This window comes from Archocentrus centrarchus, chromosome 9, assembly GCF_007364275.1.
Source record: "Archocentrus centrarchus isolate MPI-CPG fArcCen1 chromosome 9, fArcCen1, whole genome shotgun sequence".
Lineage (NCBI taxonomy): Eukaryota > Metazoa > Chordata > Actinopteri > Cichliformes > Cichlidae > Archocentrus > Archocentrus centrarchus.
Genome location: NC_044354.1, coordinates 6,453,280 through 6,595,851, shown reverse-complemented (window position 1 = coordinate 6,595,851; position 142,572 = coordinate 6,453,280). Strand labels below are relative to the sequence as shown.

Genomic DNA, 142,572 nt, shown 5'->3' with positions numbered 1-142,572 from the left:
TCACTTATAGTAAAATATAAAGTCAAGACGTTGGCCCTAAACCTCAAAAATGTGAAGAGAGCTCTATCCAGAGAAGAGCCACTCACCTCTGTTACTCTATTAGCTTCTATGATCCAAAAGTTTTAGTAAATCCAAAACAAATTTGATTCAATAAACAGATGCATACAACCCAAAGGTCATGACTTCTTTCACATATTTTGCATATAAATAGATGGCTGGATAGAAGTGATAAAAGGATGCACAAATAAAAACTGATAAAAAGGTTTTTTGTTTGTTTTTTTTGGACGATATTTGATAGTCTGAGCTTTTACTTTTCCTTTGCATACAGATCATAATGGCCATCCTCGTGTCGTGGCTGTTATGTTTCATTTTCACTGTAACTGACGTTTTCCCACCGGAGAAGGACAAGTACGGTTTCTACGCCCGCACGGACGCACGTCAGGGGATCCTTTCAGTAGCACCGTGGTTCAAAATCCCCTATCCCTGTGAGTATTTTAATGAGGAGTATATTGAGGTAGATAATGTTATAAAAGTTTAAAGTTGGCATTAAAGATTAAAAAGATTTTAAAATACCAGCACATTTTACCTCTACAGTCCAGTGGGGTGTTCCCACGGTGACGGCTGCAGGTGTGATCGGCATGATGAGCGCCGTGGTGGCCAGCATCATCGAGTCGATCGGAGACTACTACGCCTGTGCTCGCCTCTCGTGTGCTCCTCCACCTCCCATCCACGCCATCAACCGGTAGCTCTCATTCCTCCACCTCCTTATTCGCTCTCATGCCCCAGTTGTTTGTGGCGTAGGCAATTTACTGTCTGGTCTGTATTTTTTTTGTTTTTTTTTTTTATTTATTTTTTTTTTTTTGTCTTTTCAGGGGGATATTTATAGAAGGCATCTCCTGTGTGCTGGATGGTCTTTTTGGGACAGGAAATGGCTCCACTTCCTCCAGTCCAAATATAGGCGTCCTGGGAATCACAAAGGTAACTCACCCTCTTTTTCCTTTTATTTTCATTTACATGTTTCTGTATTAATTTTTCTTGCTCCCTTTATTTTAAAAGGTCTTTAAAAGTCTTGATTTGTTCTCCAGGTGGGCAGCAGGCGTGTGATTCAATATGGCGCTGCCATGATGCTGCTGCTGGGGATCGTGGGTAAATTCAGTGCCCTGTTCGCCTCTCTGCCTGATCCAGTTCTGGGAGCTTTGTTCTGCACCTTGTTTGGTATGATTACAGCAGTGGGACTGTCCAACTTGCAGTTTGTGGACCTCAACTCCTCCAGGAACCTCTTCGTCTTGGGCTTCTCCATCTTCTTTGGCTTGATGTTGCCGAGCTACCTCAAACAGAACCCACTGGTCACCGGTGAGTGCAGGAGAGGGATATTATGATTTGTGGGTATTACTGAACTTTGTTGACGTATTCATTGGAGTGAGTCTGTACATGATGGAAGTGCTTGTGGCATAGAATGACACCTTAGTGTGCACACGTGTTTGTGTGTGAGAGACAGTGGTTGAATATTTGAGTGGTCAGAGCAGAAAAGTGCAGTCCAGTGGCAGGAGTTTTGTTAAAAATATTTATCAAAGTCTGACACTTTGTTGCTAAAATCTAATCTTGTGTAAAGATGATTCAGGTTAGTGGTTAAAGTAAGTTTTATCAACCATGGATTATAATGCCAAGGCCTACACCTTTGCCCCGCCCCTGATCTACATTTGCACTGGACCCCTGCAGCCCCTCCTGAGAGTGGTGGGTCCACAGGGACTCAGAGTAGTGCTGATATTCCTCCACTTACAAAGGAGCCAACTGAGATGGTTCAGGCATCTGTTTGATACCACCTGGGTGCCTCCTAGATGAGGTGTTTCAAACGTGTCCAGTTAGGAGGAGGCCACACATAAAATTGCAGAATTATAAATGAGTTTCAACTGTTTGACTGTATTTATATTTAGCTTTGTTTTACTCATTTTACTCGTTTTACTGTCATCTTAACTGACCCGGCATTCGCAATTGATTACACCCCTTAAACCTGATAAGACTTGGTTGAATTTAAGACTATTCTATGTGGGAATTATAGGAAATCATGCAAATTTCTGGAATTCCTTCACATGCTAATATAACTGAGATTAGGTCAGTAACTTAAAGTTCCAGTCCTGACACAAACACATTGTACTACATTTGTGACGTCTCCGTCTTTCTCAGGCATTGTTGAAGTTGACCAAGTGCTAAACGTTCTCCTCACCACGGCGATGTTCGTCGGAGGGTCTGTCGCCTTTATTTTGGACAACACTATCCCTGGTAAGGTTTTTAATTTCAGTAGTTTGAAAACGAGTGAATGAATTTTTACATTTAGTAACATTGCATGTAATTGCTGCATGAAAGCATGATTGTAGATTGTTGGACTGCAAAATGTTTTTAAGGAAGACAAATGTAACTTGTGGCTGGGACTGCCCAGCAGGCACAGGTATCGTGCAAAGGCACTACATGTGGGGGTGGTCATATATCTGATCCTCGAGATTGTGCTGGGAAAAGTGGAAGAAGACGTGGCTGGGAGGGGGTCATCTATGTGTAATGTGCTGCCACCCAGAAAAGCAACAAGCTCAACAGGCGGAGGCACATCTTATGAATTTCTTTTCATCTTCAAAAACATCCAAAAGTCACAGTAGCAAAAGACTTGTGGACAATGTTTCTTGTTAGCCTGGACTTTTAATTGGGATTTTTAAGGAGCTGAGTATTAATCTGTCTTCATCCTCAGGTTCGCCTGAAGAACGAGGCATCAAGAAGCTAAAGCGTGGCTCTGGTCTCAGTGCAGCAGAACTGGAAGGGATGAGATCCTACGACCTGCCGTTTGGAATGGACTTCATCCGCAGACACCCGATCTTCAAGTACATCCCCATCAGCCCTTCGTTCACAGGCTACCACGGGGGGCGGCTACTAGAAGCCTGCAGGAACAGAATGGGACACGGGGACATGGTGAAGCGAGGGGAGGGAGGCACGGCACTTGGGGAGAGTCGGGTATAGGCAGCAGGCTGGAAAAACCTTCAAGTGGTTAAATTTTGGGGAGAAAGGAGTGGTACACTAAGAAAAATTGATGGGAGAGTGGAGGACAGAAGGAGCAATGGATTGTGTTGAAGAAAATCTGATACAACAACACACGCCCCCACCCCATCACTATGCGTTTTTCTTAGCTTGTGTCAGTCTCTTCCCTTCCCACTTCCCACTATGCTATTTTAAGCATGCTATAGCAAGTCATAGCATGCTATAAAAGATGTCACCATGTGGAGATCAGTCTGTTTGTGTGTATGTGTGTATAATATGCAGCAAGAGGTGGAGAGCTTGTGCATTAATGCACTTGAATCCAGAAGGAGACAGATTGACATCAGGCAGTCAGGGCTGAATGTCTGATTCACTCACTCATGATCTCTGCTAAATTATTGCCCAAATAATGTTATATACATTCTACTTAAAGCACACTAAACTGGATTATATCAACTGAGGATCATGTTAGGAATTATTCGCCTGGGGATTTGTTATGCAACCACACATGCACACAGCAGCATCCGCAGTAGAATTAGCTCGGGCGCTGCATTGGACGACAGGGGTCATGCATATTGATAGAAGTAGTTTGTCAGGTGTCCTTAGCCATTCAAAGTGATTGTGAGATTTATTTTTGCACTAGCTTCCTCCTGAGTTCAAGACTACAATGTCACTTCAAGCTTCTTCAGTAAAACACACAGCAGTTAAAGAGGCTCACATCCCATAGTATTTGGCATGAGAGTACTAATATTCACTAGACCTCACACATTATTGGACAAAGAAAATCACTAACATACCAGTTTACATCCCTTTATGATGTGTCAGTATTATGCATCAGTTACTAAAAAGACCAAAACTGCTTTTCCTGAACACAACCATTGTTTGTAAGATTTTTTTTTTATTTTTAAATTTGTATCTGATAACCTTTTATTTGCATGTTGGCACTTAAATAATGAGTCAGCTTTTAATAATGCCTCTGTCATGGTGGCAGCAGAGCATTTACAAAAGCTGCAGTAATACGCACAGTAACACGGACATGTGGCCTTGTCAGGGAGACTTTGTGTGTGTCTATATATGATACGAGGTGTGAAACTGAATGACAACATGAGAATGTGTTCTCGCAAGGATCTGTGGATGTATACTATGGTAGGCTTTACCTAAAGGCTGCACCCTAAATGATTATAATTGTACTGGGATGTAAGGGCAGTGTTTTTGTTGACTATAGAGTGTAAATCTAATGGCTTATTTTTTTGTTCCCTGTGTTGACTCAAGTGGAGTGTGGGGTTTTGCATCAGCCAGTCATGACTTTCATTATCAGTGTTCACTTGTTTAATCGTGGTTGTGACTTTTTCACATTCCTCCTCTTCCTCAGTCATCGATACACATCCCACTTTCATCTCACAAAGTTTCAGAGCATCTTGCAGCCTGTACTGCATTAACCCAGCCATGACCCCCCCCACCCACCCAAAGAACGCACAGTTCTTCTGACTGCACTGTGTGCCTCTGCTGCTTTAATAAAGAGCAGCTTTTAAAAATTACCCCCGAGTTGGCACAATTTAACGATGCATAGAAACAGAGTAGCCCGGTTAAGATTTTATAAAACCAAAATGCTCAAAGCTCTTTATTTGTATTCTACTGTTCTGTTACTGTATACCAAAACTTTTCATTAACATTTATTGCTACTGACCTGCAAAATTTAGCTTAGTCTCATCCCAGGTTCTCCCATCTTTCTTATTAAAGCTATTTATTTATTTATGGGGGGCAAAAAAGTCTTTACCAGGGGTGTGTGTCCCTTGCATAATGTTGAGTGTATTTTTAGTTTACTTGTTTAACCCCTGTAAAGACCAGTGATGATTGAGGGCAGGAGTAGCTACAGTCGGTGCTTTTAGAAACTCACCTGGTGACCGCGGCTTTAAAAAGGTGGTTTCTGTCACAAAATAAAAGCTGCTTCTATTTCATTCCATTTATATCGTGTTTTTTAAAAGCAAAAGATAAACACTTGTACATGTTGAACTGGATAGTTCAGTCAAATTTACAGATCAGGGCCTTTTTAACTACGAAGTACTGTTTGCACATGTAAAGGTGCCAAGAAGATCAGGGTCCAGATGAATAATATGCACTAACCTGGAACCCTAAAATGTCACGAGTGCTTTTGCAGATTTAAAAGGAAGTGTGAACATTAATTTAATGACCTGAAGACAACAGGCCCCGCTATAGCCCCATTTATGACTTATTACTCTGATTTGGTGATGTTCAACATTTAGTTGCACCACAGTCTGGTCCTGAATGGGATTTTGGCGAAGAGAAGACATTGCTTATTAAATATGTGACCCCTAATAGCTTACAGATTTCCATGTGGGGATGCTAAACAGGTGAAAATTCCACATAAACACTGAAACTGGTCACCAGTGACCTGGAGGATGTTAAGAGGTTAATATTTTGGGGGTTCAAGTTTCATGTGTATCCAATAAAATATGCAATGTTGGTAAAATCATTAGCATTGGTTACATAGTTGAAACTCCTTACCAGGTCATAGAATCTGATTAAATGTAAGGAAATGTGGGATTTTTCCCAACATACTGAATGATCATCCTGGTTAGATGGTGAAAAAAACAGAGTAATGATGTCACAAAGGAGGCTAGGTTGTTAGAGATAACTAATGTGTGCAGAAACTGTAAATGTAAAAACTCATCTCCCTCGTCTAAATGTTAACTGACTTGCAAAGCAATGTTACAAGGTGGCTGGTAAAATTATCGTGTTGTCACTCCTGGTGTTGTGACTTCTTGCCCCACACTGTAATCCCGATCCGGGAGCTGGCAGTCATCAGTCAGTTCTCAGCAACTCCCACAGAAATGGTGGGTAGTTTGGTGGAGTTTTGTTTTGGGTTTTTTTTTTTTTTTTTTTTTTTTTTTTTTTTTTTTTTTTTGGTCCATCTTGTAGTAAATTTTTGGGCATGCACACAACTCGTGACCTTGTTTTCTGTCATATCATGTTCATGCAACCAGCACTCCTCCCATCACATCAGTCTCTCTTGGCGCACCCTCTGCCCTATAGTGAAAACGTGTTTGTGTCCTTGTGTTTAGTGTACCTTGTTTTGTTTTGTTTTTTTCCTCCTCGGGAATTCTTATTGTCGATGTTTCTGAATGTAGGAGGAGTCACCCGCTGGCCACCTTATTAAGAGCCTGTTGACTGAAACCTGCCTTATTGCCTACTGTGAAGATGAACATGAGCAGTTTTCGTGCCTCATGGCAGCTTCCTCCTCCAGTTTTTATTGTACCGTCTTTATCGTAGGATTCAGTACACACGCACCTCTCACACAGCTGTTATAGAAGCAGCCAGTTACAGTAAAAACATTTTGTTTCTGGCTTAAATTGCATTCAGATGGCTCTTAAAATGGTGGCCGTGAGGTACATAACACAGACATCAATCCCTTTCACTTATTTTGAAGGGGGTTTTACCTGAAGACTATACTTCTGTGTATTAAGTGTTTTATCTTTTTAAATGTTTTTTTTTTTTTTTATATATACATAGGTTTTATGTTTTTGCAAGCAAATATTTGTAAGAAGCAAATCGTAACTTTTAATCTTAAATCATGCTGGAAAGTGCACCATTTTCTTGTACTTTTTATTTAAAAAGTAAATACATTTTAACCCTATTTTAAATCTGTGGTTTGGAATCCTGTTTATGATCTTTTCATATTGTATTTTTTTACTCTAACATTGCTTTCTGTCCATGTTAACATATTACCAATATAACTCAAAGAACAAGCTGAGAAACTTTAAATAGATGTAAAAACACAAATGTATATTTAATGGAGTAAAAACATCCTGGAAGAAATTGTGTAACTAATGGTAGCAAAAGTTCTATTCTTTGTTCCTAAAACTATTTAATAAGATGTTACTCAATAAATTCAGTCTTTTGTCCCTTTTTTTTTTATTATTATTTTTTTTTTTATTTGTCCTCATGGTGACAAATCTCCTTTTCCCTCAAGGCTGCTGGAGAAACACAAAAACACACCAGTGTCTTAGATTTAACAGGCAGCTTCTTTCCAGCTGTTGCAGTTTACTCTTTGGCATCAATGAAAGCATTTTAGAATTCCAGTATACACTTCAGCCACTTTATTCTGTACACCAAAGCTACTTATTAACACACACTTAATCAGCCAATCATATAGCAGCAACTCAGTGCATGTAGACATGGGCGAGACCATTTGCCGAAGGTCGAACTGAGCATCAGAATGGGGAAGAAGGTGATTAAAGTGACTGTGAACATGTCATTGTTGTTGGTTCCAGATGGGCTGGTCAGAGTGTTTCAGAAACTGCCAGTTTACTGGGATTTTCCCACACAACATCTGGGGTTTGGGGACTCTACAGAGTGTGACAGTTCTTTGGGCAAAAATGACTTGCTGATGTCAGAGGAGACTGGTTTGAGCTGATAGGAGGGTAAGAGTAAATAAAGTAGCCATTCATTAAAACCAAGGTATGCACAAGAGCATCTTTGAAAGCACCACATGCCAAACCTCAAAGTGGCTGGGCTACATCGGGTGCACCTATCAGCTAAGAACAGGAAACAGAGGTGAAGATTTGCACAGACTCACCAAAAAATGGACAAGAGATTGGAAAAATGTTGCCTGGTCTGAGTCTCAATTTCTGTGGTGATGTTCAGATGGTGGGGTCAGGATTTGGCGTAAACAACATGAAAGCATGAATCTATGCTGCCTTGTATCAATGGTTCAGGCTGGCGGTGTAATGGTGTGGGGAACACTTTGAGCCCTTTAGTACCAGCTTAGTATCATTTAAATCCCACAGCCTACCTGAGCGGTGTTGCTGACTATGTTCATCCCTTTATGACCACAGTGTACCCATCTTCTGATGGCTGCTTCCAGCAGGATAACACACAATGTTACAAAGCTCAAATCATGTCGAACTGGTTTCTTGAACATGACGAGTTCACTACTCAAATAGCCTCCAGTCACCAGATCTCAGTCCAGTCCATTGGGGTGTGGTGGAATGGGAGATGCGCATCATGCAACAAATTGCTGCAACTCTGGCGTTATGTCAGCATGGACCAAAATCTGAGGAGTGTTTCCAGCACCTTGTCTCTTAAGTGTAAAGATAATGGGTTCAGTAAATCTTCATGTACTACTTAGGCCCAAAGATGCACATTATCAGTTTCTTCTTTCACACGTGAAACTGTCACAAAGCACAGCCTACAGTACTTTTTGGATTACAAATCTGCAAATGCTGCAGAGTCCATGATTGCATATTTGGCACTTGGTTTGTAGTAGATGAACTGCTGATGCACAGCATCAGCTAGTACAGCAAGAGCCTGCAGATGGGTCCTACTTTTAGCAACCCCCCCCCCCCCCCCCCCCCCCCCCCCCGAAAGAGAGACCACACATGTCAAAATCTAGTTTTAAGTAATATGATCCTGAACACAATGCAAATAGTGAATGGATGCTGTTAGGGACCCTTTACTCAGTTGCCAGTAATGTCTTTAGCTGCAGTGTCTGTAGACCCCAAATGTCCCATGAGCTACAAAGCTTTCTGCCTCAAACACATGAAGTATCTATGCAACAAAAAATTGTTTATTTAGTGCTTTTCATTGAAAAGTATATCAATATAGTGATCTTAAGAAAATGTTCTCAAATTGCTTGAGTTATCCACACTGTCTAAAAAAAAAAAATATATATATATATATATATATATATATATATATATATATATATATATATATATATATAAAAATAAAATCCTCTAATGGGCCCTGTGCTTGCTGCCCAACACTGTGGATCTCAACTAGCATTTGCCATAAAATACCAGCATTGGCAGGTCCGCCACTGGCACCTTGTGTGGCTGTAGCTCAGGAGGTAGAGCAGGTCACCCACTGATCAGAGGGTTGGCGGTTTGATTCCTGGCTACTCCAGGCTTCAGAGTATCCTTGGGCAAGATAAACCCCAAGTTGCTCTGTGAAACACAAGTGTGAATGTTAGATAATAAAAACACTTAGCTTAGTTAATCATAGAAGTGCTTCTGTGAATGGGGTAAATGTAAACATGTTGTATGAGTGCTCATACAGAGTAGAAAAGTGCTATTGTGTGTTTCATAGATGAGAGCAGGTTCACCCTAGCACATGTGACAGATGTGAAAGGGTCTGGAGAACGTTAAGCTACCTGTACCATCATTTAGCACGTGATGGTCTGGGGAGGCATATCCATGGAGGGATGCATAGACCTCTACAAGCTAGGCAACAGCACCCTGACTGCTTTAGGCATCAGGATAAAATCCTTGCACCCACTGTCAGATCCTAAGCTGGTGCACAACAATGCCCAGCTTCATGTTGCGAGAGTATGCAGGCAGTTCCTGGAGAATAAAGGAACTGATACCACTGACTGGCCCCCATGCTCGCCTGACCTAAATCCAATAGAACACTTCTGGGACATTATGTTTTGATCCATCTCAGGTTGCACCTCAGACTATCCAGGAGCTCAGTGATGACCATTTTCATCAAATGATGTGGCATCCTTACACTCCTAACACATTACCCAGTCAATATCAGCATGACCCGACCCCCCCCCCCCCCCCCCCCCCCCCCCCCTACACACACACACACACACAGACACTGAGTTCTGATGTGTTTTCAAAATGTTCCTTTAATTTTTTTGAGCAGTGTACATTGTCAGAGGTAAATCAAAATTTCGAGGTATTATCTAAATTTTGCACATTTCAACTTACTGAGTCAAACTTCTGAGTAATTTCAAATGTTGAGATACCCAACTCAAAATTTTGACATGCACTACCAATAAAATAAATTTAATAAAAAAAAAAAAACAAGGGAACTTAATTTTTTTTACATTTATTTTATTTTGGCAGAACTGATCTTCTATAAAAACCTGAATTTTAAGCGCTGAACTAACATGAAGTTGCACATGCGTGGACAGAGTTTGACATGGGACGTTGTACTTTTATTCTCGTGCGGCGCTTCCAGTAAATCCGGGTTTCTGCTGAATAATGTGCGTGCCTTCTGCTCTGCCATTGTTGTCCACCTCTCATTGATCTCCGCACGCAGCGCGAACAAAGACACGTCAGCCTCGCCCTCTGATTGGCTCCCTGCCGGGGCCCCGCGACGCTGCTGTGCCGCGAGCTCCGCCACAACAGATGGACCTCTCGTGCTCTCCTCCTCCTCCTCCTACCAGCTCCTGGATGCACGGCTGCACGCGCCCCGCTGATTGTTTCCAAAGGCAGGAGAACGAGCGAGTTGTCCAAGGAGTTCTAACCGTTAACGGTCAGTTCAGCAGAAACGACCGGAAGAGGGGAGAAGACGACTGAGGAGATCCGCGTTAAGGTGAGCCCTGAGAAGACTTCCAAAAGTCGGCACGAAGCAGACGGAGGGATCGGTGTAGGCTGATCATGATGATGTGTCTGAGGGGTAGATTTGGCGATACGGGCTGGGTGTAGTTGGATAGCGTGGTTGTCTGTGCAAAAATGAAGACTTAAAGTATTTCGACAGAATCAAATGCAGCACATTTTGCACATTATTTAAAAGAAAATGCGCAGACTAACACACGGACTAAAAACCTCGAATATGAAGCATTTTTGGGCTCGCATCACATCGCCTAACATGATGTCCTCACCTAAATCTTTAATAGGAAATGATAGAAATACCCTACTGGCACTCTATCAGAGTGTGTGCATAAATATGTGTTCGTAAAATGGGTTACATAACGAGAAAATAAGCACACAAGGCCGGATAGGCAGAGACTGTGCCAAAAAAGTGAATATTAATGCACACTCACTTGCCAGTATATTGTAAACTGCAGTTTAATACAGTAAACCTGCAACAAATCAACCAGCCAGGGTGATTTCTAGTGTTTTGTGGCGGTTTGGGTTCAACTTTGGGGTAATTTTGAAGATTATCAAGAAGTAGTTTAACAGCAGTGATCCTTAAAATGATCAGAAAGTTAGATCAGTGTCCCTAAATAACAATGTAAACATAATAATTAGGTTTGTTTTCACAAATATTGCACAAGATTTAGTTTTGGTATCTGGACCCGATGAATATCCAGTCAACTTGACATTTTCCTTACTGATTTGTCAGATATTCTCTAATCTAATCAAAAAATGCTCTTTTCAATTTTAAAACTTTTTTTTTTAATCTTACCAGTCAAAAATCCAATAATAAACCGTTAATCTATCCTTCATGAAGTCTAAGAAAATGTTTTGCCAATGAGTGCCATTTTTTGACAGCTGTATCATCACAGTTAGGAAGGCTTAGGCTGTTATGGTTCATGCAATGGTCATTTATGAGAACTATGACTTAAACAAAGCCCAAGTCCTCATCAAAACAATACGTGACAGAGCTCAGAAAATAATAAAACTTAACCACTGAACTACAAACTTTTATCTGAAATTTTTGACTTAATGACTTGAACTTTCAATTTATTTTCTCAACTTAATAATTTTCTCAGACATTTGAGTTATCAAGTTAAAGGATAAGTGGAAAAAGATGGATGGTAAATATTTTTATTTTATTTTATTTTTTTAGTAGTGAAAACAAGCTTCCATACAAACAGACTTAAGTTGAAACAGGAAACTATTTCAGAGTTTTTTTTACAGTTTCCATAGAGCATCCCATCTTTGTTGTACCAGTCTCCCTCTACACTCCTGCTTTAATATATACAAATATAATGCTGCATACACCATGGTTCAGGAATTGGGGCATTCACGCAGGAAGTGACTTTCAGCAGCGTGGCGATCAGAGACTGTAGAAAGTTGGTGACATTCAGTGACTTCAGGTGATGACAGGTGAAAGCACTGACAACCCATGCTGGTCCTGCCTCGAGTTAAGTCCATCCACGTGATTTGCTTGTTGCACATCGCTCTGTGGTTGGTCCATTCCAGCCTTATGTAGCCTTAGGTAACCAGGTAGTGTGTTTACCATCCCCTCATTTGTCAATCGAAACACTGTCCTTCACTCTCAGCGGTGGTCACTCTGTCTGCTCTTCTGGAAGTTGAGAAAAGTTTAACTCTGTACCTGCCCACTTTGTGTTGCCAGAGGTCATTTCACCTGCTGTTGCTTGAATCAATCGCTGAATGCCACTGACGTTGTATCGTCTCTGGTTGCCACATTACTGCTAGTTGCTTCCTTCGTAGACACTGTATTAAACTTTTCCTGAGTCTGAGAAGGCTGATTTAAGCAACTACCAATGCAAGGGAAGAATTGGTCTTTTCATCATGATCAATAAGGGGCTATGACAGGTGATAGCATATGAAAAGCGTCTTTGATAAGAGGTTCTTCTTTTAGCCATCATTTCTTCTGTTTCAAAACAATTGTTGTATATACTGTAGTCTGATATAGTCATTCACTGATGTGACAGAAGAGGACGCTAGGGATAGGAGGCAGATGATCCTCTGTGGTGAAGGAGAAGGCCAATGGCTGTGAAGTGGGAAAACAACAATGGAGTGAATGATCAAAAAATGGATAAAACATCCAGGGTACCAGTGCTTGTTTAGTTATTGCCTAATCTTATTTTTTTTTAAAACACCTCCAAATTGTTCATTTTTATTTCAGTATAAAGATGTTTAAGTACACATTTACGTGTGATGGGCCATGAGTTATGTCTTTGTTACTAAGAACACTATAAACCTGAAAAAATTCAGTCTGTTGTGTTGGCTAGGGTGTAAAACAGATTTAGTTGCAGTTTTAAACAGAACTTGAATGTGTTTTTCAGCTCTGGAAACTTTATTTGATCACCTGTACTTAAGAAGTTATGAGGGCTCAAAGTGCTGAAAATTAAGGCAAATTAAAAAGCACATAATTTATGCCCACTCCTGTGTACTTTGAGGGCTTTTAACCTGCAAAATATTCATAGTATGAAGGTTATGCTTTGCATGGCTTCATTTTTGCCCAAAAATAAGCTGACTCTGAGGGGGTGAGTTGGGAATTTCTTCCAGATTTGGCTGATTTTATGTGAAACAACCCAGCAGTAGATAAACTTCGGCTCTCCCATCCAGCGAGGGGGAAGAATAACTCTGTCTTTATCTGCAGGATCTGGGAGCCATATTTGGATTCAAGTCATGCTTTGCAGCGTTTTTGACAACCCAACTAAGCCTAACAAGGAGCAGGAGAAACAAACACACACATACACACACTATTTTTGGCTCAGTGTTGTGATCTAGTTTCTGGAGCTCAGATGTTTTTGGTGTTGCTATGACAATAGTGACAATAGTAAGGCAGAGCAGCGGTAACGTGGAGGCTGAAGGCAGGGGAGGAGGACAGGAGCTATTCATTGACCGTTTCAGCCAAAGACATTGACGGAGGAGGTTCAGAGGCAGCGGGGCAAAAGGGCAGAAAACAAAAAACCGAGGGGATCAGGAAGTTGTGCTCATGCGTTTTAATAGTATGTTAGATGGCTTCTAGTCTTTCAGAAGGATTCATGAAGCAGAGAAAAAAGGTGAACAGAAAGAGGCAGAGAGGGAAGAATTTCCTGATTGGAAAAATTGGAAACCAGTTTAACTGAGTTACTGTGGTACAAAACGACTGAGCCGATGGATGAGACATAAATGTATATAGAAAGAGCGGGGAGGGTGGAGGCTGAGGTTGTAATGAGACACAGGGGATTTCAGGCAGTCGATGAGCTCTACATTTGGACTCAGAAGAGCTCTCCGATCTGAAACAGGACCGGGTCAGCCGTGGGTCAGTCTGGCTGCATTTATATGCTGCTGTTGGCTCTGCTACTGCAGCCTGAGTGTCCTACAGAGCATCTCTACTAACACAAGGTCTTTTGTTATAACAGACAAAAGTTATCAATGGTATACAGATATTTCAGTTAAACATAAGGGTAAGTTGGACTTTAATCCTAAGAAACACAACTGCATCAAAATCTGGACTCTGAATATGTTGTGGGCTGCTATTGTAGAGCTGCTTGTACTGCCAAAAATAATGTGACTACTCTGCATTGGGTTGTTTACAGTTATTGCTACATTAGCTTTGCATTCTTGTTACTGTAACGTGTTTTGATACATTTATGAAGTTACAGAACTAAAATAATGGGAACTGTTCACTTTTTAAACAATTTTTATGACCAGACTAAGAACATTTGTGAAGTTGAGGGAAAAAGATATCTGATAAACATGCCTAGGCCTACTTTGAAGATGCTGTGCTGGCCACTTTGAGTCCTACCTCTTATTTGCACAAATGAAAGAAATTAAAAGTAGCCCAACTCAATAACAAATAAAAAATATAGCGGTCTGATAGCTTTAAAATAATAAATGTGAAGTCCAGCTGCAGATCTGTTTTTGCATCAGGTTAGCCACCACTACTGAAATTCAGCAAAATTAAAAGAATAAGGTGCCAGGTGATAAACATAGGCTATGACTCACATATTAAGTGATAGGAAAAAAAATTTAAAAATTCTGTGTCTAGATTTCACCTTTTACAGTTAGAGTGTAGAGAATTGCTTAATGTGAAATGTTTAAAAAAATAAACGTTCATATTAGAGGTCGTGAAAGTGGATGGGTTTAAATACCTGGGGTCAACCATCCAAAAGCAACAGAAAGTGTACAAGAGAGGTGAAGAAGAGCATGCAGGCAGGGTGGAGTAGGTGGAGATGAGAGTCAGAAAGGTGATTTGTGACAGAAAGGTAGCAAGAGTGAAAGAAGAGTGTGTAGTGAGACTTGCTATGATGTATGGTTTGGAGATGTGATGCTGACAAAAAAGACAGGAAGCTGAGCTGGAGGTGGCAGAGATGAAGATGGTGCCTCCCAACGAGTGATTATTGATAATGAGATACTCATTAGGAATAAGTATATCAGAGGGACAGCTCAGGTTGAGCGGTTTGGAGACAAAATTAGAGAGGCAAGGCTGACATGGTTTAGACTTGTGAAGGGATAGTGGATATATTGGACACAGGGTGCTGAATATGGAGGTACCGGGCAGGAGGAAAAGCAGAAGATCAAAGAGAAGGTTCAGAGGGTTGGAATTACAGAGGAGGATGCTAGGGATAGGGTGATCATCAACATTGCTCTAAAATAACCTTGAAAAGAACAAAACAGATGTCTTGCCATAAGCAAACAGTGCGGTTCACATTTTTGATGTTTCTCTCCCAGCAGCATTGAAGGTGAAATGTCTGAGTTGATCTTTATCTTTGGAGCCTGAAGTCACATGAAGGAAGGATCAGCTTTGTTATCAGATGGCAGTTTATTTGGCCTGAAGTTTACACTGATCTCAGATGATTACGACATAATTTTTGGTTTGTCAGCCGCCCACATGTCTGTCTCAGACCACTGACTTTGACCATGATGCTAAAGGCTAATGTCTTCCATTGTGTAGGTCAGTGCTTAGCTTTTGAGCTCTTGACAGGGCTAATAGAGGTGATGAAATATTGATAGCCCCTGGCGTGGGGCTGATTGGCGTTTTAATATTTAATTTGTCCACATTAACTGAGGCTTTTTATTTCAGAGATTGACAGCCTCTGCTTAATTTATCAGCGCTGCGTGCTGAAGCCGCTATTGTTTACACTAAACTGTCCAAGTATTTGTCTGATCTCAGAGTTTAGGGTTTGATAACGTGCTCGTGTGTGTAAACGGATAATTCATTTGTGCTGCTTGAACTAAGGAAGTTTTGAGCTGTGTCAAGGCCGCTGTCAACTTCCTGTGTGACTGACTGAGTAAAGGAGGAAGTGATTTAACGGAAGGGGAGCACTTCCTTTTAATGCCCCTGCTTTTCCCTGTCTGTTCGCAGTTGCACTCAGAAGAAAAGACCCTCTGGGATCATTGACACCTGCTAATACCTAAGGATACGCACAGAGACTGCCTGCCTACAAGCTTTGGCTGCTTCTCCTCACAGACAGCTCCTTCTCTGGTGACTCAACATCTCATAGTCTTCACCACGGTAAGATCACTTGTATGTAACACATATTTAGATACATTTACACAGCAGCTGCTCTTTTAATATTTAATATTTTGTTGGTTGTCGTGTTCCAGAGACACTGGCTGTGATATATGAGAGTAATTTGAAGAGAGACCCTTCAACTGATGGGCAGAATGTCCAAAATGGTTGTGTTTGTGTGTTTAGGCCTGTTTACAGTAAATGGTGTGTATTTAATGCCACTGTTGCTGATAAATCTTTCATCTGCTGCTCTAAGCAGCTGTGAGGCAAAGAATAGAAAACACAGATAACTGCAGACTTTTTGGGAGCACACTGTGATTCAGGCTGCAGACCATCTCAGTTCAGCCCCAGATGCCCTAAAAGGAAAGTGAAAGGAGGCACACACATGCTTTCTTAAATACAATAATGAATCATACTAATCTATATTTTTTTACAAAAAATAACGGAGTAATAATCAGCTGTGTCTACAGCAAATTTCTCACCCCGTAGATAGATTCAGACTTCACTGCCTCGTATTACAGCTGGTAGTTTCTGTTCTGCTCTGTGGGCCTGAGTGAGCTTGGCCACATGAACCAGTTCCCTGCCTGCTGTAGGTTTGGTTAGAGAAGCCCTCCAGCTCACAGAGGGTCTCCACAGCACTACTCTCTGAGGCTCTGCAGACAGCTGCAGAAAAATGAGAGAAAAATGAGACAGGAAGGGCTGTAAAACAAACAGCAGAGGAACAGTAGCGGTCCTGATTCAGTAGGGCATCACTGTGCAGTGCATGCATCACTGTTTCACAGTGTGGTCTTAAAGATTACTTCAATCTAACACCGTGTAGGTGTCTTAAGGAGTGAGGACTAAGTGGAGCTAGGTGTAAGAGTCGGATGATAGCTGAAACTGCAGATTATTGCGAGGTGATCGTGAATGTCCGTAATAAATTTTATGGCAACCTATCCGGCAGTTGTGGAGACATTTAAAGTACATATCTGAGCCTCAAAGAGGTTATCATTTACACGGATTCATCCTCTCTAGAAAGTGTGCAGAGACAAAAACAAATGTCATTTCACTTTAGTAATGACTTCTTGAGATGTGACACACAGCAGGGCTGTTCCTGCTTATAGAGGAAAATCCCCAAGAGTGTAAGAAAAATGTTTTTAACACTTTGAGATATGTGTCATCATCGGTGATGACCCCATGCAATCAGATTATTGATTTTGTTTTTTTAATATATATATCAAGGTCAAGGGACAAAAAATATGACTGACATGTTTCTATTTAAATTTGTCCCAAAAAAAAGTCATTTTTGCTTGTTCTCTAAACAGTGAGTTATGGTAGGTTACCAAGAGAGTTTTTTTTTTCTTTTAAAGAAGTTTTTCAAAGCATAGTTTCTGTCAATAAGCTTGTCCAGTAACCATTATTAAATTCCTCTTTGGAGACTTATTTTTGCAATACCAAGAGGTCATCCCTGATTTAATCCTCAATTGCATACTTGTTTTTGTCTTTATGTTCTGAAAATCAAATCTGCATTTATTATTATTCATATATCTGGAAAAGAAAGAACGCATGCCATATAACAGATGGAGACGTATAATGCGTTTTGCCAGTAGCATGCTCAGAGATTAATGTTTAGGCAGCTGAAATAATTTGTGGCAGCAGGTGGTCCATGTGTCCTGCACCTGTCCGTCTTCATCCGGAGGTTTCTAGCCTGCCAAACTCACACAAACGCACTCGGTCACTTAGCAAAGAGCGAAGGAACACTCTGCAGGGTGGTGGCAGAGTGCCACTTAAAACAGCTGCATGTGCAAATGTGCAGTGTTTGTTTATGTGAAAGAGAAGGAGGAGAATTAAAGGGCTGACAGGAAAGAGAAAATACTTTGTAAGACAGAGGAGAGAGTGAGGGGAGCAGCTGCTCCCTTCGATCACATAGTAGATGTTCTGATTTAGTCGAGAGACACAGTGGTGGTGGTTTAACTATTTCAGAGGGAAGAAGTTGCCAGGAATGCAGATAACGTCTTGTTATTGTTTACGGTCTGCAACTCTGCCTGCTCCTCCTCCTTCCTGCAGTCACTCTGTCACTTTGTGTCTGTGCTCGCTGCTAGTCATGAGCAGTCATGAGACTGAATCAGATGGACAAAAATTAACTCTCTGTGTGGATTCTTTGTCTCTCAGCTCCTCTCATGCTCACTGAGAATGGATGATATACAGGACGGGGTTCAGATCGGAGAGAACAAGTTCATCAGCAAGTAAGTCTTCATTCCTGCACTGTTTCTCACCTAAAGAGACAAATACAAAAGCTTTTATGATCATATGTAAGAGATTATAAGCCCAACATTGTTTTAAAACAACACAATGTGAAACAGGGATCTTGGTGGTTTTAAAGGTTTCAGCCTGTTAACTCTTTACAGACATCATTGGCTGAGATACAGGCACTCATCTGTGATAAAGGGTAACCCTAACACCTAACCTTTAGGCACAAAATGTGTGCTTTTTGGCTTTTATGTTCTCCAAAGTCTTAGCAATCAATAAATATCATATCCCAAGGGTGTTTTTATTTTTCTCCAAAACATAAGGTTGTGGTTACTCAGCTCAGAAACAGTCACTTGCATTGTGAAACTCCTTTTGAGAGTTCCAGTGAAAAGTGTGGAACCAAATGCAGGTTCAGCACTTTGAATCAGCTCCAGATCTTTTATCGGCATTTTCAGTTGCCTGAAACTGGGGGACTGTGTTTAAAAATGGGTGTAATTTCTAAAGGATTTATGCAGTACTTTGAATTAAAGCTGAAAGTCTGCACCTCAATCATATCTTGATTGTTGTGGTGTACAGAGGCAAAACTGCAAAACCTGTCATTGTCCAAATACTTATGGACTTGAGCGTAAGCATACAATACACGATAACCTCCCAAGATGGCTGAATAATAAACAGTAGTGCGCAGATCAGTTTACCGGTCCATCACAGGGCGAACACGGAGACAGGAAGTCACACACTCCCATCTACTCAAAACCAAAACCTCTCAGTAGAAAGTCAGCTCAACTTTTTATGCAGCCAAAAGATAAAGTCAGTTTTTAATGTGTCTTTATTAGGCTGATGAGGAAACATCAAGTGAAATCGAAACTCAGCAATACCAAGAACACAAACCAAATTCTGCTCTTCAGGCAGTTTTATCTTACTAAAACAAACTGCTACACACACTTTCATTCATCCTCTATCCATTCATTAAAAAAGAAATGAGAACTAATGAAACAAAGGATAAGATTTTAGAATTGCAGATTATTCTTTATTTCTTTGACCTACTTTTAATCCTGAACTCATCCTAAAGCTGGTTAATAGCAGGAAAGAACTGCGGTGGAGCAGTGGCAATCAAGTAATGTTAATTGAGAATTAACCTCAAGAAGCAGAAGATTAAAATAATCAGTGTAATAATAACAACACACTGATTTAAGTTTTAGGTGGGCCACATAATACTGTCAGATTTCGAAATGTGCCACTGCAATCATAAGTTTGGGAACAGCTGGCCTAGAAAATTAGTACTCTGTCCGTTTACATGGACCATCATGGAACATATAATTAAAGTTTCCGTCCGCAACTGCATAAGGTGCACAATAACACTAATCCAACACTGGAGACTGGCCTATCTTTCTTTAGAACATTACTTGGTTACAGCAGGCAAAACATGGAAAAACAACAAAAATATTCAGTCAGCTTTCCTCACAGACTTCCTTAATGTTTCATAATGTCAACAGCAATACTACAGGGGCTGAAGTATCATGACATTGCCAGATCACAACCTGCAACTCAGAAAATAATAACTTCACAAAAGCATCGGAGAATTACTGCTTATAATAGCTTTTTGTTTTTGTGAGCCTAAGACAAAATTTTTTTTGGTTTTTTTTTTTGGTTTTTTTTTTTTTGGTTTTTGATCATCTCTAAGCTTAGAAAATAGCAGCAGCACCAGATATTTTGACAATGCAGTGACCTGTGTCTGGTGATATTAACACCAGTTGTTGGGTTTCAGATATATTTGCATCACAACATCAGAAATATTAAACAATAAAAAATACCAGATGTACATGCACTACAGGATTACAGCTGCAGGCACTACTCTGTAAAGAGTCAGCAGTTAGGTGGGCTGAAATCAGTGGGATCCTCCTTTAAACTTCATTTCAGTGATTTCACTTCTTTTGTCTTCAGGGCAACGGTCCTCTCACATCTCAAAACTTACAACCTCTATTATGAAGGGCAGAATCTGCAGCTGAGGCACAGAGAAGTGAGTAATTACGTGTGTGTGTGTGTGTGTGTGTGTGTGTGTGTGTGTGTGTGTGTGTGTGTGTGTGTGTGTGTGTGTGTGTGTGTGGTGTTATTTCATTGTTTTAATTTTAGCAGAAGAACCTGAACATCTCCAGGATTCATCCCTGTTTTCACTTTTGCTCTCAGTCCTTTAATATATTCTACCCACTACACCCTCTATCCCTGAGAAACTGTCCTGTGTGTGTATTTACTATATATGTGTGTGTATGTGTACATTGATCAGAGCTCATGTCACCCAACAGGAAGAGGGGGAGCTGATTGTTGAGGGCTTACTGAATATCTTTTGGGGCCTGCGGCGACCAATCAGGCTACAGATGCAGGATGACCACGAGCGAATCCGGCCGCCCCCCTCATCCACATCCTGGCACTCGGGTTGCAATCTGGACAGTCAAGGGTAAGAGCTCCAGGCAGATCCAGTTACACCCAAGTGACCGGAAATGGTAATACAGAGAAGGTCAGTGAGGGCAGATATGGATTTTATCTATTTTGTCTAATGAGATACAAGGAGGTATTTAATGTTTTAATGAGCGTCATTAAGTTTAGAGATTTAAATCCACACAAATATAGTTTAATTCCTTAGCAGTTGGCAGCTGTCCAAAGGCAAAAGTGAACCTTTTAAGCCCCACCTCTGGTGTAATTTTGGATCTTGCCCCAAGCTATTACAGATCAATCTGTGTCAATAGGCTCTAAGCCCCATTTACAGCTCTGTAATCCCATTAATCAAATTAAGCTATTCTTGTTCAGAGGATGGCAGACCTCGCAGGCTGGCTTTTGGATGTTAACAGGAAATCAACAACCAAAAAAAGCTCACAAGTAGCCAGATTTCTGGAGAATCATCTGAAATCTGCTTAAATATGAAGGGGAACATTGTCACACCTCATAAACAAAAGAACAGCAGCGTTTGTTTAGTACGAGGTTAAAAACTGCAGCTACCACAGGAACACTAATATTAAGGCTCACCTCTCTGTTAGTGACTGTGATGATGGATCAAAGCTGTTTTCTTACAGTGTTATTGTTATTGCTTGCACATTTTGTTTTAAAAACAATTAAGATCTGACTTGGTAACGTGAGGCAGTTTAGGAGTTCATGTGATTCTGTATCGGCTCAGTGTTCGTTGATCTACAGCCAAATTAGTTTCCATTCCAATGTATCACATATTGCGCAAGTAAAACTTTTGACAGCAAAGCTTTATAGGCCAACAGGTCACATGTTCCCATTATACACTATATTGCCAAAAGTATTTGCTCGTCTGCCTTCACACATATGTGAACTTGAGTGACATCCCATTCTTAATCTATAGGATTTTGCAGGATTTTGCTGTTATAACAGCTTCAACTCTTTTGGGAAGGCTTTCCACAAGGTTTAGGAGTGTTTATGGGAATTTTTGATTCTTCCAGAGAAGGCCTGGATGAGAAGGCCTGGCTCACAGTCTCTGCTCTATTTTATCCCAAAGGTGTGCTCTCAGGTTGAGGTCAGGACTCTGTGCAGGCCAGTCAAGTTCTTCCACACCAAACTCACTCATCCATGTCTTCATGGACCTGCTTTGTGCACTGGTGTGCAGTCATGTTGGAACAGGAAGGGGCCATCCCCAAACTGTTCCCACAAAGTTGGGAGCATGAAATTGTCCAAAATGTCTTGGTATGCTGAAGCATTAAGAGTTCCTTTCATTGGAACTAAGGGGCCGAGCCCAACTCCTGAAAATCAACCCCACACTATAATCCCTTCTCCACCAAACTTTATACTTGGCACAATGCAGTCAGACAGGTACCGTTCTCCTGGCAACCACCAAACCCAGACTTGTCCATTGGACTGCCAGACGAAGAAGAATGATTCATCACTCCAGAGAACATGTCTCCACTGCTCTAGACCACTGCATCTGATGCTCTGCATTGCACTTGGTGATGTAAGGCTTGGATGCAGCTGCTCAGCCCTGGAAACCCATTATATAAAGCTCTCTCTGCACTGTTCTCGAGTTAATCTCAAGGCTACATGAAGTTTGGAGATCTGTAGTGATTGACTCTGCAGAATGTTGGTGACCTTGTTCTGCCATTTTATGTGGCCTACCTCTTCGTAGCTGAGTTGCTGTCATTTCCAAACACTTCCACTTTGTTATAATACCACTAACAGCTGACTGTGGAATATTTAGTAGCGAGGAAATTTCACGATTGGACTTGTTGCACAGGTGGCATCCTATCACAGTATCAGACTGGAATTCACTGAGCTCCTGAGAGCGACCCATTCTCTCACAAAGAAGCAGTCTGCATGCCTAGGTGCTTGGTTTATACACCTGTGGCCATAAAAGTGATTGGAGCACTTGAATTCAATCATTTGGATGTGTGAGCAAATACTCTTGGCATCTTTCTTCACAAATAGTATATCCACCCATTTTCTTAACCACTTGTTCAGTTTGGTTTTATGGGAGGGGGCTGGAGCCTATCCCAGCTGTCATCAGGCAAGAGGCAGGGTACAATCCGGACAGGTCACCAACCTGTTGCAGGGCTTCACAAATACATACCAAATTTAAAAAAGAAAATTGCTCAACATCATCTTGATATTCACAAGAGAATATCAAAAACTAATCCAGGTCTCCTGGACTAAATTCATACATGGTGTGGAGGGAGTTTTCATTCTTGGCAGTGAAATTCAGGCTTAATGCTCTTAATCTTAATGGTTACACTGTTTCCTTTATCTGTGAAAGATATTTTAAAATGTCTTAATGAAATTAATTATGGTTTTCAACCATTTTAACCACCAGATCTTTATGCCTTAGCCTGGTTTAGAAGAGATTGCCTGGAACTGCTAATGCCTCTGGAAGCTCCCAGCACTGAGATCAGAATCAGGATAATCATTTTTGAGAAATCAGGGCCATTATCCACGTCATATCAATGGGTGAATTTTTGTTTTTCAAAAAGGGAAAAAAATTGCAGACATATATGGACAAATTCATCATGGAACACTTTTACAATCATAGGGGTGTTAGGGTTTGTCTCTTGAAGGTGCAGCACGTGTAGCGGCAGTTTTTTTTTAATCTGAAAAACATTTTTAGCTGTATGTTTACAGTTTTGACAGCTTGCAGTTCGCCTCCTTCAGCCCTGTAACTGTACTCTCTTTCCATTTTAAAGCACTCCCACCACCACAGATGGTCAGCAGCAGAGCTCACCCACAGTGGAAGTGACGCCACCTGATGGCCAACCAGAGGACAACGGTGTGACTGAAGAGCAGACAGAAGAAGGTGATTTTGATTTTTTTTTTTCCAGCTGTATCCACATGGTTATATATAAAACCAACAAAGTATCAGTAAAATATTAACCCAAAGATGTAAATAAAAACAAAAAAAGATTGTGGTGCAAGTTTGTGTATATGTATGAGAAAGTTAAAAGAGATACACACACATAACTTTGAAAACGTAGAATAATTCAGATTGTTACAAAAGCCATGGCAGTGCTTTAACTTTTACATATATTTTGAAGTCTAGAGGAAAACCTTTTTATAATGTTAATCTTATCTTTTTCTTATGTTTGTCTTTATTTGAATGTGTTTCATTGCACTTGTTTCAATTTTTGTAAAAGAGAGATGCTCTTCCAGAGATATGCTCTGGGTGTCATTTACTAAAAATATTTTGTTTTAAAAAAAAAGTTGGATCACATTAAGATTAAACAAATTTAGTTCTAAACACACAGATCGAGTCTCTAAGTGGCTCTCAGCTGCTTTACCATCATAAATTTCTCATGAACAGGGACTTTAAGGTCTTTTTTTTTTAAGTTTTAGCATAAAAAAAAAAAAAAATTAAAATGAAAAATGCAGAATGTGTTTACAGTTCAGTATAAGTCATATTTATTATTTACTACAGTGACCTATTTCTAAAAACATGGTTTTCTTTAAGTATTTTGCGATCTTGGTTTAAAATGAACATGTTAACAACACTGAATAATAACCGATAATTTACGGCGGCTGGATTGTTGATTTGACAGAGGACAATGAGAGCTCCTCTCAGCTCCTCAGGACAAAGAGCGACGCCGGCGTCTTGAGACGGGGCCAGCGACGGTCACCGAGCGACCAGAGGAAAATCCGACGTCATCGATTCTCAATCAACGGACACTTCTACAACCACAAAGTAAAGCTTTTAAAACCTTTAGAAATAACATTAAAACTCACTAGGTTAAGAAACTTTGTTCTCCTTGTAATGTAAATTTGTGTTAAAAACTTCCATAAAATAGGCAAATATTTTTGCTTCACCTGCTAATTATGTAGGAAAAGTTAACTGCACAATGCAGTGGCTATCTACTAATAACACCAAATATTTACACAACTTTATTTTGTTTGCTTTTTTCCTCAGACAGCAGTGTTTACTCCTTCTTATGGTTCAGTGACTAATGTTCGGATCAACAGCTGCATGACCACGCCGCAGGTGCTGCGAGTTCTCCTAAACAAGTTCAAAATTGAAAACAGCCCTGAGGATTTTGCGCTGTACCTGGTCCATGCAAGTGGAGGTGGGTGTGACATCTTCTCATTCCAGGATGTAAAAGGAGGTTAAACACAGGTGCAGTAATTTTACTTTCAGCCACAGCACTTTATCTACCCTTCCTGGGGCTCGCTGGTTTCAGTTCATTTCAGTACACTCGAGTAGAGTAGAAAAGTCTGTAAATACCAGTTCATCCGTGCAAAACTAGAAACCCGCATGGCTGATTCGTGGTAATGAAGTACGTCTGCTTTGGTTTTAATCATTCCTGGTGTTGCATTCAAGTTTGAACTGAAGCCGTAGCACAGAGCTTCTCCATAAAGCTGCCACAGAACATAATGGGTTTTTTTTTTTTTTTTAGAAGCTGTGATATTTGGAAACTCAACAGTGTTGTCATTATTCCTTTTCTGTTCACGCTCACTGGGTTTTCTGAGCTGGAGGGAACGCATCCCAGTCAGTAAACAAACAACAATTAGCTGAGGAGTAGCTGAAAAGTAATGACGCTTCCGAAATGATGATGTTTGAGATGGCAGATTATGAGTGTTCGTGCTCTTCACGTCCAGCTGATGTGTTATCTCCACCCTGAAAGTCAGCGCTGAATTGTTTAAGAAATTATGACTATGTGAGATGACCCTGCCCACCATGGGGCGAAACGCAGGGTACACCCTGGACAGGTTGCCGGTCTGTCACATGGCTGACAGAGAGAGAGACAACCGTTCACATTCACACCTCTGGATAATTTAGACTCTCCAATTAACCTAACCCCACTAACTGCATGGAGGAAACATGGAGGGGAGAACATGCAAACTCCACGCAAAGTTCCCAGCCAAGGTGGACCCAGATCCTTTTTGCTGTGAGGCAACAGTGCTAACCGCTGTGCCACTATGACAACACTACAACACCATTAACACTCTGTTATAGTTGTTAATCCACCGCTCTGTGTATTTGCTGGTGTTTCAGAGCGAGTGAAACTGAAGCGGAGTGATTATCCTCTGTTGCTGAGAGTAATCCAGGGCCCGTGTGAGCAGGTCTGCAAAGTTTTCCTCATGGAAGAAGACCTCGGAGAAGAAGTCACATATGATGTAAATCATCATTTTCCTTTTTTATAGTTATAAATGAACATGTATTCTTTTTCTCTGACTTTTCCCTTGTAAAATAGTAAAATATTTGCCCTTATGTATCCAATATCCTTTTATTTTTAGTTTGCATCAATCTTTTGAGCTTTGTCCTTAAAATTCTTTTTGCTTCCACCAGGTGGCGCAGTATATCAAGTTTGAGATGCCCGTCCTCCAGAGTTTCATCACCAAGCTAAAGGAAGAGGAGGACAGAGAGGTGCAGAAACTCAGGAGAAGGTAGAAGAAGTCCACTCTGTAATGTCTTAGCAGATGAGCTCAGCATGTTTATTAACCTTTATGAGCTGGAATAAATGAGTAAAACTGGAGCCTTACAAGCTGTTTTTATACCTTGTTTTTAGCCCACTGCCTGCCCCCATTTTAGTGTGGATGTGTGTGTATTTTTCTAGCTTCTATAAACAAGACTCCTCAGATTTGGTCTTCCTCTGTTTTCATACTTGCAGGTACAACTATCTTCGGAATATAATCGAGAAGCAGCTCCGTTGTCTTCCAGAGGGGGCAAAGTGTATGTGATCTGGTCATGGTGGGGACTCCCTCCCCCACACCAAATTGTTACCACAGCTGCCAAGCCGCGACCAAGAGAATGACCAAGAATCAGCCGACAAGAGCAACATGTACGTGTTTCACTGACTGTCCTGCTTCTCTGAAGTCCTGCCTCTGAACAACCCACCATCAGTCAACGCACAGACAAAACTTTAACATGCTAAATCGTGCACATGTTGAGTGTGACCATCTCTGTGATACTGACGGTCGTGACAGCTCGCACTCTTTCTTTTTTTTTTTTTTTCTCACTCTGCTTTTCTTTACCCCAAACGGAGCACACAGACAAACGTCTAGTATGTTTTTAAACCTTTTTTTTTTTCAGTGCATTAGCCTGCAGAATGAGCCTAAAAACGTCCTGTCTTCTGCTTTCTCTGCAGAACGTATTCAAAATCAGTTTAAAGCACAAACATCATCTTATTATAGTGTCTATTTTAAAGGTTTCTCCAAGCACAAAACACACAAAAGTTGGTGGCATATTTTGAAGCTGATGTAAAAATTTAAAGCCAAGTTGTTGTTTTTTTTTTGTTTGTTTGTTTGTTTTTTTTTTTGTTTGGATGTGAAATCTGCAAGTCCACAAGCAAAAGATCATAACCCCCAAAAACTGATGCCACTCACTTCCCGTTTGAGAATTTAAGTCTGAAGATTCACTGCAGGGATTATTGAACGTCAGTCTGTTAGTGGCAGCCTTTGCTTCCTGTTCTGCTCCAGGCACACAGACCATGTTTATCATATTATGATGCACTTACACAGTGTTTGGCATTTGGCAGCAGCGGGTAAGCCTGCAAAGGGATGGAGAACAGCCAGCCTGGAAATGTGGAGTGGTCTCAAGGTGACAAAAACAATTAACCCGATGGATTTGAAGGAAATGAAGGAGTATGGAGGCGTATTTCCTGCACGGCACATAAAGCCTCCACAACGGGAATTTGTTTTTCAAACTTTGTGTTTTTGTAAGATTTAAACAAATGATGACCAGCTGGTGCTGGTAGGTAGATTATTCTTACCGGTCCAGTCTTTGTCCTGCTCACTGCAGATTCATATTTACTATATGAACGTGAGATCTGGTGAAGCTCTAGCCAAACTCAGCATGAAATCCGATCCTAAAATTCTCCCAAAATACCAGACTGCTCCTTGGAATAATGTGACTGTTTGAGCCACTTATTGTTTCTACATGAATTACTGCCTCAGTCTGAAAGTTTACCTGACATTAACCCGATTGCACAAAAATGACAAAACACAATAGTCCCACAAGACTGTGAATTTTCTGGAAAATGTTTTAAATGTATGAATGAGCATTTCAAAGCAGTATCATTTCCCTCCACGTGTACAGCACTTTGTCTCATTTCGCCTGCGCGCACACAGCCCATCGGTTCAGTATTTCTGACACACAGTGGACGATACCCCGAAGGTTGTGTGAGAGCATGCGTGTTGTATTTTTAGTGACTCCTAAGACTTGCCTGCTTTTGTATTGTCTTTTACAAAGTAATGAAGAAATTTTAGCCTTTAAAGTGTTAACTCATGCCACTACTTTGTGGACATTTTCGTACAATGATTATTTAATAAAAAAAAGTTGTCTTGGGAAAATTAATTTGTAATCTTCGACTGTTTTTGTTACATAAAAACTGCATTAGATAACGATGCTTAATTTATTAACGCTGCTGTGACAGATAGTTGCAGAAGCTTCGGGAGCGCTCGCCGACTGTTCTGGTTTGTTTACTCAGCAGAGAGTTAAATAATTCAGACAAAATTAGAAACACAAATGTAAGCCTGTACTCAGGTATTTATGTGTGATGTCAGCATCAGCAGCTTACTGCACAGTCAGCCAATGAGGTTGTGTGATCCACGCCACCTGATTGAGATTGTCTGACAGATAATAGGCTGGCCTGGAAACATAGTTTCCCACAGTCTGTCTGAGGAGTCCGAGCTGTCAACACAACTTTTGGTTTCAGCTTCCAGAAGAGGAGCGTCATCTAAACTGCTGCCACAGCGGAAAATAAAAAAACACTTAACAGGTGAGAATTTGAAAAGCATACTTCTTTTTCTTTCATATTAATGTGATATTTATATTAGCAAGTATGGCGATTCTTCTATTTAGCTCAGTGAGTTAAAACTTTTTTCTTATTTCTGTTTTTTCATGTATATTTGTGCAGATCAGAGTTTCTGTCTCTGTCTCTAGAAAGTGTAGCTGTAATCTGAGTCACTGGATTATTCTCAAACTGACCCAGTGTAATTATAGCTCGTAAGAGGACAGATTAGAGAGTGTACACTTTGTTGTCAGAGCTAATGATGTGATCATACAGTCAGTGGTAGAAGATGTATTTAATTACAATTCAAAAATGTGAGTAGATCATTATATATTTTCACTTAACGCAAAATAAAACGGGAAATAAAATTTTTTTTTTTGGTTAACTATGAGAATAAAAGCATTTTAAATGTTATTTAGCAGATGATCTCTCAAGGTTCTTTCATGATTAAGTTTAAAATTTAGTCCAAGTAAAGTTCCTAAAATGCTAAAATGTAAAATTGTTTTATAAAATTTCGTCTCCATAAATTCCTCGACCAGCAGTCGTCGTGCAGACTGGAGTAACAACCCGGCAGGTCACATTGAGAATTTCAGGGGATGAGAGGGGCAGATTAAACTGTGCAAAGGGTTGGATTTAAAGTTTCACAAAGCAGACGTCATGATTCAATAATACCAATCCTCATTAGTGGTATTATTGATACTCTTAATATGTGAGGGATATTTCAGTGATGCAGTCGGTTAAGGTGGAACCACTTAAAGTGTTTTTGAATACTGGAGTGTATTTCTTAAAACATAATTCCCAAAATGATATGTTCTATTTAAAGCTTCACCCAGAGGAGATGTAATTAAACTAAATAATAATAATAATAATAATAATAATAATAATAATAAAGGAAATGTAAAAGTACAATATTTCCTTTTAAAATGTAGTAGAGTACATTTATAATGTAGCTTTAAAAAAAAACACTGAAATGCACAGATCTGAGTGAATGTAGACGCTGCTACGGGAGTTTGTAAATTCACAACGTGGAAACAATCGTCATCAATACTTTGTTAGCAGTAATTATAACACAAGCTAAATTCATTACTTAGAATCCCTGTAATAGTTATATCTATATAGGTGTAGTTTTGTGTTTTGCTTGTTTTTTGAGTTTATATAATGTTAGATATTTTATATCAGTAATAATGTAGCTATATCACACAGCCTACACCTAAACCTCATTTATTGTACGCACATGTTTACGTTATAAACTTCAATATGTTATATACTATATGTGTGTACTTATACGATAAATGATATACATGTTTACTTTAAAATCTCTTCTGTATATATATTTTTATAGCTTGTGTCATCTCAGTTTTTTTTAATTCAAATTGTTTATCTGGCTTGTTTACGTCTCAGCCTGTCCATAAATTGGGATTAGGTCAGAAAGAGTCAGATTTCAAAATTAAGATAATATTAATTTAATCCTAACAAAAACTAGTTAACCCACAGATTTAGAAACAGAGCCCATCTACCAGATCCTAACTGAGCTACATTAGAAAATATGAGTCTGATCTGGTCCCATGTCAGCTGCAGCACTAGTGCTACAGTGCTTGTGTAAGATTTATTTCTCAAAGCTGGATTAAAAGCAGTGATCTGTGCTGTTCCTAATTTATCAGGCCCGCACTAATACCACGCAACAGGACTAAAGCTGCACTGAGAACATCTCTGCAGCCTGTTTGTGTTTGTGTGAGGCCTCTGTGCCTGCAAGAACCTGTGGAGGAACACACATCTGCTTACATAAGTGCAGTTTTCAGGTATTTCCATTTTATATAAAATCTACTTTTAAAAGTGTGTTAATAGTTTTAACAACTCACTGGTAAATTTATATAATCATGCAGTTAATTACTAATTTATTTAGTGTGTATATTATTTAAAGAATGGCAGTCTAAAACAGCAACAAAAATGCAGTTTTTCTCTTTATCATCATCATAATAATAATACACTTTAACTCCACTATTGAAGGTGTCATATAAATAAAGTGCTTTGACAGGGAGAACCAGACTACTATGAGGATAAACTTCAGACACCAAACAAAGCGACACAACACAGATACAAAGACAGAAAATAATAAGAAATACACACCAGTGAATTCCTAAACGCGGCCAACATAAAACAAGACCACTGAAAGACTGGAACCAGACAATAAAGACGTGACGTGCAACAGAATTTGAAACAAATCTATAAAAATGTGTTTTAATAAGATTTAAAGGCTCTTACTGATGGTTTATTAACCAAATCAGTCCTTCCATAATCTTATTTTGACAGGATGAAAATCATGTTAGGCCTGCAGAAACTTCCCACAGTGGCCCTCTGTGTTCTTCTCCTGGCCACGCTGCTACCCAGCTCTGAGGCCCGCCGTGGTCGTGGCGGTGGTGGCTTTAGCCGAGGAGGAGGAGGAGGCTACAGCCGGGGGTGGGGCGGTCAGGCCTACAGACCACCACCTGTCCAGAGCAGTGGCCCCAGTGCTGGGAAAGTAGCCGGAGCTGCTGCTGCAGGAGCAATAGGAGGGGCCGTGCTTGGATCTGCCTTGAGTCGTCCCGGTTATGGGTATGGATACGGTGGCTATGGAGGCTATGGAGGTTATGGTGGCTATGGAGGTTATGGCTACCCACGGTATGGAGGCGGCTATGGCCCCCGCCCCGGCTATGAGCCAGAGGGCTCTGGAGATATGGAGTACTACACCGGAGCATCCAGTGGCCCCATCTATAACAGCATCATCGTTGTCATTGGCTCCCTAATGTCCTTGCTCATGGGCCACTGGGTGGCTTTCATGTAGAGCTGGAGATGGAGCCGAGAGCCTACAAACCCCCACATCCAAAAATAATCCATCCTACAGCAAAGAGGACATTTTTAAAGTTATAATTCACCTGAAATTTGAGTTTTCAGAAAAAATAAAAACCTGTTGCCAATTTGTGGACACATCAGTGACCCTCTGTGAGGGCAGGAAGAGGAATTTGACATATTAATGTGACACCAATCTGAGGTGCACCGCTGAACATGAAAACATACTTTGATAAATGTTTATTAAAGTCATGAAATGTAATCTGATTTAATACATTTGATGCAATATCTCCACTGTGTCCCACTTTCAGCTTCCTTTAATGTGGCCACTGTTTTTTTTACATTTAATGATGGCAGTGATGGTGATGAGTCTGCAGTCTGTAAAGATGGACCAGGGATTAATTAGATCCATAATCAAGTTGAGTCTACCTCAGGAGACCATGTCAGGATTAGAGGTTAATGCCATTTTCTAATTATGTACTTTTGTCTGCATATTAGAAAGTTTATATTTTTAAGTATTGCTTGCTTGGACATATTTACATAATGAAACTAAATGTTTTATGCCAATTTGTAGTTCTTCAAAGTTCTTGTGTTTAATATTGTTATGAAAGTAAAATAAATGTGACAAACCTTTGTGCTGAAATTTATTCTCCACATTAACCACATTATTTTTGTATTGATTCCCTTGCTCCACATTACAGGGGTGGCCAACTCCAGGCCTCGAGGGCCGGTGTCCTGCAGGTTTTAGATGTGTCCCTGATCCAACACACCTGAATCAAATGGCTGAATTACCTCCTCAGTATGCAGTCAAGTTCTCCAAAGTCCTGCTAATGACTTCTGTATGTGATTCAGGTATGTTGGATCAGGAACACATCTAAAACCTGCAGGACACCGGCCCTCGAGGCCTGGAGTTGGCCACCCCTACAACATCTACACATATGACTGCAACATAATAATAAAATTTGCAGATGACACAACAGTGATGGTACAAATCACCAACAACAATGAAAGCGCCTACAGGGACGAGGCTGACAGATTGACAGGATGGTGTACTGAAAGCCACCTACACCTGAATGTCAGGAAAACCAAAGAAATAATTGTGGACTTCAGACGTTGAAAGGCGAACCCTCAACCTCTCATCATCAATGGTGAGGAAGTGGAGATGGTCTCCTGTTTTAAGTTCCTGGGGATTAGGCTCTCAGTGGACCTGAAATCGGAGAGGAACTCCACCGCCCTAGTGAAGAAAGCACATCAACGGCTCTACTTTCTATGAACACTGAAGAGAGACAACCTGCCTCCCGAGCTGCCAAAGTCCTCTTACCACTGCTGCACTGAAAGTGTCATCACATACTGTATGGCGGTGTGGTATGTCAACTGCACAAGCAAAGACAAGAAATCTCACAAGGTCTGCTGAGAGAAATACTGGACTTCCGCTGTCTCCCCTGCAGGACGTCTTTAAGACTCGCTGTCTCCACCATGCACATGGCATTTTGCAGGATAAGACTCATCCTGCTCATCATCTCTTCACCCTGCTTCCTTCTGGCAGGCGCTTCTGGGCCATCCCAGCCCACACCTCCAGACTACGGAACAGTTTCATCCCCAGGGCCATAATGGAACTAAATAACCACAGGAATAGGCAATGTGTGATAAGTGATGCCTTGATGTTTCTAATTATTTGTGCTTTTAATATATTTACATGTAAATGTGTAAGTGCTTTAGTGAGGTTGCAGTGAGTGTCTGGATGTGAGCATTGATCTTTTAGTGGTTGCACAAGCTAATTTTGCTGTGTGGATCAATCACATCATGACAATAAATCTATTATTTTATATGTCTAAAAATATACTTGACTATATATATATATTTTTTGGGGGGGCAAACTGTAATAGTTTTGAGCTTGAAAGCTAATTTTTGACTTAACCGTGGTACCTCAGGGTTATTAAGTGTTGTTAGAGAAAACCAGAGGAAGCAAATGCTAATTATGAACTGCAATCAAGCATTTATGATAGCTGCCAGTAAGTCTTTCACATCACTGGGGAGGAATTTTTACCCACTTCTTTGCAGAATTGTTTTTAATTCAGCCACACTGGAGGGTTTCGAGTATGAACAGCCTGTTTAAGTTCATGCCAAAGCATCTCATTCGGCTTGTTGGGACGTTGACTCTGTCACTCAAAGATCTTAAATTTGTTTTGTTTTCAGTTTGAGCCATTCAGAGGTGGACTTTCTGATGTTTCAAATAATTGTCCTGCTGTATAACCCGAGTGCTCTTGAGCTTCAGGGCACAAAGCAATGCCCGGATATTCTCCTTCAGGATTTTCTGGCCGAGAGCAGAAGTCATGGTTCAAGTCGTCCTGAAACAGCAAACCTGACTGGACAGGGTTTCACAGTACAGGCAGACAAATATGCTTTAAAAGAAACCCAGGACAGGAGTTTTTGAAGGTCAAAAAGTGGAATATTATGCAGTGACGAGTCAGTCGCCTGATGTCAGCATGGTGAAGCTTCCATTTCCTTTTCTGAAAGTAGAACTAAAGTGAGCTGCAATAAAGGGCTCACACTGGTTCAGGCTACAGGTGACCAAAGCATTCTGTTAACATGTTAATTTGTGACCTTTTGTTTTACAGTGAGAGCTTATTGATCATGTGGGTTCACAGCAACAGATAAAAAGATCCAAATGCCCCACTTGGAATCACCCAGAGACTTTTATCTGCTAAATTTATGAAGAAATAGCCTTTACCTCTCAGTGCAACAGCCTTTTGGTGATGTGTAAAATCACATTTGAACCAATAAAAATTGGGTACCACATGCAAAAATCTATAATGCAACATTTATGTTCAACAATGTGTCAAGTTCATTTGGGTTTCTTTCTTTGGCTTTTTAAAATTGTAACGATTTCTGTCACGTATCAACATTTTGTTGCAAAAAATATTGTGGTTTCCATTTATTCCTGAACATCACATAATCTGAGATCAACCCAGCAACAGATAAATAATCCACTGATGACTTCTGGTTGTAAATGTATAACCAAAGTTTTTCATAACACTAATTTTACATCAAATTTTAACCTCCTGGTTCTAAAGCAATAAAATATCCACAAACACAAGTTAGCAAAGTTCCATTTATTTAACAGGAAGAAATGATTAAGACTGTTCACCTGTTACTTTTAACTATATGTGTTTATTAATTGTTTTAGTGCCAAAACTGAACCAGGCAGAAACTTTAAAAAAAATCTACACTTAGGGGTACCAGTACAGGAACTGCTCCTGTGGGTTGTTCTGCAGGGACAACACGTGAGTATTTTAAATACATGTAAAGTTAGGCACACAAGTATCACAATAAAGGTTTTTTTTTGTGATAGTTCACTGCCAGGGTCTCGAGAGAAGAGATATTTATAAAAATCAAAAGGCAAAAGGTCCTCTTTGGGAGTCTACTGCAGTCACAACAAGAATTTTATACAATCACAGAGAAATGCAAAAAATGGTTTGTTTTCCTTTTTAAAAACAAAACAAAACTCTAGAGTACATTCATAAACATGGCTGATAATGCAAAACAACTTTCAGTAAGGTTTGGAAAACAACTCAGCTCAGAATTAGCACATCTGTCATGTTACACTGTAAGAGCACTTCTGCAATCACAAGCTATTCAAGAGGGTGGAGCGAGAAAGAGGCAGAGAGGCAAAATGTTGGATGGAAGGAAATGAGCCATATATATATATATATATACCGTATTTTTTTTTTAAAGGAAAAAAAGGAAATTATTATACAAAGCAGAGGGAGTACACAGAGAAAAATGTTACACAAATTTCATAAATATTCACAAAATTTGCTTGTTGCTTGCACTGAGTCCAAAATAACTGAGTGCAAGGACAACAACATGCATATTTCTTTGGAATCACACTATATGATAAAAGTCCACCTGTGGTTTAAGCCACGACGCCATGAGTAGATATCCACAGTCATGTTTATACGGTAAAATCCTTGCACTGATATTGTTAATTATAGACCAATGATATTAGAGAAAAGACAAAGCTCCAGGCCAGCTACTTAAATAAATATAAAAATAATAAAACACTTTTTAGCTAAACATGAGATTACACAGGACCTGTGCCGCTTTTTAGGGCTACTCCTAGAAATTGTGTAAATCTAAGTAGACTCAGATAGACCAAACTGGTTCTCTAAATCTATTTTACAGTTACAGGAAAAGACTAATCTAGTTTACTTCCTTCCTGTAACCACAGATCAGCTATCTGTGCCATCTGTTTGGTTCCTATGAAGTAATTAATCTCAGGGAAAGTATAAAAACTCAAAGTAGAAGTCTACCCAAAAATAAAGAAAGTGCTAAAAAAAAAGGTTTACAGGTTCCTTTCTATGCAGTTATTATCCATCCATTTACTTAATTTGTGAACATGTTCTCCATCACTTCTCCTGCAAATGAAGGCTTCAAGGCAGCAGCATAAGCATGTTGCTGTTCAGTAGTACCAGTATAGTACTGGTGACTAAAAGCCCCTGAAAGCTCATCTCCAGTCCTCGTACGCCTCCAGTCAGTCTCATGTAGTTCTCGTAATGAACCATGTACAGCTCCAAGCATCTCCTGGCCTTCACCTGCTCAACCAGTGCCGGGTAGCCGATCTCAACAATGCTGACCGTGTCATCATCTTCGAGCTGATTTAGAGGGTCGGGATTTGAAGGGGTATGGGTGGAGGATTTTTCTGTGCCACTGACGTTGCTCTCTGATATGACAGCAGTGGATGTGTTTGTTTTGGTTGTAGCTGTGGCAGCGGCAGCTGTTTTGTTTTTGGGCTTTTGGGTCTCCGCAGACAGAACGTCAGGCCTCTTCATGCAGTCGTCCATGTAGTTATCATAGCTCTGAGGGGGTTTGGTAAAGACATTGTCTCCTGCACTGCCTCCACTGTAGTCATTGGTATTGGTGTTAGTGTTCCTGTTGGCGTTGGTATCGGTGTTGGTGTTCCTGTTGGTGTTCCTGTTGGTATTGGTATTGGTAGACTGAGACCCATGTTTCCTGTACATGTAGTGGTTGTAGTAATACTCCTCCTGAGGGCTGCGGACCTCAAAGTGAGGACGGGAGAAGCTTCCTAACCCGTAGCCAAGGGCCATTCCTGCCACTGCACCTCCAGCTGCAGCTTTTACTGCACTGCGACCAAACCCTTTGGAGTTATCAGAGGGAACAAAGCCCTGTGCCTTTGCATAGTTTGAGAAAGGAGAGCCGCCACCAGCAGCATAACCCCCATAACCAAAACTACCACCATAGTGAGGGCTCAGGATTTTGTTGTTGGGATTCTTGTTGATGTATGTACCATGGTAACCCCCATGCCCTCCATAACCCCCTCCGTACCCACCCTGACCTCCGTATCCTCCATACCCTCCATAAGGAGAACGTTGTCCTGGGTGCTGGTAAGGGTTGCCTCCTGTCCCCGGCTGTCTGGGGTAATTGCCTTGTTGCCCTGTGCTGCCCTGATTGTTTTGTTTTGGATACCCACCCTGAGAGGTGGAGCTTTTATTAGGTTTGTAGCTCGTACTTGAGGTTTTTCTGCCTCCTCCTCCTCCTCCTCTCTTTGCCAATGAGAAAGGGGTATAAAGCAAGAAAAGTGACAGAAAAAGCACGGATAATAAATGGAGCTTCATCTTCACCCTGTGGAAGAAAGTTAGAAAGAAAGTGGGGTAAAATATGGCATAATATTTAGATCATATTGCTTTTAAATGTATATTTATGCAGTGTTAATATCACTGTGTTATTTTAGTTTAGCTGCATTCCTCTCACTATCACTGTGATGCAAATATATTTGAAGGCTGACAATTGTTGTTAAAGTCATTTAATATCAGTCATCATGTTTCCGGTTTGTATTTGTGGTTCTCAACTGCCACTTTGACAGTGTCACATCTGGCTTATTTTGTGTGTTAGCAGGTAAATAAGCAGCTTAGAGATAAGCAAACAAAAAAATGTTTTGATTTTGTAGGCTTTCAGTAGCCAAAAGCAGACTATCCTAAGCAGTGAATATGCTCCTGAGAGTCTGCCTAAGTCAGTGCTGATAGTATTACAGAGTAGTTTGAACCTTGGAGGCTGCAAGTGACATCTGCACAGTGCTGTATAAAGCCAGTACTGAGTGCTCCTCCAGGTGTTTATGAAGCTTGATATCTCATAAAAATGATGCTGGAAGTGATGCTAAGGCCAAGTTTGATAATGTAAGTATGCAGAATGAAGTTTAAATTGATTGGAAAACCACACAATGTTATTTTATTATCTGTTTTGATTGTGCTAATGTGGCAGCTTGCCTTGGTTAAGTTGATTCTGTCTGTGTGCTTGTTAATTAATGATGTGGCTACAGCTGATTCAGAAATCTTGCTGAACTGTACATTTCTCTGACCTATAACTGATACGGATATTATGTTATGTTTAGCTGGCTGTGGTCAGAGTTTTATGGTGGTGTTGTATTAATAAGGTTAGTGCAACTTGTGTTGTGTCTTCAGTTAACTTGTTGTATTAACTCAAGCAAGCAGAAGCAATAATCAATTAGTTTTTGCACCATGCAGCATTTCCCAGGGTTTCGCCACACCGCGCGGCAGTATCTACTCTGATATGGACAATAAAAAAAAGTGAAGCTGCATTTGATAAACTGCAGCTGCAATTGGATGCATGTGTACATAGTCATCTGATCTGGAAAGACTTATTTGAAATTACAGAGTTGCTCGTTTGACCTGTACAGCACTGACACAAATCACAGATGACTGGCAATATGGGCTGGAGGAAAGGAAATCAGCAGGGGTTGTTACTTAATTTTACCTCGGCCTTTGATCTTAATGATCACTGTCTGTTACCAGGAACTTTATTAAAATTGTTGGAAAGCTATCTGACAAATCACAGGCAGATTGTTTATTTCAGTGGTACTGTGTCAAAGATAAGAAATGTAAAGTGCGGCGTGCCACAAGGTAGCTGTTTGGGTCATTTCCATTTTTATTAATGATCTTCCATTTGTAAAAACTAAGGCTCAGATTGTTATGTATGCTGATAATACAATAATATATGGAGCTGAATGCTCAGTTGATAAATTAGCTGAAATGCTAAATCAGGAGATGAAGGCAGAGGAAGACTCGCTGACCGATGTAATCTGGTGTTAAATGTTAGCAAAACAAAGTGTACGGTGATACAGGCAAGGAATCAACCAAAAACAGTGCAAATACTTAGACTGAATATTAATAATATTCCTATTGAACAGGTACATGAGACAAAATTATTAGTTATAACAGTGGATTGTAAACTAACATGGTCAAAACATATTGATATTGTAAGTAAAATGGGTAGAGGTCTGTCAATGGTGAAAATATGTTTAAATTTAATGACACCAGAGGCTATAAAACATTTAAATCCATTAGTTTTGTCACAGCTTGATTATTGCAGTGTGATCTGCTCCAGTGCTTGAACAAAAGAAATTCAAAAGTTACAAGTAGCTCAAAATAAAGCTGCATGGTGTGCATTACAATGTGTTACCAGAACTCAATTAAATGATGTGCATGGTAATCTGGGCTCGTTAACTGTTCGAGAGAGGTCTGCCTCTTTGCTCATGAGTTGAATTACAAAAGTATTTATTATTATACTGTAGTCAGCTTACTTATCAAACACGATCTGCAGTAGAAAATAGGTTTACATTGCCAAAAATTAAAACATGTAATAAACAGAAAGCAGTAGTTTACAAACTGTTTACAGTTTATTTTCTACATCAGAGTATTAAAGATCAGTTTAAATATTTGTTAAAACAGTATTAAATTAGTAAGAACTATAATAGAAATTGGTTGGATAATGAAGTTGATGGAGGCAGGATGTATAAGTGCTATGTGGATATGGGTGAAAATTTATAATCCTGATCTTGGAACTAAAGACATGCAGTAACAGGATCAAAGAGAATTGATCCTGGAGGGTAAGTAATGTGTTTTAGAATGATTATTTTACAGTATGAATGTGTAATTAAGATGGCGATCATTTTGAGTATGGCTTCTTTTGGTGTCCTGTTGTAAAGTAGTTTTATGTTCCCTCAGTGAAATTTAGTGCTGTCTATGTAAGTCTGTGTAGATTCTCAGTCATCCAGGTCATAGTAGTCTCTGGAGCTTGAAAAAGGCGACTGGACTTCTTTTTGTTTCTTGAAGACGTTTCACCTCTCATCCGAAAGGCTTCTTCAGTTCTCAACCAAATGGTGGAGAGACCCAGGTATTTAAACCCCTGTGGGCGTAGTCCCATGGAGGTGGTTATGACCCTCTATTGATCATGTTCACGCACATGATCAATAGAGGGTCATAACCACCTCCATGGGACTACGCCCACAGGGGTTTAAATACCTGGGTCTCTCCACCATTTGGTTGAGAACTGAAGAAGCCTTTCGGATGAGAGGTGAAACGTCTTCAAGAAACAAAAAGAAGTCCAGTCGCCTTTTTCAAGCTCCAGAGGCCTGTCTATGTAAGCAGAACCAACTTGTTTGATGGATGTTGGTTTGAGTGTGTAGGACCACAGGAAGAATAGCTAAGCCTGAGGCTACAAACAGACATGTATCAAAGACATATACAATTCTGTATGACGTAATAGGTTATTAAGGTGGTAACTCTTTTAATGATTACTCTAATAAATATTATTGTAGTAATTAATTTTAATTATCAGACTAATCTTTCCTAAAGTAATCCGTTATCCCATATCCCCAGTAGAATCTGCTGCCAGGCATTTGAGAAGGCGGGGTTTAAAAAATAATAATAAATGAATAAAGAAAAAAATAATAATGTGAAAATTTCATTAGACAGGAGTCTTAGTTCTCAGTGGCTCTCCTGAATGGACTGCCATTGGTTATCAGCCTGACCACAGATGCCGAAGCAATCAATAATTGAAAAACTGGAATGAGCCATACTGTCATTTTGCAAAACCACAAAGAAATGCATAAATAAATGTGAGGGGGGAGAAAATGAAAGGACCTTTGTGGATGTAAACTGGAGATGGAGGGAAATAAATACATGCATTTAAAATTGAAAGGAAATGTAAATGATTAAGGAAATGAAAACAAAGGTAACTACTGAAGCAAAGCAAAACAAGAATCAATTTGTATCACACTTCATTAATTTTTATCTGCAGGTATTAAAAAATATTACATTTAGTGCATTTAATGTCATATTAATTAATTTATTTAGTCCTTTATTTATTTTTGGATGCAGAAAATCTTTTGAGGTTTTTTTTTTTTTTTTAATTACTGTTTAAATTGTCTTGGAAAATCTTGTTACAGGTCGTGTTTAACATTTTGGCTGCTGTGATTGTATTATTTCTCCTTGTTTAAAGAGACAGCATTTTAATTTTTATTTTGGAAATACAGCAACAGATAATAACTAACTGATGAGTTTACTCGTAAACACTTGGAATTTTCACTCTAAACGTGACCAACCTTTAACTGTAAATAATGGCTTTGCCTGTAAAGGCAAACCAGTCGCTACAAAGCAGCCCGGATAGGTGTGGCACTGGAAGCTCAATAACAAGCCCAAGGAAGGCTGGTGCGCGATTTGATGCTTAAAACAGATTAAAACAATAAAATGAAATAAATAAGCTTTTACGTACTGACCTATATTAAAAGGGGAAGCTTCACCAACGTGCCCCCTACAAACTCTGCCCGTTAATCGGTTAAATAATAGCGAATGTGAGGAAACTAGTTACACAAGTTACACACTAGTTACACAGAGAGGTTTAAAAAAAAAAATTATTTTCCTACTTTTGTCACAGTCTTACCTCGAGTGGTGACCGTGTGATAGTTCCGCCTTTCTCTCTGTTTTTCTTGATAACCTGCTCGCGCCTCCTCAGCATCAGTTTCCACGGTTTCCTTCTGTCTGACGTACCGCCGCACGAGAGATGCGGGCTGCTCCAGGGGTAGAGGATGGGAGCGGGGCTGGGGGCGGAGCGGGGCTGGGGGCGGGGCGGGGACGGACTCATTTCACGGCATCCGGTGGAGAAGTGGAAAATGTCAACACATTAGGTCTAAAAGCGAATCAGGAATGAGACTTAAGTGCGTGTATTTCAGGAATGCTTCACTTTAAAATGCTTCCGTTTTTACTACAATTCACCACAATGTTGCACACACTTTATAAAGCTGCATTTTACTTTCAACTCCACTACGTTCATTTTAAAAACAAAAACAGTTACTGTAGCCACTTTGCAGTTTATGATTTACACTGTAATAACTAAAGTATTCGCTCACCGATCCAAATCATTGAATTCAGGTGTTCCAATCACTTCCATGGCCACAGGTGTATAAAATCAAGATCCTAGGCATGCAGACTGCTTCTACAAACATTTATGAAAGAACTGCAGCACCGTGATAGGATGCCATCTGTGCAACAAGTCCAGTCTTTTAATTAAGAATAGTCAAAAATTTCCATAATTCCCATTCCCATTGTCACTCAAGTTCATATGTGTGTGAAGGCAGACGAGTGAACACTTTTGGCAATATAGTGTATCAGACTTAAATATGATACATATAGACTGAAAAAAGAAACAATAACAATTCAGAGCAGATTTGTTGATTTCCTTTGGTGAATTTTATGCACCAGTTTCAAATATTTTTCTTGGTTTATGGTAGAACTATCTGGAATACAGTGTAGCCAGGCTGTGAGGCATTTTGTATTGTTTTCAAGTAATTATTCCTCAGTCAACACACATATAGGTCCGGATGTCAGAGTCCGAGTGCAGGAATTTGGTATTTCCATCTGACATCAGGCTGCATTGTGACTTTTTTTTGGGAGGAATTAACTTGCACAGGAAAACAGAATATTATGCTTCATATCTGTTCCTGACCCCCTGAAGCTGTGCCACACTTCCCCTCTTGGCATCCTATCATATGCTTCTATATATTAGTCTTATGTATGCATAGGTCTATATTAGGTTTTATACACCAGCTCTATCATGACCAGTGGATTCATTTAAAATATCAACTAAATATATATACACAGTACCTGTGTGAGAGCGAGAAAGGGAGGAGGGGAGGGGAGAGAGCGAGAGAGATTATAATGACATTGAAAGCCAATATTTGGTTTGACCACCTTTATTCTTCAACACAGCCTCTCTTAGGCAGCTTTCTTGTAATTTCTTTAAGTAGGAATAGTTCTCCAGGGGCCTCTTCATGCAGTGATGGTCAGTTTCTTTCCTGTTTGCTCTTTCTTTGTGGGATTTTGAAATTTTTAATTTGCATTCAACCTAAAGAAATCATGTTAGGCATGTAAATTATTTTGTATATGCCTATCTGTGTCATGAGAATACCATCTGTTTATTTGTAATGTAGAGGGGTACTGACACGATGGAGACAACAGTATTCACTTTCACCACTTACTGTTAAAACCAAAAGCTCTCAGCTGCTCACTGGAGGCATCATCATGTTTGTGTGGTAAAAGCAGGGAGTGTCTCCTTCCAGGAAGGAGTTGTTGATCTTTAGTTAGATGAATGCTTAAACCACTATCCCATGGAGCCACTGAACAGTAAAATAGACAGATAATGTTTAAAAAAAAAAAGAAGCACTGAGTATATTTGAAGATAAGTGTAGTTCAGTATGAGTACATCACAGATGATACAAACATGATGATTCTTGAGCTTTAAGAGCACTTCTGCATACACAGGCAACCCCAGACAGGGGCAGAGGGGTAGAACATAGCAGGGAACTGAACAAAGAGGTGAATATGTTGGGCGGTACACTGCATCGTCAGAAAACAATAGCAACAACAACAACTCTAGAGAATGTTTAATCCAAATGAAAGAAAAATAGCATAACTAGTACAGAATATAATTAGACTTAAACTGAATTCCTAATTAATCTTCTGTGTTCTGATAAACCTGGTGATTACATAATGTTTCTGTTATGTTTGGCACTAGATGAAAATCTCATTGATTACAAAAGAAGTTCAGTTCACCTCAGTTATATTCATATTCAAATCACAACAACAGCTGCTGCAAGATCTGATCATCAGATGGTAGGTGATAGTAGGGAGGAAGAACTCCATTTTAACAGGACGAGACCTCCAATAGAACGAGTCTCGGGGAGGGGGAGCAAAAAAGAGATGAAGACAAAAGTCAATGGTATGAAGTAGTGGCATATAAACACATCTGGAGGTGCATTGTGGGATGTCCCCCAGCAGCCTGAGCCTGTACCAGACTCAGATCTTCTAAGAGCAAATCTCTCAACTCCTGAAAAGCATATATTAATTTTGAAGCTTTATTTAAATTCTTTTAGCTTCATGCAGGGTGTGATTTGTAAAAAAAAAAGAAAAAGAAAAAAAAGAAGAAGAGCCCCAATGCTCCCATATTCCTTGAAGCCTGATTGAATATTTATTATTGCTTTAAGCTTTATAGCATAATTATGAACAATTAGATTAGATTCAACTCATTGTCATTGTGCGCACAAGGCAGACAACGAAATGATTGTTCCAGATCACTCATCCAGAGACGAGCATCTGCGGTCATGCCAGAAACAATGTGGTTTAAGTGTCTTGCCCAAGGACACAATGCAGCGCAGGGACAGGGCTCGAACCTGCAACCTTCCGGCTGCAAGGCAAGCGCCTACCCACTGTGCCACTGCCACAAATTATAGCATGATTAGAATATTATGAACTTAAACATAGCCACAGCTTTTACAAGAACACCATGATCTATTTTTAATTAAATTGATATGAGCAGTATTCCAGTCTCACGTTTTTCTCTTCAGACACAGGCGATCCAGTCAAACGTAACATTGCAAAAGGTTTACCATACCAGATTTCAATCTTTTTTGAAAAATCACACACCCCCCCCCCCCCCTTTTTTTTAGATTAGTGAAAAAGCACAAATGAGAGACAACAAAGCAACTTTTCTCACTCTTTCTAATGTCTTTTTTGTTCTGCTTCACAGCACAGGGTTAGAGCGGATTGAAAAGCTGGCTACTTTTCCCAAAAGGTGGGTGCTTCAGTCACACTGAGGTGACTGTTTGCAGTGACCCTTCCCTCCAAATCATGCCAGCAAAATGCCACGATGTAAATGGTTTCCATTTTTCCTATAATTTGTCACCTGTCTGTGCATAATCATCCATTGCATGTCTGTTTATTTACACACATCAACACCATGACAGAGTCTGTACCAATGCCAGTGTGTAAACTGATCCTCTCGGGCACTGACAATGATCAGGTTTCTTGAATAAACAAGACGAGAGCAGCTGCAGCTCACAATTGTGTTTTCAGCTTCTAGCATGCCGACATGCTCTCTAACTTTAACATATTTACAACCTAAGTTTAGCATGCACTGCTACAAACTTGCAGATTGGCACAAAGGTCAGCTCAGACTGGTGTCATTCATCTATAGTTTATGAACACAGTGAAATATTGGATGAAGATTATGGACATGATGTTGGTGTTAGACAAAAGGCTTTACATTTTTTATTATAATTTACCCGAAAACTCATCAAGAAGTTTCTCAGAACCAAATATCTAGGTTTCCTTTGATTATGATTCTTCTTCTGGTATCTGCAGATATCTAAACCACAGATTCCCAAAGTGTGGGATGCTACAGTGGGCTGTGAAGGTATTGCAGGTTGGTTGTGAGAGGTAATTTCCCCAAAAATAAGTAAACAAAATAAAAATTTGTCATTATGTTTGGATGTTGCCACTCAACAGCATCACAGTAATACTGAGGACTACAGATAAAAGCCCTCTCAGGCCCGTCTCCAGTCTCTGCACCCCACTGCTGGCTGTAAGTTCTACTTTTTTCTTCAAGTCCCTTTCAGCATTGACCGTGTAAAGCTCGATGCACCTCTTGAGCTTCATTTGCGTGATCAGTGCTGGGTAACCAATCTCCACAATGCTCACTGTCTCATCATCGTCATCGTTAGCAGCAGTTCTGAGAACCTGCGAAGTTGTAGGTGGAGGATTGAGTTCAGACTTATTCACAGGGTGGGGAGTTGAAGGTGCATCAGTTGAGGAGTTTTTTGCTGCAGTGCTGTTACTTGTGGTGTTGATGCCAGTGCCAAAAGTTGGAGTAGCAGTAGCTGCTGATGTGGTGGAGTTCACAGAAGCAGCTGTGGTGGTTTTAGATGTGGTGACAGCTGGTTTGATGGTCGGTTTTCCATTCTTTACAGGTAGGAGATCTGTTCTATTCATACAGGACTTCATGAAACTATCAAATGTCCCATCAGCGTGAATGTATTTGTAGTCTCTGCTGAAGTCATTTGTATCTGTAGATCTTACACCATATTTCCTGTACATGTAGTGGTAGTAGAAATACTCCTCCTGGGGGTTGTGAAAGTGAAAATGAGGACGGGGGAACCGTCCTAACCCGTAGCCAAGGGCCATTCCTGCTAGAGCCCCTCCAGCTGCAGCCATTGCTGCTTTGTGACCAAAACCTCTGGATTTATCAGAGGGAACAAAGCCCTGTGCCTTTGCAAAGTTTGAGAAGGGAGAGCCGCCACCAGCAACATAACCCCCATAACCAAAGCTGCCGGCATAATGAGGGCTCAGGACTTTGTTGTTTGGGTTGTAGTTTATGTATCCTCCTGGATAACCTCCATAACCGCCACTGTATGGGGAGCCTGGTGCTGGGTAGACTCCTTGATTCGGGTAGCCACCTTGGTAAGGATAACCTCCTGGTCTGCCTGGCTGTTGAGGATACCCTGCAGGGTTGGGGTAGCCTCCTTGGTTGGGGTAACCTCCTGGTCTGCCTGGTTGTTGAGGGTACCCTCCAGGGTTAAACTTTGTGGGCTCTTTGGAGTTTTTGAGGATTGAGTCCTTTGACTTAGTGTCCAGATTAGTTTTAGTTTTAGAAGGCTTCTTAAAAATATTTATCTGAGGAAACTTTCCTCTTTTGGTGCCCAGAGAAGGGTTACTATGAATGACAAGAAGCTGTAGACACAAGAGGGCTACAACTGTCAGCTTCATCTTTGTACTGCAGAGGAAAGTCAGGGAAGGAAGGAAAAAGAACAGGAAGATAGAAGAACAATCATTATTTACCTTTGCATGCTATTAGAAGACTGCAGGTTTAAGTTGACTAAATGCCCCCAAAACTCCTCAGCATTTGCCAATTGCTCATATTAAACATATGTGCACAGCTCCACCTTTAACAGGACTGGTCAGTACTTGTGCAGGGCTGTTGTAGTGTGTGAGATTCTGTCACATCTTATCATTATTTATTATGAATTAAAAACAGTTGACTCATGCAAAAAAAAAAAAGTATTTTAAATACATGGCTAATTGTAAAGTTGGTGTAAGCACTCTTTTTGATGATAAATAATATTTAAAGTGCACATAACTGAATCAGTGCATTGAATATACTGAAAAAGCACATGATATATTGAATATATCACGTGCTTTTTCACAACAAATTCTTGCCCACATTAGTAAAGCTGGCAGGCTTAAAATAGAGCAGTCTTTCAGCAGCCAGTCATACTTCAGCTCTTTGACATTCTTGTTTTCAAAACTCAAACTCTTTCCTGAATCGCTCCCGGTCATTAAAAAAAGGAAAATCAAGAAATGCACAGAACTGATCGCCTGAGAACCACGAGATTGTAAACTCTTTCACCAGGTCAAGCATATGTCATGAACATGTCAGCTTTCTTTGCTCTTTGAGAAGAGGACAGAAGGTCACCTTGGAGTGTGAAAAATGTAAGTTAAGACAAATCCACTCAAAAACATATAAACACATACTGACCTGTGTTTTCAGTGAGTCCACAGCAGCGCTGTTTGTGTATTAGATAAACTTCAAATATCAGCCCCTCCTGCCCGCATGACAAGAAATAGTTCAACCCCCCCATCAGAATCTCCCAAAATACACCACAGATATTCACACTCACTCTCTCTGTGCAGTCAGCGCAGATAGAAGGCACATGGTTTGTAACAGTTGTTGCCAGGGTTGATTGATCCTTCAGCAATTGCCACAGCTCACATAGTAAATCTCAGGTAAATGAGCAGTCTCACATTAGGAAGTTTTGCTGTTGTTTTATTTACACTGATATCGTGATAGTTATATATTTTATATATGTGTGATATAAATTGCGTTGTAAGAAATAATAAATAAACCCAACAACTGTGCTGTTCTTTCTCCATTAAATTCATTTTAGCAGATGGCGCCACCTGCTGGACAAAAAGAAGGTAATTAAAATGTCTTGAAGACTGTAAAGGCTTTCTCTAACATGGGGATTAACAAGTGACAGCGACAAAATCATGAAGGTAAAGTCAGGGGTTAAAGTAGTTTTAAATTCTTGCCGGTACTATGACAAAAACTACATGTGTATATACTGTATACTATACTGTATGTATATACTGTTGCCTACCTGTATAAGGTAGAAATTAGAAGCATCTGACAATGTGGAATATACTTTTTCAATTGTTAAAGAACCACTGTACACTTTACACAAGTGATGACAACCTCCACGCATTCTGGTTTGGTCCACCAATACAAAACATCTGGAAAGAAATAATCACCAAACTTTCTCACCTCAAACTTTGAAACCTCAATCCCCTTGGCAACTACTGTGTTTTGGGAGGTAAATGTGCTCTCGTGCAGCATAAATGAAATCTCTGGTAATAAGCAGTGTTTTCGAGCTGTGCTGTGTTCTTGAAATTGAGCAGAATAACATGAAACACAATTAGTTCATCTCTTGTTGCTTTTAATTGGGATATTTTGTATCGCAGACAGACATTAACATGTTAACTGGCCGCACCAAAATCACCTGAAAAAAACTACACCATCTGGTTATTATTGGCTCTTTGAAACCCACGTTGTGGCCTGTTAACTTGACAGCAAATTTTGATTTAGTTTTAGTCATAGTCTTTTGACGAAAATGTAATTTAGTTTTAGTCATAATTTAGTCATCTGAATAGTTTTAGTTTTAGTCTAGTTTTAGTTGACTAATTAGAGTAAGAATATAGTCGACTAAATCTACAGTCGATTCAGTCGACTAAAATATAAAGGGTATAAAATGTAAATGCTTTTTCTTCAGTTTCCTTGAGTTAGTCATTATACACACTTACACAAAATTAAACATTTATTAAAAGTTATGGAATATTATCAATGCTTGAAAGACCAATACACACACAAACATATTAAACATCTTTATTTACCTGACCTTGTTTAACACCACCTTATTGAGATAATACGTTTCACCTGCTTCCCACACACCTGATCATTAACACCACCTTACTGAGATAATACGAGCGTTTTACAGCAGGACGCTCTGAAAGGTACAGGGCAGTGTTCAGGACTAAGATTAGGAAAGGCTAATCCACCGCGGTGTGGAGATTTTCTCTAAACAAAAACGCTAAACTGGGAAAAACACTTTACCCTGCATGACATTAAAATGCTTACCTTTGCATGGAGATCTGGGTGACTGGTTTGCAGATGTTGTTTAAGATTTGTCGTGTTTTTACCCGAGATAGTCGCCCCACATGGTTTACACATCGTTTTGTTTGTCACGGCATCAAAGGAGAAATATGTCCATACATCGGCTCTTCTCTTTCTCCCTGCTAACATTGTTTACATAACTTAGTTCTATCAGAAGTAAAGACAAATCACAGGCTAGGGTGGTCTTCCCAGGTTTAGATCAAATTTGTGCAACTGTGCGTTTGATTGGATGTTTTCCTAACTTGTCCCACCCTGTCACAAAATTAAATACGTTCTGACTGGATGTCGTCCCTGCCAACCATTTTCATCTCGTTTTCATTCGTTGACGAAAGTGTCAGTTAATTTTATCATCGTTTTTATCCTTTTAGGTAGTTTTTATTTAGTTATCGTCTCATTTTCGTCATGAAAAAAAGGGTTGTTGACGAAAACTATGACGAAAATAGTTTGTCAACAAAATTAACACTGTTCAAAACCAGGGTGTGAGCTGTCCTTGATGATATTTTTGGCCCTGTTGAGGCAGTGGGAGGTGTAGAAGTCCATCAGGGAGGGGAGTGGGCAGCCAACAATTCTTTGTGCTGTCTTGACTACCCTCTGAAACCTCCCCCTGTCTGCCTCAGTGCAGCTGCCAGATGGGCGTCATATATGAAGCATGTGGAAATTACCAAAAATAGTCACCTCCCCTATAAATTGTCCACTGGTGTGCAGTCATGTTGGAACAGGAAGGAGCCATCCCCAAATTGTTCCCACAAAGTTGGGAGCATCAAATTGTCCAAAATGTCTTGGTATGCTGAAGCATTACGAGTTCCTTTCACTGGAACTAAGTGGTTCATCATTCCAGAGAACACGTCTCCACTGCTCTAGAGTCCAGTGGCGATGTGCTTTACACCACTGCATCCAACATTTTGCATTGTGCTCGGTGATATAAGGCTTGGAAACCCAGTTCCATGAAGCTCTCTATGTGCTGTTCTTGAGCTAATCTAAAGGCCACATAAAGTTTGGAGGTCTGTAGTGATTGACTGCAGAAATTTGGTGACCTCTGCGCACTATGCCTGACCCCACTCTGTCATTTCATGTGGCCAACCACTTCATGGCTGAGACACTGTCATTCCCAATCGCTGTGGAATATTTAGTAGTGAGGAAATTTTATGACTGGACTTGTTGCACAGGTGGCATCCTATTACGGTACCCCACTGGAATTCACTGAGCTCCTGAGCGCGATCCATTCTTTCTCAAATGTTTGTAGGAGCAGTCTGCATGCCTAGGTGCTTGGTTTATACACCTGTGGCCATGGAAGTGACTGGAACACCTGAATTCAGTGATTAAGATGGATGAGTGTTCACTTAAAGATTGGCTGACCCTTTTCCCGCACTTCTACCACAGAGAGATTTCACCTCTAAACATTTTACATGATTTCATTAAAAGCCCAGAGATAAAAATGATTAAATATTTCAGACTGTTGGGAACCACTTAACTAAACTAAACTATCCTAACTGTGCATAAAGTGGTTGCAGTTTATCCACTTCAACCAACAATATTATGCAACCACATAGCATTGCTTTGTTCTTCTTTTCTTTTTTTAGCTTTTCAAACTGGTTAAACTCTTTCAGCAAATCAAGTTTGAGCTATTTTAAGCATTTTTAGGCATTTCAGATCCAATCTTTCAGCGTTCAGCATTCACATTGCATTTTCTGCAGGAAATGCTTTTTCTAGTGACTTTGTGAATGCAACACTGATCACAGGACATAAAAAAACAAGAAAAGACCATTTTGTTTAATTTGCCCAATTGCTTTATTGATGTTTGAATTTAAAACCTTAAACACTTAATTTCTTGGTCTTTGTTTTTTGATTGCTGTTTCCTGGTTCAATTCAATTTTATTTATTTAGCCCCAAATCACATCAAGAATTATGCATTATTGATGTGATTATTATTGTTTTGACTGTTGGTTGGTTTTTCTGTGTAATTGTTGTAGAGCCTTTACCTTACAAAATAAAGCACCTTGCGGCAAGTTGATACATTGGTTCATGATACTCTGCAGCAGCCAGGAATCAAACCACCAACCTTCTGATTGGTAGCTGATCTGCTCTACCTCCTGAGCCACAGCCACCCTTTGTGCAAAAAGCCTGAATCAGAACACCTGAGTTAGCCAAAAAAAAAAAGAAAGTGGAACTTAGGTGTGGCTACAGCTTCCATGCTTCTTTAAAAAAAAATTTTTTTTTTAAAGTTTATGAAGCAAAAAGAGAATTGGACAGAGATTATGGACCTGGTGTTGGTATTAGATGAAAAGTTTTACAGATTTTTATTATAATTCACCCCAAACTCATCAAGATGTTTATCAAAACTAAATGTTTAAACTTCCTTTGATTATGATTGTTCTTCTGGTATCTGCAAAAATATCAACCAGTGAAGCTGTGGGATGCTGCCCCCTGCTGAGCTGTGAAGATATCGCAGGCCCGTGTTCAGTCTCTGCACCCCACTGCTGGCTGTAAGTTCTGCCTTTTTTTTTTTCCAAGCGTTGTTTGACATCAATCATGTAAAAATCTGCACTTTTTGAGCTTCGTGTGTCTGAACTGCTCATTGTCAGTGTTGGAGTTCACAGTAGAAGCTGGTTTGAATGTTTGTTTTCCATTCTCTACAGGCAGAAGATCTGTTCCATTCATGCAGGCCTTCATGAAACTATCACAGTCCCTGCAGGTTGATTGTCTGTGATGAAAGGCTTCTTAAAAACATTTATTAACTGAGAACACTCCCTCTTTTAGCAGCCAGCAAAGGGTTAATACAAATACAAAAAAACTACTATTACTGTAAGCCACTGCATAAAAAACTGCATAAATGGGAGCAAAAAGTGCAACGATCAAGCAGCTTTCAGCACGTCAGTGATTTTAAGATGAATCATTTTAACTTAGTTTCTTGTCTATTTTCAATTAAACACAGAAAGGCTAACTGCATTAGGGATCTCTTTATTCAGCTGTCTTTAACAGTTGTAGTGTAAAATTACATTTAGATTCTCACAATAGCCACATTAATGAAAAATGTGGCAGGTTAAAATACATCAATAGACTGTATATCAAAGATGGATGTTGCTGAGGTCACAGATTATTCGACCCATGGGTTGTTTGGGAAGAGGCCCCGTGGTAGACCCAGGACACGCTGGAGAGATTATGTATCTCGGCTGGCCTGGGAACGCCTTGGGGTCCCTCCGGATGAGCTGGAGGAGGTGGCTGGGGAGAGGGAAGCTTGGGCTTCTCTGCTTAGGCTTCTGCCCCCGCGACTCGGCCCCGGATAAGCGGAAGAAAATGGATGGATGGATGGATGGGGTTGTTTGTTTTAACCTCCTAAAAGGAAACAAGATAATAAAAAAAAAGCTTCTATGCTCTACATCACTTTAAATTTAAATACTGAAGGCTTCCCACATGTAATCTGATTTGTGATTACTCTAAAGTACTCTAAAGATAATGTCACCCATTAGTTTGTGGACTTCCCTTGTGGTTTTTTTTTTTATAAACCAGAGCTGAAAAGAGGAGCCTCATGCTGCCCGACTTCCTTTTGCATCCATCCTTGCTAAGGAAACGCAGATTGGATGTCTGTCATCTCACAGAGAAAACATTTTCTGGCTCTACTTATACCATTTAAAAGCCTGTTTATTTCTGCTTACATCTTGCTATTTGTAAGTAAAATACATTCGCGGGTTGAGCAGCAGAGTTGAGTATGTGGGCTGCACCCATGAAAAACCTGCCAAATCTTCTCTGCCAGTGCCAAACAGCTTATTCTGAATAAACAAGACACATTGGCAATTTAACAGATTTTTTCCCTAATTAACAAACACAGGCCTCAGTAGCATGTGGAAGAACCATACACAGCCACAACAGCCTGGCACCTCTTCCTCATGCTGGTTACACACTGCTGTGGGATTTCAGCCCATTCTTCAACCAGCATTTGTCACGTCAGCCAGTGTGGTTGTGTTGGTCACTCTGTCACAAACAGCACACCCAAACTGATCCCATGTGTTCAGTGGGGTTGAGCTCATGACTGCAGGCAGGCCATTCCATCCTCTCCACTCCCAAATGCTGGAGGTAGCCTCTGCTAAATTAATCCATAAATTTCTGAAACAGTGCAACAAAGTTTAAGTGGTGTTTGAAGGTTAGGATGCATATATAAAAACGCATTCCTTCAGTAGAGAATCTATATTGCACTTAAAGCGTACTGTAATTACTGACCAAAACTGTACATATCAAGTTGGTGGTGCAGAAAAATGTTTGGTTCTAATTTGCAACTAAATCCATTTACAGGCAATTTATCACGAAGAATATAATCAAGAGAATTTCACTTTGATCAGGGCACAAATCAAAAGTGATTTCATGTCTCCTTCATTAAGCTGAGAGACACCTGAAGACTGAGCAACCTTTAAGCTTGATCCCTTTAAACAAAGTTTCAGAGCTCTAATAACCAGCGATCACATCCAATATTCAAGGCTGAATGCACTGAGAGCAGTAAAAGCTCTAATTAGATTTTTTTGCAGCACCAGTGTTTGAAAAATATAAGTGTAAAAGTTGATAGGAATTATTCAGTTGCTCCATTTTGTGTTCACATCCATTTAAAACTTAAGCACAAACGAGACACAAAGCAACTTTTGTTGAGTCTTTTTATTGATCTCCTTCACAGCGCAGGCGTAGAGCTGATTGAAAAGGTGGCCACCCCCCCCCAATCAGTATCAACACTGGTGATTATAAATCGAGGATTCATTTGGATCAAACAGCAAAGAGGGAAAAGGGGACATTCTGCTAAAGAGAAAAAAGGTGCAACTGGGTGCTTCAATCACTCAGGTGACTGAAAATCAAAATAAACAGCCTTGTTTAATAGATATTCTCTGATGACAAAACAATCACCCTTTAACCTCAGGCACATATGTAAAACCAGTAACAATGGGGGTGGGGGTGTAAATTTTTACAGGGAGTTTGAAGCACTGTTACACACACAAAATTGTATAAACCGTCCAATTCTAACTTTTTAGTAAATATAGGCCATAATGATGTTAGGCATGGCCATGATGCCACAGTACCAAAATAACCATCTCATGTGCACCTTCAGGCTTTAAGCTACTCCTCCGTGTAAGCAGTTTATATAAAGACAAGTTTAAAGAATCTTCAGCATCATAGTGTTAAAATATACACTGTATATATGCAAATAAAATCTGCATTTTTACAGGTTGTTCTTTCCGCGGCTTTACCAGTGAGCCCGCACTCAATGAACCAGTCTTCATTCAGTAACAGCAGCAATAAGCTACGTAAACTATGTCATCCTGCTGAGAGGCAGGTCCGGTCCAAATCTGTCGTTTCACCAGCAGATCAACTCAATCTCTGACTTTTTAATCAAACCTTTTATATTTTATGTCAGTGCCATCTTCCGGCATCTGTATTTTAGCTTAATGAAGGTGGGGCAGCTACTGAACTTGAGGGGTTGACTTCTCTCACTGCCTGCACACGAGTTAAAAACCACCTGCAAATAAAACTGAGTAAAACCTGGTATGTGCATACCAAACTGTACAAAGCTGCTGCTGCTTCAGTTACATAACACAGAAACAAAAAATGTGCATATTTACAAATCTACAAAAGGAGAAGCCATCAGCATCATCATCATCATCATAACGAACAGTTTACCAGGAACTGACTTTAGGTCATAGAATCAGCAGCCATCTGCAGTCTGCCGGTCCAGTACGACGCTTGGAGAGTATCAGAGATCGGAGTGCACAGAGGTGAGGGATGAGGACGCAGAATGAGGAGTGGGCAGGTGAGATGCTGGTTCAAAGAGAAAAAAAAAAAAAAAAAAAAAAAGGGGTTTTATCTCCATCCGTCCCTCCTTCCTCAGTACAGGTTCTCCTGCTCCTCTTTAGACACCGTTGGCACTTATCTTGCTTTTCTGCGTCCCTTCTATTGCTGCTTTAGCCTGTGGAAAAGATCAGAAGAGAGCTCAGTTTAAACAATGTCATATCCTACTAAAAATCTATTCGAGACAGTAAATTCCTTATTTAAAAAAAAAAAAAAAAGGACTGCCTAGTGGGGCAGAATACACCCGTCACACTGTATTAACCCTGTTCATTGTCACCCAGTTTCTCTTGCTCTTACAGCTTCCTGCACTGCTGCCATTTTTAGATTGCTCAGATGCCTCAGGATGTTACAGTAAACCTCCTTGTTGACTGTCTCACTCCGGGGGGATGAGCTCACGGTGCACTGCACGACTCCATGAAAGTTGAGAGGAAATACTCATCACCTGACTTGCTGCCTCCAGACTCAAATGAAAAACCTGCTGGTTGTAGCCGGAGACGCAGCTCTCATCACAGATGATCCTCCACACGGGAGTCAGGTTAGCTTGAAACAGGAGCTGATGACAGTTTCCAGGAAGAGATCTGAAAATAGCAGCAGCTCTGGGAGGCTTCTGGATGTGCACGGGAAGCTGATCTTGAATGGGAAGGGGGGGGTGGCTGCTCGGGTATGTTTTTGTGATTTTTAACTTTTTGCTTGCACCTTGTAAAGTTTTACAGTCACACCTCTGTCGCTCTGAGACGACTGTGACAAAGTAAAATCCACATCATCTGGAGACTTAACACCTCAAATCCAGGAGTGAATATTTCAGCACTAATCTGCCCTGATAGTACTCAGCTAGGCCCAGAGTTTTACAGTGATGTCATCATTGGCAACCAATAAGAGCTCATTTTCATTTTGCTCTCCCTTGTTGCTAGAAACATCCCGTGAACCCGGAACAGCACTTCAACCAGAAGCTCGGGTCAGTGTAAGAGATTAGCGTGTGAATGAGGCCAAAGCAGGAAGAAATAACTGGATTACAAAATCCATTCTGGTTTCTGTGGACGCTCACCTGAAGGACTTCAGCAGGAGTCAGGGGTTTGTCTGACACAGCTGGAGCTTTGTCTCTCACTTCCTCTGCCTAAAAAGTGATGGAGAAGAAAGAAAAAAATAAATAAATAGTATAACAGTTTATAATATGGATACAACTGGCCCAGTTATGTGTTTCTGTCACCCAAATGTTTATTTATCCCTTATTACGTTTGATGATCTCAACTCCCAGCAAGAAATAAAATAAGCACGTTTCCAAGAATGCTAAAACAATTTAATATCTGTGCATTTAAAAATCTTTCCAAAGCAAAGATTAGCAACTCATTGCTTATATCTGAAAATATACAAGCATTCGAGTACGCCTGAGAAACAGCAGCGGAGCTCCTCCAGCATGAAAACAGACATCTGCTGTTGTGGAGGAAATCCCTGCGGACCTGCAGTTATGACCCAATTTCCCCTCTCGTAAATACATTTAATCTTATCTCGTGCTGATGTGTGGTGTTGTGATTGAGTGTTTTTAGGCATGCACTGACCGGTCTGTCTTTGATGATGCGTGCAGGGTCTGCCAACCTGTCGCTGCTGACTGGGACTGTGTTTGCTCCCGGGTTCTCCACCGGAGGTGCGGCAGCCTTCTGCAAACCAAACAAATACAAGTTGAGAAGAACACATAACATGACAAACTGCTCTGTTTTACTTTGCTCATCATTTAACAGTGGATAAAATATCTCTCAGTTCAAGATTGTTGGTCTGATCATGTCAACTATCTGAATTAAATATTTGATTAATGACAAACATTTGATACCAATAAACTAAAGGAAATCGTTTTAAAACAGTTTTTACTTTAAATCAGAAAAGAAAAAATGATTTTTTTTTTTAAACAGCCTGAGTGTTAAACGATGTGCAGCTTTCTCTGATCTGGACTGAGATCAGTGAGTGAAGCTGTAAGATTTTAAACTGTCTGAAGGTCGAACCTCGAGCTTTGGAACAGGCGGGATGACGTGGGGTTTGGGTTTGAGGTCTGTCAGGTACATGGCTCTGGAGAGCAGCAGCAGCGACGGAGGAACGTTCTCCTTCAGGTGCAGGTCGAGCCACTAGATGGAGGAAAACATTCATTAAAGGAGATTACTGACAAGGTATAAAAGTGATTAACAATGTTTACTCCAGATTAGGTGATGCACTTTTCACTCTGTTTATACACCACTCTGCATTTAATCATTAATTATTAATCTCTGGCTCTCTTCCACAACATGTCTTTTGTCCTGTCTCCCTCACCCCCAACCAGCCGCGGCTGATGGCTGCCCCTCCCTAAGCCTGGCTCTGCATGAGGCTTCTTCCTGTTAAAAGGCGAGTTTTTTCCTTCCCACTGTTGCCACACGCTTGCTCATAAGGGGTCGTTTTGATTGTTATACCATAATAAAGAAAGAACCCATTTACCTTATAATATAAAGGGCCTTGAGGTGACCATTGTGATTTAGTGCTACATAAATAATACTAAACTGAATTCAAGAGATCAATCTGATCCCAACTTGAAAAGCTGGACACTGGGATATTGGGCACAAGCTTATAGTTCAATTCAGTTGTGTTGTTGTACTACTGTAAATAAATTAAAGGTAAAACACCACATTTTTAAAATAAATTTAACACATTATGCCCCATTTTCATTTATTATTTGCCTAATATTCATTTGATACATTTATATTCTTGGATGTCTTCATTTGTTACATTTTACAAAGTTAGTAAACTTGTAAATATTTTCCCCAATGGGCTGAGGAGGAATCAAGTTGTGAAAATTCACAATTTATCATGACATCCTACAATACTGCTCACTGTTTTTTTTTTTTTTAAATCCTGTCTCTAGCTGCAAATCTGAACTAGTCGGCTCCAGCTGCCCTCAAAAGGCATCTCTGTCCTTGCCCTCCATTTCTGAGTGCCAGTGGCACCCAGTGTATGGGAGAGTCCCAGCTCAAGGCCTAAAGAAACCAGCTGCTCACCTGCTGCAGCTGTTGATTGAGCTGATCAGCGCTGAGACCCAGAGACCTCATCCCACGAATGCGACATGCTGCCTGCAACTCTGACACACTCATGGCCGCCAAGCCCTCCGCTGCAATCATCTGTGACGAGATGGAAAGAAGAAGTGAAAAACTGAAGCAGCAGCATTAGGAAACAGCAGCTGCAAGAGACTCACTCCTTAGGTCAGGAGTGGGAAAACTACGGCCCGTGGGCCACACCTGGGCCATTTGTCTTTTGAATCCGGCCCGCCAAAGACTGGTACAGAATTGCCCAAATCAAATCATATCATAATTATGACTGATGTCGAGGATTCTGAGAATTGCTACAACAAAACTAATGGCAGACTTTGATGCACTGGCAAAAACAACACTGTTCCCACCAAAAGTAAATGTAAGTATAAACACTGTAATGCCTTTGATATGTATGCATCTGGTGCTGGCCCGGCTCATCTGTCAAATTCCAAAACGTCAATGTGGCCCCAGAGCCACAAAGTTTGACACCCCTGCCGTAGGTGATACCGAGTTTTACTTTGTTATTTGAAATTAAGTTTACTCTTTGTTCAACTTTTTTTTAGCAGCTATAACAAAATTAGTTTCCTAAGTTTCAAACAAACATCTTTTATACAGCACAGTAATGACACTAAGCTTTAAGAATAGATTTGGTTTGTTTTCTATCTTAAAGGGAAACTGGAATAAAACAAATTAAAAACCAATATCAAAGAAGTCAATTTACAGAGATTTGTTAGATGTATTATTTATATGTGCTGTAGCAGCTGACAGCAAAAACTAAACAAGTAAGGAAGAGAAAAGGATATTATCATAACTTATCAGTTAAATTATTAGTCTGTTATAGCTCCATGAAACGCTGTATGCTGCTGAGATAAGACTAATGGTCGTTTAGTGTTATAACCTCTTCCACTCATGACTATAAACTCATAGCAACAGGCCCTCAGGTCCCGGTGCTCTGTCTCACCTCATCGTCTGACTTGATGGCTCTCAGTTTCATCATCAGCTGAAAACGCAGCAAGTTGTTTGTGCCGATGGGCTGCAGCTCCAACAGTTTGCACAGAGCCACCAGCTGGGGGCGCTCCAGGTGCTCCAGCGTTAGCTCGTCTTCAAACAGCTTTGAAAACTGGACGATGTCCTTCGTTTGGGGTTGCTCACCTGTACCCCGAACCTGGAGGGGGGGAAAAAAAACCCAAACAGATTTGTTACTTTTTCTAAAGCTTACTTAGGAACAGTCAGACCGCAGAGTAGTCTGGATCAGTAATAACATACGTGTTTGCTGTAATTTACCTCCTGAACATATCTGGAGAAGCGCTGCGCCTCATCGTCTGACTTTGCCTTATTCCTTCGAGCCATCTCAGCGATTGTTTCCTGCAGAAACTTTGCCAGCTCCAGCTTCGCAGCCAGACCTTTCTTCTGCTTCTCCTCCTGCAGGATGGAGACAGATGAGGTGAAACTTTAGTTTCTCTTTAGCTCAAACAGCTGATCCTTTTAATTGGATATTTTCAGAAAACAATTTAAAGGTCTCGTTATATTTTGCTGCTTTTAACAAAAACTGGTTTCTTATACTTTGAACCCTTAGAGCTTTTAATGGAAAACGTGTTTATGTTTTGATAAGCTATCAGGAAGACTGGTGAGGATAATATTTAACCAAATATAGATGCTTTTAAACCTCAATAAATAGGAGCCACATATAATAAGCCTTTGACAGTGTTTTGGTTACTGCAGATAATAAAATGTGTATCATACTAAACAGATTTAACATTTGACTTGGATTTTCCCCAGATTGTTTTTAACACTATTCTGTACTCTTTATTCATTATATTGTTAAGCCCAGCAGCATGACAACGTATCTCTGAACCATTCAGCCGTGCTCCAGAACAACCACGAAGGATCAGAGATAAGAGCATACAGCACAGAAACTTTCAATCCACAAAGATGGTGAAAGATTTATCGTGCCAGAAATGATAATTTAGTTAAAAAAAAAAACCCTCACAGGAAGAGTTATAGTTGTTGACAAATACACTTTATACCTCAAAAAAAAAAAAAAAAAAAGTCCAATGCATCTGCTTATAAATGCCAAGCAGGCATATTCCTCAGCTGCCACAGTAGACAGCAACCTACAGCCTGCTGCAGTCCTGGCTGAGAGGTTAAATAACACCAATGAACCCTGTCATAAGGTCACTCAGGCAGCAGAGTGTGCGTGTTTGTGCATGCGTGCCTTTTTGGACTCCGTCTCAAAGGTGGAGGGCAACATCTCTGGAAACAGTTTGAGGAAGACTGGGAGAAGGAACTCCATGAAGGGGACAATGATAAACACCATGAAGGGCACCAGCCGGAAGAGGTCAGCACAGGTCCTCATCAGCTGCAACAAACAAAAACAATACAGGATGTAAGAAAACGTGGGAAACAGGGCTCAGTATTTATGGTGTGGTACTGCTGTCTGTGGCTCCTTTTCCTACAGCAGGGGCAGAAGAGGAGTGACGAGCAGCCCTCAAGGAGCGGTCCTATTAAAGCACGGATCACAGTATGCAGTGTGATTACTTTGTTAGGGATGGACCAATATGATATTGGTCTGACAGCAAGGGTCACTTTAACCAGAACCTGCAGCTAGTGGAAAACTGGTTCATGAGCCGCCACAGTGGGTCTACCAGCTGCAGTCAAAGATGGTGGAAATGTGTGAGCATCGCTGTTTCATAGCTTCTATAACAATAACTGTCTATTCCAACCCTGAAGGGATACACATTTCAGTCAGGAAGAGTAAACTAGTAAACAGTTCCCTAAATATTGACGTGGACTTGCAGGCACTGAGGAAATAAACAGCCATCAGTCTGCCAGTCAAACTGCTGGTTTTCATTGCTATAAAGTTAAAATAAACATACCTGCACAGTATTGCCTCGTAATATTTGCTCAATACAGATCACTGGTAACAGTGTATACATTTAACCAGTTGGTAAACAGAATATGCATTAAATAAATTTGTTTAAGGGGTCTACATCTGCATTACGTTTATTTTAACTGATAAATTAAATGAACTCTTAAGATGTTTCCTACCATTAGTTTGCCATTTGATTTTTGAATTCTGAAACATACAGTACGCACTGGTATGACTTCACTGTAATTTAGTGTTAAAAAGTAGTACGCATTCACCACTTGATAGGATACGGTAAAGCCATAATTCAGTCAAAACATAACTTAAGCGCCACCCTGCCCAGTATTATTGAAACAAGCTTTCAGTTTGCATCTAACTTCTTTTACATAAATGTAAATCGGTCATAGTTCAAAGAAACCATACAGGTATGATTAACAGATGCAATAAAAACAATATTCCTGCATAAAATAATGTGGTCATTTTGACTGTGGGCAATAGATATAGAGACAGAGCGAGTGACAGAGACAGACAGGTGTACAGTGATATTTCTCAGAATCCCAAAAACACCAACTACACCGGGTATTAGTGCTTAACAATTAATCCTTAACACGTAGCAAGTCATGGCAGGCAGGACAGGACATATTTCATGGCAGGATTTCGTGCCACAGATTATATTTAACGTCATTCTGGATTATCAAAGTCAGTGAACAAAGAAGGTAAAGCCTCACATCACTCTTCCTTTCTGTATTTTCAGCTCCTGACACAAAAACAGTCAGCTGATGAATAAACTGAACACAGCAGTGCTTTAAAAACAATCAGGCTGAAACAAGTCTCAGTAACAGGCAGGAAAGGGTGATGGAGGAGGGGAACAGAATGACTGTGGAGCTGAGTGTCTTGTGAGTAGAAACCAGACAAACTGCTGCTGCAAACAGACTGCTTCTATTACAGCAAAAACATCACAGCAGGAGAGGAGGAGAAAACACAAAACAACGGGCTTCAAATTATGCAGGACAGAGCTGTGAAAAGTCAACTAAAAGCAAATGTTTTCCAAAATTAAAAACTAAACTCAGTACAATCTTGCAGATAGATGGCGCTGATCACAAACCTCCAAGATTAAAATTAGATTGTCTATTCCCACATAATAATGTACATTCAGGCTCTCTTACCCTTCTCCTTTCCCTACGTGTGAGCACTTGTCCATGCAGCAGCCTCCACACCATCCGGCCGGCAATCTTGGTATCAATGCCGAGTAACCGGAAGCCGTTGTAGTAATGCTTCAACTCATCCACTACCCTCTGATACAGAGACTTCTTCACAAGCGCTTTCTCCTTAACTGGAGTGACGGTGGCTGCAGTGGTGGTTGGCGCTGGAGGGGGAGCTGATGGAAGCTGGGATTGAGGTGCAGCGGCCACAGAGTCCTTTTTATCTCCTGAAGAAGCATCGTGAGCAGCAGCAGCAGGAGGAGGTGGTGGTGGTGAGGTCTTAGTGTCCTCCTGCTTTATGTCCTGGAGCCAAACACTTGAGCTGTGTAGGGAGCGGGCGAGGGCGGCACAGCTGTGGCTACGGCCAAGGGGGTGACCACGGAAACAGTGATGGTGACCATAACGAGAGGACCTGAGTGGGAATGAAGGCGAGACGTGGCAAGGAGGCACTACGTGGACATACGCTCTGGAAGACAGAGAGGAGCAGCTGTGCCTCTTGGATAACAAATATGATCCCCTGTTGGCAGAAAAAAAAAAAAAGTAACTTGTTTAAGTGTGTTTAAGTAACTTATGAGTTAGTCAATAACTGTTATAATTACTGAATAAAAAGGACGGATTGCTTCAGGTTGAGCTCAGAATGTCCAACCTTATAAATGAACTCCTCTTGATTTAGATCTGAACAGGGGAGTCAAATATACAGGTCACAAGTCAGAAGTGGACTCAAAGGGTCCAATCAGGCTCACTAGATGGCTTTACAGTATGTGAATGTTTCAAATTTCAAAAAAAAGATGCACTGCCATTTGTGTTGTGGTGTGCACTAAGTGCACTGCTACACAGGAGATGATGTTTAGTTCCAAAATAATCTACATGTGTGGGTTTTGTACCTTTAAAGTTCCACAGTGATATTTAAGTTGTCTGATGATGATTTACAGAACCAAAGCGAATCCTTCACATTTGAGAACTTAGAAATGGTAAATAACCAAAATATTGCTGCATTTCTCCCACACAGACTTCACTTAGGCAGGCCACACAAATGTTGCCTGAGTATATCTGGTGATACATTTCTTAAGATGTCCCCATAAAAAAAAAAAAAAAAAAAAATCTATTCAGTTTTTTCTGTGTTAGAAATATTGGCACCCATCAGAGATTTTGGCCATCTCCCAAAAGAAAAATCCCCAGGACTGAGATAAACACATTTTAACCAGTTATTCTAAAGTAAGGTGTAATTTAGTCAAGCACAAAAATGTGCTTTTGTTTATTAAATGTACTTCTGACAAATAAGGTATGTGCATGTGCCAGGAAAAAAAAAAAAACCCTTCTACCCGTCAATCCCCCTACTCTTATTTGAAAATTTAGCTGCTGCTGATAACCAGCATCAGGTAGGTTGGCTGCATTGCTTTTGTGGTAATCCCGCAGCTTCCACACCAGACTCTCCATTAATAATCAGCCTAAAATGGGTACAGTACGTCTAATCCCTTACAGCTAGCAGCTCACGTCGGGAGACAAAGTCACAACACACGTACGCTGGTGAAATCTTAAGGAATTAAGGTTAAAACACTATTTTAAAAAAAAACAAAAAAAAAAAACCCATAGCTACCAGGCAAGCCTAGTAACCAATTCTTTACGAGGGAGATGAGAGGAAGTGATATGAATACATATTAATTACCTTTTTTTTTTTTTTTTTTAAATCAAATTACCTTTTATACTACATACTGTTTAGCAGCCCTAGATAAAGCAGTCAGTAGATGGTTACGCCCACAATAACTACTGAACAGAAAGTATTTCCAGCTCAGGGTTGTAGATACTTCTGTGTTCACATTCACGCTCAAAATATTTTGATGAATCACCACATCACTGATTCATCTCACCGTTCAGGCCCTTCTAGGAAACCTTCATCTGTTTCTGAAAATTAATTTTTGTTTTAGTAACGCCTTTAGAGAGATAATAAATCATGTTGCATTTCTGGCATCACAGTGAACTTCTGTCTCCTCTAGACGCCATCACTGTTACTACATGCACATGAATACAGAGGACTTTTCTCACTTCTGGAGGCTTTTGTGTAAGGGTCAAATACAGTTTGAGGTCACAGTTTACCTCCACAAAGACCCTCTGCTACTAAATACATATTAATGCAGTTTAAGAATTGACTTTTCACAGTTTGGGAAGCAAACAAAGTCACAGTTTGCCCCAGGACACCTCCCCCCACAAGCCTAAATAGTGCCTGTTACTAAATATACACATCAGGCACTGTAGGACCTAACAATTGTGCAGACTCCCTGTGGATAACCACCCTCTGAGGAGCTCTTCTGATGACTACACACCTTCAAGGGCTTTCAAGTTAATAATGGGAACTGTAACCAAACACACACTTATCCAGGGACCCTTAAAAACTCTCGTCTAAGACCCAAATTTGTTCCTGCAGTTCAGACACAATATAAGTTGGTTCTTCCTGCAACAGTTCTCAGAAGCATGGAAAAAGTTTGTCCAATTGCTAAGTGGCCACTAATGCAGCTTAAGGCTGGGATTACACTCCCTGGCGTACGTGCACATGCGGACCCCTGCATACTCACAGATCTAATCCTAATGGTATCAGAAGGGGACGTTATTCACCTTTGGGTATGTACACAAATTAAGCAATGTATGGCAACCCATTAGCATTCATTTATTTTAACATGACTGAAAACACTATAGCTCTTTCTTGATCAAAGCATAAGCTTAGTTTGAACCATGCATCACAAACCCAATTAATTTATACATTTAAATTGGATCAAACTTTTCAATTTTATACATTAAATAAACAGCAGTTCACTTATGTTTACACTCAAGTGTTACCCACAAACACTGAGCACTAACAAACTCTTGGAAAGTACTTTGTAAATTTGAGACTTTCCTTTTGTAAATACAACTTCTCTCACATACATCTGTTGACCCTCCCTCAACTAAACTCAGAGCTTCCTGACTGTTTAATTGTACAGCTCAGGTATGCACATTGTGTACCTGCTGGATATACGTGACGTTTACAAACAAACTGAGCTGCCCTTTCTGCTCTTGGATCATAAATGTGTCCTTTTGTGTGATAAGACGATGATTGGGCTTTACTGCATCAGCTGCTGCATAAGGCCTGATTTAGACTTCTGTGACGGGTCTTTTCAGGGACTACATACGTAGCCTATGTAAGTGGCTGACGTCGTTGCCAGCATTTACACTTGTGCTGATGAATTGTGTGTGTTAATTACCATGTGGTCGTTTGTCTGCTCTTTGTGGTGTGTTTTTTTTTTTTTTCTTCCTACGTGCGAGTTTAATTGTCCTTCTAGTTGTTTGTTTTCTTTTTTCCTTTTTCGCCTCTTTGTTCATTCCCTCACATCCATTCCAATAGTTTCAGCAATCTCCCTCCAGGAATTTGCTAACGTGTGAGTCCTTACATTGATGCTATGATTATTATTCCCTATATTGATACAGTGATTGTTATTCTCTCACTGAAAAATTAAAAAACTGCACGGGACAATAGCCAGAAATGCATTAGAGGAACCAACGGTGCTCAACAGGCCAATCACAATCCTTGTGGGCTGCATTACGTTGTAGGTTACTGTAGGGTTCAGAGGGGTTTCTGGTTACGTACGTAGGCTTTGCAAAGATCCGATGCAGAAGTCTAATTCAGGCTTAACTCTGCAAACTCCTGCAACCCAGCAGACTGCAGCAGAGAAATTATTCACCTTGTATGAGAGTGACATTAACACTTAAACAGCATTATGCATAGGTGTGTTTTTGGTGCAACCCTCTCACAGTGGCTGCACACAGAGCTGTTTTAATTATCCAGATCAGAGGACGATTAGTTTAGATCAAAATGAATTTAGTTAACTCTCCACCTTAATAAAGCAGTTGGAGAAAGGTGCTGTTGGTGTTTCAGAATGTGAATTTCTTTCCACTTAACCTTGAAAAATTAAGCATACGATTCCTTGACCAAAAGAAAAAAAAATAAAAAATAAAAAAAAAAAAATTTAAAAAAAAGTTGTTTTTTTTTTGTTAAGTTTCTTCATAAATTTGAAAGGTTTCTCATATTTGAGTTTTTCTTGCCAATTTATGATCAGGCTACTTTTTCCCCCTCAAATTTGCATTTTCTCTCATTAATCTGCAATTTTTATAATATTTGTAATAACTTTTTCCCCTTCAAAATGTGTGAATTTTACCCCTTGCAACCGTTTTTCCTCATTAATTTGTGAGTTGGTTTTTTGTAAATATGACTATAAGCATATATTTTTTCCTTAAATTTGAAAACATTTCCCGTATCAATTTGCGTGTGTTTTTCCTCATTAATTTACTAGATTTTCTCTTTTCAATTTGAGATTTTTGTTGAAAATCACGAGATTTTTTTTTGGCATAAGTTTGTTGATTTTCTCCTTTTAAAGCGGTGCGTGTGTGTGTGTGTGAGAAATCCAGCACTGGGTTGTGCCCTTTTGTTTACTTGTTGCAGAGGCCAACAACATGCCCTGACTCACTGTTTGTGCCAGCTTACAAACAAAAAGCTAAAGTACCCAAACATAAAGAAAAGGAAAACCGCTGGTTTGAAAAAGTAAAAGAAACAGTGTGAAACTTACTTACCTTGATCTCGTAACTGCGAGGAGCACCTGATAACTAAAGACTGCCATTGTGAGGCCAAATTACAGTACTCTGTTGAACGGAGACACAGGGAGGTTAGAATGTACTCTTACGGGAAAAGACCAGAGAACTATAAAAGTGTTAAACTAGCATTAAGACAACGGGACAGCAAATCAACTCCGTTATTATGTAACAACAGCTTTAACGTGACTACTCATCGGAGAGGTACTAAACACTAAACTCCATCAGTTTACTTAAAAAAAAAAAAAAAAAAATGCACCCAAACCTTACTCCGCCTCTTTTTAAAGGCACTAATCAATGTAACCTGATGCCGAATCCGGGAGGGGTACATTTCCAGGGTAAATTTCCGCTAAAGAAACACAGCTCTACGCTAGCCTAGTCGCTCAGCTAAAACGGAGCTAACTGGCTAACACAGCCGGTTAGCCCGTTAGCTTAGCCGGCTGGTGCTAATGAAATGGCAGCCCACCAACCTCCAGCGACGATGGCCGAGCTATGGCTGCAGTGACAGACAGGGCGTTGTAAGGTTTCTCGGTAGGACGTAAATAAGACCGTCCATCCACAGCACTCGGTCGAAGTAAACAAAAACGACGAAAGCAACGGCCGGTGTGGTGATAAACCCATTTAGGGTGGGTTTCTGCGTTTAAAGCACCTTCGGACGCGTCAGATTGGAAACGCTTCGCTGACGGTGTTTGTCTGTGTGCAGCTGACACAGGCAGCTGCACTGAGAGGTCACACCGGACATGCGTAAATGCTGTGAGGAGCGCCGAAGATCGTATGTGCCAGTAGAGCTGGCTTACTCTATGGGCGAAAAAAAAAGTCTCCACATTCTGCTCAATGTAAGAGGGCGTTAACCTTTTTTTTTTTCAGTTTTTATGATTTATAGATGGTAGCTAGCATTAATTAAAACATTTACAAGAGACAAATTAATGAAACAAAATCTTTAATTTCCTACTTAAGGTGATTTACATATTGTATCTAGTCTGCTCTGTTAATTTGTTGTAATAAGTGTAGTCAGTACAGTGGGAAGGTATGTGGTAGGAGTCACAGATGGGTTCAAGGTGGTGATCACTCAGTTTCTCAATCAGTTTCTGGGCACATTCTGCAACTCGTCCTCCCAGTTTAACCCGTTTCTCACAGGTAGTGCTGGGATTGTGGTCAGAAGGTCAGAAGTCAGACTGTATTTCTAAGCCAGTGGTTCTATAATTCTTTCTGTCATGCTCCACTTCTCACCCCAGATACCACTATTTTATCTTTTATGTTTATTATTAACTAGAAAAAATAAGGATCGAGTTGAATTTTAGTTAAAGAGAGGTCGGTGCAAGTAGATTGCTGATTTTTTTTTTTTTATTGCCCCACAGTTTGAGAACAACTTCTCTAAGCGATGCAGGGCTTTCTTAGAATCAAAGCTTGGGATATACTGAAGTTTTCTAAAGGAGTATTGCAAGGTAGAAACTGGAGCTAGAGCACAATCAGGAAGACTAGCGGTGACCATCAGAAGATCAATACACAAGGTATTGTTCAATGATAATCAAAACAGAGAAAGATGCTAACATTTTTGTAGTGCTTTCAAACTCATTCCGGATATGTGGACCTCTACTGGTCAGATAAAGACTCAGGAGACCCGGGCCATCCGCAGCCCCTCAAGAGCACTGAAGACCCAAGGTCACACATTCCAATGACAACCACATGCCCACCCCAGCAGAGAGAGAAAGGAGGCCCCATGCGAAGCCCCCACAGCCAAAGGGCAAAAGAACCAGAAGGAATGGGTGGCCAGCCCCCCCAGAGACCGGCCATTCCAGCACAGGCCAAGCGCAGGGCCCCAGAGCAAAGTGCTGTTTTCTATATCTAAGCATCTTGTCTAACATTTGTCCATACACTCACGGTCTGATAGATGCATCAAGGACAACTTGGGGTTCAGCATCTTCCCAGGGATACTTTGATACGAAGAGCGGAGTAACTGGGGACAACCCACTCTACCGTCTGTGGCACAGCTTTCCCAAATAATATTAATCTAAAAGTTAAATTTGTATCATCAGCAAACAATTCTTTGTACAAAATACTAGATGAATAAACAAAATCAGCCATCCATCCTCTTCCAATTATTCAGTTCAGGGCTGCAGGAGCCTATCCTAGGTAGCTACAATCTATAGATTCACCAGTTAACCTAACTTCATCCTCTTATGGTAGGGAGGGAACCTCCAAAGGGAGAGCATGCAGACTTCAATCAAACTGGATTTGAACTCAGGACCTTTGTGCTGTGAGGTGACAGTGCTAACCACTGCACTACCGTGCTACAGCCTAAACTAATTCATTGGCATATAAAAGTTAGAGAAGTGGTCCTGATCTGATTGTGGACTACAACACGCAGAAACAGAGGCAGAGTGACAGGTCTTTCCTTTCCCGCCTGAGCTGCAGATAAGGCGCATAAAAGCCAATCAGAGACGCTGCTGCAAACGTAGTTACAGTATTTTCATGGTACTGTGGTCACTGAGATAAAAATGAAATAACAGTAAACATAAAAAAGTAAATATTTAACACTGTTCATCCACGATAAAAGTGGTTAAAAAATCCTCTTCTGTAGCCCTTTTTTTTTTTTTACACCCCACACATGCATTTCCTCTTTCATGTCACAGCGTAGTTCACTAGATGCCCCTGCTCCCTGTTTTCGCCTGTTAAACTGAGTTATAAACTACACCTCCCGGGGTGCCTCTGCTTGACCCTTGCGTGCAGCCTGCATCTGTGTGGTTTTGGCGCTGAGCTGAGGAGCTAGATCCACCGAGAATTTAAAAAAAGAAAAAAAAAAAAAGAAGAAGAAGAAGAAAAGAGGAGGGGGGGGGCAGAGCGCTTTTGTTAAAGCAGAGGAAGAGGGTGCTAGAGATTATTATGAATAAGAAGACAGGAAGGGGGTTGCGATCAGGTTGAGATTTCTCCGGCAAGGTTTTCGGGTCCTCACACTGACGAAGAGCCCCGCGCTGGGATTGGGCAGCGACCAGATAGCGTAACACCCTCTCCTCCTCCTCCTCCTCCTCTCTGTGGAGAATTGCGTTAAAACGAAAAGGTAAAGGCCTGAGCTTCACCAACATCACAGGATTATTATTATTTTTTTTATTATTTTTGTACCCCCCTCTTCCTCCTCCTCCTCCTCCTGTAGATTAAACGAGGAAGCATTGCTGGCTGGTGTATGTGTTTAGAATGGGACACGCTGAAGGTATTGACATTTTTTTTGTGTATTTCCCTGCATCTTTCGACTCTGCACTCAAAATCTGTGCTGCTGCTGCCGCTCCTCCGCGTCGGCCGCGTCTGCATGCTGCAGCTCCTCGTTTTTGGTCGTAGCCAGCTTGTTTTCGGGCACATTTTCCCTCCCGAAACCGCCAGTGATGGAGGTATAATCACGGCAGACAATTTGATTTAAAGGGGCATAGGCAGCCATATTGGCACTGGTAGCGTTAGCCTAGCCAACATTAGCTTCCCCCTCCTTCTCCCCCCCCACTCCACCTCCTTTCATCTTGTTTCATGTGCGCTTAAATGGATTTTAAAACATTAATAAATGGAAATGTGTAGCCGAGTGTGTCAGAAAGACAAACGGACCCGTCCCCGTCGTGTGCCTCGTTTTCTAACCGTTTAAATTGCTCCTATCTTTACGTTACGATGCCTTTGATGCCAGGTAGCTTCAAGCTAACATCGCAGGAAGCAGAAAGATCAGTCAGTGAAACCTTTTCTTTAATGCCTGTGCAGTCGTGTTTTTTGTTTATTTTAATAAAAAAAATCACACACCTACAGCCAGTTATAATCTCTACCATACTATATATGCACCTAAGTTATACTACACGTCCTTTTAGGGGGGTAGTGACCGCCGGTTGACACCTTTTGGATGTTTACATCACCGTTGTTCACCTTTCTCAAAGCTGCTAACAAGTTAAGCCGCAACAAGAGTATTAGATTATCCACTCATCACTCTTAACCTGATTAATTAAATCAGCTCAGGCGGTTAAAAGTGTCCAGTGCATGAGGTCAAACCCGCCTGGTAGCTGGTCTTTGTTTTGTTTTGTGCAAGCAGGCCACCATGTGTTTGTGTTGCTGAAAATAAATACACAAAATTACTTAAAGGAGTGTGCACAACCTCTCAGTATAAGCTACGAAGGTGCCCTGAATTTGTGATAATAAATTCGGATTTTTGGGGGTCTGCAATTCAGACCATCCTGTGAGTTTATCTTAGTAGTAATTATTAATAACTGTTCTGCAGAGCTGTTCAGTCCATCTGTTTAAAAAAAAAAACAGCATTTAATAATCAGCTTAATGCTATAAAACTCTCAAAAATTCTTACATTTGAGGAGCAGGAGCCTGGTGAAGCTGCCACTTAAGTGAAAATCAAATTTGTGTAGTTAATGTCAGCTAATCTGGAGCTTTTTAAGGGCAAAGGCTGGAGTGGAGCAGTGTACGTTTTCACAGGGTCAAGCATCCACAGGTCAAAATAAAAAAAAAATTCACACTATTTTATGGTAGAAACCTGCAAATATTTTAACCAGAAAACAGCTGATACATGGCAAACCAAGGTCAGTAGATGGCTGTTTTTTTTTTTTTTTCCCCAAAACTTTATGAAGGTACTGTGTCGTGTACACAGGAGACAAAGTGTGAGTGTGAGTGTGTGTGTGTGTGTGTGTGTGTTGGGGGGGGGGGGGGGGGGGGGGGGGGGGGGGTGTCTAACAATCTCTGTTGCTTCAGTTTTACTATACATAATAATATTCACAAAAAAGATTTACCAAAGGACCAATCACTTGATCATGAACACAAAATAAATTCCATTATACTGATGTTTCCAGTTAGCTTGTTGGTATAATAATAAAAAGTCTTATAGAAAATATCTAAACTTGCACTTTGTTGTGAGACCAAAAAAAAAAAGCTTTTGAAACTGATGAGACAACTTTGGCTTTGCTCTTAGTTTCTCTTCATTTACAGTTCCAGTTTGATACATTTCACTTGCCACGTCTTTTTGGATAGGCTTAGATAAAAGATTATTGTTTTGGTTAAAATATGTCTCTTCACAAATGAGGCTTACAAAAAGGTACCCAGTGCATTCAAATGTGACACAAACGTCCATGTGTGACGATTTGGGATTCCTGAGCGAAACCTTAATTTGTGAACTTGTTTGGCTTAATTAGCTACTAGAAAGTTAATAAAAAAAAAGGCTCAGAAACAGGGGTCAGAAACACAGATGTTTGTACCGTTAATCTGTTGCTCCCTGTTAAATAAACTGTTAATGATTTCTGAAGGATAGACATAAACATCTCGGAGATGATTGGCTGTGCGCTTGTTGAGTTCTCCTGCGGTTCATTTCATTGTGTGTATCTTTGTCTGCAGGTCCAGTCAAAGAAAAAGACAGTTAAGGATGCAGGAGCCCAACAATGGATTTCTCCTTCTCTTTCATGCAAGGGATCATGGGAAATACAATTCAGCAACCCCCTCAGCTCATTGACTCCGCCAACATCAGACAGGAAGGCACCTGCGACACCGGCAGTGACCCGGGTGAGGATGGTGGTCCCTCCTACGATGCAGCCCTGGATGCGGAGTTTTCGTACCCGCCAACGGCTTCGGAGGACATGCCTCAGGTCCCCAATGGCTACCCGCCGGGTTTGGGAATATACGAGCCACAGGCTAAGTTCTCCGTGTACTCGCAGTTCCCCAATGGCTCTGCTAATGGCTATGGAGCCATACGGAGCTACGGGGACCACGGCCTCATGTCGATGGAGGGGACGGTCCTGAGAGGTCCTGGTATCCCGGAAAGACCTCTGTCTCCTGTGTCGCCTCCACTGCCCACACATCACCCACACCTCCACCACCATCATCATCACCCTCACCCTCACCACCACCACCACCACCATCATTCACACCACATCCATACAAATCCACCTCACATACAAACTCACTCACACCCACAGAGTCCTCCACTGCCACCCCTGCCCTCCCAGCATCATCTACCCCAGACACCTCACATCATGACCCACAACCTGCCCCCTCCTCCCCCATTACACCTGCCTTCATCCAGTCCTCCTCCCTCGCTTGTGGACAACACCCCCTCATCTCAACCTACGCACGCCCCATGTAACACTTCTGGCGGGGTGCTGAAGAAAACCAGCTCTCCGGAGATTAAGCTGAAGATCATAAAGACGTATCAGAATGGAAAAGAGTTGTTTGAATCTGCGCTGTGTGGAGACCTGCTGCAAGAACTACAGGTAATGTCCAACAGCTTTATAGTCAACATAAATTTTTACCTTTTTTTTTTTTTTTTTCCTTTTAATTCTAAAGATGCTTTTTTGTGCTGAAGGTTAGGCGAAAGTGTGAAAATCTGCATAGTTTTCAGATTCACTTCTAACATGTTTTTTCGTCTGCTTAGAACAGGGCTGGAGAACTGATGAGTCCCCCGAGTTTATTTTATGTTTTCAATAAATTAGAGAATAATGCATTCACTATTGCAAAATTTGTAATTTTTTAAGGAATTTGTTCCGCAGATGTTCTGACTGGACCATGCAATCTATGCTTTATGGCTAGCCATTCCTATCGTAGATATGAAAATACTAACTTTGAGGTACAAAATTCAGCTGGGGTGTTCTCAACCAGGTCCAAAGACCAAGCCTATGAGCAACAAAATCAAAAGAGATGATGGTGTGACTGGAATAACACCGTCTATGACGTCACGCGGGCCGTTGATGAGTTTTTAAAAGTCTTCAGAAGCTCAAAATCTGCACACCATCAGATTCAGCCCCTCAAAGTTTGGCTAGCGAGATAAGAAGTGCAGTCTTGTTCATCTGGAAGTCATGGGGTGAAAGTGCATTTTCCAGTCTCTGTATAATGCATATGTATGTACTATCATATATATGTATATGTGCAAATGGTTTAAAAAAATTTCACATTATGAACTATTCTGGTTGAGATTGCAGCTGATCTGCTGTACTGTTTCATTTAAAAAGAGGATTAATGTTCTATATTTATTGACAGTTAAACTTTTTTACTTGATGTTAAAGCTGAAATGATTAGCTGCATATTCAGAGGATCGACAAAAAAAACTAACCGACAAGAATCCTGTTAATGATTATTGTGCATACCAGATAACTGCGATGCCCCTCAGCTCAGTCTGCGCACAGTCTTGCATGCTGTCCTTCACTCTTTCTTTCCTAAAAAGAGTAAAGATCACATAAAAGCATCAAATTTAATTGTTTAGGTGACTTTACATTCAGAAATATTAATCTTGTACTGGATTAGCTGGTTATCCCTCACTTTATTGTAAATGAAATATGTTTAAATAGTTAATTTTTTTTCAAAACATAACAAGCCTCTTGCATTTTCAAGTTGCTTAATTTTTAACTTTTTACAAACTTTTAATCATATTTCAGTCCTTTTTAACGTAAACACAAGTTTCTCACTGTGTATGTTAGTTTTATGACCTTGGTTTTAACTTTGTATGTTTTTATTAATGTGCATATCAGTAAAACTACACCCCAAGCCTTTATGTGTCAGTTCTACTATTAAGCTTTGTACTCAGTAAAAAGCTGAATGAAAAGAGCAGAACCTGGCTTCAGTCTGAACTGATCATACTGCTACGTCCTGTGAGCTTTGGTTTGTAGATGATTAAATCTGAAAAAGACGCCTGAAACCTAATTCAGACATGCTGCAAACTGATTTGCTACAAAACTTCAGACGGGTTGGGTTCGATTATCAATTATTTTAATTATTAAACAGTCTGTCTTCTACTATGCCAGTTAATAGTGAAACATGCCCATTCGAAGGTTTTATAGTTAACTAAAACTAAACCTAAACCTAAACTAGGTGTGGGAAAATAATTTTTAGGTAACTGAAATAAAACTAAAAACTAGACTTAAAGAAAAAACACAGAAACTAAGTTAAACGATGTGTTCTAACAAAAATAAAATACAAATAATATCAAATAGCTAGGAGAAATTAAAACTGCATCCCAAACAAGAGTTCAAGTCTCAGGAGGTTAACAGAAGTCTGTGCAGATTTTTGAGCAATTTAATTAACAAAAGTATATTTTATGAGTAAATGAAAAATGGATGACTGTATTTTTATCACAGTCGTTCTAGAGAAACTCAAAACCTTGTTGGGGACAATGAGGTTGTGCATATGGAGGAAAAACTTCACGTTTTAGAGACATTTTATCCTTGAAAAATGCCTTAAATTTTCCTTAAGTTTTCCCCATTTTGAAAATTGTTGTATATAATTTTTTTTAAATAAACTGCACATTTACAGTGGACCTATTATGCTTTTCCATGTTTCCTGTTGTGCTCATATGCTCATATTAAACATGGCCAAATTTCAAACATTGAGGTCAGCGTGTGTGCAGCTAATCCTGCTGAGCCAAAACCTCGGGCTTCAGGCTACTCTAAATTTTCAATTTTAGACTTTTTTTTTTTGGCTCTGTATGATCTCAGTTGTATTGGATATCATTCATTTAGTTATACCAGGCACTGTTAAAGGCACTTTTGTTTGTGAGGGGCAGCCAATCAGAAGAAAGTTGGCTTAAAGGAAGTTCAAATTACTTGTTTTCAGAGGGCGGATAAACTGCGGACCAAGGTATGAGTATAAGATAAATAAGGATTATTTTAAACTCTGAATCATGCAGTGGTGTTCTGCTGGAGTCCAAGAATAAAAATCTGCAGATGGAAATGAACAGAACAGGTCCTGTTTAAGCCCAAGAAACCTGAGGAAAAATTGCAGTGCATACTAATTGGAAGTCTTATCAGTCCAATTATATTTTAATGGAATTATTACACTGTGCACATCTTAGTTTACTTTTAATTATCCTTTAAAAAGCCCTCAAGCAGTGGACATCTGAGGAAATTTTGATTTGTGTTTCTTTTATAAAAACCAAAAAACTTAACTGATGTCTCATCGCCGCTGATTTCCTTCTTTGCATTTTCTCATCTTCAGAAAGAGTCTCAGAAGAACGAGGCCGTTCAGGCGCAGCGCAGACATGAGAGGAAGAAGGAGAAGAGGAAAAAGAGCGCAAGACTGCTGCTGCAAGCCCAGGAACAGAGCTTGGACCAGAGCCAAACACAGCCAGGTACCACGGGCCAGACAGAGGACACCCACGTCCAGCCCCCGCCGAAAGAAGCACCGCCGGCCCAGACAGAGAAGCCTCCGAAGACCGTTATCAAAACTGAACCAAAGACGCCGAAGGCAAGAGCTCGCCTGTTCACTCAGCAAGTCTTTGCAGATCAGTCGCTGTGGTGTGTAGTAAACATTTTGAAAACATAACAGGGACTTGTTTGTGTTTAGGTTCCTAAGGTCCATCATCCATCAGTCATCCAGGAGACGGGCTTCTGTAAGGAGTTTGTAATAGGAGATCTGGTGTGGTCCAAGGTGGGTACCTACCCCTGGTGGCCCTGCATGGTGTCTTCAGACCCACAGATGAAGGTCCACACTCGCATCAACACCAGAGGTAAAATCCTTTAAAAAAAAAAAACACTTAACAGTCTTAATCTGCTTGTTTTCTTTTACAAGTGTATAAATGTGTAAAACAGAAGTGCCACAACTTGTTTTCTTTCCTCTGTTGCCATGCAGGTCACAGGGAATATCACGTCCAGTTCTTTGGCAGTGTCGCAGAGCGAGCGTGGATCCATGAGAAGAGGATAGTCATGTACCAGGGGAAGCAACAGTTTGATGAGCTTCAGGCTGAGACACTTCGCAAAACCACGAACCCTGTAGAGAGACACAAAGTATGCACAGATGGGGCATTTATTTTTAAAGAAAACGAAGCATTTAGACTTTTTGTTGTTTTCTGATGATGTTTAGGCATTTAAAATCAAAATCATCAACCAGAATTAACCTTATTTTCAGCTACTGTTACAGTGATGGATGCTCATATTAAGCAAGTTTCAAGTAATGAGACCATCTTATGTGCAAGTGATCCCTTTTACAGTTTAAAGCTCAGGTGTCAGACTGCTCTAAAAACACAGTTTCAGGCAATTCTTTCTACTCTTGGGATCACTGAGGTCAGTGAGAACAGATAATCCTTAATATGGTCATTCAAGACACAGACGGCCTCCCCACCTTCTGTTCAAACGTTCTGTTTGTGCCAGCCAGTCAGAAGAAATGGAGCTCAAAGGGAAAAGGGCTCAAACAGCTTGTTTCAGACTGATTTGAAGTGAGGGACTGCATCAAGGTATTTTGAACTGTAAATCACACAAAGCTGCTATAGCAGAATTCAAGAACATGAATATGGAGCTGAAAACGTGTAGCACATGCAGTAGCACGAGAACCTTGAATTCTCAGACTTCACATGTTACAGGTTAGGAAGAGTAACGTCATGTAACTGTAGAGAAATGAGTGCACCGTCGGTTGACGTAGAATCCAGATAATGCTAGAGTTTATTTTGATACAGTACAATGAAGAGTCCTCTTCTGTCAAAGAACCGTGAGGCAAAATATAAAGTATTTCGAAGTTCAGCAGTAAACTCAAGTGGCTCCACAGTTCAGCTTCTGCCCTGCTGTGGCAGACATTTAAAAATGTTTGATTATGTTCAGCAGATGAAAATTGCATTTTAAAAATATCTTTTGGTATACTTGGTTGAAAGAATAATAAGCAACTCTTTAGAATTTCTTCTGATTTTCTCTTAATGAAAGCATATTCTGAGCTGTCCTCCTTATATAACATCATCGGTTACTGTTCATCCTCCATGGGATTATAAGATGACTTTACGTAACATCAGTGTTTATAGTTGGGATATCTGAGTACCACCTTTTCATGTCCCAAGCTGATAATAGTATCTGATGCTTTTTCCCCTCTTACACAACTAAGCCAGTAATAATTTATCTGGAGACACGTCTGAGCCTCCAGACATCGGTTATAACCCAACCAGGAATTTTTAAGCCTCATCTCAGTTCCTTGTGACATCTCTCGTCATGGCACGCCATTTACTGAATGTTTTACCTCATATTTAAGGTTAATGGAGCTTATTCGGCTATATATATTTTTTTTTCTGCACTATGTGATCCACTAACTTTAACCAGTATCCACTCAATACCAGTTATTGGCTCAGGACACCCCTTTTAATGGATTATTTTCTTTTCTTTTGTTTCTAGCCACAGATTTTTGCAACATTTCAGTCAATGTGAATCAATTCTGTTTTGTTAACTTGTACAATTTGTGTCATTCTTTTGTTTTTTTAACTCTTTCTTTCTGACATTCACATGATGCACTGAGTGTTTCTTCTTCACTCATTTCTTTTCGCTCTGTGTGTTTATATCATGGATGCCAGGGTTAGTAAATATTTGTAAGTTGATGAGTTTATCAACTTTATATTTTTTGTCTGTTTATTTCCTCCAGCTAATGAAGCCTATCCCTCAGCGGGAGCGTACTCAGTGGGAGGTGGGTGTCGGTCATGCTGAGGATGCTTTCCTGATGACAAGACAGGAGCGAATTGACAACTACACCTTCATCTATGTGGACCCAGACCCTAATGAAGCCCCGCCCAGCAAGAAACCCAACATCAGACCTGAGAAACGAAACCGGCGCTCAAGCAGCTCAATCAGTAAGAAGGAGGACAGAGGCGTGAAGTCACCAGATAGGGAGCAGCCTCCGCGACGGCAGCTGCCACGGAGACAGTGTAGTGTTTCAAACACAGATGACAATGCAAACTCCCAGGCCTCAAGTGAAGATAAGAACCAGAGGGGGGACCAACGTAAGACAAGCTCGCCGAAACAGAACGCCGGCTGTGATGCACGAGTGCAGCAGGATTCTCCGCCTCCAGTCAAGACTTGGAAAACAGCAGCTGCCAGGAAGCTGCTGCCTCTTTCTATCACCATGAAGAGGCTGAATGTGGAGATCACAAAGTGTGACTGGCCTCTTCTCCAGAAAAACGTACCTCTCTCCCCAAAGAAGGACAAAGAAGAAGAGAAGGAGGAGAGGGTGGAGAGAGAAGGCAGGCAACCCGACCTGGGATACTGCTCACCAGAGGTTGGTCTAACTGACAGAAAAAAGATGTACACAACATAAATATCCTGTAAGCTTATATCCAAATGTTGATTTCAGCAGGACAGCAGAGCTAAACCTGAGCCCAGTCCAGAGGAGGAGGAAGATGGGGATGAAGGAGAGGACGAGGCAGAGGAGAGGAGAGACTCCCCCGCGAGTCGGAGGAGCGAAGAGGGAGGAATGCAGCAGACTTCATCTCCAGGATCACACCACAGCAGTCCACAGGGTTGGTAAAACACCTTCATGTAGGGTGTTTTTGTTGAATATCTCATTTCTATAGCGTCAAATGACTCTATGAAGTCAGTAGGAGATGCAGCTTAATATTTTATTTTGTTTGTTTCTTAGGTTCTCAAGAGAGGAAGCTTCAGCGGCGGTGTGTCAGAAGCAGGTCTGAATCAGAGAGAGGCAATGAGCTCGTCCCTAAGAAGAAAACCAAAAAAGAACAGGTATTATTCCTCCACAGCGAACCAGCATTCACACCAAAAACTGCAGTGTACTACTGCAGTGTTCTCAGTATGTCATAGCTCTCTCTCCTTGTGTTTTCTATGTATAGATTTTTTTTTTTTTAAAGTAAAGCTAAAATATAATAAAGTAAAAAATGCAAATTGAAAAATTATTTGAGAGTTTCTGTTCACGTAACAGCTTTAGCAGTTATCAGACGCTAAAACGCTGCTAAAAGGATTTGTAATCTGAGCGAGCTGTATGTTTCCTACACTGTAGGAGTTGGCAGGTGAACAGCGATATTGTATATCTGTCCTCCAAAATTAATCCAGGTATGCATGTTTGTGTTATGCAGCAAACACGAGCTAGATTCAGCTCTGTTTTGAAAACTTCTCTGAATTTCTGTGCAGGAATAGTCTCATTGAAATGAACAAGGCAGGCTAGAATCCAAACTAAGAACTTAAGATAACATAAACCTGCACATTTAACCTCCTTGCAGGCTGAGATGGCTCCAGAGACCACCCTCAGGACGGGTTCGCAGAAAGGTGAGCAATCATTCCTTTACGCCCGCTGTAAATCCATCACTGCAAACTCTTTGTTCTTCTAGTGAGCAAAATCTTTTTCTTTTTTTTTTTTTTTTTTTTTGCCCCCCTATGCAATCATGTAGGAGCCAGTGAGATCTAGGATGCATGCAAGCCCCTGAAGAAGCGGAGCAGAGCATCCACAGATGTTGAGATGGCTTCATCTCAGTATAGAGACACATCTGATTCAGACTCCAGAGGCCTCAACGACCCGCAGGTAGGCTTGAATGACATGACAAAGGGGTTTTTCTTCTGCAAGCAAAATATTTATCTACATTGATCCATATATTACTGCCTTGTGTGCAGAGATGTTTGCTGTGCAAAATATGATTTCAGTCACATTTTCATTATCTCTGTTTAACTTTGCTCTTTTTGGCTTATTTATTTTATTTTCGTAAGATATGGGCCTGTTTAGACGTACCGTAATGCTGCAGCTTGTTAAACAAAAACTGTGCAGTTTTTATGCTTCCACCTTCTCAGGGGGGGAATGTTTTATTGTTTAGATGTTTTCATAATCTGAATATTTTTTGGATTCTCTGTTACTGAAACCTGTTACTTGAAAACCATTATTATTTTTCTTGTCAAATCTGTCATATATTTACTGTTATGATAATGGATGCACATAATAAACATAATGAGCTCACATGTACAAGTAATCCCCGAAACCCAAAACTCAGACTTTAGACTGCTCTTCTGGCAGTTTTTTATTTATAGTCTTGGCTTTGTATGTTGTCAGAGAGTAGGGGATGTCCCTAATATGGTCATCTCACAGCTCAGACTGTTAGCACAGAAGCCCCACCACCTACTGATCAAACCTTTTGTTTATGAGGGGCAGTCATGAGGGGCATGAGGGGCAGTCAGTCATGAGAAAGTTGGGCAAAAGGAGAAGAGCTTAAACGGTTGGTTCAGATAGGATGAAATGCACAAAGATCCAGTATAAGATAAGCAAGGATTATTTTGAGCTGTGAATTATGCAGAACTACTCTTGTAGATGAAATGAGCATAAATGGTACCCTTTAATTAAGAAAATAGAATGTTTTTTGTTTTTTTTTTTACTGAAAATAGTACTTAGTTGCTGTGCTGAACACATCACGCACCAGTTTAAATATCTGCACACACAGTGGAGTAGTTAAACACTCTGGCTTACATTCAGTGCGTATCTGCTTCAGGGTTTATTTGGGAAGAGCCTCGATAGTCCAGCAGCAGCAGATGCAGACGCTTCAGATACTCAGTCTGTGGACTCCGGCTTGTCTCGTCAGGACAGCAGCACCAGCAAGAGGGACACAGTTTGTCAGGTCAGCACTGCTCACGATTCATCTCAGTTCTGCTAATGTGAGTGTGTGTGTGGGTTTTTAACTGCATCTCCCTGTCTGTTTTTGTGTAGATCTGTGAGGTTTATGGCGAGGGTTTGGTGGTGTGTGAAGGTGACTGCAACAGGCAGTTTCACCTCGAGTGTCTCGGTCTGTCATCCCCACCTGAAGGAAGATTTACCTGCGTGGAATGTCGAACAGGTGAGTGAATTAAAGTACAACTACGTTTTTACCATCATGTCTGCTGTGTTCGCCTCTTCACTAAAGCACGCCCTCTGTTGTTCCTTTTCTAGGCAGCCACCCTTGTTTTAGCTGTAAATCAGTGGGCCGGGAGGTGACGCGCTGCTCTGTGTCTGGATGTGGTTGTTACTATCACGAGGACTGTGTCCGTAAGCTCCCGGGAGCCACGAGCAGTCCAGGCGGAGGTTTCAGCTGCCCTCAGCACAGTTGCTCAACCTGCTGCCTGGAGAGAGACCTGCAACGAGCCAGTAAAGGTAGAACAGTTTCCTTTTTGTCTCTGGCCTTCAATGATTTTCTGTTTGAGTCTGCAGGAGTGTGAGCTGGTGATAGGTAGAAAAAAATGCTTAGCTGATGTTACTGACTGACAGCAATAGAACAAAGCTCACATTAACCTCAAGCCTGTGCTGCTTTGGTAAAAAGTAAAGAAAGCTGATTTAAAAAAAAAAAAAAAAAAACTGCCACATTTAATGAAAGAATACTTGGTGACGGCTTCGGTACAAACGTCCCATTCCCCTCAAATTTAAACTGCTCCGTTTGGTTTAAGGTGAGAAGAACCTGGAGGCTGTAGAGCATTGGAGAACATAAACTGACTCCTGGAAATGTCTTTAGACAATGGTACATTATCCTGCAGGAAATATCTGAAAATAATTTAGCACCTTGGGTGCAGAAGTTCTAAAAATGCAATACAGTGATACTGACAACTATGATTTTATACCAGGGGTGGGCATTTAACACGAGAAACTGGAGCTGTTGTGGAGGGCTGCAAGAATAAGCTGAACTCAGTTCTGCTCAATATTAATTTTATCTCTTATAAGCTTATTGTTGCAGCCCTCCACAACAGTCCTGGTTTCTCAGGTAGCCCTTTGGGAAAATTAACTGATTTATACCTTTTTGCCTTTTGGCATGAAAGTAGTCCAAATGGGTAAACAGGCAAAATTGGAAAGGAAATAAATGATACCTAAATCTGACACACTTCTGCAAATTATATTTTCTATACCAGTGAGCAAAAACATTGACTATTCACTGAAGAAGAAAATAACTTGGTTATCTTTTAGCATACCTAGGATCAGTGTGACAGTAGGTGGATGCAGGTGAGGACCTGAGCAACGTTGACAGAAGCCAAATCTTATTGGGTTGTTACTGTTTCGCATCAAGTCATAACATTTCTCATTTTTAACATCTTTGTAGTTTTTTGTGTGAAAAGGTTAATGAGAACAGTTGTATTGTACCAGTAAGATAGATTAGCAAATAGTTGAAGCTTTTGTCTTAATTTAAAAATTAATAAATAAAAAATGAGAGTTGCCTAAATCCAATCCCAGCAGGGGAAACTCCTGGTTGTTTTATTTAATATTTGTGTGTACAGCACAAAGCAATGACTCTCAATCTTTGTGATTTATGATTGTTGGTCTTTTTGTGGCACTTCGTCGTATTTTAGATATTGAAAATAGTTTGTTGAATAGTTTAGGTTCAAAAGGTAACCTTACCATTTGTCTAGCAGAGTTCTTTCCCCTTTTAACTCCAGCAAATACCGAAAAAGTGTCCAGGTTTACGTTGTGACCCACTGAATGTTCATTATCAAATTCTGTTTTTGTCAGTTTTGTTGCTGAAATGCTGTGAAGCTTTTTTGCTTTTGCTTTGCTTTAATTACAGCTGGAGCCCATTGAAGGAATATGACCTAGTTGTTTTTAATAGATGCTCTGCGGTAAAAGGAAGTGAGCAGATCTGTGCTGTAGGCCTGGGCAATAATTGGATTGCAATTATACCTCCATTTTTGGCTTTCAGTAATCATGAAAACAAAATAATCTGCATAAAACGGTTAACAGATGCAGCTGCCTGTGTCTCTGATCTACAAGGGCAGCTCATCCTGTGTTGGTTGGTGGCTTCAGCACCCCACTGATCTTCACATGGCTACAGTGCATGTCTACAGGATGGCTTGAGGGCCCCTATATGCACCTTGGTGGAGCCTGCACACTTGCATGAACTGACAATAGTACTTGTGATAACAGTCATAAAGACCTCCACCGTGTGCGCCTCAATTTTTTTCATTCATTTTTCACTTGAATTAAATTTAAACATCAAGAAATACCTGGAAAAATTAGGTTCAGTAAAGACACAAGGTTTTATTTGAAAAATACAAATAATCATGATAAATAATCAAAATTAGAATTATTTATATTGTTTTTTTGCCATAATAAACTTTAAGGTGTGAGCATGATAAAGTCCGTCCTCCCGCTCGGCTGTCCCCCCCCCCCCCCAGGTCGTCTGATTCGTTGTATCCGCTGTCCGTTGGCCTATCACACCGGCGACAGCTGCGTGGCGGCAGGCAGCGTCATCCTTACCCACCACATCATGATCTGCAGCAACCATGGCAGCGCCAAGAAGAACGGCCTCCTCACCTCCCCCGTCAACGTGGGATGGTGCTTCCTGTGTGCCCGAGGTAAGCTCTCACAGCTGTACACACTAACACACCCCCACCCCCCCCACCCCCACCCCACCCCCACCCCTCCCAAAAAAAAAAGCCCTCAGTTCAGGAGTAAGCCCCACCTGACCCACCCCCTGGAGCAGACACACGAAGAAGGTCTTAATTACACCACACATGATGATTTGAATCTTGTGGCGAAATACAAGATCAATTCTTCTTGCCTGCATCATCTCATATTTTCATCTTTTTTTTCATATATAACCTCTTTTTTGATGCAGTAACATCTCATTTGGGTATCTTTAATATTCCATGTTTCATCTTTGGCTTTGTTGTTCGTGGATAGCAGTGCTGTGAAATGTACTGTCTGTTTTCCATCACGATACTAATACTATGAATGATTCGGGCTGCTACACTGCACTCCACTCAAAAGAACCACATCTGTCCTGAATGCCGATGAAAGAAAGCACCCTTTTCTTTGTGACTTTTAGCTTGTTTAAGCCCCACATTTAACTTAAAGTTGAGTGCACTGTTTGGCCTCTTTGTGTTAGGACAAACTTTGTTTTACTCGTTTCCTTTTTTTTGTGTGTGTTACAACTGTGTGCGTGTGTGTGTGTGTGTGTGTGTGACTGTGCACGCGTGTTTGTTCTTTCTCTTTTTGTAACTTTTGGGTAATTTTCGAGTTTGACTGCGGCTCACCCCCGTCTCTTCCTGTGTGTCTTGTGTAGGGCTGTTAGTGCAAGACCTTACTGACACCATATTAAGTTCATATGCCTATAAGTCCCACTACCTTCTGACTGAGTCAAATCGTGCTGAGTTGAAATTACCTATGATTCCCTCTCCTTCGTCAGCTACCAAAAAGAATGTTGGGAAAGGTAACTGAACAGTTTTTCTCTTTCTCCTTTGTCCCGCTGGTCTGTGTTTGTGTTGTGCCTGCTCCCATTCTGATCCCCCACCCTCCCCCCCTTTTTTGTACACATCTTTCATTTCAAAGCCTTGAGGTGCAAAGTTAATTAACTGACTACACATGCAGTTAATTTTAACGCAGAGTGGCACAAAGTAACTTCAGCCAAGTTTCCTAACACATTAACAAACAGCAGTGGGCCTCATGCAAGAATTATTTCTCACGTTCTCATCCCGGATGAAGATTCCGGGTCTGAAAAGCGAAGCCAAACCTGCATTTTATGCAATGACCATCAGGGAGAAACTCCTATGGTTGATAAGAGACTTCTGGTTGTGTAGAAGTAAACATTCATGAAGTTCATTTTGTAAGTTATGGTCATTCTTAGAGTCAGAAAGAAGGATTATCCAGTGTAAATGAAGCCTTACAGTCTTTCTGCTGCTGCTGATGACGGTGCAGTGAACTGGTGATATTCATCAGGCTGACAGAAGCAACAAGTCTTTTTCACACTTGGCATTGCAGGAAAAGCACAGCTGTTGGCAACAACAACTTCTGACACATCATTATTAGTCAGTTAGCATGCAGACTGTCAGTTGAGCTAAATTAAATTCAGTTTTATTTATATAGGAACAGTTCACAATAACAGCCCTCCAGTCACACAGGTATAGAGACCAGTCAGTAACCTGCTGGAAACCACCAGTTGCTAGAAGGTTGCTTGCAGTTGGTCAGTGAAATAGGTCATAAAGAGGGTGCTGCAACAAAAACCTCCCAGGAGTTGCTTTGATCACTTGCAGACTGTAGTTTGTATGGAGGATGGTCGCCAACTACTCGGCAAGTGGTAGTGGAACCGGAAACGGGGACTGTGTGGCTTCAAAGTAAAAGTTGCTCCTTATGAAATGTTAATTCAGTCTCTGAACAGGATGCACCTTTCCAGTACATTCATCCATGGTGCTAAACCGAAATTATGTACCCAACGGTAATAAGTAGCACTGGCTCAAAACATTAGGGAAAGTAGTAGACAAATCTCAACTGAATTTGGCATTTGGCAGAATAAAGTGGTTTTGTACCCTTTGGGTACTCAACACATTGTGAAATGTGTTGGCTTTAACTGGAAGGCACAGCTTTTACTTGGAAGGCGAATGTTCTCATTTCTGGTTTGTGTCACACTTTTTCAAGTTTCGCTACTGCTCGGTGGTTAGTTGGTGAGTTTGCATGGAAGTGAGAGTCTTCCAAGCACCTTGAGGCGACTGTTATTGTGAATAGGCACTATATAAGTAAAACTGAATTGAAAATTTCTTGCAAACTGCTGACAGTGACTAGAGCACCTATTGTTAATGCTGTTACTAACACCTGTGTGAAAAAGACTTGTTTCATCTGTCAACCAGATGAGTGGCACCAGGTGGCAGAAAGGTTATAAGGCTCCATCTTTGGGTGAGCATTTCAAGAACACCTTGAAGTTATTTTGGTCGAAACAAGTAGTAGAAGACTGGAAACCATTAGAAAATAGTAAAGCAGATACCAGGGATGTGTTGTCAGAGCAGATCTGTAATGAGGAAGCAATAAAGCAGAAGTGTTGCGGTGAATATTCTGAGCTAAGATTTTCCCTTAACTTTCAAGATTTATGGACTTCTTCAACAGGCATCGGAGTGTCAGAGTGCAGTCATTAATTTTGGCAACTCCACCCATAAAAATCAAAAACCCCTGATTTAAATTTGGCTGATTTCCACGTCAAAGTCATTTTCTTGTGCCCCTTTTTGCCTGTTCTGGTGCAGCTGCTGTTTTTAGACTGGTCCCTGGAAGTCTCGTTCTTGTACCGAGATTTAACCACGCTGGTGAAGAGTGCTGGCTTTCCAGCTACAACCCAGAGACCAAACAGCACTTTTCAGTAGCAGTATGTATGCAAAGGAACAGAAACTGACTCTGAGGCATTGGGATATCTTCTTTTTGATGCTTAAGATACGCCTTTGTGACTTTGGCTAAATATTTGGGCTCACTGTCAATCTATAATGTAAGTTTGGCTGAGTAGATCCCTCCCTGATGGTACTATTTGATTGATAAGAACCTGAACATCGAAGCGCCTTAAACTTCTGTAGAGTACTCTATCTGCAGGGGAATAATTTGACATGAAGTTAGATGCTATAAATTCTCTTTGTAAAGCTACAATACGGAGCAATCAAAAGGAAGCAGCGTCACATCATCAGCAGGATGATGGATACTTGGTTATTTGTCTTCATTTTAGTGAGTTATTGGATATAATGTTAAGTGCTATGCTAAAAGTCAGACTAATGCGCAAAAATCTAATCTCTACATAACACAGCCGATCTGGACTGCTCGTGAATTTTGTTCTCCCATATCTTTGTGAACACGGCCAGTTTGTTTGTATAAGTGGTTCTTGCACGAGGCCCACAGCCAGTCTACACACTTCTTTGCTAACAGAGGTCATTATAAAGAAGATAAATCAGTTTGTCTGCTGGTAAAATACAATTGGTCCTCAAACCTGCAGCACTGCTGTATGACGTTCCGATGTAGGTACTGATGCTCCGGGTTGGTTCGGGTTCTCTCTGTGATTTGTGGAGCTTCTTACTGCTGGAGGCACGTTGCTTCTCTGCTTCAGCACTCTGGGCGTGGTTTTGATTTGAAAGACCTTGTCCGGCCTCACCTCTTTTATGGCGACTGCAACTAAGTTTTGTTTTTGACTGAAAATTTCAGACAGTATGACATTTTGGCTCCCCTCATGTTCTTGAGCTTTGACCTGCCTTGGATGGAATATAATCCCAATCAGTACTAGAATCAAGTACATTTAAGCAAAGCTGAGTTTACAGGTGAAGGAGGTTGTTTTTCTTTTTCTTTTTTTTTTTTAAATTGTAATACTGCTATTGCATTTCATTAAAAAAAACAACCTGAAATGGCAATACTGGAAAGATTTCATTCCATGCAAGCTGGTCTGTGCAGAATGTGATATGTGTGATGGGAAAAGTTTGCTTTATGAGCAGGACTGCATGCCGGCTTTTTGCCAGTACTTTGTTACATGGTTATAACCCTGATTCATTGTTAACTTGCTGGCTGATTTTTATTCTGGTGCTGCCGCATGTATTTTCCCATAGACTGGTCTTGGTACAGTGCTCTGAATCTGATTGCCAGACATGCTGTAACCACTGCACTAAAAGGCTGTACCTGAAACGGGAGCCCCATGCAGTGTTTCCAGCCATTTTGTTCATGCAGTCTGGCTGTTACAAGAGGCTTCACTCAGGCCAGAAGGTCCTGGCCTCAGTTTTTAATTTGGAATAATTACCAGAGGTTATTGTGGTAGCTCTAGATAGAAATGTATGTTTTAACTCTAGAATAACAGAATTTTATTTTGTATTTGTAGACTTTGTAGTAGTCCTACTTTCAATAGGCTTGTCTGCAAATGAGATTCAGAGTTTGACCAGGTGTTAAGGTGCATCACCTAATCATACACTCCTCCTCTCTTTGCATACCCACCCCCTCCCCACTACGCATGCACACACACACACACACACACACACACACGTACACACACACACACACACACACACACACACACGTACACACACACACACACACACACACGTACACACGTACATACACACACACACACACACACGTACACACACACACGGACACACACATGTGCACACATGTGCACACACGCGCACACACACACACACACACACACACACACACACACACACGTGTACATCCATACAAATGTAGGAGGCAAGTTGCTGTGCTGCGACTCATGCCCAGCTTCCTTCCACCCGGAGTGTCTGGAGATGGAGATGCCGGAGGGCGCGTGGTCCTGCAGCGATTGCAGGGCAGGGAAGAAACCTCACTACAAACAAATTGTCTGGGTCAAACTAGGCAACTACAGGTAGGAAGCACGGATTATTGACAGCTGAGGGTTATGCAGCTGTCATTTTGTGGTATGGTTGCAATTAAAGGATAAGATCTGTGACATTTTAGATTTCTTGTTGCCCAAAAAAAATACCATTTTTAAAAAAAAAAAAAAAAAAAATCACCTGTGTAGTGTTCTGTGTCACAGACCTCCACTGTAGCTTATTTTCCCCACTGACTTGATGCTGTAAACCTGCCACAGAAATTTAAACTGTAAGTATCTTTTTGTGCAGAGCCTTTTTAGAAAAAATGAACACCACAGATCAGCCGCAGTATTAAAACCACCTTCCTAATACGGTGTACATCCCCCTAATGCTGTCAAAATATCTCAGACCCATCAAGGCACAGACTTCACTGAATGTTTCCTGTGGTGTCAGGTACCAAAATGTTAGCAGAAGATCCTTTAAGTCATGCAAGATACAGGAGTTGTTGCTCAGTCAGAATGAGATTTAGGGAATTTGGAATCAAAGTCAAGCAAGCAAGCAATATGTGTTCATTTAGCATTTTTTATTTAAAAGAGTTGCAAAGTCTTTTACAAAAGCCAGCACAGCAGCATGGAAAATGACAGTTAACAGGAAGCCAAAATTAAAATACTGGGTAATAAAATTACCGTATTTTCCGGACTATAGAGCGCACCATACTATAAGCCGCACCTACAAATTTTTTGGAAAAAACTGGAAACGTACATATATAAGCCGCACCGGGCTATAAGCCGCTGGTATCTCCGCCGCTCTCGGTTTTCCACAATTACTCGGCACTCAGCAGAGGGGGACAGACAACCCCAAATTTGAGTTATAACAAGTCAATTCACCATTGATTCGTTCACGCCGAGCTTACGTGCAGCGGCTCTATTTCCCTCCTGTAGTGCCAGGTCGATAGCCCTCAACTTAAAAGCGGCATCATAGGAAGTTCTTTTTGTGGTTTCCATGATGAGGGAGTTTGAAAAAAATCTCTTTTGTGCCTGCTGCTAGCACTTGTTGGCGCTTTCTTCTTTGATTTCCAACTTTGACGTCCCATGATTCATATCCTGCTAAAGAGCCCCCTGGTGGTTAAAGAAAAATCCACAGAAACGCAACACCGGGCTATAAGCCGCATGGTTCAAAACGTGGGAAAAAAGTAGCGGCTTATAGTCCGAAAAATACGGTAAACAGAATAAAAGAAAAAAAAAATCATCAGTCACACCATTGGGGTAAATGGCTGCAATTAATTTATGTACCTGGTCATGCAACAGTGTTAGATTTCAGTATAACATACACAAGAATAGCACAAACATTGCTAGGAGCATCACATTGTCTCTCTCAGCTGTTATTCTTTCCATAGTGCACCCTGCTGCCCTCTCTTCCCCAGGTAAACTACACACACGCACCCAACCGTCCACAAGATATAAAAGGCGACGTGATTCATCAGACTAGAAAACCAGCGGTCCATTTTTGATCCTCACATGACCATTGTTGGTGCTTAAAGCTGTGGACAGGGGTCAGCACGGTCACTCTGACCATACACATCAAGCTGCAGTGCGCTGTGTGTTCTCCTTTCTGTCATACTTCAACTAAAGAGCAGATCCACTCAAAAATCACTGTAAAAGTTATGATCGGTGTTGACCCTCAAACAATTCCCAAAATAGTGAATCCAGTCACCAGTACTCTCAGCTAAGTGTAAAATGGTTAAGCAGCTGCAACTGAAAGATAAAGGTTTGATGAGATAGTCTTATTCACCGTTCTGTTACGGCCACCATTAAGGTTTCACTTATTTGTGCTACAGTAGCTCATCTATAGGACCGACTACACAGGACAGCCTTCCTCATACTTAGTACTGGCTGTGTTTCCTTGGACTGTTATTGGTAAATACTTCCTGTTGTATACTGGCACCACCAAACAAGGCCTACATTGCAGCCCCCCCCCCCCTTTTTTTTTTTTTCTTTTTTCCAGCTTCCAACACATAAACTTTAAGAACTGCTATTCACCAGTTGCTTAATAAATGCCACCCCATTACAGGCAATATGTAACTAGACAGTGTTATTCACCTGACCTGTCAGTGGTTTTAATGCTGTGGCTGTTTGGTGTAAGCAACACATTTTTTGAACATTTATGTCTTCAGTAGGAGCAAATCGACTTGAGACTGAGAACCACAGACAGATTGGGGGGACGGATATGCAGATTGTTGATTTTTGGTCTGTTTAAACTTGGTGTAGCACATTGTCTTCACACCTCATGTGGAAACAGGATGTGATGGTATATATATATATATCCAGGTATTCAGGAAACACTGAGAGATGCACAGCAGTGCTGTTTCTCCTTTTCACACTAACTGTGAGTCAGGCTCAATATTTATCTCACAGTTTAGTGTCTTCTGGCAGATTAAAGGTGTTCACACAAATAATTATTAATCCACTCAAGAAATGTGATTGTATGCTGAAAAACTGCATGTCAGTTGGCTTAACGTGAGCTCTGAGTTTGAGAAAATGTTTTGCTTATCCTGCCAGAAACCAATAAATATTCACTTTAGTTTTACAACAAAATAATACGAAGCCGCGTAAATATGATAACTTTAGATTGTGGGGGGTTTTTTGTTTTGTTTTTTTAAATGTATATATAATAGATATAAAATTAGGTTTGACATTCAGTTCTCTGCCCTTGCTTTTCTTCTCCTTTGTGCTGAACGACGTCCCTCTGCCTGCCAGGTGGTGGCCGGCAGAGATCTGCAACCCTCGTTTGGTGCCATCAAACATTCAGAGTCTTCGGCACGATATCGGTGACTTCCCGGTCTTCTTCTTTGGCTCCCATGACTACTATTGGATCAACCAAGGCCGTGTTTTCCCATATGTGGAGAATGACAAGAATTTTGTCACAGGACAGATCAATATTAACAAAACCTTCAAGAAAGGTAACTTATTCTTAAAAACTTTGCTCCTACTAAGTTGTGATTTTACTTCAAGCTGAAGGAATTTTTCTGAGTTGCTGTTCATGTTTTAGCTCTGGAAGAAGCAGCCCGGCGGTTTCAGGAGCTTAAGGCGCAGAGGGAGAGCAGGGAAGCTTTAGAACAGGAGCGCAATTCTCGCAAACCACCACCGTACAAGTTCATCAAGGTGAGCGGATGAAAAGACTAAAAAAATAGTTATAATAAATATAAATGTTTGTTCATTAAATCTTGGGCGTTTTTACTAATTCTGTGGCTGCTGTATTTTCCCGACAGTCCAACAAGCCAGTGGGGAAAGTTCAGCTGCACGTGGCCGACTTGTCAGAAATTCAGCGATGCAACTGCAAGCCAACAGACGAGCATCCCTGCAGCCCGGAGTCCCAATGTCTCAACCGCATGCTGCAGTATGAGTGTCACCCACAGGTCTGAGTGCATATTCAGGTTTTTTGTCTAATTACTGAATCAAATTATTAAAATCCAACTTTAAACTTTCTATGGTTGTGTTCCTGTGATCAGGTGTGCCCTACAGGAGACAGTTGTGAGAATCAGTGTTTCTCCAAAAGGCTGTACGCAGAAACGGAAGTGTTAAAGACAGAGGGGTGTGGCTGGGGCCTCAGGACAAACCAGGCACTGAAGAAGGTGGGCACTGTGCCTAAAATCCAGACATTTCATTTAAAGTGCCATCAGTACCTCTGATTTATATTTACTGCAATCAGAAATGTGTCCTAAACCAATCTTAAATATTTTAACTATCAAATTAAATAAAAAGAAATACAAGAAAATTAAAAAAACTGCATAGTTTAAGAAACAAAATCTTCTGATTAATCCTCCATTAGATCCATCTGCCCTTCAAAAAAACCCTTTTAAATGCTCCATGTTTTTCTTTTGTTCTTCTTCTTTCTAACAAAAGGTTTGGCATTTATAGGAAACTAAGGTTTGTTAATGTGTTTTTCATTTTTACTATAATTGGATACAAACAAAGACATCTGAATGTATCAAGCAGTTTCCAGACATAAACACACAGAACTTTGCCATGACTGTCCCCAAGTGTTTGTATTTAAAGTTAGAAATCACTTTAATCTGCCATCCAAATACTGATGGAATAATGCTTCTCCGTAAGCCATTTTTAAATAAGGGTGCCTACGTGATACCTAAAACAGTATAAATGTGAAGTTTCTTGTTTCTTGCAGGGTGACTTTGTGACCGAGTATGTGGGCGAGGTGATAGACTCAGAAGAGTGCCAGCAGCGAATCAAACGTGCCCATGAAAATCACGTGACCAGCTTCTACATGCTCACCCTCACCAAGGTAACATCGGTGGACTGAGCAGTAATGACTGCAGCGTGCGAATGTTATGAGCAGCAAGAAGCTAATATTAGGCTCAGGAAGTGTGAAGTTTTGATAAAACTGGGTGACGTTCAGCCCAGACAAAACGCAGCCCGACATTTCTGTAAACAGGAACAGTGAAGCATTGAACATTTTATGATGTTCCCCGAGTGCTGCAACTGACAGATGAGTCCTTGTGTGCAATGCCTTTTTAATATGGTGAGGTTTACATACACGTCACTGCTGACAGACACTTATAGCACACCTGGCAAATGAGAAAAAAACCCTTCAGAGCCCACTGCCCACTCCTGCGATGAAATGTACTGTTCCACCCAGAAATCACAGCATTGTGTTTCACATGGATAGAACCACCATCGTCACCTACTGATTTTGGACCCCACATTGTAAAGTCTTTGGGGTACATGTTTGTTTCTTGGAGCTAGAAGTTACCTTATTTGGATGAGCGGGTGGATTACTAATAAACTCAGCTAACACAGATACCTTCTAGTTAGTGCTAAGTAAGAGATTAATTTCACTCAGTAAACCAAAAGACAAACATCTGTACCCTACAACAAGCCCTAATTTTTAGTCAGGTTATTCATTAGAAATGTTCCAAAAGGCCTGGGCAGTACCATTGGCTTGTTCATCCATTCATTTCCTTAACCACTTATCTGACTTAGGGTCGTGTGGGAATTTAGCCTGTTCCAGGGGTTCACTCTGGTCAGGTCACCAGTCTGTCACAGAGCTAACACAGAGAGACAACCACACAGCTTACTCATGTAGAAGTCGTGGTACTGAAAGATTAGTTCACATAGACATCTCTGATTGGAAAAATTGGTCACAGGAGAAAATTTCTTAAGCTCTTGTCTCCTAATCATCTTGTCTTTCCCGGTAGGATCGTGTAATAGACGCTGGCCCAAAAGGAAACCTGTCTCGGTTTATTAACCACAGCTGCAGCCCTAACTGTGAAACCCAGAAGTGGACTGTAAACGGTGACGTTCGCATTGGAATCTTCACCCTTTGTGATATTGAGGCGGGTGAGTTCATCTGGGGCCCAGACACACATGTTCTATGTGTTAAATGCACTGAGAGCGAGTTACGCGATTCCCATTTACTATGGCTCCTCTCCCTGGTGTTCCTGCAGGCACAGAGCTGACGTTTAACTACAACCTGCACTGTGTGGGCAACAGGAGAACGTCCTGTCACTGTGGATCAGACAACTGTTCCGGATTCCTTGGGGTCCAGCCATCGGTGAGGGCGTTTGTCATCCCCATAAATCCAGCGCTACCTAAGAAGAAGGACATTTGTAGCTGTGCTTGATACCACTTCCTTGTTTTATCATGTTTTTAACAGAGCGCTGCAGTGATGGAGAAAGAGGAGAAGGCCAGGAATGCTAAGCTGAAGCAGAAGAAACGGAAGCTGCGGCCGGAGGGCAAACACACACACGAGTACTTCTGCTTCTGCTGCGGAGAAGGAGGAGAGCTGGTGATGTGTGACAGGAAGGACTGTCCAAAAGCGTATCACCTGCTCTGTCTCAACCTCACCAAACCCCCATATGGTAATGACAGAAATTAGTTTCTACCTGCTTTTGTTTTGTGTAATAACACTTTTTTATTTTTGCCAGTGTTGGTTCTGAAATGTTTCTGCAGGTCAGTTTATTTTAAGTTTTCCAATTTTGTTTTTTTAAAGTTGGCAGTACCTGTTTTCAACCCCCCTCTATAATACGAAGTTATACAGTAATTTACAGGAATTAAGCAGATATATTAGGACAGGATATTAGAAGAATTTCCTGTGCTGTAAATTATTTCATTGATGGCTCAGTTTTTGTTTGGGATCTCCTGTTGAGTTTGGAAACACCCATCCTCAATGATCAGTTCACTCCACTGCATGAAAAATCAGCATCTTCAATCTGACCCCCACAGTACAGCAGGATGGTGAAGTAGGTGCAAGCATTTCATTCTCCGCTCCCACCCATCCCTGGTTTGTTTTACATAGTGTTAAATTAAGAACAAGTTGAAACAAAAGCTGTCTGTATGCATCAAACTGCTTTTTGTTTAGTTTTCCGTGAAGTTGGCCGCAAACTGACAGAAGCCATCCCTAGTTATGACACCTCCAGGATGCACAAGTGTCTAACAGAGGCACGGGGTGTACTCCGCTACATTTATTTTTCAAGTTTTTATTAGTTATTTTCTAGACTTGTTGCTGCTGCTATTAGAAAATGGAAAGATTAAGCAACTCAGTGGGAGAAAATGTTACATTAGACACTGATTACTTTTGTCTGTTTTGACTTCTCTGCTGGATTAGTGTCTAGACGATGGTCTCTCAGCAGTGATCAGTTGTCACAGTTAACAGGTTGGTGGAAGTCTTGTCCTGTTCTTATATTAAAGATCAGCACATGCTGATTTATATTCCAGTTTACATGTTTTATACCGGTGATTCCCAAAGTGTGGATATGCCATGGATTTTTTTTTTAAAAAAAAGAAAAGAAAACTAAGCTAATGAAACAAAGATAAGAGGTTTGTTTTGTTTTGTTTTTTTTATCTTTTTTTACACATTTCTGATCCTAAACTCATCTTATATGTTTGTATTAGTTAGAAATAACTTAAGTTGGAAAGTAAAGCTATTGATGGAGACTCAAGTTCAACAAGGAAATCATCAGGAGATCACGATGAATCAATGAAAAGTGATTCAGAAGAACCTTACCTTGATTCCACACCTCCATAGTTGAGGCCACACTTAGTGCCTGTCGTGGTGGTAATCCACAAACCAGTTGGTTGACACCGGAGGTGAAGGAAGCCATCAAGCTTACAGTGTAGCACAAAAGTGAGTACACCCCTCACATTTCTGCAGATATTGAAGTATACCTTTTCATGGGACAACACAGACAAAATGACACTTTGACACAATGAAAAGTATTCTGTGTGCAGCTCATATAACAGTGTAAATTTATTCTTCCCTCAAAATAACTCAATATACAGCCATTAATGTCTAAACCAGCGGCAACAAAAGTGAGTACACCCCTAAGAGACTACACCTGTAAATGTCCAAATTGAGCACTGCTTGTCATTTCCCCTCCAAAATATCATGTGACTCGTTACTGTTACTAGGTCTCAGGTGTGCATGGGGAGCGGGTGTGTTCAGTTTTGTAGTACAGCTCTCACACTCTCTCATACTGGTCACTGAAAGTTCCAACATGGCAAAGAACTCTCTGAGGATCTTAAAAGACGAATTGTTGCGCTACATGAAGACTGTTATATAAGCTGCACACAGACTACTTTTCATTGTGTCAAAGTGTCATTTTGTTAGTGTTGTCCCACGAAAAGATATACTTAAATATCTGCAGACATGTGAGGGGTGTACTCACTTTTGTGATACACTGTTTTCACAGCGCTGGTATGTATTTTAAATAATCTCCATTTTCAGTCCACAGGCTTTAAACAAAAAGAGTCCCTGGGTGGGGAACCATTGCTCTGATCCTCTAACAGGCTCTGTAATTACCTCTTTTGCTGTTTGCAGGGCGCTGGGAATGTCCGTGGCACGACTGCAGCGTTTGCGGCACCCCGGCCTCGTCTCTCTGTGACTTCTGCCCTCGCTCCTTCTGCCGGGATCATGACACGGGAGCACTCACCACCTCCTCGCTGGACGACCGCCTCTGTTGTTCCAGCCACAACCCACTCAGTCCCCTGGGCTCCAAATCCAGCTCCACCCAACAACGCCGCTCCACTCAGAGCCCCGTCAGAGTCAAAGAGGAGCCGGAGACAGAGCCGGGCCAGCCAGCCACAGAGTGATAAAACCCTTAATACCTCATTCCCTGCAAAGTGCGCTCCAATCCACCTCTGATCTGAAGCGGTGCGATGCAACAGGGAATACAATGCTTTTTTTTTTTGTTTGTTTGTTTTTTTGACATGTGCGATGGCCACTATTCAGAGCTAAGACACGCTGATGAACACCTGATGCTGTTTTGTGGCGACAGCAGGGGAAGTGACCAGGCATCATTGTGCATTGTTTTCCCTCCTCTCTTGCCATAAAACACCTCTACTTACACTCTGCAGCTCGTCTGTGCCCACCCAAGGGCCCGGGCCACCACCTAAATATGTTTTTTTTTCTTTTCTTTTTTTCTTTTTTTAGTTGTTACTACTATATTTGTCTTTCCTTTTTCTTTTTTACAGCAGTGAAAGTTCTAAGCATTGTCACATCTTCAGTTACTGGCACTTTGAAGAACTCACTGAGTGAGGTGGAGGAAGGGGCAGAGAGGAAGCAGAGGGAGGTGGGAAGCTGAACCTCAACACCACCTCCACGCTGCTCCTCTCCTTGTTTACCTGCTGTAAGCTGTGGTCTCACACACAGGCTAGGCTGGCTTTAGGATGGAGATGAGCCAGCTTTTCTCGTGATCTGTCATCCTATTTATCTCTCCTTCTTCTTAGAGAAAAGGAGCGGCGGGGGAAATGACCAATTTCGTGCAATTTTTTTCCAGGACCACACTACATTCCAACCTTCCTTAAACATGGTTTTAATATACTTATGGGTATAGATAAATATAATTATATACAGTATCTATGTTTGTTAATGTTTACAGACAGATTCTCTCACTTCATCTCAGTGAGTGGTGTATTATGTTTGTTTAGGTGTTGAACATTACGCAGACCTCCTTGTGAAAATAGTCCTATTAAGGTGAAATATAATGGTATATAGTGAAATGGTATGACATTACAGAAGTTCTTGTGATTTTCATATTGCCAGTCTCACTCGCCATTGTGTACATAATTGGCTCACAATATTGTAAAGTACTAAAAGATCAGGAGGGGGCGGAGCCTCGCCTCTCTGATTGTTCTTGGAAGAAGGAAAAGCTCTTTTTCTTTTTGTTTTTTGGTTAAATAAAAAAAAACCAAGACAAATCCTTTTTAAAAAAAAAAAAAAAAATTCTTTAAAGTTTATGTTCTCACATTTCCTCCGATTAGTTCCTGTTATTTGCAAACTTAGATGGAGGGGCCCAGCTTGTGATCACTGGTGCTGTCTTAAAGTATTGTTAATAAGCCTTAAGTTTGGTTTTTAGCTGTAGTCACTACTGCCCAGATGCAGTCCATTTCATTTGTTTTGTTTTGTTTCGGCGTACTGTGACGGCTTTGTTTTGTTTTTGCCAAACTTTTTCTGAAAAGCACTTTCACACGGCTCATTGCTACACACCTTAGCTAGGTCATACGTATACAGAAATGTATATTAAAAGAACATATGACAAGTGTTTCAAAATGGATACCTCTTCTTGTATTATTGGAATTTAAACTGTGTTGTAACTTTTTTGCCTCTCGGTCAGAAACGTGGTGAGTGCTGGGTGTGGCTTTTTTCTTTCGAGGAAGGTGGGCCCAAATATTTTTTTTTTTTTTTTATTTCTTTTATTGTTTGTTTTTTTTTTTTATTAATTTTTTTTGGCACACAAGTAGGAAAGACTGCCAACCCAGCTTCGTACAAAAAAGGAGAAAAAAAAAAAAAAAAAAAGTCCTCGGTGTCCTCCAGAGGCACTTCTTCATTTTCCACCTTGAGAAAACTCTTAAGGCTGGGCTTTATATGGAGACGTAATGGTGTAACAGCAGTTCAGTCCAGTATAATGTACAAACTTCTGTACAGTGTTTTTAATCGCTCATCTGTCAAATCCAAAATTTTTTGTATTTATTGCACCACATTTTATACCAGTTTCTTTTTCAAACACCAGTGCAGTAATTTGTCTCCCTCTTTAACCAAGGAAATGGGCTTAAGAAAAAATATGGGGAGTTTAATGTAATATGCCTGTATCTTTCTTTTTTTCTTTTCTTTTCTTTTCTAAAACATTTGGTGTAATGATTCCACATTCGGTAACAGCCGCTGCTCATCGGCCTGTGTCGTGACTCACTGTAACTGGTGTTTAAAAGCAGTGTGAAGCACTTCAGTATTGGAATGTAAAGTTTCCGTCTCAGAGCAGTTTTTTGCCGCCTGGACTCGTGTGGTCGTCATTGAAGGAAGCTTTTCCGTGATCGCGCCTTGCTCTTTATTCTTCCTCAGTTAGGCTACTGTTTGTTCTTGTGTTTTCTGCCCTTAAAAGGTGTATTTTCTTTAAAAAAAAACAAACAAAAAAAACCAAACAAAAAACAAATGAGCCACAGGGTAAAACGGTGCCAATGTTTCCAATCAATTTAGGTCATTTAGGGTCTCTTTAAATACTCAGTTGCCTGTTTATTAGATAAAACTTCAGTCTTGGAATAAAACCTTCGCAAAGGTTTTAATGCTTAGTTTCCGAAGCTCTAGTTTTTTTGTTTTTTACAACAAATATTGATGAGGGTAGAATAAATTAAGCCTTTTCAGACATGGGATACAACACATCCAGGGTTTCAGGGTGCTTTTTTTGTTTTTTTTTTGTTTACCTGAGTTTTGTCAAGACTGACTCAAGTGTAACAGCACTGTTACAAGTGCAGTCCTCCCTGACAGCATCACTAAGAGAGAGATCTGTCTTTTCATTAGTAAAAATGCATCACAGACGAATGTTTTTGCTCTAATTAAAAAAAAAAAAAAAAAAGTTGCTGAGATAAAATGACTTTCTTGACTGAGGGGCTCACAAAGAAAGATGAAAGACTTGGAGAGTCCTAACTTGAGCTGACCTGCATGCATTGTATGTATGTTGAAATAGATGTGCGGATGTTTCTTGACCAGGATGCTCATTCAGACGTCGATGCTGTTAGGTTAATAGGAGGGGGTGTATGTCTGAAGGGATGTAGCCCACCACCTCCCCAGTTACCAGCTGGGATTGGCTCCAGCCTCCTGTGACCCTCGGGCGCCTCATAGTTTTCTTCTCCAGCCTGTAAAGCAGTCGACACCTCTTAAAAACAAAGGCTGAACTTTATAACCATTGTTAAGATTTTATTCCAGGCCTGCTATATTAGCTGCAGACCTGTGGGTTGTCATTAGTTTTACCTGATAAACTGGCAGCTGATTGTAAATCATGAGAGCGAAAGGAGGACAACCTCTGAATGCAGAAAAGTAAGACGTATTAGACATGTTTTAGTTGCCTAAAAATATTCCCCGTTCATTGACAAATTAAAGTAAAAATGCAAATCTTCCCTGAAAAGTCCAGTTTCTGTGCACTGGAGGCTTTAAATTTCCACAGTAAGCAAATGTGAAGCCACACATGAACTCTGGATAGTGTTCATTCTCGAGAAGGAAATACTCCAGTTTAGGTAAAGCTTTAGGTAGGACACGTGACGCCCGTTCGCTCGCTGTGAGGTCACAGGATAATCACCTGACTTTTTCGATGTCTGACTGCAGCGCATTGATCATTTTCGTTCTTGCCTCATCGTCCAGAGCGTTAAAGCCAGATTCAGTTTGACCACCGGGAAATGTTCTCCCTTTAAAAACAACCTTACAGCAACACATGTTCGGATGAAGGGGATTTTAATGGGCTGACATGAATTCATAAATGTGTAGAAAAGCTTGAACTTTGACTTTACACGTGAACATTTTGACCATGTTTGAGTTAAATTCTCTCACTTTTCTGCATTCAGCAGCAGCTTTCATTTCTGTTGCCACCCCTTCAGGAAACCTTTTCTTGTTAGGCAGGATTCCTGAAAAGTTTTTCATGCAGTTGAGCACTCCTCCCAGTTTTTCCTTTATTATGATTGTACTCATTGATAATCAGGTAGGTGCAGCATTAAAGCACCTATTTGTACACTCCAAAAGGTCTGTGCATCTAAACTTGAATTTTCCTCTTTTTTTTTTTTTTTTTTATTTGTGTGTTTGGCTTTTTGTTTTGTTTTTTTCTACACAGGTCTCGTACATGTGTGAGATTATTGGACCGCAGGCATCCCTGACTCGTGTTTGCTGCTTTAAAAGAAAAAAAAGTCTGATCATTTGTGATGATAAAAACTGGTCTTAAAGCTTCTGTTTTCTGTTGTTTAGTTGAACTGCATGCTTCCAACATCAGACAATGACTTATTGCCAATGTTTTTCTTTTCTTTTCTTTTTTAATGTATTGCACAGAGATTCTGCAAAACCGAACGGCCTTTATTTTTCTTTGCACCTCCAGATAGCATGATCTCATTTCTTTGTGCCACTTTGTCCTCTCCCGGCCCCCCCGCCTGACGCAGCAGCAGTATTATTTAAGTGTCCCCGTGTTCGACTTTTCAGTTACTTCAGAAACTGTCTGGTGTGTATGTTCTGTTTGAAGAGACAGCATGTTTGCTCTCATTTAAGTGGCCCTTAAATATGCCTGAGGAGGATTTTTTTTTTCCCACTTAAATTCACGATGGACCCCTACCCACCCACCCACCCACCCCCGTTTTCTGTGTCAAAGGGCATGTTTCAGTTCACTGATGTCTTTTGTGTTTTGTGCAATGTTGCCGACTGTCTTTTTTTTTTTAATATATTTTTTAATTAACATGCTGTCAAATAGTGTTGGAATAAATAATTAAATCACCTTCATAAGCACTCATCATCTCTTTTTACTTGTAGTAAAATTGCTTACAGTAACTCTAACTGGGGTCATATCTATCTCTCTTGGTGTTGCTTCAATTAAAAAGTGGATGAACACAAAATACCATGTTAATTACTGTTCAACCTGTGTTACTGCATACTACATATTGTTGAAGAACTTGTACATAGTTTGCATTGAACTTGCATAGGATCTTGTTACTGTGGCGTGCTCTTTTTGCCTGTACAATTCTGCTTCTAAATGTGTGTGACTGTTGAGACGACACTCTTTTTGTACATGACTGTCTTTTTATTTGAGGATATTGATTCTGTCCTTTTTTCATTTGAAAGTTGAGTTTGAAGAGTTCAGACATGCCTGAAGTTTGACTTTAATAAAGCTGTACTCTGTCTCAGTGAAACTCTCCCACTATGTGTGGCCTTTTTTTAATTGTTTGGTGAAAACGCAGCGAAACAGAGCGAAGTCCTTCTAGGGACAAATTCTCTGATCTCTCAAATCACTGAATTTTGACTCACACTTTCAGTAATTTCAGTCAGGTTGAGGTCTGGAGTTTGTTTTTTTTTTCTTTTTCAGCTGTTCTGTTGTAGATCTGCTGCTGTGCTTGAGAGCATTATCCTATGACCTAATTGTAACCAAGCTTTAGCTGTCAGACAGATGGACTCGCATTTGACTCTCAGTGACTCTAAGGTGCCCAGGTCCTGTGGCTGCAAAATAAGCCCAAATCCTCACCCCTCCACCACCGTGCTGACAGTTGGTATGAGGTGTTTGGTTTTCTCCAAACATTGTGCTGTTCATTATGGCCGAAACATCTCAATTTTGGTCTCGTCTGTCCAAAGGATACCTTCACAGAAGTGTTGCAACTTTCTCCTGGCAACACTTAGCAACAAACAAGCCAAAGTCATTCATTTTTTTTTTCTAATTGTACCATCATGAACGTTACCATGAACCCATAAGAGCCCACACCCATTTCTCCTTGAAGGAAAATTGACTCAGAATTTAAAACATTTTTTTAATTTTGAATTTATTCAATACATTTTCCAGAGCATGTGAAATTGTGACACCCATGCTAACTGAGGCCTGTAGAGGGGTTTGTTTGTTTTTTTGGAGTTTCTGAGCATTGTACAGTCTGAGCTTGGGATGAATTTGGTGGGACATCCACTCCTGGGAAGACTGGCAGCTGTCCTCAATGTTTTTCCATATGAATAATCTTTCTCACTGTAGGATGATTGACTTCTAACCATCATAGCCTTATAACCCTTCCCAGATTGATGAGCAGCGTTTCATCTCTCAGATCTTTGCTGATGTCTTTCTCGTGTTAAAGCACACCTGAATGCTCCAGAGCAGCAGACTGTCAAAACTTCTGCTTTTATAGAGGTGCTCACACTTTCTGATGATTAGATAATCATGTGCATTTGATTAGCAACACCTGGCTGTGACTCTGTTTATTCCTGTGAAAGCAGTAGAAGTGTATTTTGTTTTTCACACACACTGCTTCTGGAATTTGGCTTTTTTTTAAGTAAATAATGATGGTATATTATGTGTTGCTGTTCATCTGAGGTTGTATATAGCTAATTTTAATATATGTTAAAGATTTTTAATTAAAAAAACATTACCTGAAGGGTAAATCCTGAGAATTGAAATAGGTTTGCTTTCATTATTTGTTAATGGCAGGGGCAGAAATTCACCATAGATTATAATAGATTACAGCAGAAACACTTTGTGAAGACAGTTGACTTTCAGACATGTAGACATAAAAATGCTCAATAAACATGTGAAACAAACCCTCATCAGGCTGATTTTAATGAAATGTTTTTACCAAACTTTCAACGATTAAGACTATCACGTTTTTTATTGTTCTATTCGCGTATATTAACCTGGTTCTGTCAGTGGTCACAGCCACACAGCCAGGAGCAGAGCGAAATTAGGTTTCTCCTAGCTTAATGTGCAGTAAAGACATAAAACATTTAAAAACACAAAACACCTAAATACTCAACTCACATGAAAAATATACAAATATATAAACATATGTAAAAGTAAATACTGCACATGAAAGTTAGGCAGCATCTGCGAACCTCTGAATGAATGAAAATTGAAAAAAAAAAAAGGTGCAGCAGCAGCTAAAAAACAAACATGTAGGAAATAAATCATGCAAACATCTTCTTTAACCTCTAGGTGTCCATGTGTAGCGTGACGTGGCTTCTTGCATCCACGTGTCAATTGAGAAAAATTGAACTACAACCATTTCCGGTTTGCAAAGCCTGAAGCACAGATTGTCTGTTTTTTCTTTTATACGAACGTGGAAAATATTTATGTCAAGTTATTTGATTTAAATAATGGTGGCTCGTTTAAACCATGCCTACATTACAAAAAAGGCTAAATAAATATATCTTTTAAGATTAAATGATTTGAAAATCAGTGCATTTGCTTTAATATTTACGTTGGTGCAGTAATTGAAATCCTTTAATGCCAGGACGTGTTTAAACCATATATTACACTGAAGCATCGCGGCATGCAATAAAAACAATAGAAATTAATTCATTTAATTCTGTTAACTGAATTTGTTCATAAGGACTTAAATATTTCTATCCTTTGAAATAAATATAAGTGAATTTGATTTTCTCATTATGGACAAATATAATTTTTTATTCTTGAAAGGTCAAGATAAAGATGATGATAATGAACTAAATTAACATTTCTCCTACTTGATTACACACAAAAAACCCCAAAGAAAATAATAATAAATAATAAACGGAAAACAAAACAGTAAACAATTATCATGCCTCAGTTTTGTAATTGTTGGCCACCTTATTTTTTTATCTAGTTTTTGAGTGACTAAGACAATGAACTCAGTGTTTAGTGGGGGTCAAGAAAGAAAGCCGCCCCCCAATAGGCTTATATAGGACAGGAAGTCTTTATTGTAATCACAGATATCACGATCTGGTGGCCTTCACGCTTAAGGCACTTCCCCATTGGCTTCATTTTTCCGACCAGGAGGTTATGTCCTCTTTTTTAAAATGTTTTTAATTGTCTGGCCATTTAATAAACATTTAAGCCCAATTAAAACTTTAAAATTAAGTAATAAAAATACAAAATCAGCTATAAAATTAATATATATGCATTTATTTTAACATTTGACGCTCCAAGGTTTTACGCTTTTATTTTGAAAGCCAGCACCAGATGTGGGTGCTGTGTCTTTTAACTTCACGCGGCGCTCCTCCTCCTCCTCCTCCGTGACATCCCTGTTTCTCTCAAGTCCCAAAATGCGCTTCCACCATCGGTAGAAACAGAGGAGTTTGGGGCCTGTTTCATGCTAGCGGAACATGACAATATGATGATAAAGAGATAAAAACAAAACAAAACAAAACAAACAAGCTTCCGGTTTAAGGTTAGTAAAAGAATTTCTGCTCCTCTGCTAGGCAACGCGGAAATCATCCAGATGTCCATGGTGACAGATGTTGCTAGCTAGCTTAGCTTAGTCTGCTAACGTGTACTTTGCACAGAGCACTTAAATAAAGCTCGTTTCTCTCTCTTCTTTTTTCGTTTGCTCCTTAGGACTCAGTGTAATTTAAAGCGGTCATGTTTTATCCAGTCAAATTGCAGCTCTTGAATATGTAGATCACCTGGAAGCGGAGGGCACAGGTAAAGCATATTGGCCTTTATGCCAGGTTTTAGACGGGAGTCAGTGTGAATACTGATGCATACTTCACTTTATCTTTACCTGTGTTTACCGGTGAGGACATACAATGTGTAAAGAAAAGCATTTACCTAATTTGTTTGCTATTTGCAATTTAAAAAAAATTTTTTTTAATAAGCTCATATGATGCTGCATTTGAGGGCGTTTTGACTGTGATTTGAAACTAATTGGTGCGCTGATATGATTGTTTTCTCCTTCTGTAGACCAACATCACATGTTCAGTGTCAGGAGCATTTTACATACAGCCCATTTTTATGGAGTTGCTTATATATATTAAATCTTTTGAGAGCAGGTTATTGTACACACGTTACAGTGCTTTATTTATCTTGTACAAACAAGTTTGTTTTTTCTTCTCTCTTCTGGCAAGTGGTTATCTTTAGCAAACAAGTAATAAGATAAAAAAAGTATTACTAAGGCTCAATGGGCTCCATATATTAACTGTAGTCCAGTGTTTATATTTCCTGTTTCTGTGTATCTAAATTTTATAAAGTATAAGTAATACAAGTGTAGCATTTTTTTAATCTCACTGGCAGCCCGTCTAGGGTTAGGGATTTGTTTTAGCCACATGGTGAATATTTTCAGAAACTCAGAGATGTTACCTTTCACATTAAGTTTCCTGCTTTGATTTAGGTAAATAGGGCTGTCTGCTAACCTAACTTTAAAAGACAGAAGGCAGATGAAGATGCTAAGATTTTCATTGGGAGTGACCAGGTTGGGCAAGATTATAAATGAGTACATCAGAGGGACACTTCAGGTTGAGCCGTTGGGAGACAAAGTACGAGAAGCAGTGCTAAGATGGTATGGACATGTGCAGAGGAGGGATAGTCGGAGGATACGTTGAAGGTGGAGCTGCCAGGCAAGAAAACAAGAGGAAGACCATAGAGGAGGTTTGTGTATGTAGTGAAGGAGGACATGCAGAGGGTTGGTGTGACATAGGAGGATGCTAGAGATAGGATGAGATGGAGGCAGATGATTGGCTGTGGCGACCCCTAAAGGGAGCAGCCGAAAGAAGAAGTTGTTAACCTAACTCTAACCCTAACCAAAGATGAGTCACTGCAAAATGAAGCAGGATTAGGAGCATAATGAGGCAACTTTAGGTGTAATCCTGGGTTCTCAGTGTTATGAAAGTGGTTCACTTCGCACCAGGGTGCATTTAACTTTTGATAGGAGATCAACAAGTATGACATCAACAGTCAATTTAGTTACTCTCAGATTCTTTAACACTCCTGGGGCTGCACATAGAATAAGCTTTATATGTCATGGAAGTTAATTTAATAAGAAATAAGCAGTTGTAACTGTAGTCAGAAACCCCTCAACCACTTTACCTGTTTCTTGTGATACTGATAAATATGTTAACTTACAGAGTCAGTATTAGTCTTTTGCTTTTCCTGTCTTACTGACACGTCACTGTAACCTGCTAACCATTTACCAAAAGAGCAATAATGTTCTCATCATTTAGGGTTACTTTTTTTTCAACACCTAAATTAATGGTACAGTAGACTAAAACCCAGCTCCTCCTCCATTGTCTTTAGTCCCAGTTGAGTTAAAAGATGGTGGAGTGACAATGTTTGCTGTTGACTGACATCCACTCCGAGAAACAAAATGAAGAGGAGGCTGCTGCGTGGTTTCCTGTCGGAAATTTCCATCCGGCTGGCGCTGTTGGTTGTATTCCTGTAAGTTATCCCCGCAGCAGACATTGGATCTGAAATGCAAGTGTTCTGTTCTATTGTGGGAAAGCAAACACCAACTTGATACTGTTTGTGCTACGCTCAGTGTGACGGAGCAGCTTCCTCCTTTCTATCGTGAGATCCAGGCAGAGGAGATGTGGCTGTATAAATTCCATCGTGTGGAGAGGGACCATGTACCCACCTCTCTTATGTTTGTGAGTATTTATGATTAATAAACTGAATGAAATAAAGTCCCTCAGGTCACTTTTTAAGTCCAGTTTAACTTCCCCCTCTTTACACTCTTCACCTGCTGTGTTTGTAGGCTCATACTGACGTTTCTTTTTAAGCTCTTGACTCCCTTAAGTTCACATTTCTGAGATAAAAATATTCAAGGCAAATCATAACTCTACCTTATACAGAACCACTGATTTTAAAAATCAAACCCTAGTTCGAGAGTTCGACTGCATACAGCCACATTCATATAGTTTTATACAATATTCCTTCAGATGAGCATTTCAGTATGGAGTGCCAAGAGTGGCAAAATGAAATAAATAAATACAGCATTAAATAATTAATTAAATGTGTTGTTAATTAATTACAATTAGAAATAATTAATTAAATACATAGTTAATTAAATGTATCGTTAATTAATTAAAATATCAATTTGATTTATTCAAAACATATTCAATTATTTCACCATTTAATTCATTATTTTGTGGTTCCTGTGCTGTAGTGCGTCCTGAAATAAATAAATAATTTAATGATTGATTTATTTCATTTTGGCATTTTTGGCACTCCATATTTCAGTGCTGTTCAGGTTTAATCTCCGTCCATAAAGAAATGCTGGAAAATAATAATAATAGTGTATAGCTATCTAGGAAAACTGACCATGTAGAATTTAAGTGCTCTTAAACTCAGCAAATCCTGTAATTAGTTCTGAGGATTTTTCCTGTGTAGAGGAATTTTTGGCATCTCCTCCCCCACATTTTTTTTGTTTTTTTGTCAGAGCCAAAAACATTGTAATTACATTGTGTTTTTAACTCTTTCCCCCATAAAGACGACATTTGTAAACACATGGCTTGATGACCATTAGAATAGGCTCCAGATTTTTCCAAGGGTAGCTCTAGGAAGTCTGATAGGCAGAGATCAAAATCACTAACCCAGTCATTTTATTCTGGAAGCAGGCCTGAAATATGATAGAAACTGCTCAGTAAAGAGAAACAAGGGTTACCCCAAGTAGGCATTTAAGGGGAAAGAGTCTTTGCTTCAACTGACAGGTGTTTTCCTGTTGGCAGACCTGTCAATCAAAGCGGCCATGCTTCTAACTTTAAATCCTACTAGTAACCATGTTGATGAGGCTGTAAATGTGCTTTTTAATCATTTAAATTGGGAAATTTTTTTTATGCTGAGTCTGTGGAGACTGACTCTTTTTTGGTCTGTTACAGGTTGTGGCGATTTGCACCCCACTGATTGTAATCCTGATTTTCACCTTCATGAATAAGTTGGAGCGTGGCGATCTGAAGGAAGCCTCACTGGGTAAGAGACTCATGCAGGAGAGCTTTTTGGTTTGTCCCATTTAAATATGTTGACTGGATTTTTGATGTGTCTTTTTCATGATTCAGTTTTGTTTCCCTTTGTTATCCAGCTGTGACTCTGACTCTGGTGCTGAATGGGGTTTTCACCAATGTCATCAAACTCGTTGTTGGCAGGTAAACAGGTTACGTCATACAGCAGATTCAGCTTTAGCCAGAAGCTCCACATTTGTCCTCAATGTTCATTGTGTGTCCATCTTCAGGCCACGGCCAGACTTCTTCTACCGCTGTTTCCCAGACGGTCAGATGAACCTGGAGCTGCGATGCAGTGGTGACCCAGATGTCATCATGGAAGGCAGAAAGAGCTTTCCCAGCGGGCATTCTTCCTGTAAGAGGCTGTTATGGTCAATTATGTCTGCACAGGTGGTATATTTTCATAAGCAGGCAACAAGAAAAGCAAATAGAGGCACAAAGTGATGCAGTATCCAAGTATATAACTGCCATTAGGCTCGTATTTCATTACAGTATTGCATTAAGTTTGTGAACATAATAGCTTACCAGAAATGCAACTACACATCGCAGTGAGGCAGACTTCAGCAACTCTGATAGGTCTGTGTGGTTAGTGATAAGCTGTTTGAACTTAATATATTTATATTATTGCAGTATAATAAAATGTGACCCTTGGACAGATTGAGAGTCAATTCCAAACTCTTCTCTCTGCCCTTTGTTTTAATAAAAGTAACTGTTGAAGATTTTTCAGCTCACTATTGCAGAGCAAGGGAGACACGTTGGCCGCTTCATCCACTATGGTGGAAATTCAATGCAGTACTACAACTTAAGCTCTTTTGCATAAAACTTCCTCTTTTCTTTTGCGTCTTTCTCCTCGGCCGCAGTCGCCTTCGCAGGTTTGGGCTTCACGGCGCTGTACATCGCAGGAAAGCTGCGCTGCTTCACTGCAGCAGGCCAAGGCAGAGCGTGGCGGCTGTGTGCCTTCCTCACCCCTTTACTCGTTGCGGCTGTGATCGCCCTCTCCAGAACCTGCGACTACAAACACCACTGGCAAGGTCAGCATCAAAACAGTAGCAGCACCTTGATGTTAAATGGGCTTAGTCTGACGCCTGCAAAATAAAATAAGATAAGATAAGATAGTGTTTTATCTTATCTTATCTTTATCTTATCTTATCTTATAAGAAGTTGGCTTATTTAGTTGACAAATTGTGGGTACTTATGTAAAGACAAATGAATACACAGTAAAAAATGAATCTTTAGCAGCAGTATAATTCACTCAGATTTGTCCAAATTGTGCGAACATTTCTCTGATATGAGCTCAAAGGAGAAAAGGAAGCAAACTACTAATTGGCTGTTTAGCCCCCAGCTGTAAGACTTTAAAGAGGACTGATTATTCTATTCCTTATTCTCTTGCATATACAATGCTGTGAAAAAGAGTTTGACCCCTTCTAGATTTATTTTTTTGCATATTTGCATGTTTCAGATCATCAAATAAATGTTAATATTAGACAAAGATAACCAGAGTAAAGACAAAATGCAGTTTTTAAATGATGATTTCATCACGGGTGGCTGTAGCTCAGGAGGTGAAGCAGGTCAGCTACTGATCAGAAAGTTGGTGGTTCAATCCCTGGCTGCTCCAGTCGGCATGCCAAAGTATCCTTGGGCAAAATACTGAAAAGTGTATAAGTATTTAAGAACCCGCCCATTTACTACTAGACACTCAAGAACATGTCATGGTTAGGCTGTGTGGTGGAAAGTGTAGAACCCAAATGCAGGACGCATGAACTGGAGCTGAACTCTTAACAGCTTTATTTGCTGGAGGCTCACATGTTACAATAAACAAAAACTCAAAACTTAACAAAATCTCAACCAAGGCTGTAAAACACAAAAACAAGTCTGGGAGAAGAAGGGAAAAATAAACTGGGAAACACACAGCGGGGAGGGAGAAACCACTGAACAGAAGAAAACTGAGGGCTTAAATACACATCAGGGCAAGCGGGAACAACAGGTGAAACAAATGAAACTAATAACACAGAGGAAGCAAAACTAAACACAAAGTACAAGGAACACGAGACTGTCAAAATAAAACAGGAAGTGACCAACCATGACACACACGAAAACCTGACAGAGGGAATCTAAACATTTGACTAACAGACACCTACTTGAACACACAGGCTGACAACATGGGGAAGACAGACACAAGAGACACAAGGGAGGGACACTAAGGGAGAACTAAACTCTGAAGCAACGGGGGAGGAATCTAAACACCACACAGGGAAACCAAGGGAAGGGAACTAAACACAGAAGGGCCAAGACACAGGAACACAGGGGAAAGCAGAAAAAACACACAAATAACTAATAACAGAACACCTAACAATAACAAACTGAGGAGCTAAACTGTAAGGAAATCTAAGAAAACACAACTGCAAAATACAACAAACCAAACTTCACAAAAGGAGCTCAAACACTGGGCCAGTGGCCCAGGACCATGACAGAACAGCTGAGAAACAAAGTCATTGACATCTATCAGTCTGGAAAGTGTTACAAAACTATTTCTAAGGTTAATCTTAGGGATGTGATGGATGCTCATGGCCACAGTTTCAAATATTGAGGCTATCATATGTACACTTAAGTCAATAGCTCAGGATCAGACTGCTCTAAAAGCTCAATGTCAGTTTTTTGTTTTTTTTTTTTGAAGGGAGAGGGGTTCGGACAGCTTGTTTCAGACAGAGGATGAACTGTGGGGGCTTCACCAGTGTCCAGGGAATGTAAATAAGGAGCTAATTTAGTGAAAGTCCTCATGGCTCCTCATCATGTCTCTCCTTCTTGCAGATGTGCTGGTGGGATCTCTGCTGGGTCTCGCCTTTGCCTGGCTGTGCTACAGGCAGCACTACCCTCCACTTCAGGACCCAGACTGCCACAGACCTCTGCATCACAGACAGACTGTTCCCGCCGCACAGGAGCGCAAGCTGGCCAACTCCACCTACATCCTGCCCATGTAGAAAAGCCGTAACTGCGTTTTGCTCTTTACTGGTGTCATTTAAACAGAGTTGCACAGTAATCCGTGTAATACTGGTTTTCACGTCTTTAGGGCTGGGCAGCATATCGATATTTATGTTCATCATCAGTCATTGTATTCTTGGGATTTTCTTTTTGTAGGGTGACACATGATGCACAGTTTGTTTTCTGGACTGAAATTATATTAATTACCAAGTCAAATTTCTCCTGGAACACTTGAGAGCTACACAAGCACATCGACAGGTGCGTTCCTGGTCCTGTCGTTACCCAGCAAACATGGCCGAAACCCCGACATCATGACCTTAAGATAACTCTTACCATTATCCCCTCCCTGTCCATGATGTCAGTACCATCGACTCAGGAAAGCTCTTTTCACATGCAGGTGATTAGCTCGGTAGGATAAGCGGAGGAAAAGAAAGAGGTTGTAGGATTGAGTCACACTTGAAGTGAGATGGGGTTTTTTTTGTTGTGTTTGTTTTCTTTTTATTCTTCATATTAAGACCCTTTTTTGTTTTATTCCCATCAATAAAGTGATGATAGATGATTTTTGAACACAAGCTTTCTCTTACTAGAAAACATTAATGACATTTAGGTGACGTCGGATAAACTTGCATATTTTTACAACCATGACTAGACATCGTGAAAAGACCCCCCTGCTCACGGTTATTCAGTGTCGAAATGTTTGCTGGGTACATGCAGGACGTCTGCTTATCATGAATCTGTTCTTCACGTGGCCCAGCTCTGCACACTCTGCGTATTGTGCCTATAGATCACGTACATTACTCACAGCAGCTGAGCAGGTTAAGTACACAACCACTGCACTAATAGTCCACCGCTCACCAGTCTCCGGCTCAGCTGCTGTGAAACAGTTTCTCATTTGAGAGTCACTTTGTGATTGTTTTGTAAGCTTTCAGCTTTTTAAAGAAGCGGGGCTGAAGTTTAAAGGGAAGCTAACAGCACTCTGAGGTGTTTCGGTCTTTGTGTGGTTTTTTTGGAGCTGGATGGGGCCCGAACAAACATTGGGAGCAAACATGAGCCGTCTGTTAGAAGTCAAAGTCCTTGACTGTTTATCCCCCTCTGTTCTAGGGTCGAAATAGCACAAACACGACTAGCAAAACCTCAGAGAAGCATGTTATGACATGTGTCTCCTCAAAAGTCACATGATGGCACAGAGAGCAAGATGCGATGAGACGATGCAGTAGATGTGGACCTTTGAGCTTAGATGCTCCTGACCACCAGGCCGTGTCTCTGTTGGCTGCTCCTGTATGAAAGTGGTGGGTTTCTATGAGTAAAACGTTTGTCTGTCCTGCATCTGTCATGATGCCTTATATAGCATATCACAATATTAATATACTTTTGTGATAGAACTTTTTCTCAGTAATGAATATGATAAAGACACGGGATTGTCTTTGTTATAGCTGCAAATTAAGAATGTGAAATTCACTTCCTCCTGCCATAAAGTGCAGCGGCGGCAGCAGTAATGCAGCATTACTCCATGCCTGTCATGATGTTGACAGATCCCGTGATTAGATCACAGCTAACAAAGAGTTAACTCGTTGACTGTCCCACCTTTTCTGTGGCGCTTGAGCAACATTCATTCCTACTAAAGATGTAAAACTTAAAAAAAAAGTTATCAATTTATAGGTGAAATATTCTTAAACTGCTGAGCACTGTTTGAACAAAAGTGCAATTGACAGGGACTATTTTCAGCTGCGAATGAATACACATATAACATTCCAGTAGTTTTTGGACAACAGAGAAGCTCTGTGGAGGAAAATAATACTTCTTATGAGATTCAGTGATCGAAGGAAAAGTATAACAAGCCTCCAAATGATTCCTTTAAATTAACTTTTAGTACATTTTCAGTATCACCCAAACCCACTTTTTGAATTTAACGGCAGGTTAATGAAAACACACATTGGTCACTCTTATTTTATTTTTGTTTTATTGGATGCTTTAAATCTTTCCGTCTTCCTACAGAATATTTTGAATGTTTCCACTTTCGCTGATTTTTATGACATGTCTATTTAAAAAAAAAAAAACCGAGCCCTCCATGATGTAACATCCTGATGTAGCAGCGCCGCTTTACGCTTCTCACAGTTTTTCCAGTGCCTGCTTTGCTTTAAATGATCATCTCATCTGTGCTGTGACAGGGCAGCTCATCTAATCACGTTATTCTAAGTTACTATGACTGTAAAATGAGATAATTGAGTCTTCTCAGGCTGACTGTAGGTGGGGTTTCTCTAACTGCTCCTCTTTAGTTTGTGTGTTCACCAGAGGTGGAGTCTGCAGATGTTGGATTTTGGAGACCTTTGTGATGAGCCTAACTTTTCTGTTTTAACCTCTCCAGGCGATGGTGCTACCCTCCCAGTGCTCCTGCTGGTCAGGTTTTTTTTTTTTTCTCCAGCATGTGAACTTATTGACTGTAATCTCAGATATTTAATGCTAAAGTTTGTGGTTCAGGCATATTTTGAGTTTTTATTTATTTAACATAATTTTTTTCCTGTTTGTGTGTGGAACCAGCTAAAGTTTTCGCAGGGTTAACGCAGCTGGATCGCAGTGGTTACAGACCAAACTTGGTATAAAGAAAACAGATGAATTTGTGCCTTTTGTTTACTACGTTATTCTCACTTCATGAATGAAGTAGATGCCGCATGTTACGGTGTATGCTCTCTGTCATGCTACCTTTTTTCTGAATCTACTTTTTTTTTGGTTTCCGGTGTATTCACTTGTAAAGAAACTCCACAGTGTTTAAACGTGGCATGCCGCATTCTTTACCTCAGACAGAAACCCGTAATTTCTTTTTATCAGTGGGTTAATTGTTGGTGGAGTCAAAGGTGAAGGCACGTGTGTGGATAATGTCAAATTTTTACAAATGTGGGACGAAAGGAGGAGAAAAAACTTTGTGACCTTGAAGACAAATATTTTAATTTCTTTGACAGATATTTTGGAGTTGGTGTATAAGTATGTTTACTTTTGGGGAATGCAATAGTTTACTTGAATTTTTCATATTTGTAACTTTAAATGTGGTTATGTTGAAAATGGGGGAACTAACTTTGAAAGTATAGGTCGCCCTAAAGTGAGATTTACACATTTTTCCTTCAGCCTGTAGTCCTGTCTGTCTTCTCTTAAATAAAATGGAGCTAAATGTCGATTAAAAAAAATCAAATCAGAGTTTTCAAATGTATTTTTGGGTGCTTTAAGCAACACAAGTGCCACATAGTTCCATTACAGTCCAAAGATCGACATTTTTACAGCTGATTTCTCCAAATCTGAGCGACTCATTTCAGAATTATCCCTGATGGATACAACAAAACAGGCAAGAAGAAAAAATCTGTAAACTAGGTTTTTTGTTTTTTTTTTCGGGGGGGATTTTTCCCTTTAAGGTAACAAGGTTAAGTAGGCTGCTGCATTATCATAAAATCCTGCATGTTTTACACATATTTTCCTCATTGCTTCCATCCATTCTGTTAATTTATGTGACTTTCAGGACCTTCAGAGTGATGATGAGGGGTTATACTAAAACTATCCTGATTGCTTTGTTCGTGTCATGACTGTACAGCATCTGCTCATGCTCATATACATGTACTGTTGTGTTGTGATGCTTTTAATGACTCTTTCCATGACACTGAATGATCTCTTGTCCTTTGCATATTTTCTTTGGAGGGAGGAGTCCTGGTTTTGAGTCTGCACGTGATGATGGATGATTAATAAATATGTTTAAAATGCATGTGTTTGTCAAGTCATGAATCATATAATATCCCAGATAGTGTGTATTTACATGTAAGTGTGCGCTGACCTCCACCTCTCTTTTTATAGTCTTTGACTTATTTTAGTGAAGCTGAAGCATGTGGTCCTGATTGAATTGATGGAATTAAAGGAACATCACATAGTGAGGTGGTTGCCAAAAATGTAGGAACAACTCTCCTCTTTAGAAATTATTTTGCTGTATTTTAAGTAGTGTAATGGACTGCTGGTGTGTTGAGAGTTTAGCACAATGATTCCAAAAGTGTGAGCCGTTAGAGGAGGGTCCCCATGGGATTTTGTGGTTTTTAAGGGGGCCGCAGCACTCTTGACTTTGGGAACCACTGGTTTAACAGATCTTAAGGTGTGTGAATACAATTCAGGTGGTGACACAAACAAGCAAAAGCTCTGGTGAGAAAACTATTGAACACCCCCCCCCAATAAAATTGAGTTTGACTTGTTTGCCAAAGGATTACTCATGGATGAAAATTAAATATATTTTTTAGCGCAAGGGAGAAGATTTCTTTCAAGGCTTTTTGCTAGACAAACTCATGAGATAAATTTATACAATTCTGGTGGCGCTCTAGGTTTTAAAAAGCTACCTGGGTTTAAAGTCCCCTTTCCCATAAATTTATACCCAGCCAAGTGAGCTTCTCATGTAAGTTCATATTTTCTGTTTTTGTAACCACATGGTGGAAACTCTACAACATTAATGGGTGTGTGAGATGTGTGCATATGTCATTGTTTTACAATTAGACCTAGAAACGTTTTCATAAAGAAATCGTAGTTAACTCTCTGAGGTCTGAGTTGTCACTGGTGGTGTCATTGGCAGTGTGTTTTTATTAACTTGTTCTCCCATGCATTGTGCATGTCTACATGCCTGTAGACATGCACTGAGTTGCTGCCATGTGACTGGCTGATTAGGTATTTGAACAGCTGAATAGGTGTACCTAATCCTGTGAGTGTGTATTCCCCACAGTTGCTAGACAATGGTTATTTCACCTGATATTTGCATTAGCAATCAGTTTAACATGAATGAACTAACCTATGTTTTTATATTAAACTGAGAAAATGCACAGATGTTTACTGTGTTATGAATAAAGTCTAAAATCGTTCGTATTTTCTTTTTTCATGTATTCTTTGCATAAAATCCAGACAGTCTTAAATATTAAATCATTTATTTTAATTCAAATAAATATTTTAATAAACGTTTGAAAAAGAAAATCAGTGTAAATAATGCTGTAACTTTTATTTGAGCTCTTTTTTTGTTTCAGCGCTTGTTTTCTCAACCTGATGGGCGTGACTTCAAACCGATGACGTTCTCATTTCCTTCAATGTGATTGGTTGAGAGTGACGTGTAGAATTGGCGCCACATTTCCAACAGGGAAACGAGCGGTGTATCGTCGAAGCTCTGAGCTTCTCGGCAAACCAAAATAACCCGCTGTTTATGCCACTCCAGGGTGATTCGACCGGGCTCGTCTTTTTTTAAATCGTTTTAAGCGACTGACTTCTCTGAAAATGTTCATCGCGGATATAAGAAGGGATTTTTATGAAGTTGTCGCCAACCAGGTAAGGCTCAGGGGCTAACAGTAACATTAGCCAACGTTACCGAGCAGATAGGAAGCCTAACGTCAGTTGTCACTATCAAACGCCAAGCGTTTATTTTATAAACTTTCTCACGTTGCTTTCAGAGAGTCGTACTCCTGGTGGCACCAGACATTGACGCTCTCTGCGCCTGTAAAATACTACAGGTAAGACCGTAAACTGTTAGCAAGCGGTAGCTTTTGCAGTCTTAATGTGTTCTGTTTTATTTGTAGCACCGGGCATTGTCTTTGTTCGACTGTTTTCCCACAGTTTTATTTAACCTTTCTTGTTCTAGTTGATATTGTGCATCATGATAATAACGAGCATCTGCATTATGAAACTAAGGTCATAGGTAGAGGGTCTGTAAACAGAGGGTCTGAAAACAGTATGCTGATTAAATGACCTCTTGCACCATGGACAGCAAACCGTACTGTGGTAACGCAGAGGTTACCATCTGTTAATACATTAATTGTACAGTATTGTATTAATTTAAAAGTATTGTCAATATGTCTGAGTAAGTGCATGCTGGAATGTATAGAGCTTCTTTTGACTTAAGAGTCAGCGTTCAGAGTAATTAAAAGATGAATTAAACAATAACTGCTTGTGTCTTTACTAGGCATTGTTTCACTGTGATCAGATCCAATATACACTGGTGCCAGTTACAGGCTGGCAGGACCTTGGCACAGCCTTTCTTGAACACAAAGAGCAGGTATACTTTAATCTGACCAGAGGGGTGTGTGACAAAGCGAGATTAAGGTTAACAAGCTATTTGAAGCTGGTATTAAAGGTCTCTCTTTTAACCTGGCGGGATCACTATGGTTATTCATGCTTTCTTAAGTGTTTCTACCTGAAACATAAAGTCTGGGTTGACTGGGTTGATAGCTACATGTATCTCTGACAGTTGTATTTAGCTACAATGAAAGCCTCGTTATGTTGAACTTAAGCTTTGTAGTACACTCCTCTGAGCCTGCACATAAATATGACAGTAACTTACATAAAGTAGACCTTTTGAGAGTTTCCACACTGAACCTGATGTATTGTGTTGGCGTATTTTGTGCTGCAGTTTCGATATTTTGTTCTTATCAACTGTGGGGCAAACGTTGACCTCCTTGAGATGCTGCAGCCAGATGATGACTCCATCTTCTTCATCTGTGACACTCACCGGCCTGTAGATGTGGTCAATGTCTACAATGACACCCAGGTGATGTGTAATGGTTTGTTTAGTTCCAAATTTTAGGCTACGTTCACACTAATAAGCTCACAATTTTCAGGAATGATCTCTTTTATTTACTTTATATCACATGATCATTCTTCATCCTTGGTCAGAAGCTATGATAATATGAAACATGTGCCTGCATCAGAAGGATGAACTCACAAACTGTATGAAGCACAAGTTAATAAGGTGATGTATACTGCTCAAGAAAATGAAAGGAACACATCAGATCTCAAGGTGGGAAAAAATCGTGCTGGATATCTAAACTGATATGGACTGGGTAATGTGTTAGGAACAAAAAGATGCCACATTGTTTGATGGGAATGAAAATGATCAACCTACAGTGGGCTGAATTCAAAGACTCCCCAAAAATCAAAGTGGAAAAATGATGCAGCAGGCTAGTCCATTTTGCTGAAATTTCATTGCAGCACTTAAAATGGTACTCAGTAATTTGTATGGCCCCCATGTGCTGGGCATGCTCCTAATGAGACAACGGCTGGTGTCCTGGGGGATCTCCACCCAGATCTGTACCTGGACATCACTGAGCCCCTGGACAGTCTGAGGTGCAACCTGATGGCGTCGGATGGACTGAAACATAATGGTCCCAGAGGTGTCAGTGGTATCAATATCTTCATCCTCCAGGAACTACCTGGATAGTCTCGCCACTTGAGACTGGGCATTATTGTGCACCAGGAGGAACCCAGGACCCACTGCATCAGCATCAGGTCTGACAGTGGGTCCAGGGATTTCATCCTTATACCTAATGGCAGTCAGGTGCCGCTGCCTAGCCTGTAGAGGTCTGTGCATCCCTCTGTGGATATGCCTGCCTAGGTCATGCTGAACGCTGTTACAGGCAGCATAATGTTCTCCACAGCTTCTCCAGACTCTTTCACATCTGTCACATGTGCTCAGGGTGAACCTGCTCTCATCTGTGATGGACAGAGTCCATGTATCGCCTGTAGACACTGACCCTAGCCAAATGCAAAACTAGTGAAAAGAGAGAAAGAAAAAAAAAAAGTGTGTGTGGCTTCCACCTGTAAAACCATTCCTGTTTTGGGGGTTGTCTCATTGTTTTCTCTCTACTGCGGCTGATGTTAATTTCATTAACACCAAAGCAGCTGAAACTGATTAACAACCCCCTCTGCTACTTAATTTTGTGACTGATAATGTCCAGCAGGCAAGTTAAAGTAAGTGTCAGTAATTGTGACACAGTCTCTTTTTCTGCCCGTCTGGACTACAAATTTTAAAGCCAAAATGGATTCGTCTGAATGTACCCCTTTACCATTGTGCTGTATTATATTTGCATTCTGGGACAAAACATCAAATAGTTCATCCTTTTACATTTTGTTTATGCATTTCACCTTAAATGTTGATTCATTAAACATTTATTTGCACCTGAAGTTTGTTGCATGTAAGATTAACAATACTGAATTACATCCATGGAAACACTGCGGCCGTCGTTTTTGGAAGTGAACGTTATATTAACTCCATGTCTTCTGGTCAACAGATTAAGCTGCTCATCAAACAGGACGACGACCTCGGCGTGCCTTCTTATGATGATATTTTTCGAGATGAAGAAGATGAGGAAGGAGAAGACTCTGGAAATGAGAGCGATGAAGGGTCAGAGCCATCTGGCAAACGCAGGAGATTTGATGAAGTGCGTGTTAAACAGAGTTGGTGCTGCCTGCAGGAATGAACTGGTAGATTGAACTGTAATGGTTGTTACAGTGGGGCTGTGATCGTGTGTTTGCAGGGCGCCGTTGAAAGGAGAATTGAAAGGCAGCGGGCAAAGAGGGAGTGGGAGGCTCGAAGGTGAAGTGTTAGTTTAATTCTTTCAGTACGCAGCACAATGGCCGAATGCATGCTGACGTTTCATTAATTTCACAGGAGAGAAATCCTGTTTGACTACGAGCAGTATGAATATCATGGAACCTCTGTGAGTATAACTTTAAAGATATTTTCCTTCATGAGTTCTGAAAACCTCAGATGAGTACTATGCAAATTTACCTGAATGTCCTAAATATTATTGTTTTGTTTTCTTTTGTCTTTTGTTCTCTCAGGCTGCGATGATGTTTTTTGAGCTTGCGTGGGTTTTGACTAAAGATACCAAGGACATGTTGTGGTGAGCTTTCTGAGGAAATGTTCTTTTATGGCAAACATTCCTGAAATATAGTATATACAGTCTGTTAGACATACACTGCTTCTTCTTTGCAGGTGGGCCATAATTGGGCTGACAGACCAGTGGGTCCATGATAAAATCACGAAGTAAGGATGCCCTCAATTTTTTTTTAAATGATTATCAAAACCATAAATTCAGTTTCAAACCAATTTCCCAAAAAGCTGAGACACTGTAAAATGTAAATAACAGCTGAACTCAATAACTGGCAAATCATTTAAAACCTTAATTTAATTAAAAATAGACCAAGGACAGAATTTTGAGAAATATGCGACACTGTGCAAAAGTCTAAAGTTTATATTTTGCTTCCAAGGAGCGAGACTTCATTGTACTTTCTTGAGTGGTTTTGAGAAATTGTTTTTCAGGCTTTCTGAAGGTCTTTCAAAGGTTTTCATTGGACACTGGCTGCTTTTTCATTCATTTTCAGTCCAGTCCTTGTACTTGACCATTTTGAAAAGAATGTTTTTTGTTAACACTGACCTGTGACCCATTCAAGTATAACAAAGGCACCTGACTCAAGGGATGAACCAGTGTTGTGTTTACACACAACAAATTAGCAAAGAACCAATATTAAATTGTATCTTTTGGCACTTTGTTGCTAGCCGCAGTGCTGAATACAAATTTGAAATTTTTGGTTCAAATTGTCATCAGTATGTACAGAGGAGGTCTGGAGAGAGGTACAACAGTGAGTGTCTACAGCCATCTGCAGCTGCATATCATCCAGTGTTGGCGATCTTGCCAAATTTGATGGAATTATTACAAGTACTATCAGATTTTTTTTTTTTTTTTTTTTTTTTTTTTTTGCATTCTTGGCCACAGCATTTTTTATCGGCAGTGGAGGGAGACAGGAAACGGGGGAAAGATACAGGGGAAGACACCCGGGCAAATTGGCGACAGGCTGGGACTCAAACCCGTGCCGCCCGCACTGCAACACAGCATATGTATGTGGTCACCGGCTTCACCACCCGGGCGCCCGAGTACCATCAGATTTTGATCCACTACAAAGTACATAGTTTTTCAGCATGACAATGATCTCAAGCACACTGCCAGTGCAGTAAACGCATACCTGGATAGAAAAACACACAATGGAACACTATCAGTCACGGATTGGCCTCCCCAGATCCCAGACCTCAACGTTATTGAAGCTGTGTGGGATCATCTTTTCAGAGAACATCCAACATCCAAAGAAGAGCTTTGAATGTCCTTCAAGAAGCCTGGAGAACTATTCCACAGTTTTCAAAAAGAAGTTCAAATTTTGATGGTTTAGACCACAGGATAGTTTTCCTTTTTACCTTTGTCTATTATAAATCAAATATAATATGATTTGCACATCATTGCACACTGCTTGTATTTATATTTTACACAGTGCCCAAACTTTTTTGTAAACTGTGTTATGCTTTTTTTTAATGTTTCTATTGAACTCTTTTTGTATGCCTCTCTCCTTTTTTAGTATGAAGTATGTAACAGACATCGCCACTCTGCAGCGACACGTTTCCCGACATAACCACCGAAATGAAGATGAGGAGAACTCGCTCTCCATCGACTGTATGAGGATCTCCTTTGAATATGAGTATCCTTAACTCATGTGACTTGTTGCCTTCATAGAGCTTTATATCCCAACTTATTTCCGCCATAAAAGTGCTGACATTAGACCCTTAACCATCTCTCCAGTCTTCGTCTAACACTTTACCAACACTGGTCTCTGTATGAGAGCATTTGTAATTCGTGTTACACTTCCTGCAACTTCAAGCTCTGGACCTTAAATGGCCAAAAGAAACTCCAGGAGTTCTTAGCAGACATGGGGTAAAGTACCATCAAGTCAATGGTTCCTCTTTTGTTGAGCCAAAATTTGTTTTATTAAATAATATTTGTGTCTAACAGACTGCCGCTGAAACAAGTGCGTCAGAAGTTTAACTCTATGGATATGTCGATCAAAGAAAACCTGAGGGACGTCATTGAGGAGTCCTCTAATAAATATGGGTATGAATCTAGACATAACAAAACTCTGGCTGTTTATTCAGTTTACTTTTCCAAGTGATACTTTAATTTCTGCTCTTCATCAGTTTGAAGGACATCCGTATCCAGACCTTTGGTGTTCACTTTGGCTTTAAGAACCGTTTCCTGGCTAGTGACATGGTGCATGCTACTGCTGCCTTGCTGGAAAGCACTGAGAAAGATGACAGCGAGACTGACAGCTTCATCAAGGCTCTCGATGCCCTTTCCAGGTATGGAGAGAAAATGAAGCTCACTGTTAAGTCGTAATGCGCTCACATTTCCTTTAAAAACCATCTTAAATTTTTATTTTCTTTTTCTCTGTGCAGGAGTAATCTTGAACGTCTACATTTGGGTATTGAGCTGGCTAAGAAGAAGCTGATTGCCATCCAGCAAACAGTCGCCAGCTGCATCTGTACCAACCTCATCCTATCACAGGGACCCTTCCTCTACTGCTACCTCATGGAGGTGCGGGTGTTTGGATGCCTGGTATGTGTGTTTGTATTTTTATTTAGCAGCACATCCTGTTCACATCTTCTCTGCCTTCTGCTCTTTGTAGGGAACACCTGATGTGAAGCTGTTTTCTAAGCCCATGGCACTGATCCTGCTCTGCAAGTACCTCCTGAAGGCTTTTGTCCATTCAGTGAGTGTCTGAATGCTATCAGGACTGATTCAGAATCTAAAAGGAGGCTTATTGAAATCATAGTTATTCAAGTCTTTCTGCTCTTTCACTCACTGTCTTGGCCATTTAGACGAGGAATAAACGCTGCAAACTGCTTCCCCTCGTCATGGCTGCTCCCAAGGATGTGGAGAAGGGAACTGTGATTGTTGTGGGAATCCCACCAGAGTCTGAGACGTCTGACAAGAAGAAGTAAGTGGCTTTTCTCATTTTAGGACTTTTGCCTGCCTCCTCAGCTTTCATCTGTGGTGGCAGGGATTAAGACACAAGGAGAGGAGTCGAGGATGTGCAAACTGAGAAATGAGAAATAGGGAACATCTGACTTTGAACTGTAGCTGTATGACAGACTAGTTTCCCCACACTCAAGGTGTGTCCTTAAACCTTTAAGCTCAAAGATGGACTCGATTGTCTGATTATTTTTCTGCTCTATTTGTTATTGGCAGAGAACACAAAGTTTAAGCAAGCTTACAGTAATCACCTAATGGGGGTCCATCCTATTTGTGCTTGAGGTTGTTTTATGGGCAGTGAATGAGCTGCTACATCATTGACATTCTGTTAGACTGTGTCCAATGGAGCTGCATGTAAGAACACACTTGCGCTTCACTTGAATTGGGCTTTAAGCTGTCTCTAACCTGCAAAGTCACTTGTACAAAGACTGTGTAATGTCTCATTAAGCCCATGTGACAGGAGGTAGTTTTCAGCACTCACATTCCTGCTCACTCTGCCAGATCTGAACCAAACGGCCTGAAGCAGACTATCAAACCTCCAGCTGTTAAGTGCTACATGTGAGAAAGAAAACGTGCTGATCTGTTTCTCCTGTCAATATATGGAGTTCATTTGTTAAAAATTAAATTAAAAAAAATCTTAAAACAAGTTTGTTGTACATCTTTAAAGCCTCCATTTTGGTTCAAAGAAGGAGGCTGGACTTTTCGTTGAAGTAAAATAAAATTTTACAAGGATTAGTTTCCCTTAAATGTGTTCATTTTCTTTGGCTCATGGCTCGACTGCTGCAGAGGTCTTTAACAGACTCCAGCTAATAAAGAATTATCCTCTTAACTAAAACTTGAAGAAGGGCCCGCGTCATGTTGAGCAGTGCTACACCGACTGCTGAGCTGTTTTTGGAAAGATTTTAGTTTTTAAGGCTCCAGCAAAGCTCTGACCTTGATTTCAGGCCTTTTTGCCTCCCATTGACCTTATTGCCATTATTATAAAATACCTTTTCAAACAGTTAATGAATCAAAATAAATATTCTGTCAGTCAGCTGACTTTAAACTCTTATTTATTTCCTTTTCACATTTTCTATTAGCATTCAGCAATACTGCCTCTTCTCCTGTTTTTCCTTTTAGTTTCTTTGGTCGTGCATTTGAGAAAGCTGCAGAGAGCACCAGCTCCAGGACTCTTCATGACCACTTTGACACTTCAAGTAAGCAACAGTAAAGTTTTCAGCTGCGGTGCGGACAGTCAGTACATTTGTTCTTACATATCTCTAATGTGGACACTTGGTGGCAGCCTGGTCTTTGTTTAATGTCCAGTCTGATTGTTGTCTCTCCCCCCACACCCACTCCATCAGTTATGTTGTTAATCCAGATGTTAGTCAAAAGTTTTACTTTAATAAGTCATGTCTCATGTGTTGAATAATATTTGAGTGTTTCTACTCATTCTCATCTGAAATATTTATTCCAATCTACCATCATTTTGGTTGCAAACGACCGATTATTTGACTCTTTATTTACAGAAATTACTTGCCAGAAAATCCCCTCCCCGGATGTCAAAATGTTGCTGGATGATTTGACCTGTTGGCGTTTTTTTCTTTCTTATCTGTGTTTTTCTTTCTGCAGTAATTGAGTTAAAGACTGAGGACAGGAGCAAGTTTCTGGACGCACTCATCACGCTCCTCTCATGAGAAACCGAAGCTCTCCGGGGGACTGTGAGTTTTCAGAACAAGCCCACGCTCTCAGTTTGAACGGACCTGCTGCCGGTCACATCTCTGTTAGACGTGACTAAAACAATTTGGTCACCAGTACCATGTTTATCCATGTTTTTTTTGGTTTGTTTGTCTTTCTTTTGTTGTTGTTTTTTTAAAGGTTTTAATCAGTTTTGGCATATATTGTACAGTGTTTTTGTAAATGTGCTGCTTTTAAATTCACGTTTTATTTCTGTATGTGAGAAGTTCAGATCATTTACATTTTAAACATCTTTAATAAATCTTTTTATATTATGGGAACGTTTTGTTTTTCATGGCTTTGCTTCTGTTAAAGTTTTAGTTTTATATTATCAGGAATAATTAATCTTGCAGTCTTGCAGTATTTAAACTTTTTTTTCTCTCTTTGGTCATGCCTTATCTAACGTATGACCAAGAAATCCCACATTCATTTACTTGAACTTTTAGCACGTCGTGTGTTCACAGAGGCAAATCAGCTGTTTAGTTAAAAGCCCAGCTGGTTTTATTTTTCTTTTCCTGAGAGATTTCTTTTGTTTAAACAAAAAATGTTGTGGAAACGTGAATCAAGTTTTAAGTGTTATGACTGTGTGCAAAGTTGATTTATTAACAAGCAAGTCAAGACACAATTTAACTAAAACCATAATATTTCAACTAAGGATCTCATAACGGTGTCTTTAGTTGCAATATTATGGTGGGATTATGTTGCCTATAGTTATGTTGTAGTTATTTATATAATATATGTTGTTTAGCATGTTAAATGTCAAAATTCATGACAGTACAATTAGAAAAAGACTGAACAAGTATGGCTTGTTTGGACAGACTGGTTGGAAAATGCCTCTTCCCTCTAAAAAGAGCATGGCAGCGTGGCTTAGGTTTGCAGTGTTACATCTGAACAAAACAACAATCTCCTTTGGAGGTACAAGACCAAAGTGGAGACCTTTGACCATAATTCACCACGTTTGGTGAAATCCAAAGAGAAAATCAGCACAAACATTTAATACATCCCAAACACAGCTACGTATACAACAGAATAACTGAAGGAGAAAATCAAGGTGTTGCAATGATTCAAAGTCTGGACCTCAACCTGATTAAAATGCTGTGGTGAGACCTTAAGAGAGCTGTGCATAAATGAATGGCCACAAAAGTAAACGGACGAAAGCAATGTTGGAAAGAAGAGTGGGCCAAAATAGACCCTCAGTGTGTGCAACTGGCTTTTTAACGTGTAACAGTGACTATACCAGATGCAGTCACATCTAATATGTTGCTGGTGTCAGCACAGTTGAACCTTTTCAGGATAAAAACCTGGTCCACAATCAGAACGAAAACCGCGTTGTTCCTCTTGAATCTGAGCTTTGACTGACAGACGCTCAGACTTGAAGTCAGCAGCGCTCCACCCGCTCTGAGTGAGCAGAGCACCACTTTCCCCTCCGGAGTCACCTGACGGTTTGCCAGAATCACCTTGAGGCCATTTGGAAGTCTTTTTCCATGGCCTCAACAAACTCCTCCCACACTTTGTAGCCACAGCTCTTTATGGCAGTCTCAATGATGGAGGTGTAGAACCATGCCATATTTGGACTCAGTATCCTCAGCCTCTCAAAATGCTGTCGAAGTTCTGCCAGAGGTGGGAGTTGAAGATCTCACGAACTGGTTTGTTCCCAGTGCACCCTCAGTATACGTTTAGGTGCACCAGGTCTGTCCAGCATACTCGTCTGCCACCTGATCCAACTCACCACCAGGTGCAGATCAGATGACAGCTCAGATCTTCTCTTCATCCGAGTGTCCAGAACATACAGCTGCAGATCTGATGATATGATTACAAAATTGACCTGCGACCTAGGGTGCCCTGGTGCCATGTGCACCTATGGACATCCCTATGTTCAAATATGGTGTTTTTTGTCGAATCGCTGAGAGGAAGAAATTACCACATTCTTAAAACCTCTGGTGATAGGCTATCCGTTCAGCTGCAGGCAGGAGGCAGGGGGCTACAAAACTGCTAAAATCAGCTCTGAAAAATCCAGTGGTTATAAGGAAGTAATAAGTCTTGTATCATAAAACAAAGACTTGGCAAAGTGTTTGCTGTTGGCAGTGGTCAGTGAAAGGGGCAGAGAAAGTGATCCAAACTGATAAACTCTTTTCATTGTAATCCAGTCTTTTGTTTTGCTGGCGTACAACTTGTGGTTCCACAGAAACTCCCTTTACTGTATTTCTCTGGTTTCCAGTTAGAGTATTGAGGTTTGAACTTAACATCTTGTCCTGAGCTCAGCCTGCTTATGTGGGGCAAAGGTGAGAACAGCAGCTTTGGCCAACACTGGAGAATGTAGGCCAGGCCTCCCCGTGGTAACTTGCTGCCGCCCCTGAGGCTCACTGGAAAGGAAAGGCCTGAGCTGCTCTCTGTGGGGTGATTTAGATCCCTATCACCCCTGGATCAGGATAACATCGTGTACGTCATGGCGAAGGGTGTTTGGATGGTTTCACAGGAAAGTCCGGACTAAGTGGCAGCAGTGGGATGGAAACATGCTGCAGCAGAGGATGTTAATGCAAACCTTGCATTGTGATTTAACTTGGTAATGAATTTGAAAATTATGCTGCTTGCCCTATCTTAGTTGAGATTTTTTTACATTCATAATGACCCTGTTTACAGTCACAGCAGAGTGATGTTATCCAGAAGAAATAATGCTCCGAACTGTTAAAGAGGACGCAGAGTAGTCTTTCAGTCTTTCAGGGGTTTTTTTGTTAATTCTGGTGTGCAGCTATGTGGAACTTTTAACATTTTTAAAGAGGACCTATGATTTTTTTGCTAGCACTTCATAATATAGCCTGCAACCTATGGAAAAATTTTCCCATGTAGTTTTAAAAAATTTGTCATTTTCAGTACCTAAGAATACTTTTGGGTACAGCAGAAGAAAAGAAGAATTTGCAATTTGCTCTTCCTCAGTCACCCAGATGTGTGTCTGCATTGAAATTCAGTGGAAAAGAATTTGAGTTATGAGAATGGAATTTGAATTTTGAGAAATAATGTTGTTTTTGAGGAAAAGCGGCCCAATATATACTGTAAGTAATTTCCAGTAGTCACTAAGTTTCAGGTATTTTATAGAAGAAAGGAGAATTTTATCTGTGATACAGATCAAGAAGGGGGACCAGAGGTGTACTCCATCTATCGGGGGATCACATTGCTCAGCCTCCCCAGGAAGGTCTATGCCAGGGTGCTGGAAAGGAGGATTCATCTGTTAGTTGATCCTCAGATTCAAGAGGAACAACGTGGTTTTCGTGCTGGTCACGGAATACTGGACCAACTCTTTATCCTTTCAAGCGTGTGCGTGGGAGTTTGCCCATCCAGTCTACATTTGTTTTATGGACCTGGAGAAGTGATTGAACTGCATTCCTCGGGGTAGCCTGTGGGGAGTGCTGTGAGAGTATGGGGTGTCTGGCCCATTGTTACATGCCATTCAGACCCTGTCCAACTGCAGTGCGAGCTTGGACCGCATTGCTGGAAATAAGTCTGACTGGTTTCCTGTAAGTGTTGGACTTTGTAAGGGCTGCCCTCTGTCATGATCCTGTTTATAATTTTTATGGATAGAATTTCTAGACATAGCCACCATTCTGGTGGCCTCAGAATCTCATGTCTGTATTTTGCGGATGATGCGGTCCTGTTGGCTTCATCAGGTGCTGGCCTCCAGCTCACAGTGGAACTGTTCATATCCGAGTGTGAAGCAGCAGGTATGAGAATCAGCACCTCTGATTCTTGAGGCCATGGGTCTCAGCCAGAAAAGGGTGGCGTGTCCACTTCGGGTCAGGGATGAGTTACTGCCCCAAGTGGAGGAGTTTAAGTATCTCAAGGTCTTATTCACGAGTTAGGTGAATTGGGAGCGGGAGATTGGGTCTGTGGCTGCATCGGTTTGTCGTGGTAAAGAGAGCTGAGTGTGAAAGCAAAGCTGTTGGTATACTGGTCAGTCTACATCCCTACCCTCACCTATGGTGACAAGCTTTGAGTAGTGACCAAAAGAACGAGGTTGCGGATACAAGTGGCAGAAATGAGGTTCCTCCAAAGGGTGGCTGGCCTCTCCCTTGGAGATAGGATGAAGAGTGGAGCCATTTGTGAGGGGCTCAGATTAGAGCCTCTACTCCTCACAGACAGACCGCAGGTTGTACAGATGAGAGGAAGGGTCTCACAATCAGCACCGGATCACCACAGGGCTGCTGCCTCCGCCCTAAACTCTTCACCGTATACACCCACGACTGTGTATTCAACATGGACAACACCATCATCATCAAATACGCTGACGACACCACCATCCTGGGCCTCATCAAGGGTGAGGACGAGACCGGGTACAGGGCAGTGGTCGACAGCACACTTTCTTATGGAGAGGAAAACAACCTCATCCTCAACATAGAAAAGACTACAGAGATCATCACTGACTTCAGGAGGAAAGCCCCTCAACTGCACCCCCTCACCATCAAGGGGCACTGAAGTGCAGAGAGTGGACAGCCACAAGTTCCTTGGCCTTCACGTATCATCTGACCTGAGCTGGTCTACAAACACTGCAGCCACTGCGAAAAAGGCTCAGAAGCGACTGCACTTCATCAGGCTGCTCAGGAAGGCTGGGCTGAGCTGCCGCCCCCTCACACAAGCCTACAGAGGCCTGGTGGAGAGCATCCTCACCACTGGCATCTCAGTGTGGTATGGCAACACCACTCAGGCTGAGAGGAAGGCTCTGCAGAGAGTCGTGAAAACTGCTGAAAACATTATCAAGACTAAACTCCCATCAGTGGACACAATTCACACACAACGATGCAAAAAGAGGGCACAGCACATAATCAGAGACCCACACCACCCTGCCCACTTTCTCCTCAGGCCCAAACACACAACATACAGCCTGAGGAAAAGTAGAGCAGAAAGCATCATCACACACAGAACTAGATTCTGCAAAAGCTTCTTCCTTGCCACAGTCAGACTGATGGCAGAGTAAAATCCACTGTGCAATACTCCTCACACAGCTAAAACATGATGTGCAACATTTTATTTATTCGGTTATTAAAATAACACTTGCTGGTGCAATATCTGCCTGGTCTACATGTACAATTTATACTGTGTTCTTTGTAACACTAAGTGTGCAATAACTGCTGTTCAGTATCCATCAACCTTCCATCTTAAGCAACTGTTTTTGTATTTTTGTATATGTGTGCACATACATATATATTTATGTAAATATTTATATATTTTATTCTATACTTTTTATTTTATTATATTGTATTATATTTTATTTTTATTTTCAATTTTTTCTACACTCCTACCCGAAAGCTCTGCACAAGAATTCCTATGTACCCAAACCTTGTGTGTGAGTACAAATGGCGAATAAAGTCTTGAACTTGAACTTGAAAGGAACCAGTTGAGGTGGTTCACGCTTCTGACTAAGATGCGTCTTGGCTGCCTCTTGTGAGAGGTGTTTCGGACATTTCCTACTGGGAGGAGGCCCGAGCCTGACCCAGGACACACTGGACTCACAATTGAGTAGATAAAGATCCGCCCCCATTTTACACCATAATTGCACAGTACTTTTAGGGGCATGGACTGTATCATTTAGTAGCCTGATCTGTTTATCTTACATTGTAATTAAAGAGTACTACAGGGGCACTGACTATATTAATGAATAGCCTAAACTTCCAATTCTAGATTGTAATTAAACATTTTTTGTGTCCATATTATAAGCACTCATATGTGCCGCCTGACATTAAATTAGAACTATTTATATTTGAATCAGAATTTCTCAACTTTAATAATTTCAGTTTCTCTGAAACTGACTTTCATCCTCACTAAAATTTCAAATCTCCACATTTTTCTATATTTCCTTCTCAGAATTAAAATTCTTTTCTTGTAACTCAAATTTAGTTTTTGAAATTTGAATTTAATTTTCATCACTGTGAAAGAGCAGGTTAGCTTGGATTCACACAGGGCTTTTCACCCAATATATGGACATCAAAGTACTATTTAATTACAACATGAGCTGTAATGGATAGGCTACTCAATAATGCAACCCTTCCACCTGAACGCGAAGTAAAAATACGTCAAAGTTACTGAAATACATACCGAATAATTCGTTTCTTCTTTCCAGTTTTTACCCCCTTTTTATTGTGCTGTACAGTATTTATGGCTGCTGAAAATTGCAGCCTAAATTCAGAACAATCACTTGGTAAATTCCAGGAAATTACACAATACGTCATGGGCTGCAATATAAAGTGTTAACATGTTTCCCTATTGTCTGTTATACTTAGAGATATTGTTATATATACGCTGTTACAATGATGGATGCACATATTAGACATGACCAAAGTTTCAAATAATGAGGTCTGCTCACTTGATGTTCCTGTGGTACATCCACCTGTTTGGCCTTCTCCCCCTCAGCCATCAATCACTTTGCTCTCCACCCCCCACCTCCCTCCCCTTACACCTCTGGTGAAGTGGGGCCACTGCCCTTTACGCTGCTCTGCATACGAGGAATGCGGCACGTTACAGAGCAGACACACATACACACATGGACACACACTGAGGAAAACATCTCCCCAAAGGGAGGACCATACAGTCAGTGCTTAGATGTGCAGAAGAGGATTTTGAAGGCCTCGCACAAACAGTACTGTTGTCTAAACAGGACTGAGCCGCTTAGTGGGATGTTGGTGGAGTAATGATGTGGGAGAGGGGATGGAGGGGTTGATTAAAATATTTTCTGACTGTATTGTAAACTACATTAAAAATATCTATAAAGCTTTTTAAGCTTTGACTAAATCTTTCATTAAATTTCATTCACAAAATCAGATCCCTAATTGGAAATACTGGAATGGCAGTTACATGTGGTAGCATCACGGACTCATATTGGATTTTTGAAGGAGATGACTTGTTTGTATAACAATGTAGTAATGTATTAGTCATTAACCATTTGCTAGAAAGGCCTAATATATACAAACATTAATATCTTTGACATTTCTGCACTCATACCTCTTACTTATCTGCTGAAATATGCACAAATACCACACAATTATTTTCACATAACCTGCTGAATTGGCCTTTTCCATTTGTTTACTGCCCTGCTTCAAGTATATACACTCCTGATCCTGAAAAAATAATCATTCATTTGGTGATTCAGATGTTTTTTTTAGTGCCACGGCAAAGCTCAATAATTTGACAACCTGCAAAAAGACAAAATGTTGTTTCACTACTTACTTACATGCTCGCTCTTACTGCATGTAGTTACTTTTATTTCACCTTCTTTGATAAGTTTGTGAGGCGGCGTCAGGGCTTTCCACCCCTGTTCTCCCTCTCAGTCTCTGACAATCCCAGATACACTTAGCTTCACTGGACAGCCAGAGACAAAGAACCAGCTGACTGTCTCCTCATCATGCTGTGAGTGGGGTCATGATCCACAGTTATCCGATCCATACAAACTCAAAATTTCTCCACACCAATGCAAACATCATCACCTTGAAACACTTACTTCCTGCACTGCCTCTGCTGCTTTCATTTCAGCCTGTCAGTCCACAGTTGCCCTTAATGATCCCTAACCCCTACGACCTTTAACCTCCTTGGACCCTCTCACAGTTGGTGGTGTTATTTCCTGAATTGGTCTCTTCTCTTCCTTTGTTTTAAAATGCTTTCAAGCAAAAGAGATTAGTAGCAAAGATATGACACGGGACCTGAGAGATGCATCTGGCCCTTCACTTGATTCAGCTACTGTTTGTCGAAGCCTCATCCGGAAATGGTCTGAATGGTGGCTGTCAAGAAGGCATACATAAGCAACGGAAAAAGGGAGAAAAGGATGAGGTATGACAAATTATACAAGAGCTAGGTAGAAAATCAGGGGCAGAGGCTCTTATGGAATGATGAATCCAAATTTGAATTCTTTTACAAATTGTACAAATTGTTGCCAGTATGTATGAAGGAAGTCAGAGAGATACAGCAGTGAGTGTCTACAGCCATCTGCAAAACATGCTGGAGGCTCTGTCATGCTTTGGGGGTGCTTTTCAGCCAGTGGTTTTGGAGATCTTGTCAAAATTGATGGAGTCAACAGTCATACCGACTGTTGACTTTTAAGCTTTGTTAGAATTGTACAAACTCTGTTTCTGCCTCGTATGCTGTATTTCCATTTGTGTTTGCACGTTGTAATAGATCACTGCACCCTTTTCCCATTTTCCTAGCAAAAGATAAAGAAATTAGTTAGTGGCTCAAGACTTATGCACAGTACTGTACCAATCTAGCCTTATAGCAATAAAAACTACTTTAATACAAGGTCTGTTTATCTATAAATATGCTTTTCACAGGCTGTGTTTCTGATTGTCGTGGGGAAAACCAGCATAACATTTGTGTGTTTGCACGCTGGGATGTCAGGCACAAAAACTGAGGGAAAGCTCGAGGAGGGCAGGCTCAAACACAGTCGGGTGTGATGAGAGGGTCTTTTTTTCTGCCATTCTCTGTGGTGGGTGGCTCAGTCATGCAGGACATCCTTTAATGGATAACAAGCAGAACAACTTTTATTCTTGAAAATACACTATGGTCCCCTGCACACAGACAGAGCTCGGGAAGAGAAAGAAAGAAAAAAAAAAACACCACTAACATGAGTTTCCCTTGTTCTACCTTTTATTTTTTCACATATCAAGTGCAGGATTTTTCCATTCAAGAGCCCCAAGTTTTCCTGCTTGATGTAATTAGTGCAGAAACAATACACTTAGTGCATCTAAATCCTGATCCTGTTTGTGTGCGTGTTTTGGAGTGTTTGTTTACTAAACCACTGATTGCCATATCCTATGTTTGAACAGGAGCTCAAATCGAAGCCAAAGCTACAGTACCACCTGTATCGCAGTTCTTTATAGCGACAGGAGCAATAAATGCTGGTACGGTTTGTTGGTGCAGTCTTTCTTGTAAGACAGACTGACATCACATGCATTTTGCTAACCATGCCAAATCAAAATGTCTCCTGATCCCACCCAGACATTCCTCATGCTGCCAGCACTCCTCTTCATCTCAGCAGAGGGCTGTCATTCACCACTTTATCTTGTCTGACTTACCCACTCGTACGTGTTTGTTCACACGAGTAAATGGATGCTTTATGTATCCAGGTATTTAAAATTTCCATCTGAAGATATATTGGAACATGATCTCAGTCAGACTGGCATGAAAGGAGTTGAGACTCCCTGTTTGAGTTTTTCCTTGCCCGTATTTTACAGATAAAACTATCCCTGTGCTCTCTGTTTATCGAGCTTTTAAGAAAACACTTGCTGTTAAAATGTTGTTGGCTTGTCTCGAATTGTACATGAAAACCTAAATACTCTGTCATTTTTGTGAAAGAGAGGATATTTGGCATGTCTTTATGTAAATACTGAAACTTTGCTTGGATAAAGTTAAGTAATTCATATTATCATGCATTTCCCAGCAGGTAATAGTTATTGGAAGTTCTTGTCCAGTAGGATTTTCTTTATCCGTGTATGCTGAATTATACCACCTGATGTTGTAAACCTACATAATCCATTTTGAGATATGTTCAAACATGCCACAGTATGTGGGAAGACAGACAACATAGTTTTTACATGATGTATGCATAAAGATCAAAATGTTATCAATAAAGTGAATGCTAGTAACCATTTTTCACTGAATAGGGGCTGTGTATTGACTGACCCACCATCGCTGGAATTCTCCCTAAGTTATCTTGCAGATAAACATTTTAACAATCTATTAAATAACACGTGTTAAATATCTTTTTCACCACTTTATCAGACCTTTATCACTTTGAAATTGAACAAAATACAAAAATCCTGAGTGTTTTATTCAAGTTGCAACATTGTATCAGATAAATAATTCTGTATATGTCATTAAATACACATTTCCTACTAAATATTTCAGATATTTCATACATTGTGGACATTTTAAATGTTTGCTAGAATTTAAAATAACATTGTACTGGCTATAACTGTGAAATGATCTCCTTGCCATGAATCTTGTCAGTGATGTATTCATCGTTGCCAGTAGTTTTCATTATTTTCTTAGACACACTCCTAAGAAAAAATAAGTTCACCCTTACTGCTTCCATGGGAATGAATAGGGTAAGTAGCAGCCAGGTGGTGCTACTAAAAATTCACTTGATAACAATGCCACAATCAAATTCACTTGAAGGTCAGACTGTACAATTCTCAGAGAAACAAAAAACCCCCACAAAAAACCCAGCTCCCCCAAACAGAACCAAACAAAACCCAAGACCTTATGCAGACCACAAAGTGTGAGTGTTTACTGTTGGCCAGTCTTCGCTTGATAACATTGCTTTATCTACTTGGACATTTTTTAACTATATAACAACATTCTAGCAAATACGAGCACCAGCAGTTTTTGTGTTCATAGTCTTTTTAATTTAAAATGTTAAAGTAGCATTCAAAATATACTGATTTTATTGAATCCTCAGTCTAAATCCCAAAGAATTCAGTTTAACGTCAACATATAAAACCTGTATTATTTAGCCTATAGGAAAAGAATAATTTTGTTTATTTTAAATCAACTATCAGAGCCCTGGGAGTGATTTTTAATGGGGAAATGTCATTGGATTTAGATGTTAGGGGTCTGATTCATCCTTGTGTTTATCAGCTGAGAAATATCAGTAAACTCTGTCTTATTATATCTAAATGTGAGACGAAGATTTTTATTCATGCTTTTATTTCATCTTATCTGGACTGCTGCAACTCACTCTTCACCTGCCTCAGTAAAAATCATCTACAGCTTGCACAAAATGCCTGCAAGAGTCCTTACCAGATCCTCCAAATGCTCTCACGTCTCACGTCACTGATCTCACAGCACTTTCAATTCAAAGTTCTGGTTTTCAGCTTTACGGCTCTGTGTGATGAAGCACACACCTGCATCAGAGAACTTTGCAGCTATATGTCATCAGGGAGACTCTCAGGCCATCTGATCAGGGCTTGTTATCTGGCCTAAAAACTAAAGGTGATAGAGCCTTTGTAATTGTGGCCCCCATTCTTTGGAATTCTCTGACCTATGTCTCAGACTCCATGAGCCTCAGTTAGCATGTTAAATGTTAAAATTCAGGACAGTGGAATTAGACAGGAGAAATCCTCTTTTCTCTAAAAAGAGCATGGCAGCATGGTTTAGGTTTGCAAAGTTGCATCTAAACAAAATCACAAGACTTCTGGAACAATTTCCTGTGGACAGACAAGTCAGCCAGCTGGTCTCTCAACGCTACTGATTGATCAAATTTTCACCATGAGGAGATTGGGGAAAGGAGACCCCTCTTTCAGATTGACATACCCGGCCGGCTACGTTATGGATTCCTGTGGAAGGTGGAAGATGACGTGCCTGGCTGTACTGTCAGTTGAGGACACGGCATATATATTTCACTTATTGATACCAGGATTTCTCCTGATTGTACTTGGGGATACCTGGCTTATCGTGAAATTTGGGAAGTCTGAGCAGCCGTTCGGGCCTTGGTAAGGCTGTCTGTGACGGGAATGCAGAGCAGTACAAACTCAGACTCAGTATATCTGGAGCTGAATCAGAAGGGATTAGATCTTGGAGAAGTGGCTGTTTCTGCACAGCAAGGAACGAACCAAGAAAATTTGGATGACTGGATTTTTCACCATTGACAGGTACCAGAAAGACTATAAGGCTATAAGCAAATTAACGTGACTGTCTGTACCAAAACAATTGTAGAATCTGAAATTCAGCTCCCTGACGGCCTTGGATTGCCGGTTATTTCATTTTTCTCCTAGATGTTATGTAAATAGATACTCTACGCCCCCCGCTTGTCCTGTCTTCTGATCTGTGTGAACTGATATCCCTAGACCGAGCTGCTGATGAACACTCCACCTCTTATCAGGAACTGTTAGCTGAGGGGGGAGTTGAGTCCACAGTAACCTGAACCCACTCGCCTATGCTGGCTTCCTTCCCTCCCCACCCTAGCGCTCCCATGCTATATGCTATATGTGCTTACTATGCAGAGACTCAAACTGTGCCCCCATTATGGGGCAAAATGTGAGATGCTTTTTTCTCCTCACCTATCCCATTGTGTTCCCTTTGTTTCCGTCTTCTTAAACGGCAGCGCCTGTGACGGCAGCAAGGCTGCGGAACGCTCATCTCCCATCTTTGTTGATTGTTTGTCTTTGTCTTTGGATGAGTGTTCTAAACAGCAGTGCTTTTGATGGCAGCAAGGCTGCGGAACACTTATCTGTTTTGTCTCTGTCTTTGGACAGAGACAAAACAGATAAGTGTTCCGCAGCCTTGTCTCTGTCTTTGGACAGAGACAAAACAGTTCTGAAAGGCTTGTTATATGTTTGACATGTAACAACAATAAATTGATTCTAAATTCTAAATTTTTGTACATCACTTTGGTCAACCTTTTTCGTTTTAAATGTGCTATATCAATAAACGTGACTCGAATTGACTTGACAAGACCAGAATTGAGATGTTTGGCCTTGATGCACAGCACCATGTTTGGAAAAAACAAACACAAATGTCAGCTGTCAGGCACGGTGGTGCATGTTTAGCTGCGTGTTCTCCTTGAATTGCTGTCTGTCTGAGTGGTGTCCAAAAAATTGTGTGGGCTTTATAAATAACTGGGAAAGTTTCTGACCAAAACCAAAACCAAAACCACCCCCCCCCCCCCCAAAAAAAAAAACAAAAAAACAGAAAAAAACCCAAAACAAAACAAACAAACAACCTAAGCATAAAAAAAAGACAATATAGCATCCTCAACTGCACCGAAGAGTAAAACAATCTGGAATGTTAAAAATGAGGTCTCTCTCTTCTAAGTCCCTGTTGGTAAATGATTTAATAATTGATTAACATAGTGATTTATTCTGCCTCACAGAAATCTGGTTACAGCAGGATGAATATGTTGGTTTAAATGAATCAGCACCCCGAGTCACATTCATTGAATGCTCGAAGCACAGGTCAAGGAGGAGGAGTTGCAGCAATCTTTCATTCCAGCTTAGTAATTAATCAAAGACCCAGACAAAGTTTTAATTCTTTTGAAACTCAGAGTCTTAGGCTTGTCCACCCTAATTGTGAAATTCAAAACCTGTTTCATTTGTTATTATCTATCATCCACCTGGTCCTTACTCAGAGTTTCTGTCTGATTTCTCAGACTTTTTATCTGATTTAGTGCTCAGTTCAGACAAAATAATTATAGTGGGTGATTTTAACATAGATGCTGAAAATGACAGCCTCAACACTGGATTTAATCTATTGTTAGATTCAGTTGGCTTCTCTCAAAATGTAAATGAGAATAATGGATTACACAGCAGTGGGGAATAAGTTTTATTACGGCAGAAGTCTTTCTGAAAGCGCTGTAACTAAGTTTAAGGCTATAATTCCTCCTTCATTATGCTCTTCAGTGCCATGTGCCAACACAGTGCAGAGTAGCTACCTAAACTGCTCCCAGTGAGGCAGACTATCTTGTCAATAGTTTTACATTTCCACTGCATATGACTTTGGATACTGTGGCTCCTCTGAAAAGGAAAGCCTCAAATCAGAAGTGCCTGACTTCGTGGTATAATTCACAAACACGCAGCTTAAAGCAGATAACCCGTAAGCTGGAGAGGAAATGGCATCTCACTAATTTAGAAGATGCTCATTTAACCTGGAAAAAGCATTTGTTGCTCTATAAAAAAGACCTCCATAAAGCTAGGACATCTTACTACTCATCATTAATTGAAGAAAATAAGAACAACCCCAGATTTCTTTTCAGCACTGTAGCCAGGTTGACAAAGAGTCAGAGCTCTGTAGAGCCGAGTATTCCTTTTTCTTTAACTAGTAGTGACTTCATGGATTTCTTCACAAATAAAATTTTAACCATAAGAGAAAAAAATTTCTCATAAACATCTCAAAGACTTATCTTCATATTCGGCTGCTTTCAGCACTGCTGGTATTTGTTTCAACTCTCTCTCTCTGATTGATCTTTCTGAGTTAACTTCAATAGTTACTTCCTCCAAACCATCAATGCGTCTATTAGATCCCATTCCTAATAGACTGCATGTTGCAAGAAAATAAATGGATGGATGGATGGAAGTAGTGATCATCTGCAGAGGAACGGTTTATTTGAAGAGTTTCAGTCAGGTTTCAGAATTCATCACAGTACAGAAACAGCACCAGTGAAGGTTACAAATGATCTTCTTATGGCCTCTGACAGTGGACTCATCTCCATGCTTGTCCTGTTAAACCTCAGTGCATCGTTCGACACTGTTGACCATAACATTTCATTATAGAGATTAGAGCATGCCATAGATATTGAAGTCTTCTTAGAAACATGGAGTCTAACCAAATACTTACTCTGGATGGCATTACTTTGGCCTCCAGTAACACTGTGAAGAATATTGGAGTCATTTTTGACCAGGATATGTCCTTCAGTGCACATATTAAAAAAATATGTAGGACTGCTTTTTTGCACTTGTGCAATATTTCTAAAATTAGAAACATCCTTTCTCAGAGTGATGCTGAAAAGCTAATTCATGCATTTATTACTTCTAGGCTGGACTATTGTAATTCATTACTATCAGGTTGCCCTAAAAGCTCAATGAAAAGCCTTCAGCTGATCCAAAATGCTGCAGCTAGAGTACTGATGGGAGCTAGAAACAGTATATTTCTCCCATGTTGGCTTCTCTTCATTGGCTCCCTGTTGAATCCAGAACAGAATTTAAAATTCTTCTTCTCACATAAAAGGTCCTGAATAATCAGGCCCAATCTTATCTTAAAGACCTAATTTTCCTTTGTCGTTTGACTGTTGGGTTTTCTCTGTACTTATTGTAGGGTCTTTACCTTACAATATAATGTGCCTTGAGGCAACTGTTTGTTGTGATTTGGCACTATATAAATAAAATTGAATTGAATTGAATTGAATATGTTTATATAGACAGTTTTTTCTGCTCTTCACTATGTGCATAATGCTATGGCTGTACACACAGAATCCCCACCTGTTGTTCAAACCTTCTATTTGTAACATGCAGCCAATCAAAAGAAAGCCGGCTTAAAGCGAGGCTAGTCTTAAAGATTAAGAGCTAATTTTGAGTTGTGAATCATGTAAAGCTTCTCTAGCAGACAAGCTGAAAAGTAGTCCAATGGGTCTGTTTTAACTGATGCACTTAGCACCTAAAGTATAAAATAAAAGGATGAATTTGTTGCTCGAAGAAATGTCTCTTTCCTCTGTAAAATAATTACATATCCCTATTTTCTTCATGATTTTTGCTCACATGTGACAAGGCTGTGAAACCCAAAATATGAGCATCAAGTATGTGCCAAGACATTTTTCAGATAATCCACATGGGGGTTTAAATGTTTGAAGAATGTCTGTTCTCAACCCGCAGATGAGCCATTATATGTATGAGCTGTATCAAATCCTCCAACCAAGCCTAAAACAGAGGGCTGTTCTATGCACAATCGTAAATTTGTTTGTACCTGTGTTTGTGTGTATACTGAGGCTTTGGGAGAAGTTTACCCAAACCACAGAGCTCCATACACAAAAGTACACACACATTACGCTTCTCCTCCTCCTCCTCTCCACACCCTCCATGTTCCTTCCTGTTTCCTGTTCCGCTGTCCCCTGCACAGGAAGCCTGGTCGTTCTACAGGACTCTGACTAAAGCCCGTGAGTCAAGCTGTAAACTGTGTGGACACACTTGAGGAAAGAACGCACAGTTCTTTCTGATTTCCATCTCCATCGAGCGCTCTCATTGTTCCTAAAACAAATGGCTCATGAGGTCTATAACGCTACATACAAAGTCACATTTGTCCTGCATGTTTAACCACCTGCTGACTCTTGGCTTTGCGATCTGTGAGTAAGCTGTGTCCAGCTGGGAGGTCTGTAGACGTCTGTGCACCTGCTGGCTCTGATGCAAGTCTGAGTCAGTCAGTGAAAACATGAACCAAGTCTTTTGTTTCATGACTCATGTACGCTGCTTTAAAGGGTTTGAAGTATCCATGCCATCATGATATTAAGTTTTTAAATTACCAACATTTCCAAGAGCAGTTATCAGCTGTGTGAGGGGCTCTGACTGAGGGCTGTGACCCTTTTCAGAGTGGGAGACTCGGCTTAGATGAGCTCGTATCTGATAAGTGGAGGGAGGTGATTTGCAGCTCGCCTGACCCGTGATCAGTTCCAGGGGTCAGGGTTCAGACCATGAGAAGCATCTCCTTAACTCGTCCCTGAAAAACCATGTCTCTCACTCATGATGCAAATCTGATATCAGTGAGCACTCTGACTGCCTTTTGACACAGCCTTAACAGCGTGGCCCCTCACTCACTCTGAGGTCAAGTTTAGTTGTTCTCTGCATGCTTTGTCATCTTTTTCTCATGTGTTTGCATGCATGTTTTGAAACTTATGGCAACATTTGCTCTTTAGATGAAACACAATGGAGAAAATGTGATTTTGCTGTCTCAGCCGCTTTTACAGTAACCATTATAGGCTTTAAGTAAATCCCTCCTTCATTTTCCAGACTGCTGTGGATAGGCGGTGTGTATGTTTGTATGTGTGTGTGCGTGTGTGTCCATAGCTGCTGGAATGTCTGCTAGCCAGGCCTTTTATTAGGCTCATCCATACCACCACATTATAGGCTCCCGTAGCCAGGCAACTGCAGGTTCTGGCTGGTTACAATGGCGAGCATCCATTGAGTGACGTCGCTGGCCCTATTTGCCTCTCTCCTCAGTGGAATGAGGGCCTTTTTAAATGTGCACCCCCCCAGCCGAACTCTTTCAACACTCGCACATACGTACACTCACTTAACCCGTTACTCACACACACACACACACGCATGCGCGCGCGCACACACACACACACACACACACACACACACACTGTGCTTCGTCACCCTCTGTGAAGAGGAGTGGAACTAACAATCAAAAAAGAAAAACATCTCACTGAGGGAGAGAACACTGCAGCTTCCAGGGAGTGTCTTTGTGTAGGAAAACTTATGCAGACCACAAAGTGTGAGTGTTTACTGTTGGCCAGTCTTCGCTTGATAACATTGCTTTATCTACTTGGACATTTTTTAACTATATAACAACATTCTAGCAAATACGAGCACCAGCGGTTTTTGTGTTCATAGTCTTTTTAATTTAAAATGTTAAAGTAGCATTCAAAATATACTGATTTTATTGAATCCTCAGTCTAAATCCCAAAGAATTCAGTTTAACGTCAACATATAAAACCTGTATTATTTAGCCTATAGGAAAAGAATAATTTTGTTTATTTTAAAACAACTATCAGAGCCCTGGGAGTGATTTTTAATGGGGAAATGTCATTGGATTTAAATGTTAGGGGTCTGATTCATCCTTGTGTTCATCAGCTGAGAAATATCAGTAAACTCTGTCTTATTATATCTAAATCTGAGACGAAGATTTTTATTCATGCTTTTTTTCATCTCATCTGGACTGCTGCAACTCACTCTTCACCTGCCTCAGTAAAAATCTTCTTGGATCATCTACAGCTTGCACAAAATGCCTTACCTTACCAGATCCTCCAAATGCTCTCACGTCTCACGTCACTGATCTCACAGCACTTTCAATTCAAAGTTCTGGTTTTCAGCTTTATGGCTCTGTGTGATGAAGCACACACCTGCATCAGAGAACTTTGCAGCTATATGTCATCAGGGAGACTCTCAGGCCATCTGATCAGGGCTTGTTATCTGGCCTAAAAACTAAAGGTGATAGAGCCTTTGTAATTGAGGCCCCCATTCTTTGGAATTCTCTGCCCTCCTGTTTACAGTCTACGAGCTCAGTTGACTCATTAAAAAAGCAGCTGAAGACTCATGTTTTAAAACTGGCATTTAGATTGCATTTTATTTTATTGTCTATTTTCTTTTATGATGGTTTTATTTAATGTGAAGCACCTTGTGATTTGTAAGTTGAAAGGCACTATAAATAAATAAATACTTACTTTGAGCACTTTTTATCAGTTTCTTACTGAACTGATCCATCTTCTGACTTCAGCTTTATTTGTTGCCAAAGCCCTTGTACAATCTGTTTTCATACTTTTCACAACCTTGAACTGGTAATATTGTATCAAACTCAACTTACAGATGAGGACCTTGTGATTTGGTTGAATGTGCTGGAAATTTACTGCACTCCAAGTGAACCCTAAGTCAGTCCATCCATCCATCCATCCATCCATCCATCCAGACACCCTAAGACTAATATGATGATTTGAATTTACCATGAATATATCAATATTTGTTATGTATGTTAATAGAACAGTGTCTGTGAATGCCACTGCTCACCCTTTATCCTGACTGTATGCACCCTCTCTGCATGGCCATATTTTCAACTTTTAAGAGGGCATATGACCTGCTAAGATTCTTAAGTCACCAGCAAAACAAGTATGCATAAGCTTCTGTAATCCACTCACAGTTTTAAATCAGAGTTTTGTTACAGGAATTTCTTGGGTTAAATTCTGTTGTTGCCACTGTTTAAATAGGACTGTAACTTTATTACCTTGTTATGCCAAAGTAGTCCCCAGTTTCTGAGGGAAAAAAATTAAAGAAAGAAAGTAAACTACTTTCTCTGTATTGATTCGTCATGGACCCATCTGTCTCAGCACCTGCCTTTTGGAAGGAGATGTGATGACTAATGAATGAATGCAGTGACTTGCAGGAAGACGATTCCAGCAGCTTCTCCACAGCTTTAATTTGAACGCCATTCACTGACTGTGGATGAGGAGGGGAGGGGAGGTGGTCTGAAGGCGGGTGGGTGAGTATTGTGAGTTGAACAG

At 40.5% G+C, this 142,572-nt stretch overlaps 9 protein-coding genes across 14 annotated transcripts in view; 6 read left to right on the top strand and 3 right to left on the bottom strand.

Moving 5' to 3' along the window:
• The window catches only part of slc23a2 (solute carrier family 23 member 2), a 36,095-nt gene extending 31,621 nt beyond the window's left edge, over positions 1-4,474 (top strand). For both annotated transcript variants that reach the window (XM_030737926.1, XM_030737925.1), the window contains 6 exons: positions 329-485; positions 595-742; positions 873-978; positions 1,086-1,353; positions 2,185-2,280; positions 2,738-4,474. In XM_030737926.1, the coding sequence (XP_030593786.1) occupies positions 329-485; positions 595-742; positions 873-978; positions 1,086-1,353; positions 2,185-2,280; positions 2,738-3,003 (1,041 nt within the window). In that variant the 3' untranslated portion in view covers positions 3,004-4,474. The remainder of the gene's footprint in view (positions 1-328; positions 486-594; positions 743-872; positions 979-1,085; positions 1,354-2,184; positions 2,281-2,737) is intronic.
• A 5,696-nt stretch (positions 4,475-10,170) lies between these two features.
• rassf2b (Ras association domain family member 2b) lies at positions 10,171-27,889 on the top strand. The gene is made up of 11 exons (XM_030738499.1): positions 10,171-10,362; positions 15,760-15,909; positions 18,058-18,131; positions 20,077-20,152; positions 20,436-20,587; positions 23,316-23,425; positions 24,165-24,307; positions 24,530-24,683; positions 25,613-25,734; positions 25,907-26,004; positions 26,229-27,889. The coding sequence occupies exons 3-11, from the start codon at positions 18,079-18,081 to the stop codon at positions 26,296-26,298; spliced, it is 978 nt and encodes a 325-aa protein (XP_030594359.1). The 5' UTR covers positions 10,171-10,362; positions 15,760-15,909; positions 18,058-18,078; the 3' UTR covers positions 26,299-27,889.
• A 295-nt stretch (positions 27,890-28,184) lies between these two features.
• sprn2 (shadow of prion protein 2) lies at positions 28,185-31,808 on the top strand. Of its 2 annotated transcripts, XM_030738150.1 has the most exons (3): positions 28,208-28,337; positions 30,011-30,148; positions 30,660-31,808. In XM_030738150.1, the coding sequence occupies exon 3, from the start codon at positions 30,661-30,663 to the stop codon at positions 31,168-31,170; it is 510 nt and encodes a 169-aa protein (XP_030594010.1). In that variant the 5' UTR covers positions 28,208-28,337; positions 30,011-30,148; position 30,660; the 3' UTR covers positions 31,171-31,808. The 2 variants fall into 2 exon arrangements, with proteins under 2 accessions (XP_030594009.1, XP_030594010.1); XM_030738149.1 differs by lacking the exon at positions 30,011-30,148 and having other exon boundaries at positions 28,185-28,337.
• Positions 31,809-34,580: 2,772 nt separating this feature from the next.
• prnpb (prion protein b) lies at positions 34,581-41,068 on the bottom strand. The gene is made up of 2 exons (XM_030738061.1): positions 40,935-41,068; positions 34,581-36,818 (listed from the first exon to the last, which is right to left on the bottom strand). The coding sequence occupies exon 2, from the start codon at positions 36,809-36,811 to the stop codon at positions 35,609-35,611; it is 1,203 nt and encodes a 400-aa protein (XP_030593921.1). The 5' UTR covers positions 36,812-36,818; positions 40,935-41,068; the 3' UTR covers positions 34,581-35,608.
• A 3,550-nt stretch (positions 41,069-44,618) lies between these two features.
• Positions 44,619-46,882, bottom strand: LOC115786350 (uncharacterized). Its single transcript, XM_030738468.1, has 2 exons — positions 46,860-46,882; positions 44,619-46,097 (listed from the first exon to the last, which is right to left on the bottom strand). Exon 2 carries the CDS (start codon positions 46,088-46,090, stop codon positions 44,807-44,809), a length of 1,284 nt encoding a protein of 427 aa, XP_030594328.1. The 5' UTR covers positions 46,091-46,097; positions 46,860-46,882; the 3' UTR covers positions 44,619-44,806.
• A 6,295-nt stretch (positions 46,883-53,177) lies between these two features.
• letm2 (leucine zipper-EF-hand containing transmembrane protein 2) lies at positions 53,178-66,836 on the bottom strand. Of its 2 annotated transcripts, none has more exons than XM_030738136.1 (11): positions 66,574-66,836; positions 66,086-66,154; positions 61,451-62,003; positions 59,634-59,777; positions 58,703-58,840; positions 58,380-58,583; positions 57,411-57,508; positions 56,369-56,441; positions 55,931-56,029; positions 55,420-55,488; positions 53,178-54,492 (listed from the first exon to the last, which is right to left on the bottom strand). In XM_030738136.1, exons 2-11 carry the CDS (start codon positions 66,130-66,132, stop codon positions 54,436-54,438), a joined length of 1,482 nt encoding a protein of 493 aa, XP_030593996.1. In that variant the 5' UTR covers positions 66,133-66,154; positions 66,574-66,836; the 3' UTR covers positions 53,178-54,435. The 2 variants fall into 2 exon arrangements, with proteins under 2 accessions (XP_030593996.1, XP_030593995.1); XM_030738135.1 differs by having other exon boundaries at positions 56,369-56,488; positions 57,389-57,508; positions 66,574-66,835.
• Positions 66,837-69,079: 2,243 nt separating this feature from the next.
• nsd3 (nuclear receptor binding SET domain protein 3) lies at positions 69,080-97,437 on the top strand. The gene is given in 25 exon segments (XM_030736883.1): positions 69,080-69,311; positions 71,462-72,333; positions 75,047-75,295; positions 75,395-75,557; positions 75,680-75,834; positions 77,444-78,073; positions 78,149-78,314; positions 78,434-78,534; positions 79,029-79,074; positions 79,197-79,327; positions 80,280-80,405; positions 80,495-80,621; positions 80,714-80,914; positions 82,918-83,097; positions 83,808-83,954; positions 87,716-87,872; positions 90,576-90,778; positions 90,868-90,980; positions 91,088-91,234; positions 91,328-91,450; positions 92,002-92,118; positions 93,032-93,173; positions 93,281-93,387; positions 93,490-93,694; positions 95,653-97,437. Coding segments are annotated over 24 exon segments (4,836 nt in total). The 5' UTR covers positions 69,080-69,311; positions 71,462-71,505; the 3' UTR covers positions 95,925-97,437.
• Positions 97,438-103,814: 6,377 nt separating this feature from the next.
• Positions 103,815-114,235, top strand: plpp5 (phospholipid phosphatase 5). 3 transcript variants are annotated; one of them, XM_030738404.1, is made up of 10 exons: positions 103,815-103,970; positions 104,138-104,224; positions 104,910-105,166; positions 105,812-105,952; positions 106,053-106,161; positions 107,392-107,482; positions 107,592-107,655; positions 107,742-107,866; positions 108,372-108,542; positions 110,320-114,235. In XM_030738404.1, exons 4-10 carry the CDS (start codon positions 105,882-105,884, stop codon positions 110,487-110,489), a joined length of 801 nt encoding a protein of 266 aa, XP_030594264.1. In that variant the 5' UTR covers positions 103,815-103,970; positions 104,138-104,224; positions 104,910-105,166; positions 105,812-105,881; the 3' UTR covers positions 110,490-114,235. The 3 variants fall into 3 exon arrangements, with proteins under 3 accessions (XP_030594264.1, XP_030594265.1, XP_030594262.1); XM_030738405.1 differs by lacking the exon at positions 104,138-104,224; XM_030738402.1 differs by lacking the exons at positions 104,138-104,224; positions 104,910-105,166.
• Positions 114,236-115,623: 1,388 nt separating this feature from the next.
• cdc45 (CDC45 cell division cycle 45 homolog (S. cerevisiae)) lies at positions 115,624-124,072 on the top strand. Its single transcript, XM_030737976.1, has 18 exons — positions 115,624-115,818; positions 115,941-116,000; positions 116,450-116,542; positions 116,897-117,034; positions 118,554-118,703; positions 118,800-118,858; positions 118,934-118,982; positions 119,107-119,168; positions 119,261-119,311; positions 120,673-120,792; positions 120,894-121,025; positions 121,104-121,202; positions 121,286-121,447; positions 121,544-121,682; positions 121,774-121,857; positions 121,967-122,085; positions 123,240-123,316; positions 123,732-124,072. Exons 1-18 carry the CDS (start codon positions 115,768-115,770, stop codon positions 123,794-123,796), a joined length of 1,710 nt encoding a protein of 569 aa, XP_030593836.1. The 5' UTR covers positions 115,624-115,767; the 3' UTR covers positions 123,797-124,072.
• The last annotated feature ends 18,500 nt before the right edge of the window (positions 124,073-142,572 follow it).

Excerpts from the sequence above, each read along its gene's own strand:
- sprn2 (XM_030738149.1), top strand. The coding sequence starts at position 30,661 with ATGAAAATCATGTTAGGCCTGCAGAAACTTCCCACAGTGGCCCTCTGT.
- rassf2b (XM_030738499.1), top strand. The coding sequence starts at position 18,079 with ATGGATGATATACAGGACGGGGTTCAGATCGGAGAGAACAAGTTCATC. Across the intron at positions 23,426-24,164 it reads TGAAGAGCAGACAGAAGAAG|AGGACAATGAGAGCTCCTCT; the intron begins GTGATTTTGATT and ends TTGATTTGACAG. Across the intron at positions 24,684-25,612 it reads CCTGGTCCATGCAAGTGGAG|AGCGAGTGAAACTGAAGCGG; the intron begins GTGGGTGTGACA and ends CTGGTGTTTCAG.
- letm2 (XM_030738135.1), bottom strand. The coding sequence starts at position 66,132 with ATGGCAGTCTTTAGTTATCAGGTGCTCCTCGCAGTTACGAGATCAAG. Across the intron at positions 62,004-66,085 it reads CTCGCAGTTACGAGATCAAG|GGGATCATATTTGTTATCCA; the intron begins GTAAGTAAGTTT and ends TTCTGCCAACAG. Across the intron at positions 59,778-61,450 it reads CACGTAGGGAAAGGAGAAGG|CTGATGAGGACCTGTGCTGA; the intron begins GTAAGAGAGCCT and ends TGTTTGTTGCAG.
- prnpb (XM_030738061.1), bottom strand. The coding sequence starts at position 36,811 with ATGAAGCTCCATTTATTATCCGTGCTTTTTCTGTCACTTTTCTTGCTT.
- cdc45 (XM_030737976.1), top strand. The coding sequence starts at position 115,768 with ATGTTCATCGCGGATATAAGAAGGGATTTTTATGAAGTTGTCGCCAAC. Across the intron at positions 118,859-118,933 it reads AGGGAGTGGGAGGCTCGAAG|GAGAGAAATCCTGTTTGACT; the intron begins GTGAAGTGTTAG and ends TTAATTTCACAG. Across the intron at positions 121,683-121,773 it reads TCTACTGCTACCTCATGGAG|GGAACACCTGATGTGAAGCT; the intron begins GTGCGGGTGTTT and ends TGCTCTTTGTAG.
- LOC115786350 (XM_030738468.1), bottom strand. The coding sequence starts at position 46,090 with ATGAAGCTGACAGTTGTAGCCCTCTTGTGTCTACAGCTTCTTGTCATT.
- plpp5 (XM_030738402.1), top strand. The coding sequence starts at position 105,882 with ATGAAGAGGAGGCTGCTGCGTGGTTTCCTGTCGGAAATTTCCATCCGG. Across the intron at positions 107,483-107,591 it reads TCTGAAGGAAGCCTCACTGG|CTGTGACTCTGACTCTGGTG; the intron begins GTAAGAGACTCA and ends TTTGTTATCCAG. Across the intron at positions 108,543-110,319 it reads CTACAAACACCACTGGCAAG|ATGTGCTGGTGGGATCTCTG; the intron begins GTCAGCATCAAA and ends TCCTTCTTGCAG.